This window comes from Lytechinus variegatus, chromosome 4 (genome assembly GCF_018143015.1).
Source record: "Lytechinus variegatus isolate NC3 chromosome 4, Lvar_3.0, whole genome shotgun sequence".
NCBI lineage: Eukaryota > Metazoa > Echinodermata > Echinoidea > Temnopleuroida > Toxopneustidae > Lytechinus > Lytechinus variegatus.
The window spans coordinates 5,071,141-5,195,275 of record NC_054743.1 but is presented as its reverse complement, the minus strand read 5'-3'; the positions used below and the strand labels follow the sequence as shown (position 1 = coordinate 5,195,275).

The following is a 124,135-nucleotide window of genomic DNA, read 5'->3' as shown; positions in this document are numbered from 1 at the left end:
AAGGGGGAGAGCTATGTGCTCCCCGAATCAAAACTATACTTAGAATTGTTTAAATGTCCTGAAATTTATTTTTTCATTTTTCAGACGTTATAGAATATAGTCAAAATAAATATTATAAACATAAGTTTTTGTAAGCAATATCAATTGGTCCATGAATTTTGATTCTAAAACACCCCAAAATCATGTTTAAAAGAAATGCGTTTAGTGCACCAAAATACCATTAGACCTATCCTGGATCTGCGGAGTAGAAATTTAGTATAAATACTATCCACTAAAATTGAGTTGATAGAATCTATTCCTTTCCATCATCATAAAAGAGCTTGCATCTAGCCGCTTAAGAGACCATAACTCTGGATTCTCACAATGATCAAAAGCAATTTTCTGATAAGCTTGCTAAAAGGAACTGCACAGATGTTGTTTAAAATACTGTGTAATAGAAAGGACATAATGTATATCGAGATGGGTTCATTTTTTCATGAAAGCAGGACATTGTTGAAGATGTAAATTGTTTTTTTTTATATTTTGACAGATTAACAGACACGTTGCAATAAACGAGGCACTTGGTGACGTAATGATGAAGTCACTGCAACATGCATGACATACGCAAGGAGATTCAACTTTATCCATATGTAGTCGTGAATAGGATCATGGGATTCATAAATTTATTCATTTTCTCCATTATTCCACTTGTATTTTTTTACTCTATATTAGTGATTATATCTTTTTTTAAATTTCTTTGTTTTTTTTGCTGGGGCAGACTCCAATCAATTGAGGAGAGATTTATTCTTTTAAGGGTTATAACAGACCTACTCCATTTTCGCCATCAGCATAACCAGTGCATTTTAAATCTAAAACTGTGGCTTGATTAATATTTTTGTTTGAAAATCAAAACGTCTTGATAATAATTCCTTATTTAATCAAGGGAAGCCAATTCAATAAAAAAAATCCTCCCAGAGGGATCTGCCTAAAATGGTAATCATAATCATCGTTTGCACTTATTCAAACTAAGCAAAGTTCGAAAAGTTTGTCTAGTTTCATATCCTTGCCTGAATTGCAATACGTCAAATTTCTTGCAGAACTATTGAGTGATAAAAAACGATCTAACGTGAATCTTTGGAAATGATTGGATAAACATAAGACTATGTTATTTAAATTTCATCCAAATATCAGATGAAATAAAAATGCAGTATTTGTATTTTTCCTTTTTTTATCGAAATAATGCAATTTCTTTTTTCCCATTTGACTAAATGGTTATTGAGTTATTGAAGCTGAATGAAAATATTTATCTACAAAGTTTTTTAATCTATTCATTTTTATTCAGCATTAACAAATGATATATCACTAATCGATAAGATTCATTTTTAATAGTAAAACAGAACAACAAATACTTTTATTTTGAAGAGTCAGTAAATTTGTCATGACAATATGCTAACCGATAAAATTGTATTTGAACTGCAGGACAATAAAAAAATCCTTGATATGAACTTTTGGAACACCTTAAGCCTTCCCCAAGAGATATGAAGGACTTAGCAGGTGAAGAACAATAAATCTTGAAATTGACGTCCATGACATTTCAGAAGAATTAGCCCCTCTCCCTTTCTCTCTCTCTCTTCCCCTTTCTCTCTCCCTCACTTTTTCTATATGTTTTTTTATCTCCTTGGATCACCAGCGGCTTGAAACCACAGAACATTAATGTTTTAGCTCTATAAAAGAAAACAAAGACGAAACAAATAGCATCCAAAGTATTATAATTATTTCAATTGAAATATGTTCATTGCGTTTTCTGTGTGCATCGTAATTTATTACCTATATGTATTTTATATTTTGATAATTTTTATGTTTTGTAAATGCTCTATCATGTAACAAATGCTTGTAGTTATAAAGCAATATCCGAATCATCAATTTGAAATTAATAAAGGTATAAATCATTGAACTTTCATTTCAAATCTTAAGGAAATACCCAAAACCTAGCTTCTGAAGAAGATTTTTATATTTTGGAAAAGAATCTACAAAATTCAAGGTCAGGAAAAAGTAAATGCGGGAAATGAGGTTGACAGTGACAATGAGAATGGGGACAACAGTAGAAAAGGAAGGCCACCGTGACGTTCTGTTTTTTCTTAAAAATGGAGAAGGAAATATAGAAAAAGTTGGGAATGTGGGAGGGGTGATGGTGACCACAAACAGAGCGGAGATAAAAGGTGACACGAGAGGATAGAGTCAAGCGGGTTCTGATTAACCTCTGAAAACAAGGAATCAGGCTCATCAATCCATCTTATGCTCTTTTAATCCGTCACAAGATAGCTAGGTAACATTGCTCACAGCTATCTCTCTGTTTGCATGTCAAACAAACCTACCTTCCAACCAATGACGTACCAATCACTTATAATACTACTACAACTCGTTTGAAATGAATTAAAGGGGATAGAACAAGGTGATCCACAAGCCTTTAATATTCAAACTTCTTTCTTCTTTGTATTCATCTTTTCGAAGAGAAAAAATGGACTACAGCTCAGGATGAATACCACCCATTATGTCTTTTATCAGTCTTATCTATCTATCTATCTATCTATCTATCTATATATCTATCTATATATCTATCTATATATCTATCTATCTATCTATCTATATATATATATATATATACATATCTTTCTTTCTTTCTATCTATCTTTCCATCTCTCCCCTCTCTCTCTGACCCCCCCCACTCTCTCTCTCTACTGCCCCTTTAGCATTTTTTAGGCTACCTTCATAAGACACGAATGGGATTCATGTGGACATGTATCATTGCATTTTCTATACATCGTGCTACCTGTTACTATACTTAAATAGATCGTGCTAATAAGAAGATTTTGGTAAGTGCCATTTACTTAGTGTATGCCAAGTCCCGACGGCAATTTTAAGAAATTTGCATGCAATATTAAACAAATAAAAAAGTAATATCAAACAACCAACAAACCTTCACCAAGGAGTATTCTATTCCGGGGGGGGGGGGGGCACTTCTATTCACGAGTGGATACCATGCGCGACCATGGGGTCTCGAAAAGCACCCTAAACACGTAATTTTCATATTCTGAAAATGCACCCCTTAACAAGTATTGGCGTGTGAAACCCTACCCTTAACAAGTATTGGAAACAAAACGATACTCTTGGCAAATATCCCCAGAAATGAACCCCTAAACAAGTACAGGAATGTTTTATTGTTACGGGTCCTTCGGTCGTCGGCTTTACCTTATTTTGGTTTAGTAGGACCCCACTGTCTACACCTCGCGCAATTCGGACTCTAAACACGAAGTGTTGGGGCAAAAAGGACATCCTTTATAAACATTTTAATTTTGTTTTATCATCCCTGCAAATTCGACCCTAAACACGTATTATTCTTAGCGAAATAAATACCCTTTTTTCATTATTTTTGTGTTTTTGACACCCTCATCACGTTACGTACGTAACGTGCCCTATCGTGAAAAAGACATCCTTTACGTGGTTTTTTGGTCGCGCTTGGTATCCACTCGTCAATGTAAGTGGCCCCCCTGGATTCTATTTGAAGCATATTCTTACTAGCATATTCTTACTTGCCTCATATGCCTATATTGTCTGGTTTACTCAAAACGTTGATTTCGGGGAATGACACTTTCTCTGTTCTTGTTGCAATTTGAATCATTGTGAACTTTACATAAACAGCATATTCTGGACATGGACACCTAACTGATGAAAGGATCCCAGAGTAATTACCATGAGACAATTTAATTCACTTATTTACATGTGTGCAATTTCATTGAGTAAATATGACAATATTTATACAGATGAGGGTATGTGTTCATACATCCCATAATATAAAAATGTAAAAAGATATTTTGTTTGTTTTAGATTCTGAACATTACTGTACCCCTATCCTACTACAAGTCCACCCAGAAAATTGTTGATTTTAATGGATAGAGAAAAATCAAACGAACATAATACTGAAATACGACAGTTATACCATTTCTAATTTTCGGGTTATTTTTCATAAAACAGTAATATGCACAACTCATTGATATGCAAATGAAACAGTCGATGATGTCACTTGCTCACTATTTTTTTTTATTGTGTGAATTTAACAATATTTCAATTTTACAGATGTGACCATTGTGACCAGTTTGATTTAACCACAAACTGTTATAATAATGGTAATTGCACATGTTCAGGGAGGAATAATGATATATAATGAGTGGGTGACGTCATCTATCTGCTCATTTGCATACCGACCAGGATGTGCATATAACCATGATTATGTTTTGTGAAATTTAGCAAAACTTTAAAATGTCATAACTTTTTTATTTTACCACCGATTTTGATGAAATTTTCAGTGTTGTGTTCGTTGAATTTTTCTGCTTTTATTCAAACCAAGTTTTTAATCGGGTGGACTTGTCCTTTAAGAAAGTTTTGCAGGTGGTTTAATATTATGAGACCAGTGTTTCTAACGCTTAACTGACAGGATGCAAGTATCGGTGTGAATGCCCATTTATTATTAAAACTAGTTATTTATTATTCATTGCTCGATGGTAACACAAGTATAGACCCCCTTACTTAGCAGCTCACCTGTATGTTTTATATTTTTAGATCTATGCTTTAATGGAGTCATCCGACATCCAATTACATTTTTGTTTGACTCATCGCTCACTTAAAGGGGTAGTCCAGGCTGAAAATATTTATATCTGAATAAAAAGAGTGAAATTCACAGATCAAAATGAGGAAAATTTCATCAAAATCAGATAACAAATAACAAAATTATTGAATTTTAAAGCTTAGCAATATTTTGTGAAAAAAAATTATATGCACGTCATCATGAATATTCATTAGATGGGTTAGGGTGTCATATCACCACTTTCCTTCTTCATATATTATAACACGCAATCATAATTTTTTTTCATTTGTTTCATACATGTGTAGATAATGTGTCTTCTTTATATTGAATTAAGTTGCAGTCATTAATATCTAATGTACTTAATCAGTTGTCAATCCAATTTCTTCAGTTCTTTGTAGAAAAAAAACAATTGGGGATATGACATCATCAATTTGTTCATCGAATATTCATGAAGACATGCCGAGAACTTATTCACCGGAATAATGCAAATCTTCATAATTCCATATTCTTTATTATTCCTTGTCCAATTTTAATGAAATCTTCAGTGTTTTGTTTGTCGGATTTTTCTTGACCTGTTATATATCAGTATGAATATTACTGTGTTATCCACGGAAACAAAAAGGTTATTATTATTATCATTCAAGATCAGTAATGATCTGATGCTCAGGTGAAGTATTTCTCTACTGTTTCCTTCATGGAAACAGGACTAAATTGATGCTAAACTAAGAGATTTAATGTTTACATTATTCATGTTATTCGTGGGTACTGGTAATGACTGTTCTAATACTTTCGCTATCTTTATGGGTAGGATTAGTAATCAATTCAACGAGCTTTATCTAAGATAGTACACGATGCGAAACACTTTCATTTCACATTTACTCCAGAGGATAATTCACGAGAAGGATCTCAAGGCAACCACCCTGATATATGGCTATTATTCTTATGTATTCTTCAATCACTGAAAATATTCACTGAAACAAGCGAAGGAATTCTAAGAATATTATCATTTCAATAACTCAGACATTAGGAAATATTATATTCTTAATATTACCTGTATTGAACCGATTCAACATGTGTCAGAAGGAACTTTATGCAGATAGTTGATGTCGTGATTTATCAGTCATATCAATCAATTTTAGCATCTCATCATTCAATGCTGACAGTTACTAAGATTACAAAATTCCGTAGAAAAATATATCTATTGATAAGTAGTCATGTAATCTCTCAATCTGTGTCATCTTTATGGTTGCTTTTCAGTGAAGCAATTCTTACATTTTGGCTATTGGCGGGTAACATATTACTATTTATTCGTTTATATTTTGTAGTTTAAATGTATTACGTAAGAGGAAAATTGTTTCTTATATCCACAATAACGTTGTGCTCTTGCAATGGGTGCGATTGTTTTAGCATTATAATAAGCCATGTACCAATTCTTAATAAGAAAAATGTTTTTAACCCACGCTATTTCACTTTTCAAGGTTTAATCCTTGGGATTATTAGTGTGGAATCAAGGCGTTAGTACCTTCATTAACAGCTCGATCGTGAGGTCGTATATTTTAACACACGTTTATCATGACCTGTCTCTTAATTACTAGTAAAATATATACATGTCACGCTGATGGGCCAGTGACCAGAACATTTTCAAACCAAGTGAAGTCAAGATACATCTCTGCGTAATAAGCCAAAGATTTGAGGGGGCTCGATATGGCGTATCGCGTAAAATTAATAAGATGTGGCGAGCGAGAAAAGCGAGTGAGCAAAAATGTCAAAACTCTTATTACAAAAATCCAAGTTTGTGATAGATTTTAATTTTTGGAATGGATATTTTGAAAAAAATATATATTATACCCTTATCCCTTTCCTTTCTTTTCTCTCTCTTTTTCCTTGGTCGTGAAAATTGGGTGGGGCAAGAGCCCCCCAAGCACCCCAATCTTTATGCACATGGGGATAACTGGTCGTTGACACTCGTCCTGCAATCATCTTCACTTTAAAAATAAGAAACATGAAGAGTAGACTTTAAAAGTCAAGCCAGGATGAATAAGATATAAACTAACATATTTGCGAATCTAAAATAAAAAGATTTGATAGGTAAAATGTAAAACTTTGTTCTGTATGATGGAGAGAAGTAGTTAATACTGTCTGTTACCGGCGTAGAGATGGTGGAGGAGCTTGGAAGGTCATATACCCCCCCCCCCCCACAAAAAAGAGATAAAAATCAATAACGACTAAGAAAAAAAAGAGGTGGGGAAAAAGAAAGGGAAGGTTGAAATAATGCAAAATTCTGAATATTATGTCGAAATCGATCACAAAATTAAATGTGTACAATCAGGTCAAATATTTTTATCGCTTGCTTCACAGGGTTTCTTTTGTTAATTGCCCGACACACCATGTCTGGTTTCTCGTATACAATGTGTGTTTACTCATCTGCTCATTACACTACTAGTGTCTATATAAAGCTTACAGAAATTATTTGAAATAACCATGGCCAATGTGTTACCGACTTTATTTTTTATTATTCAATTAAGTAATTAAACGAAAGTTAATCAGTGATAATTTTGATTAATTTGGACATGTTTAGAGGTAAGACATGTATTTACCAACAAAGAGTTTTTGATTGACATAAAGATAAAATCTACTATAAAATATTTCACCAGTGTACTATTATCATTATGATACAGTCTATACAAATACACATATGGATAAATGGGCATTCAATAGAAGAAATAAATCGTTAACGACGAGAGCATTGTGGTTAGAGCATTGTCAATCTACGGGCGTTAAAGAACGGAAATTGTTTTTATATCTACATATTATTGCGTTATCTATGATGCGTTGTTTAGACCGTAACAACGATGAGTTTATCTTTAATTAAACATGACATATGAATTCAAATTAAAATGTTTTGATATTATGAAGTATCGTCCTTGCTTGAAGGAATACAGTGTCACATAGTGTATTTGCAGTATGGACATGATGGAAGACACTAAGAAATCCCATTTTATCAGTATGAGTCACATGATCTTCACATGTGAAGCTAATGTGGAGCGTTGTGTCCTAGTGGATTAGTCTTCTGACTTTTAAACAGAGGGTAGTTGGTTCGTATCCCAGCAATGGCGTAATTTCCTTCAGCAAGAAATTAATCAACATTGTGCTGCACTCAACCCAGGTGAGATGAATGGGTACCTGGCAGGAATTAACTTCATTTCATTTCATTTTATTTTCCACAAATCAATCAAAATACAAAAAACATATGACTCATTCCGAAATAGTATGCATAATTACAATGTAAATGCAGATTCGAAGTGGATGAACCTAAAGTAAAGCAAATGCCACGGCGCTAGGAAAAGCTGTGGGGCGAAAGGGTAATAATATCCAAGTCATTTGGAAGCGCATATAGGGATGTTTTGACATAATGTGATATGCGCTAAACAGGAACTGCGTTATTATTATTGTTTTTTAATGTTTTTTCTCTTGCTTTTTATGTATTTTTTTGGCTGTACACGTGACTGTTTAATCCCTTTTATTTTGCATCACTTTGTTTTTAGCGATTGCGCAGAACTAAGGGGGAATTAGCCTCGATGGGTTTTGGCCTTTGCCAATCTTCACTGCACTTTGATTCTACCCTTTTTTGACATTACATTGATTTTTTTAAATGAATCGATTATTTTTATTATTGTTTATGGAACTATTGTGTTATTGTACCTTTCTAATGGATGTGAATAAAGTGAATTTGGATTTACATGGTCCACTACCTGAACACACTATGAATACCCAGAATGTATCATTTGCTTATAATTTCTGTTTCTGATTTTACTCGTACTTTATCCCCAAAGAATTATATTGTGGCGACAAATATGCAAGGTTACTGTAATCCAGAATATATAAATAATTCAATTCCGTTTTTTATTTCACCATAAAACAAGTTTTCTATTACTTTGACATGTCATTAATTTTTTTTTGTTATGATTATTTATATCGTATATAATTTGTACTTACTTATTTTTTACTTTGTGAAACATTCATAATTCATCCATTGGCTGCAATTAAATTTTCTTTAAAAAGTACCGTTTCAATTTCAATTAAAAATAAAAGATGGTAGGCCTACTGGTTTTAAACCCTCTTATCTCGATATCGTTATGATATAATAATGTAAAGCCTATGAATATTGACAGGGTATATTATATCTACCCGTCACATAATTCCAATACGCTGTTATGATAGATAAAATAAATTTTAGTCTCTCAGCTAGTGCATGTTTTTCTCCGATGACGAAATAAGCGCTGTCGCTTTTTATTCCATGATAAAATGACTGAGCGAAAAGTACTAATGAAAGGTTGGCCGTCCAATGTCATCAAATTCACCCTCTCTTTTCAATCTAATCTGTTTATAATTTACAGAATTAATTACGCTAAGTGAACCCGTCATGATAGGGGACATATCTACCAAGGGGGAAAATCCTTAATCAAACTTCTATATTTGATTTGTTTCCCAACTACTTTCAATTCATCTCCAGTCGGCATTCTTAAAAATTGATTTGAACCTAATTGGTCCACTTTTTTACCACATTCCCTCGCTGAATATCCTTACAGAATTAACATTATAACACTGTTCGTGAATGGTATTGAATTGATATTGTGATTTATCGTTTCCATCGTCTCTGATATAAATTTGAAAAGCAAAAAATAAAAATGTTTCACTACAATATAAAGGTCATTTTGGTTGCATTTTTGCACATCTTCCAAAATATATGGGGGTGGTGCCTATGGAAAATAATACACGCAACACTCCCAATGATTGGTGTTTTTTTTGGCGCTTGAGCACCCCAGCACCAGTGGCGTACATAAGATTTTCCAAAGGGGTGGGGTCAAATTCGTCGGCCCCCAAAAAATTAACAAGACAAAAAAAGGCTTCAAGTGCAAGTAAAGGACTTTTTGCACCAGAAAAAAAACTGACAAGCAAAAAAGAAAAAAAGGTGTTCAAGATCAAAGGAGGAGGCCACTTGTGGCTCGTCAAGGATCAGTTGTGACTCGTCAGGGGGGGGGGGGGGCAGTGATACGTCTCTTGCATGAGTTGTGACTCGTAAGGGGGGCAGTTTGCCCCCTGCCCCTTAAGTACGCTAGTGCCCAGCACCCCCGCTTCCCAGTGCCATGCGAAATTAGATCTAGCACCTTAGACGCGGGCAGAGTCGTTGGATAAAACTTAAGTTGTTAAAATGATTTAGAGTTAGTCCCTACTTTTTGAAGGAATAACAAAAGACTATAACTAAAATGAATAAATTACATAATACATGAATTAATGTGAGGAGTCGTGGTCTATTGATTAAGACTCTTGTCTTTTAATATGAAGTTCGATTCCAAGCCAGGAGTGCTTTCTTTCAGCAAGAAATTTACCCATATTTTGTTGCACTCAACCCAGGTGAGGTAAATGGGTACCGGCAGGATGTAATTCCTCAAAAGGCAGTGCGCACCGGAAACGGTAGACTATAGCTTAGCCGGGGTAATATAGGAGCGCCTTGAGCACCTAGCAAGGTGGATACGTGCACTATACAAAATTTCATTTTTACTGATGTAATACAATTTGCTCATCATAATGAATACGAAGTGAAGCAAGAAACTGAAAGGGACAAAGTATAATAAATGAAAAAAGGTGATTTTCATTCGAATAAGATTGGAAGGCATGTTTTAATATCAAACTAAAACGGAACAGGAGACTTCTTCGCATATACGACATTTAAATGACAATTATTAAAGGATTTTAGGCTTAGAGGATGTGAAATAATCACACTATCTTTGTTTATAGATTTAGTCTATTTTCATGATTTCAATCGTGTTAAAAACAATTAACTTGTATAAGATCCTGCTTTATCATAAGAAAACAAAAAACTATAAGAATTTAAAGAGCGATGTTAAATTTTAATCAATGAAAGAAAGCCAAGTCCAGACTGGTTTGCGGTGGTACAGGTATTTTATTCCAAGAAAAACAGCCTCGCGCCCACACCTCTCAGTATCTCTGGGTATACCCTGGTAATTACAGTGTATGCAAACATCCTCTAGTAAATCATTACATATATTTTGAGTTGTACTTTGAATCAAACTATCACGGGGAAGACAACCTTCTTCTTCAAAAGCTCAATCTCTTTTCCCCTCTTCCCGCCGAATTCGTGCTCTAGCTGGCTTGAAAAGAAAGCCTCCTATACCAGTGGGTGTACATTATTGCTACCCCTAACTGACTCTTGATTGGTCAAGAGATCATCTCCGTGTCAGCCAAGTATACCCGAATACACTTTGAACGATAGCCATTGTTCACCAAACTACAGCAAATTTAAATAACCTGATGCAACCCAATAGGGGTAGCCAATTTCACATTACAACATCAATAAAAATGTGTATATTAAAAAAAATATATATAGATTTGAACTAGTACCCGGTTATATATGACACCAGTTTACGTATATATTTTTAGAAGTAATACTACTTGAATTAAAATGGATAAGAAGCATAATGCTCCAGATGATTTTCCTTCAGCATGTTCAGAGCGTTCGGGATTACAAGATCAAATATATCTTGGTTTGAGTAAGTGTTTCTACGAGTACTCTCGGGTGTGATGAGATGAAGTTAGATGGGCTGGCTTTAATCTATTGACTGTCGCACACCAAGTAATTCAACATCAAATCGTCCGTGAAGCTCCCAGCCATATTTACAAGCTCCTAAATGGACCGCAAGTAATACATTTTTTCTTCTTCCTGACTGGCCTTTTCGTTATGATTAAAATAGGATTGATGGGTAGAGTTTTTTCCCCTGGGATTTGATTAGAATATAGGATGACATTCCCATGGGGCTCGGTGTTTGGTAAAGATAAAAGAACAGAGGTAAATTAATAGCAGGATTGCTGACCTCTGTCTGGTTAATGGCGGGGTGAAATAAGGAGTTACACACCGAATAGATTATGCACGTTAATCGAATTCGTCCGGCTTTGAAACTGTTCCCCCAACAATTTATCCGTATGTAAAATGTATAAAACATACCGTTGCCTCTCAAGTTCCTTTGCATGTTCCCTCATGACCCTCATTTTTTTCTCTCCATCTGTCTGCCCGAGTTTCTATCGCCTGTACGTATGTCTTTCAGCCTCTGTTTATCATCTTTGCCTTCTTCCTGTTCTTCTTCTTATTATTATTATTACTACATTCTCACTGCTCCAAATGTTTGTTTTGTAAATTGGAAAATATTCTATATTTTTTTTCATCTTTGTATGTCATTTTGTAATGCGAATAAAGAAGACTTTGATTTTGATTATTATCATTATTCTCTCTCTGTTAATCCGTCAGTCTCTGTCCCTCCCTCCCCCTCTCTCCTAGTCTTTCTCCTCTTCTCTCTCACTCCCTCTCTCTGTATCTCCTCTCTTTGTTTCATAATCGCGTTATGTCTGTTTATATGTCTGTCTCTCAGTATCTTTCTATTTTTCCTTCTCTCAACGACTATTCCTCTTTGGATACTCTCATATAATTACATTCTCACTGCTCCAAATGACAAATCATCTGAATATATCTCAATCTAGTAGCAAAGGCACGATAGGTGACGCCACGAGTAATCTACCTTAGCTAGTTGGGAAGCTATAAGGGATTTCCTTCCAAGTCAAACATGTGTCAGTAGTATACTGTTATTGGGTCAGAGAACCCCTTGAAATGCCCTTAGTAATAAACAATTTGTCATGTTAATAGATAATATCAATGAAATATATGAGATAATTAAGGTGATGATTTCGCTTTAAAACTGTAGGCTCATGTCATAATGAATTACAGCCTATAGCCTTTGGGTCTCTATCACCCCCCCCCCCCTATATATAACTGCCGTTCTGCCAATAAATAACGACTATCAATAATTTCTGTCAGCCCCTTATCTCACCCTCTTTGTCAGTCTGTCTGTCCCTTTCATATCTCTGACCTCATTCTCTCTCTCACTCTTATTTTCTCTCTACACACCAATCTCTTTTGTTTGTTTTTATAATCAGTTCTTTTCATGTTTAACAATCACATATTTCATCAGGCACACAAGGTGACGCTATTAGCTATCTGATGTAGATATGAAGTTATTCTTATCGTCTTGTTGAATAGACTAAAGATGAATGTAGTTTAATATTGATGATCAATTACCTAGTACCAGAATGTACAAGTTTACCACCTTGGATTTTAGAAGCATCGGAATACTTCCTTAACGCATTTAAATTGAGACTATAATTCATCCTACAAGATAATCCTTTTAATAGCCTAAACCAATCTTTAAAAATCTAAACTCGCATTCATAGCATAATGTTGAAAGAAAAACAGATAAAACTTAAGATTGCACCGGTCAGTGGTCTTCATACTATTTTCACCTTGGAAAAAAAAGACGTATTGCCGCTCATTTTTGTTGGGACTCTTGACATTTTTTAAGGCGGCTCAGATCAAAAGGGAGCAAGTAAGAATCTTACTCGGTGTCAAGATATAAAGTGCATTAGATCATGCACTGTAATGGAAACACTACCTTGTGTGTTGATTCCCTGTGCACGTTTTATCCCAATTCCATTTAACGTACATCAACCCCATTAGCGAATGAGAAAATGAAAGAATGTTAACATTGCCCATCATACCCGATCAATATTAGGCATAACCACGCAACATATTTTACTCGATATTCATTGTAGTAAAAGATTTTACGATATAGGGTCGTAGGTGGAATATACGGATGGTCACACAATACAGCGTAATACTCAATTTCTACACTACTTTAATAAATATGCTCGATTAAAAGTTGAGATGTTACAAAACGTGTTCCCCCTTTTTGTAAGCATTATAACAGCAAGTTTTCATGATACAAGCATACAGAGTACAGAAACGGAGTCTTTTGATTGGATAGCATAAAGGCCAAGACGTGACCTTTTTTCTTCCTTTCATTGAATTTGACCCCTTTTTATTTCTTTTATTGAATTTGACCTTTTTTATTTTTTTATTGAATGACAGGAGTAATACAGGTTTATATGATCCAGACCTATCTTTGTATACTCCTTTTCCTTCTGTTATTCTCCTCCCTTTTTACTACTGTTAAAATTATAGGGGTTCCCTCTGCTCCATACAGCGCCGTCCCTGATTAAGTAGCACTTCTGGACATGTTATCATATTTACTAATTAGAACCCCTTTTTCTCAACTTGATCAGTATAGGACATTTTCATGTTTAACTGTTTAGTGTACTTTGATTTGACTAAACATTGTATCATTAGTTCACGAGAAGGAAGCCGGAAATATAATAATTTTTTTAAATATACATCTTCCTTTGCGATATGTATTTTCATATCATTATAATTTAATACTAAATTGAATTGATATTGAATATTCAATTATTACAGCAATGTACGAGCGTTTAAACTGAAATTACCAGACCATTTATCAGAAGCATGTTGTATCATAATTCTTTGTAGCAATGTGAACAGACCCAAATGAAGGTTCAGTATACTCTGTCAATAGAGATGAGTTGTCTCCTAAAGGTATAAGCGCTATATTAGTCTTCTTGAGAATCAGAAGAAAAATAACACATATATGGACTGTACCAGTCTCTATCGATTTTTTTGAAATAATGACATTAATCGTCTGAATGTAGCAAAGAATAATTGTTGACGTAAAAAATGTGGCTGTTAATGTAAGATAATAACTAGTGTGAATTCATAAAACTAATGATTTTGTCAATGAGACGAAAGATGTGTGCTTTTAAAGAGGTCTATTATGTAAAGATCTAAACTAAAATCATCATTATCCCGATGCCGATATCCTAATTTATTTCATTGATATCGCCTCTCAATTTCCGAACCCTTGTTTTTTTTTTGGTTGTGTAAAATTCATTATGCGTAGTACGAGATGTACTATCTCAAAGGGGGGGAAATGACGTGGAAAATAAATAGCGTAATAAAAATTGGCGCCTCAAACTGTTTTTCTTTGATTTTGAATTTATTTAGATACATGAATGATTGGATTGTTATAGTAAAGGCTGTTTCAAGTCTGCTTCAAATCGCAAATCACTCAACGCTTTGAAAAAAAGACATCATTAGGATTATCCTTTTTGGTTTTAGAACAAGCATAATTGCTCTAACAATGGTAGCCTTAAAGCTTTTGCAATATCTCTCGCAATTATATCCTTTGGCAATGCTGTGACTTTAATTTGTCACTCTCTATCAGTCATTTCAATCACGGTAATGAGAGTCCGTTGGATGTATGGAGGACTAAGATGAATTGAATTTATTACAGAACGTCACTGGCAATTGCCAACATTTTGTTCAAAATAAGAAATACAAAATGATAAAAAACAAAATATACAATGCAAGGAATATATGCAGATAAACAAAAACAAAATAGTATTTTTTGTCAAAAAACGAAAAAAAAACAAACAAACTTATATATACATATATACACTATAAACATAGGAATCAGTCGGATAGATAGATGTATTCAAAGTTCAAATAGATAAAGAAGGGAAAGGATTTTCGTATTAAAGGGGTGGTCCAGGCTGAAAATATTTATATCTTAATACACAGAGTAGAATTCACTGAGCAAAACGCTGATAATTTCATCAAAATCGGATAACAAATAATAAAGTTATTGAAGTTTAAAGTTTAACAATATTTTGTGAAAATTGTCGTCATGAATATTCATTGGGCGAGCTGATGATGTCACATCTTCACTTTCCGTTTTCTTATGTTATTACATAAAATCATATTTTTTTTCAGTATTTCATACTTGTGGGAATAATATGTCTCCCTTATATTGAAATAAGTTGCAGCAATAAATATCTAATGCACTTAATCAGTTGTCAATCCAATTTCTTTAGTTCTTGGAGGAAAAAAAATTGAATACATAATTTCATATAATAAAATACAAAAGAACAAGCGGAGATGTGACATCATCAGCCCACCTAATGAATATTTATGACGACTGTTTTTATAAAATATTACTAAACTTTATAATTTAATAACTTTGCTATTTGTTGTCCGATTTTGACAAAATTTTCGGCATTTTGCTCAGTGAATCCTACTCTATTTATGAAGATATAAATACTTTCAGCCTGGACCACCCCTTTAATTGTTACAATATCACACCTGTGAACTATGTGCTCTTACTTGTATAATGCCATTGTTTCATAATATTACATATAAGTTTATATCAAGACCGTACAAGGCTTTCTGTTTACCTTGTCAACAAAATATTATCGTCGTCACCTTGAAAAAACGCTCGAATTGTTTTCTCCTAGAAAATCAAACAAGCAATACCCCCCCCCCAAAAAAAAGGAAAGAAAAAAGGTTGTTGCCGATGATGAGGCTTGGCATTTTCTGGGGAGGAAGGGAAGGGGTTCCGGGTGTGAAGACTCATCCGCTAGTATATACTTGGCAAAAGAAATGTTTAACAAATGAATATCCCAAAAGCATATTAAACTTGTTAAATGCAGAAAATATTTCTATCATTTAAAAAAACGTTTTACGAAAAAAAAACCTTATGGATATTTATCATATGCACAAATTCAAGTGCACGTACGGTTAAATTTGTTTTGGGAATAACCAATAATGATTATCATTATTGTAAAGAAATTCATCGAACATTTCTATACCAAGATTTTTTTTGACACAGAATAAATACATTGCATCTTTATATACCAGAAGCCATAGTAAATGTACAAGCGTATGTATATAGATTAAGTCGGCTGTTGCTTAAAATATTTTACAACAAATAAAATAGAGAAAGCATAATTCGAGAAAACAAAGGTTTACTGTATGATGTTAAAATAAGATGATTGAGTTCGATGCATGAATTTGAAACATAAAAGAAATGTTAATCAATGAACATGAGAGCTTCAGTCTAGTTCCATGTCATTAATTTTTTCCAAGCAGTTTTACAAAATGTAGTACGAAATAACATACATAATTCTTCGAAAACCCAAAGCAATCCAATTCAAAACATTTTGTTCCCCGATTCATGTCTGGTTTTTGGTCGATTTATATCACAAATTCATGTGAAAAAACATGAATTTTCCCCTCATCCTGAATGTCGTCTCTTAAATGTCATTGTCATGATTGTGGTGTCGAGTTAGAAACAGAAAACATCAAGTTCGTGTTTCAAGGAGGATTTGGCGCCATATTGTGAAATATACCACCATCTGACCGTGACTTTCAAAGTAATCTCTCCTCTCAATGAACAGATCAGATTTAAGTTAACCCACATAAACAACGAATAATCCCCGAAACGTACCATCTTTCTTCGTAATCAAAGACTCTCGTTACCGCCGCCCCCACCTATTCCGCTTTTTGCTCTGAGTTTCATAGCTTGAATTTATTTTAACCATTAAAGGTAAAAAAAATGCTTTCAATTCTAATTCAAGATTATGTGTTATATTTCATTAACTGAGTTTTTTTTTATTCCTGTACTCTTTTTTTTCTCTCGTAAATTCGTTTGCCATTATCATCACCACCATCATCATTATTATTTTACGAAATGCATTAGATATAGATTTGAAAACTGATCAAAATTGCCCGATAATATGAGTTTTTACAATCAATTCCCTTATCTTTCGTTAACTTCTATGGTTTTCTTTTTGGGGGGTTCACGTATACAGTTAAATGCAATAACATATAGTTTCTTTGTTCAGGTTTCAAAATAAGAATCAATGATTTCGCTGCTAATTTAGTACTTATAATCCTTTTAAGATAGACAGGGATGTTTTCTCTTCGTTTTATGATTGGTTCAGCAATAAATTCATATTAAATTTAGTAGCAACATATCGTAAATGAAGTCATTTAAAAGATGTCAAATTGAAAAGATGATAATATATTAAAACAATCACAATTAAGATCATGCATTAATATGTATCTATTACGCGATCAATAAAAATCAAATTTTGAAAGTTACGCATTATGTAGTGAATTTGGGAAACAAACAAACTCATGGCAACAATTGAAAGAGAGCCTCTTAGTATAAAGTCACCTTTCTTTAGTTCCTCGTCCTTTAGTCTCAATTTTACATTGGCCATGAGCTCAATTTTTGAATATTTATTTCCATGATCTCTGAATCTTTCAATATCGAGTCTAATGAATTTACTGGAAGGCAACTTTGGAAACACTGAACATGTTTGAAAGTGAGGATGAACTTGCCCAGAGTGTGTTCTTCTTAGCATTGTGTCTTCTGTGATATTAATTGTACTATTTCATGCGTATCACATAATTGTATATAAATATTTTATGCTCTGTGTTTTTCATGTTTTTCCTTCTTTGCCAAGATTTGAACTTGTTTTCACTTGCAATCAGAAACAATCATGTGATAAAGGTGCAAATTTGAACCTTTCCTATCGTCTAGTATTATAAACTTTAAAAGGTAAAAAGTTGCGCCTTATTGAGTGCAAAAGGTAATTTCTTTGCAAAGCATGATTGAAAAAAAAGGATGAGTTTTTGCACCTTTCCACTCAGGATGGAAGATTACATCAAAAAGATGCTACCAGATTGTTTCATTCAGACTGCAAACTTGACACTTCATTTCTTCATGTGATAATTCAAGTTTCATTTAGGATAAAAAAAATTGAATTAAGAAAAGACACACCGTGCTACAAATAGAGAGTCCCTTCGCAGTATTCGACTGATCTATAGATCACAGCTTTACACTCCTTGACCTCTTTTCTCTTTTTGTCTCTCTAAATTCATGTTGACATTTTAGAATGTGTAATCTTTCACGCCATGCTCGTCCGGAGACATTTCTAAACCATCGTAAAGTACCCGTGAAAATAAGACCAGCGTGAACAGTGACATTTTGTAGAAAGGGATCATCCATCTTAAATAATTCTAGTCAACATATTAAGATTGATTAAATCAATAGAAAACTGAAGAGGCTTGTATGTTGATGCAATGTCAAGGGAGGACCAATAAATGCGGTCACAGGACGAAAGCTTTCACAAGAAAATCTAGTTTTCTTATTGATCAATAGTAATCTGTTCAGATTTCTCAGAAACAATCCTATAGTGTTCGTTCAATATCCCTCTCCCCCCTTCGGTCTGCTCAAATTCTTGACACTAAAGCTTTTTATTTCGGAATCAGGTTCGTTTCGCTGACTCCCTTGTTTCATTAGTGATTCAACGTGACCGTACATTCAGCGAACCTGATTAACCATGGAATCGCTCAGAGGGGTCTTCCTTATATTAAAGGCCGGGTGATTTACTCTCACTCGCTAGACGCCAGACTATATAGCAAAAACGTTGTTACATAAATACCACAATAATTATGAAAATTATATAAGAGAAATGATCATGATATTGCAGTTTAGTGACCTTTGAGTCTATATTTAAGTTTTGATGTTCTCGGAACGACCTGGAATATTGAAGTTTTATGAATCAGTACTAAAATGTCGTCCTTATCAGTATACAGCAAATTACTCAATAATGTTGAAGTACTAGTATATCTTTCCCAAGTCTGTCAATGTTTAAATTTGAAAAGAGAAGAATATATAAAACATGAGATTACAAATAGACATGCATCCATTATTTCTCTTTCCCACCCTCTCTCAATCTTTTCATGTTGTACCTGCCCCTCTATACTCGTCTACTCCCCCATTCTCTCTCTCTCTCATTCTCACACAGTTACCTCTTGCTAGTACCCCTTTGTTCGATGGGAGAGTAAGTCATGAGCATTCAAGCACTGAGCTGTGAATTATGTTGAATGTCAAAACATCCTTGGAGAGATTAATGTTCTATCTATCATGTCTATTATACTTGTTAAGATTATAGGCTACCTGGTAGATTTGATTCATTACGAACGATTGACAAACTGAACAGAAAATCATAATTAAATGTCAAAGACAAAATGTTTTGAAAAGAGTTATATTCGTTATCTTAAAACGAAAGAGGTTTATAAAAGAGTTTGAAAGGAATTAGTGTTTAAGGGAACTTGTTAAATACTTATAAATTTATTTAATTCATACAAATTGAGAAAAAGGAATTCATAATGCTGTAACATACTGCAACTAAAGGACACCATGATTTAGCAACAAAACTTTACCCTTTTTTTCCACAAAGGAACTACTAACTACGCAGGAAGTACCATGGGAAGGAGGTATACCAATTACTCCGTATCATAACTTCTGAAAGTACATGAACTATGACACCTTGTCTATCTTGGTGCGCCAAATTTCTTCTTTTGTTTATTAGATGTCATTATAATGTTTTAATAACATTTAGAATGAAACGTTGAGTCGGGGAGAAAAGTATTGACAATCTTTCAAAAAAGCAGTGTTCATAATACATCAAGAAACCTCCCATGAAGTCTCGACCTGTCTGGAATTGGAGTAAGAAGTTTGTGGGTTACATACCACCACCCAAGACATGTCTTGTTAACAGAGGCCTTGCTTCTTAACTAGGATGAGTGCATCTGAATCTATCTCTAAAGACATGAAAGAGGAGAGAGGTTTTGGATATGCGAGGGTATCACTGGAGCTATTAGTAGATCCATATGCTTCGGGTTGTAGATATATATTTTCTTTGATTTAAGAAAAATGCATTCCTATACTCAACAAGTATGCGATTTTCATATTCCCGTTTCTGTCGCTCTTGCCCTTAACGTTTACTTTGACCATACATCTTTTGGAATAATTTAGACACGGATGTAATTCAATGACCCTCACTTTATTATTTGACCATGTTGACAGGTAAGTTAAAATTACTTGGAGAGAGGGGGGGGGGGAGAAAAGCTTTCATCCTTAAAGATGAAATAATAATTTACATGTAACACTTTTTATTCAGAGCACTTCGGGCGGTTTTATGTGAGATTGACTTTATTTACACACGGTTAAAAAGCCCAAACAGTTCACAGGCTGATTTCCATTGGCGCCGTGTGGAACATAATATACAATTGACATAGTAAACACTGAAAAAACATAGTAAACCCTTAAAAAACAGTGTTTAACGAACAATATATGAAAAAAATATGTTAACATAAACAGAAACATCAATGAATTATTACAAAGGAATCATAGAAAGGTGAAGAGGAGGGGAGAAGAAAAAGGGAAGAAGAAGAAGAAGGGGAAAAGGAAAAGAAGCAAAAATCAACGGAAAAGAAAACAGAAGAGGGAAAGAAGAACAAAAAGAATAATATATTTTTTTATTGACTCACTTTAAATTGATTTATTTAAAAAGTTCATTCACTTTTGTTCACTTAAACGTATCTTTATGTAAAGTTTATGTTTTACTACGAACTGACGAATATTCATGATTATAACTGCTGATGACAGAATGTGATGATTATGTTGTCGAAGGGAACTTATTACCCCAAACAAATCATTTTAAACCTCTCTCTTCGATGCAAATACGGCATCCGTGGCAAGCAATTATTCTGAATGACTTCGAATGGCATCAAACTAAAAGAAACTAATGTCACTTTCTGAATGACTTTGAAAATGACTTTACTTTAGTAGGAACAACGAGTACTGATACCATTCATCCTATCAGTATGATAATAAAATGGGGAAATTGTTTCGTTGCCAATGAGATGTCATCACATTGGATAATGATTCCATAAATGCATCGGGATTTTAATGTTAAAAATGTCACATTACTCAGCGGGTATACATTGTATTAACGTAAATTCCCATCATATTGCTCATAATTCTACGGCAAACGTGGCGGCTTTGGATGAGGATATTAGAGATATTTCATTATCACAGCTCACCGAAATATCGCAGCGTAATGTCGGCTAAAAAGTTCATTATTAAAGTAAGGGTGACGAATCCAGTAACTTTCAATAAGGTTCAATGTCATGAACGACTATCATTATATATGTCCTGATGAACTCTCATAGAAACGACCCGCATGGGATATCCTATGTTATGAACATCAATAGCTCCATCTTCTCGCGTTCCAATCCCTCCTCAAAATATGACGAGAATGAATACGAACATTGTAAAGTAGGTGTCAAGCAGATCAAATATAGTTTTTCATTGTTTGGATAGATGCAACGAAAAAAAAATATAACGTAATGATCTAGTACCACAAATGTCCATCATCATAAAGAAAGCGATCATGAGGTACATAACAGATAAAGCACAATTTCCTTCTGTGGTTTCACTTGTTTACAGTTAAGGCCTGTTCGCCGGGTCTATTATTGTGATCTGCCCATCATGATACAACCCTCAATAACAATTTGCAACTTTAAGAATTAAGGCATGAAATAGAAGCACTGGGTGTATCTTACATCAAAGACTTGTATCAACAATTTGAGCCTTCTGTACTCCCTCATGCACTATACCATGACTTGCTGACATGTCCGATACATGGTTTATACTATAAGATGTGAATAGAAATTAGAAACAATTGCCCTATCCCTAGACATCAATTTCAATTTAGTGATTTGGTCGATGACATATCTATCAATCCGCTTCTGTTTATTATGACACACTGATTAACTACAATTGAATTATTTGATGTGAAGTCGACAAGGTATCCAGTCTGTCAAGACTAAAGCATGTCAAGGAAGGTTGTCGATCTACGATCTGGCAATCCTAACATTCCATCTGATGAAAGTAGCAGTGAAGATTGGCCATACATTAAAATCATCATAAACAATTAAGTACAATAGTATGGACATTTATAGACAAGAACATCAAATAGAATACCTTACTTTAAATTCACCCATTTAACCTTTGAACGCATATTATTTCTAAATGACTCTTAAGTAAAGTACTTACTGTTGGCATGGTTCGTGATCAATAGTGAAAAAATATTTTATTGAAATCGCCCCGATTATTTAGAATCTATCCATCTATTTTTCTTTCATTCTTTTTCTTTCTTTCTTTCTTTCTTTGGTGTATCCCGTCACAAGCCTTTACTTTTATGATATAAACCTAACACGTACATATTTATATTTTTCATAACACATTGAAGTTTGTATGAATTTATATTAATCAAATATTTAGAAATATGTGAAATGGAAGAAAATAAATGTTTATCTGAATTGAAAAAAAATCTTGCTTTTATTCCTTTCCTCTTTCTTTCATTCATTCACTGTTTCTTTCCCTTTTTTCTTTCTTTTGCTTTCGTTATTTACTTCCCCCTTTCTATTATCTTCCTATTTTATCAACATATTATTCCATCGTAAAAGCTCTCTTCATTCATGTTACTGTAATCTCGTTTCAACGCCATAGCAGTTCATAATGAAAGTACATCAGTGGTTTGAACATGTGTGTTTCCAATCCGATGACAGTTGAAGAACTGGCAATATAATACACAATTAATGTGATTGTCACATATATATTATTCTTCAAAGTTGGCATGCAATATTTCAAGCTATGAACATTGCACAAATTATGAGCAACCCCATTAATATACCAGATCTCATTTGATTTAAGGTCTTTCATGAATGCATCACGTGACTGTGATGTAAATCACATGATAAGGTGATAGAACATAATAATTACAATGTTCATTACAGATGTATTTGGAAGATATGGCATTTCTTCTAGAATCATAATGAAAAAAGGTCTGTTATTAATATTAATACCTTCCGATGTGTCAGATACGACTGGGAACTCTAAAAATCAACACCATGCATGGCGCCTGATTAAGTACCATTATGGTCTCTGCGATTAACTGTGCATAATTTACATTCTTATATCAACGTGTGAGATTTCCAAGATTAAATTTTGAGCAAATTAAAACCTTAAAACGGTCATCACCCTCTTTCAATAGTATCTTTTCTAATAATTTGGAGAATAGTAATAAATCAATCAACCATGTCATGTTTGTCACCCTTGACTAATTATCATGATCTGGCTATTGATATTTTTGAGTGTTTAACATGAGTAAAACGGTAATTTTGACCCATATGTCAATGATTTTGTATATTTATATATATATTTTTTTGTAATTGTGGAAAATGCAATGAAATGAATTCAACTGAATATCCAGTTATTGTTATGTGCAGCTAAAGACGATATTTTGAAATATAATATATTTTCCGCATTTATGGTTATACTATCATATTTTTCCCCATGTGAACTTTATTTTGGTAGTAAACCATCTTTTTGTACGACTCCTTTTACTCCACAAAAAACAAATCAATTACAACAAGTATTGTAGTAAAGAGAAAGAACGAGAGAGGGGGTGAGAGGGAGTGAAAAGCATTAAAATAAAACACAGCAATAACTCTTCAAATTGTTTATCTTTATCTGATTCATGGAAATAAATATTTTTTTGTATACTTCTTCAGTAGTCATATTAAGTGAACTTTATTATACACATCCTTTTCACTCAGCTCAGCATAAAGCTATAACGATTAAAAAGAAAAATCAATGATTCTTAGTTTATTAAGGGTTTTAGTATTTCGTCGTGCTTTGCGAATCTACTGTAGCTCCAAGAGTTGCTGTGAAGCTTTGAAACATTCCAAGGAGTAATTGACTCTAATTGATTTCAGGCATCTTGTGCAATCATAGTGCGTTTGTTAATTAGTGTAACCAGTGTGTCGTGTCTGTCAAGACCAATAAAAAGCTCTTTGATAATAAGCCTTATTCATTCAAAATGCCAGACATTGTCACACCACAACAGTCACGTCAAAGAAGAAGATGTTCTCGTAACCATTGCATTTACTATTGCAATTTCAATATAAAGGCTACTTCTATATATATAGTGTTCTCTTTTTTTTATAATATCATCCAAGCTTCCTAAAGTTCAACGAAACATCAAGCATAAAATAAATAGAGAAACGGTTTGAAATATAAATTGCAATATTCCTTGCTGAGAATAATCTTGGTAGGCTGACGACGCCGCGTGGTGTAGGAGAGTACGGCCAACCAACAGAGACCAATTACTCTCGTTTTACAAAATCATCTAACACCTATCTAATAAAAGAGAGTTATGACCCATCAAACATAGAGTGATTTATTAAGTATATAGGTTGACCTAATTTTCCACTTCTTAAGTGAGTTATATTGGACAACTGTCAGCTAGTCTTGAGTTATACTCCGACCATCGACCTACTACTCCGACAGTTCATTCTTAAAATGACTTAGTGTAGAGTCATTATTTTATCACCGAGGACAAAAAATAAAGATCTTAACCCTAAAAGGACTGGGGAGGCCATGATGCCTCCCCCCTACGACACTTCGAGCAATATTTCCAAAGCGCAAAAGGATAGGGCCGCAAAATTTAACGACTTTTTTGTTTGAAGTCTCGCGCAATTTTTGAGACCAAATTCACGACATACGGGTATAGCATCACGACGGTTACGAGACAATGTCATGCCGAAAATGGCTCATTTTTATACTTTGTGTACAAAGTCTATGGGAGACGAAGTTCATAAAGGGTGTTTATTTTTAATTCTAATTTTTAAGCTAATTACTTTAGGGTTAAATTTAGTTGTTAAATGTTCTGTAGTAATTTCAATTGAAAAAAAAAGAAAAACAAAAGATGAAAAAACAAAGAAATACAAAAGAAATCATAAAAACAAAGAAATATAATATAAGGAAAAAAATAGCTTTCGCATTTTTCTTCATGGAAACATTTAGATTAGACTACAGACATGACATCTGGGGGAAAAAAGAAATGTTGAAGCGAAATTGGGTGTTAAATTTGCAAATAACATTTTTCAAGAATAAGTTGGCATATTTTATTCATAATAATAAAAAAGTGATTATTTACAGATTTTTTTTCATATTGGCTTGTAGTTTATGTGGTAAATAATGTGCGTGCTAAAGTTCAGCGCAATCGGCGGCCGAGATGAGAAGGGGAGGGGGCATCATCCCCCAGTCTTCAATACAACTCAAATAGCCCAGTCCTTTTAGGTCAATCACTGATAGATAGGCACATTGTTTTTGCATTATTTTGATATTCTGGTTATTCGATGAACACATTAATACATTAAATTATCATAATCGAGATCAAGGTTCATTCAATACTCGGGTATCCTGATTTCTTAAATACGCGACATTGTTGGGTGGGTGTACTTATAAACGAGAATTTTGTTTGGTTTTGCTTTTTTTTGCTGTTCATCTTTAGGTACAATATCATCATTCGCGAGTTCATTCACTTACCTTTTTTTATAAATGTTTTCGTTTACTTTTTCCTTGTACAGCTCCCATCGGGACAGAATATTGTTTCGTTAAGCCATTCAGTGGAATGCTACGATGTCGGAATTTGTCATTACCGTTGCTCCCATGAACATGATGAATTCATTATAAAGCATTATGCACGCAAAGTACATTAGTAGAGGAATGCCACTAGCTTAAGTAGAGAATATTAAATAAAATGTATGAATAGAAAGACTAGAGATGAATTGGTTTTATCATCCATGGTGAAGGAAACGTGTGGAACTGTCATCAAAGTGCAATGACCGTAACCAAGTTCATCTCTATTATGTCAATCCATACGCAAGAGAAAGGAATATTAAATGCATCACGTGACACTATATGTCCAAGGAGCGAGTGGAGGAACTAGCCGGTGTGGAGTGAGGATGTATACACCCTGGTGTGATGTTATGTAGGATACTGATGTCAGTTGGTAGGGTGCAGTGGCATTTGGTATCTTGGACATTCCCGATAGGCAATGAATGATGACATTCTTGTCACGTTTAAAGGGAAAGATATATCAAGTTTAATGAAGGATGTCGACCACGGTCAATAAGATAAAGTTGGAGATGAAATTAGGAAGATCAATTTAAAACACATTTTGAAAGTGGGAGTGAGGGGTGAGGGCTGACCATGCAAAAAAAAGAAGAAAAAATAGTTTCAATCCTGAGGATTCGGGAGTCGTTGAGTGTTATCATGGGATCCAATAAGCTTTACGAGTGTCGCATGTGTTTCACCCAAAGCTTGATATACACACTGTCGACTCACAATATTGTGGATGTCAATCTGGTGCTATTTTATGTTGACACGATGAGGAGAACTATTGACTAGATTGTGATTCATGCCACCATAATTTATTTCCATTTATTTTATAACTGACAAGATAATAATTCTGTCTCGCCATGACATTGTATTTTCGTTAAGTCGACCTGGTAAGAAAATTTATGTCGCCCATGTCGACTTACTAAAGTAAGCAAGTCAACTGAGTTCGAAAAAAATGATTAAATGTCGATAAGGATGTTAAGTTAGGTCAAATTATCAAAATACAATCTCTTGACTAGGCAATTCAGAAGAAGGGGGCTGTCTGACGCTTTTCGGTATTAAATAAGTGTTATCATTCAAGTGTGCCTATACTACAATAATACACTGAAAAGCTGAGAATGATGCATCATGGGTTTTGAGCCTGGTCAGAATTGAATAGTTTAAGACTTGACAAGGTGCTCTACAAAGCTGCTGGTTTGCTGTTGTTGTTTTTTTTGGCGATGACGATTTCATAGAAGGGATGTTGGAAAACAGCAGATAGTTGGGTTGCTCTTTATTTTGATTTTATTTAACGTTTTGCTTTTGCTGCAGTTGATGATGTTAGATGTGGGCCATCGGGTTAGGGTTAACAAGCGAAACATCAAAATTACCATTAATTTCTTATTACATCCGATTTTGATGAAAATTTTCAGCGTTTTCAAAGATACGTAGAAACATATTTCCTTCCTTAAGTTGTGATATTTGATTCGGTTGAGAGACAGTAAAGAGGGACTATTATGGATACACTTTTCATAGAACGTTTGCCAATACAATATTACTCACGCGCATGATCAAAAGGGGGAAGGCACCGCGCTATTGAACCATGTAGCCATCTTCCGGTGAAGAGATTAAAAGACATATCAATCTTGTTTCCAATGAATAATAAAAGAAACCTTGATAGAATACAATGATTGTCCGGAGATGAAGAGGAATCACAGGGAAAAGAACGACGAAGCGTTCGGGGTTTGCAGGAGAAGTTCAAAACTTGATACTCTCCGTGAGTTTGAATGGATGGTTATCATTATTGACTCGCATTGCGATGACTCAACGAGGGAGGCAATACGGGAAATAGAAAAAAAAAACATTCAAAGCTATCGAAACCTATGCAAATTATTTATGTTATGGAATAATCCAATTTGAAAATTTTTCTATCAATAATTTTAGATGAAGATTAAGGCAAAATACTGTATGACCGTAATTGAGATTTTAGTATCGAATATTAAGGAACACTGAACCACGTGTATGAAAACTCAGATAGAACGATATACTTACTTTCCAACATCAAGTTTGACACCGAAAATAAACTTTAAAAAAACAAAACAAAAATTATTGCCATTTCGTTTATCAAGTGTTTTCAAAGTTCATACATTTTGACCCAAAATGTACACCTATTCACCAAATTCAGTATTCAGTGAATAAAAGTCTAGGTCTCTTACAAACTTCAGACACAGTATCAACAATGAAACAAAATTAATGATCGCTGAGATTACATTCATAAACAAAATAAAATTATATTGTGGAAAATGACTTTTTTCTCGTTTATTCTAAGCTATACTAATAAGAGAAAAGCTAATACGTTATTTCAAATGACGTAGCATTGGCAAGTTTAGAGTTAGTTTTGTGTATGTCCAAAGTGAAAAAGGCGTCACCGCCGCAGAGTACAGGCTCATGACATACATGAGCTAAACATACACGCACGAATGCGGAGTGCGGCGAGGTATATGGGTGAATTAGGGCGGCAAATATAATCTTAATCATTTAACTCACTCACAAATTGGATAACATCATCGTCTTAACTTCAGCATACATAATCCTTTCCCATCGCCGCCGTCTAGTACGTGCCTTACTAATGTAAGAGCTTATAAGGTGGATTCGTGATTTGGGGAAAGAGGGGATGGAAGAATTTTGGAGAAGTCGGGTCGATTAAATTTTTCAACAAATTGGCATCTTTTCAAAATGTTGAAAGGATAACATTTCAGTGCCACGGTGACCCAAGGATCTGCCCTCTCATTGACTTTAAGGAAAGAAGACAAGAAAGGAGATTTTAGGATTATTTAAAAAATTATTCTCTGAGCTAAACAAAATCGTAGACCATGTAGCTAGACCCTACGACGATCGTGAATAAAAATCGAACGATCATCGCCTGCCACCCTCAGTAGATCGTACGATTCGTAAAAAATTATGATCAAATGATGATCGTAAACCAAATATAAACAGGGCAGAATGTATACAAGAATGATCTATATTAGAACGGCGCATGAGAGATTATTGATCATTATTCAAACATGTACTTTGGTGGCGAAATAAAGTACATTCAACTTGATAGTAATGTTTCACGCTACTCTTATCTAGGTCTTATGCTAATAGCTTTATCGTCTATCAGAAATCCAATTTAAAAGAGACGAAAATCGTTTTAAAAATATATATAATGCGTCGGCCTTCTAGTGAATTCTTCTCACACAGAGTTGCCTTCCTGGAAGTGGGTTAATGGTTGACTAAAATGCATGAGAATATGATAATATTCGGCCATAACGAGAAGAAAATAATATCCTGTGATTAGCTTCAGATAGGTTACAGTCACACCACCGAAACCAGACTGAAGTACTGTTATAGAGTCGGTTTCTTTACTGCGGCATTAACACTAGTTATGAACGGATTTTTCTCATAACATACCGACGTATTTTTTCAAGGGAAATCCCTTGAAACTCTTTTCTTTTTTTCAGGTTTTTGGTTTATATGTAAGTTGCAGCTGATTATGGAATTGTAATATTGGACAAAAGACAATGAAAGGCCTACAAATTAAACACCTGCATAAACGTGCTATTTGAAAAGTTGAGCATAGAACGGATCAAAGGCTTAGATTGAGGGGGGGGGGGGTCACCACTCTCATTAGTTATAGGAACCAAATTGCATGGACTTATGTATTTCTATGATATGCATGCATGCTGGAAGCTTTCTCAACTACAGGTTCAATATACAATACAAGGCTAAATAACACATTATGACTTACTTTCGGTATATAGTTATACCATCGCAAGGGAGTAAAACCAATTGATTTTAATTAAATAATTAAATAAAAAAAACATCGTCCCATCATGCGCTAAATTATCATTCCCAAAATTATTTATTATCAATTTTTACATCAGCAATTTAGATTAAAAAGAATCATTGATACTTAAAAAAAAAATCTACCTCTAGCTTATAGATCTAACATTACGGTAAACACATGTAAAGATTGGATAAATCATTATTTGAAGTACACACTATAAGCGTTGTGGATCTATTGCCATTTCCAATATTCAGGTGGAGATTTACATGATAGTGTCAAATAAAATGTTCAATCTTTTTAAAATGTAAGTGATTTTTTTTCGTAAAATCTGATTTATTCAGGTCAAATTTCGAATAAAATAGTGCACCAAAATCACACTGAAAGGACAAGTGTATTCCTACAGAAAGTTGATTTGAATAAAAAATAGAAAAATCCAACAAGCGAAACACTAAAAATTTCATCAAAATCGGATGTAAAATAAAAAGTTATGACATTTTAAAGTTTTGCTCATTTTCACAAAAGTTTATTGTACACATCCTGGTCTGTATGAAAAAAGGGGACTGATGACATCACTCACTCAATATTTTCTTTGTTTTATTATGTGAAATATGAAAAATTCTTTTTTCCCCTTATTGTCCTGCGAAACAAAGTTTTATTCCTTCCTGAACATGTGTAATTATTTAAACACATTATGGTTCCAGAGGATGCCATTAAAGTACTTAAAGCCTATACAGACTCCCTGGACAGACTCATATCTCGATTCCATTGGCAATGCCTTGTATCAGTGTCCTGACTTTTGTCTTGTCACTCTTCAATTTGTGTATGATGAACATTTCTCAAGACAGCGCCTTATTGATCAAGCTGCTGCAAACAGTGTCTTATAGTCAGCCAATTATTTTACTCTGCTTTTACTGAAACTCAAGGATTGCAGTTCTCCGGTGAATGGAGGAATTCGACATAGAAGAAGAAGATGAAGGTTCAGTCTAGTTGGTCATTATAGCCAAATATGTAACAATAATTTGAAATATTGTAAAATTCAAACGATTAAAAAAAAGAAATAGGGAGTGTGGGACATCATCGGCTGTCTCATTTGCATGTCACATATAACTGTTTGTGGAAAAAGAAGCAAGATCATAAAATGTCATAACTTTCTAATTTTACATCCGATTTGATGAAATTCTATGCATTATGCTTGTCTGATTTTCCTCCATTGATTCACAACAAGATGTAGAAGGTCTTACCTTCATATCCGTGTATGGATCTATTCCCAATAATGTATGTAATGACCAGTAATAAACAATTACCAAGAAATTAATGGTCCGATTCAAATTGAATGACCTCGTAAAACAAATGTCAATTCTAGCTTTATTTCCCGCAATCAGTCTAAAAACCATTAACATGTTTGACCATATCAAAATTAGTTGGCAACTATTAAAGAGAACGAGAGAAAATAGTGTCATTTTCACACCAGTATACTAACTCTTATCAATATTGCACAGCGTATAACCATACAGAAACTGTCATAAGTCACAAAAAATCGTTTCAAAGAAAAAGAAAGGCTTTATCGAATTTATGAGGTCAATGTGTTCTCTTAAAATATCAAATGCAACTCTCTTTCTCTTCTTAATTCAGCTACTTTTAATTTGGATGAGCTCGTCCGGAAAATTGTTTTGGGTGTACCTAATATGTCATCTATAAATACTATATTATTCTTGAGCATGTTGAGGGTAATCGGATGGGCCTCATTGCGAAATAAAATATAGGTACACAGAAAAATATACCACGTATATGACAAAAGTTCCTAATACATGTAAAAAGATAAAAACAGTCTTCAGTTATTTTTTTCTTGTATTTTTTAGTTTGTTGTTGCTCTTACTCTCCATATTCTTCTGCGTCTTTTTCAAAATCTTTTGTTTTCTCCTTCTCTCTTCATTTTCCATCTTCTCCTTTCTAATACCGCTACTGAGTCTCTGATGACATTTAATCCTTTACCCTATACGTATTTCACACATATGATCCCTTTCATTCTTTTTCTTGTCTTCCTGTCATTATTCTTTCTACTATACCCTTTATACATCAACCTTATATGAGATGTTAATGGAGAAGCTATAATTTCAGCTATCATGATATTTGCAAAACAAAATTAGTACGGCGATCACATACATTTTCCTGTGAGTAACATTACACTGATAAGGAATACTGTACTTTAATTTTCAATTGGGCGGTATACCACTTCAACGTTTTACTTATACATGTATTTGCATAGTGATCAACATTGAGCTATTACAAATTCGAAGTAAAACGTTATCAAAACGGTTAAACAATATAGTTGCAATATACCTAATAATTGGATTTTACAGAATGATCAACCTTTGATTCCTTGATCCGATTATGGGAAATTGACTGAACAGTGTTCAAGGAGAGCAAAGGTATTCTGAGATAAAAATGCTCCGCTGGAAAAAAAGAGAAATGTTTAATTTTATCTGTTTAGGTGTTGTCCTTTTCCTTCGTAATCACATTGTGTTAACATATCAAAGACATGCTATTTCATATACACACCATCGTATATGAATGAATAATTTGATTAATAATGAATTTTCAACATGAACAAATAATTTTTTAATATATAGTAGTTGAGATAATGTGGTGCAACTGTACCCCGAGACGTCGCAGATCAAAAATCCATGAGCCTTAATATTGATGGGTTTCGGTCCAAAATTCAGCAATATTTTCTAAAGTTTTCGTGACTTTCTCAAAACCAACTTGCTATACGGATACATTCCTTATTTAATCTCACCTTAAATTTTCTACAAGCTCTCTTTCTTCCTTTTTAGTGTCTCATTTCTCGTGTTTTCTATATTATGTGTAATCAAGCTATTGATTTTGTATATCTACGATTTATTGCCAACTTGATTCAATTTTTATGTACCATTTTTGTTTTGTTTTTATATTGTTTTCTTAACTGTTCATGTAAACGCTTGAACTAATCTGGAAAGTGATTTTAATGTGTCAACTCATGAAAATAAATATTCCAATAGACTTGTGTGGATGTAAGAAATGACGGGAAAGATTAAAAATTGGCAGTGACATTTTCCTTTTCAAAATAAACTGGAAAATATCAACATGAATATGTTCACATCTACTACTGACAGCAATTCGAACTCCTTGTCGTATGGTTCATAATGATGAAAGATATTTGAACATATAGATGTGATAAAATGTATTTGAACCGGTTTATATGGATATAATAAAATGTATTTTTTACCGGGCGTTTATATGGATATATGATAAAAGGTATTTGAATTGGTTTATAAGATAAAAGGTATTTGAACCGATTTATATTGAAGCATATTTGGATCATTCATTTTTAAAAGGAAAGAAAATCGATTCACCTCCCACTCTACGAGCAGAATGAACATTATTTCATGACGGTCAGTAAAGTTACATATGAGGATAAAAACATTATTGGGTTTGTGAATATTGGATGGACGAAAGCAATAATACAGAAAAATGACACAGATGATAAAAGATGAGATAAGAAGATATTCAAGAGCGAGAACTACGGAAGAAATCAAGTACTTTTATTTGCCTGTCACTCGCTGGGAAACTCTCCCTCTTACGCTGGCCAGCATGCATTCACAAACGCTTTTTACCAGATCGACGCGTTGGCTAGTGCCCAGCTCTGATGAAATTTTGACGGGTAAATGAGTGGTAATATTACACGACAGAAAACAATTTCCCCCTTCGCGCCAAAATTGAATTGAAGCAGTAAATTGATTCGTTCGTTTTATTACATGTGATATACTCAACCCCAGGGATCAGTATGATTACTGTGAGCTCTGTGGTTAACAGTAACTTAGTTACAAATGGTGTAGTCTTTTACATCGTAAAGGTGGTTGCTAGGGAAAGGTTATACAGAAAAACGATCAAGGTCGTGTTTGAGGTGTTAAGGAAAGATTTGTTATAATCGATTAAATTTCAGGTACATTCCTCAATGGACGTAATAACTTCACTTCACTAAAGCCTACCAATATCACCAATATACCTCCTACCGCTGTTTATTCTCCTTGAACATGTTTAAGAGGTAGGATATCATGGTTTCCCCCTATCTTTCTATGTTCAGATCAATCTCAAAATATTTCCTCAATATTTCAAATCCAGCTTTTCCGTTTTCAACCTACTCCTCTCTTCTATTCAAATTTTCTCTTCATGATTTCTTTTGCAAACATTCGTGGCTTTATAACCAACATATGCCAATTTAAGCATATACAACATGTCTAGATCAGAGAGTCTGCTCGCTGAATACTTTTTTATCGCCGTCATAATAATGTTAAAGATAATAATAACAATAATGATGATGATAATAATATTAATAATAACAACGTCATATTTTACTCAGGGCAGCCGCTTCACTTCCGAAAACTGTTCTCTTAGCGAGTCTTGCATGCTTATAACATGATAATGTTATAACTGCCACCCACCTTCTTTTGATTTTCTTTATCCACTCATTTCGAAAACCAACTGCCTGTCTGTCTTTCAAACAAGGGTGGAGCGGAGGCAGCTAGTTTCTAGTCACGAGGATGGTGGAAAACACCCTTTGACTCGGGCCAAGGCCGACAAATGCGGTCTCAAGATTGGCTTCAACTCTTCGTCCCTACGGTCAGCCGACTAATAACAGACCGATAACTTTGAACTTATACAACGTTCTTGATCAGTCTGGAATCAGTTTGGTGTGACTATGGAATATACTAGGTTGTTTTCTATATTCACAAAGACAAAAAAAATGCTTATGCCATGGGAAGACTTTCACGAAGGGACTTGTAGGATATCGATATCTTATCCGCCAAATCTGGCTTATCCGACAGTTACCATATTAACAGCCAGACTCCTGTTTTTTTCAGCCAATCGAAACAAGAAAAGCTGTTTGATCTGATAATTATTTTTAGACTACAGGTGCTGATAATTAAGCCCCTTATATATCACGTAATACTTCATTAGGGTCGGAGTTTAGGTACACCTGGGACCAGTCAGCTTGTGCTAAACATTCTCCAAATTCATATAAATTGTCTTCAGAAAAGTTAGACCTGGAGCAGTCTATGATATGGTCGGTGGTGGGGGGGAAAGTAAATACAGGGAATTGGTCAGACAAACTCCTTCATCGTGTAGATTGGCTGCTTCAAGGGTGAAGGAAACTTTCCATCAATATGATTGAACAACAAAACCATGCGAACATTGTGAACCTTCTAATTTCTCTAAAACTATATATGCACATTGCCAGTGTTCAGTGGTATTAATGTTATACGGTATTACACACTGTCTGTCTAGTCAGGCACCGATGTGGTGCTAAATTAAAATATTTCAGCGAGCGTCTGCATTAATAGGTCATAATACATCATTTTTAGTATATCAACCAGGAGTGGATATCCAGCGAAAGGTTAGAATTGACCACCGCCTAAAGAGCTGAAATATTTCACAAGAGGATAAAACTAACCTCTAAAAAGCTTTACTTTATGTATGTTTTACGCATCTACACCTTTAGTTTATCACCACGTCGTGTCCAATCATTCGTGACATGAGAGCCAAGTCTTCTAACCTTGAATTGAGCCTTACCTCATTAAGCACCCCATTTAATTAGACTTAAATAGAGCGAGAAGTTTACTAGTAGTATCAGGAAGATTTTATTGACAGTTTATGCCACTGCCCTTGCCGTTGTTTTAGGATTTTACTTTATATTGTTTGCTTTAATTCTATAATAGTTATCAATAATGATAATAATAATTATAATTAAATTCTTTAACAGCTCCATTAAATTAATTAATCAGCAAGCTTTAATGTATTATGACAAATATTATTTTACAGTCCGAACTATAAGGTGATTGTAATAAGTAACCTAGCATATTTTCGAATATAGAAAGGTTTATCAAAATGATGAAGTATTCAAATCTGGTTTAATTCATATCAAAGCAAGATGTGGTGGGCGTGAATAAAGAGAGGGATTGAAATGATGGGTGTATAATGTATTAACATGTATAATGTATTGCCTTTCATTCTAACCTATATTTTATATCATCCCATTGAATGGAAGAGTGTAATAGAGACTTCCATTCTCTCCATTCTCTCTCTCTCTCACACTCTCTCTCTCCCTATAACCTTCTATTTTTTCTCGAGCCTCTTTCTCACTCTCCCATGTTTTCCCAGGATCCTTGTCTGTGTTTATGTCCTTTTCATTGATTGTGTTTTATACCATTTTATTCAGAACTATTTAGGCTCTGTGTGTACGCTGTATGAGGCTTATTCTTGAACTGAAAAGCAGAGAGTGAGCTGTTATGACATCCTTGCCACTGCATCTGAGTTAAAGATTCAAGATTTATTAAAAACATGTGATCGCAGCTTAAAAGCTGAATTAACAGATCTCTAAAAAAATATGAAATTAAAAAATAAGGAATATAACAAAACAATCAAGAAATTTACAGAGATTACAATATAAATTCAAATTATTTTCGTATTCTCAAGGTAATAGTGTTAATGTAAGATAATATTTGAAAATCTATGAGAAGATGCATATTTATATGGAAAGACAGTCAGCGAAGGTTGAGCAGAACTTCGATAAGAAATTATAATGATGCAAAATTTATAGATATAAAAAAAAATGAATAAACGAAATATTGTTTCAACCTGTCTATAAGAACATTAGTTAACCTATAAGGTAACCTGGTAAGATAACATGGTATGCTACGTACATGCTATCGGCCTATTTGACTTGGCATAACAAGTCTTGGCATCTCAACAAGTCTTAAAGTTTCGGTCTAATCCCTTAAAATTATTCATCTGTCGTATTAACTGCTTTGATTTACAAGTAGATGAATGTTGGCTTACCTTTTACGTAGTTATTATGGTTTTGAGAGAAAAAGGCTGATACTTAGCAACAGAGTACTATTTACTGTGTGAACAGGGAGTATATACACAGTGTGGAGGTAATGTTTCAAGATTTCCAGCTAACATGGCTAATGCCAAGTCGTAAAAGCATTCTTCCTGCAGCGATTATAACCAAGAAATATTAAACAAGACTCTAGCAAAACAGAAGCCTTACACCGACATCATTTGTTGTATCAACATACTCACTTAATCGTATTTATTAATTCGCTGATCCCCCGCTAATCATACACGTCAACACCTACCCATCACGAATGAGCTCATATGACAGCGGTGCAGGCAAACTATTCCCACTCTGTACTTAACTGGGGTTCAAAAATGTAAGGTTCCTTTTTAGAACCGAATTAAAACGCTTCCAATCCAAAAAAAAAGAGGCATGAAAGAGACAAAATAAAAGACCAACTATAATTTTCAACTGATGGAAAATATCATAAGAGATTTTAAAAAATAAAAGGAGGGACAGTGGAGAAAAATGGAGAATAAATAAAAAGCAAAAGAGAGACACGAAGAGAAAGGAGGAAAGAGAGGAAGTTCATACTTCCTTAATTCAAAGCGACGTATCCCTCTCCCTCCTAATGAATACCCTTACCCCACACATTTTCACCAACATCAACACCTCCCATCATAATGGTCCCACCCCTTATGACCACCATCACGATGCCAACTCAATCCCCTCCCATCAAATACCCTGTCCCCACCACTTATCACCACCATCACGATGTCATCTCAATCCCCCTCCCATCAAATACCCTGGCCCCACCCCTTACCACCACCATCACGATGTCATCTCAATCCCCCTCCCATCAAATACCCTGGCCCCACCCCTTATGACCACCATCACTATGTCATCTCAATCCCCCTCCCATCAAATACCCTTGCCCCACCCCTTATCACCACCATCACGATGTCATCTCAATCCCCTCCCATCAAATACCCTGGCCCCACCCCTTATCACCACCATCACGATGTCATCTCAATCCCCCTCCCATCAAATACCCTGGCCCACCCCTTATCACCACCATCACGATGTCATCTCAATCCCCCTCCCATCAAATACCCTGGCCCCACCCCTTATCACCACCATCACGATGTCATCTCAATCCCCTCCCATCATAATGGTCCCACCCCTTATGACCACCATCACGATGCCAACTCAATCCCCCTCCCATCAAATACCCTGTCCCCACCACTTATCACCACCATCACAATGTCACCTCAATCCCCCTCCCATCAAATACCCTGGCCCCACCCCTTACCACCACCATCACGATGTCATCTCAATCCCCCTCCCATCAAATACCCTGGCCCCACCCCTTATCACCACCATCACTATGCCATCTCAATCCCCCTCCCATCAAATACCCTGGCCCCACCCCTTATCACCACCATCACGATGTCATCTCAATCCCCCTCCCATCAAATAGCCTGGCCCCACCCCTTATCACCACCATCACGATGTCATCTCAATCCCCCTCCCATCAAATACCCTGGCCCCACCCCTTATCACCACCATCACGATGTCATCTCAATCCCCCTCCCATCAAATACCCTGGCCCCACCCCTTATCACCACCATCACGATGTCATCTCAATCCCCTCCCATCAAATACCCTGGCCCCGCCTCTTATCAACACCATCACTATGCCATCTCAATCCCCCTCCCATCAATTACCATGTATCCGCCCTTTATCACATTGTTATGTCACCCCAAAACCAATGCACTCTGAGAGGTTGCTTTTAAAATTACTCTCAAAGTCAAGCGCAATTGCCAAAGGCATTATAAAATGATCCATACATACCAAACCGCTTCGTGGCCAAAAATCATTTTGCGAAAAGAAAAAAAAATCATAACGGGATGATTCGCTTTAACACGTCAGGCGCCGCTGCGGGCATTTCAGCGAGCTTCATTTTGAGTCTTTATTTTCATTATGATTTCATCGCAATTGTTATCATCACGGTCCCGAATGGATGAGATAGACGAAGAGAGAACTTATTTGTAGGCATGGTAGCCTGGCGAATGTCATATCTATTCAAGTGAGGATTTAGCTTCAAATTCATTTATATTGGCAGTTGATGGAATCGGTGGTACGTTGAGATAATGAATTGACGGTTACCATTGAAGTAACAAAGGATGGAATGAAGAAATACAATATAGTACACTTTTCCTCAATAAAGTTATTTGCTTCTCCCGATTTAAATTGCATATTTTGTCCCACTTTCAAAAGGGGTTTAGCAAAAATCGAAATTTTCCTGAGAGTGCCTAGTGCTCCATATCTAAGTGAAGGAGATTCCATAATGTAGTCCAGAAAAATCATCCATGTATCATAATAAAAGCATAAAGAAGCTATGGGGGAAAACGTTCTCATTGTGGCTGAAAGTTATTTCTAAATATTTTACAAAATAAGGACATAAAAATATCATTCAAGTTTCGAAGTCCTACGTGAGATTTTATTCAATTCATATTCTTTTTTATACAAGTATATAATATTATGACTAAAACAAAGCTGGGGTTCTGAAGCGATGAAGATGTGACACTTTCGGTATGGGTTCAAAATCAGGAAGAATTAATATGAATCCATGATTAGAACTTACTATTGAATTTCACAACGTTTTGATGGGCATCCACCTTTTGTCTGACACCAAAGACTGTTCTGGAAACGTGAATTTGAATAGTAAGCTTGGATAATAGAATCATAATTTTCCAGAAGTTGCCGTTTTGTTTTACACAAATCATCATATTGAAATGTGAAGTTTATTTTGTTACTGCTATTTTATAAAAAAAAAAACAGCAGAAAATCTAGTAAAAACATAGTCCAAGGTTTAAGTAAAATCCCTCATAGAATACAAAAGTTATTAAAATCTTAATCATTTGATTTATGACGATATATGCGAGCTGCTTTCCTAATATCGTATGGTAAAACAAAAATCACAGAAATATCATTTTCTCAAAAAAATTGTGATAGGATTTACTTTATGAGACAGCTGCTCGTTTATGATGTCACAAATCCCAAAATTATAATTCTAATACATTTTTTTCCTTAATGGATTTTCTTTTCTGCTATTTTTACAACAAACCGTCTTAAAGGGGAAGTTCTCCTTTAAGACGAAGTTTCTCCTCTATAAAAACAACACTTTACCATTTTTCAAGATAAATATTAATTGCTTATCATAAGTTTGTTTGGATATTTATATAAGGATCCATAAAAAAGACATTCTGAAACGTATTTTATATAACAAATTGTATATTTAATCATTCAATCATTATTTTGTTATTCAATAATTTTTTGCTTTGATACATAAAAACATAAAACAGTTTAATAGGGTGTTTTAAAAACGACTGAGCCACCCCCTTCCTCACTCACTTATCTTACTTCATACCCCTTGGTGGAGAAATATCTTTATTCAACCATATACATTTTGTGAATATGTCAGGGATATAATTTGCATTTGCCATTTTCCTTTTTATACCGAGCTTTCTAAAATCCGATTTCCACTACTCTTGTCCCGCCCACATCCCTCTATACGACTGATTATCAGTTCGTTGAGGGTAGTCATGGCGTCATATAACCTGGCGCCTATTGCTGCGTTAGTGAAAGCCTTGGTTACAAGATGACCACCATCTGGACATACGATCACTCATTCACATCTTTAAGAAAACAAAGTTTACTAAAATAAAAATCTATGGTTTTGGGCAGATACCATGAAAGCGGGAATGTCTTTTTCAAAACAGTTGACAGATATGACAGTGCATGGCCAGATAATTAGGATTTCTCCCCCTTTCTAAATTTGAGAGAATTCAGCATTAAAGAAAAAAAAAGAACATTAAAGAGGTGGTTCTTAGGCCTAATGGACCACCCCCTCACGTCTCACGCATCTTTTGAGATCAAATTTACGAACCTCAGGCTGGGGGTTCTGGAAATTACACAATATTTTATAGGTCAGATCCAAACATTGCTCAAAAATCAAATCGCGGTAGTTGAATACCATCGTAGTACATCTGGATCTGGATGTAGTACAGTGCAGGACCGTTAGGTATAATGCACCGGGTTAGACGTAATGTATGAATAATGCGATCTTTAGTCATGTTAGTTGACGACAAACATAATTTTACGGTTTGACAAGTTGTTAACACTTGCTTAATATTGAGCATGAATTATTTCTCATAGAATTACAAAATCACTTACTATTAATCACTACAGTAACGTTAATTCGAAAGTAATGAAAATTTAATGAAAAAAGTAATCATCAGCCACTCCCTTTTAAATCTTTAATTTTGATAGAAGAGTACGTAAAATTGTAAGTTTGTTTACAATTCTTAATGTTAATGCACTTGAATTGGTTTCAAGAATCATAAGCTATTCTTGTCTAACATGAATGAAGATGATCACTGAGTGAGTCAGAAAAATTGACGGGCAAGTGACTTAATGGCTGCGATGCATTTTCTGTATACACCCAGAAATATGTCAACAACCTTAACCCTAATTCTCCCGGGGGGGGTATAATGTTCCCTCCCCCTCGACAATTTTTGCGATATATCTGCCGCGCAAATGTTTTTGACCTCGCCGCTCACTCACTTTTACTTTCAAGTCTTGCACAAATTTTGATACCAAATTTGTGACGCCCGGGTATGCGGTTACGTTATTACACAACATTATGTAAGTGCATGCCAGACCCAAAATTGATCATAAACGTGATTTCATGTACAAATCCGATGCAAATTGTGTATTTAGCTAAAATTCATAAATGTATCATTATTTCTACTTTTACTAATTAAACATAATTAAATTTGCCTTGTTTGTATCAGAATTAAGTCTGGAACGATATTCATTGAAAAAAAACAATATAAAAAAGTATTTAAAAAAACCAAAGAAATTGATAAGAAAAAAAAAATAAATAAGAAATCGGTCTTGGTACAAGATTTGTTTTCATTCACAATTGTTAGGAATGCTATAAAGAATATTTCCACCAAAAATAGCATTCTAGAAGCTTAGTGAATCAGAGCAAAGTATGATTCCATGAATAAATTTATTAGCATAATTAATTCATATAAAATAAAAATATATGAATTCAGTGAAATTTACCAATGCAACTGAGTAGATTACGTCATTCTCTGTCATCATGCATATTTTCGTTGTGATCGCGCAATCCGCGGCTGAGATATGAAGGGGGGGGGGGGCATTATGCCCCCTCCGCGAATGACAAGAATCAAAATACCCCAGGAGATTTAGGGTTAAGCAATAAGTGTTGCATAATCTATTATAACGAAACAATATAAAGCCCATTTAATTCATGTATAACTTATTATTAAATGTCTCACTAATGAATCAGTTCTACACAAGCTAAAGAAAACGAACATCGTGAATACAAGCATTGGATGAAAGTCATAATCGTAAACCAATAAACATGTTACAGCAGGACGGCTATCCGTAATGCCAAGCATTCAATAAATCAAGGATGCAAATATTCATTCGACAAATTTGCTCGAAATTTACTCTGTTTGTGATTTTTCCCGCGTCTAATTGGAAAAAGGGTATTGTACTTTCAATTATCATTAAATAGATTTAGTGTGCGGAATATTAAATTCATTTTCATTTTACAAGGAAATCATATAATATAAGGATCGACCTCGACAAGTCTTATTCCTGATTCAGTTGATGAATTTTGCATATTAAATTTTGCAGATGATTTCAGAAATGATATAAACTCAATATTTTTGGTTAGAACTTCAGCTCTCGCATAGAAAAATAAAGACATAAACAATATACTTACTAGCTTCCAAATTATACAAATATAATATAAATATATAAACCATTTTTCTGTTAGCCTATAATGAACGAATAGACAATAGAAAAACCCGGGAGAAAAACACACCGATGGAAATGTATAGTTTAAAGAGCTTTATTTTGCGGACTCTATAGGGGGTAACGTTTTAGTTAAGCTAAGATACCTCAACTAGTATAGGTTTGTATGCCTGCCTATGGATTATAATTATTCTTATACCTATATTGCTTGTGCTTGTTTTAGAGCAAATTCATGTAAGTATTTATAATTTTATGCATTCGGCATAAAGCTTTTTTTCTTAATTTGCTTATTTTCCAGAGGTTTAAAAAATGCATCGTGGGATTGTCACGTGATCAATCCTAGTCCTGATAATAGTTGTTACAATTATTGCTCCCTGTTCATGCTATTAACAATCACATGATAAATCACATGAATGTAGTTTCACATGGTAGTAACAGTTATATTTAAAACGACCATTAATAGTTTATTCGTATTACTTTCTGTCTCGGTTATTGATTATTTCACTTGGATTTATTGACAGTATTACGAACAATTATTTCTGGGACAATCGAAACAAGATTTCCTGTTTCATGTCCTTCTTAGATCCAATAAAGACATATTGAAGTTATGCTTAATCAATAGATTTATAACAAAACCGATAATGAGACTTACAATTCAAATCATTATCAAATGGTATTCTGATATACTGTTGGTATTAAAGTGGGTAAGCAGGACATAAAATTAGTCAGGTAATTATACACTCGACTTCCTGTAACATGCGTACTTTCTAAAATGATCTATGTTTTATACTTCATACATAATTATTATGGAAAGTTTAATATTATAAAATTAGAATGGCTTAAGCATTTCCTCAAGTGGAGAAAGAATGGAGAAAAGATGGTGGTCAGAGGTAAATGGGTATTAATAATGGCAACGATCACACTAATTTATACGCCTCTTTATTATGAGCATAGGATCCAGTAAGCCTTTTAGAGTATTGTTTTACAACCTACAAGTCCTTGTAATTTTATACACAATTATTTATGAAAACTAGACAAAAACGACAATAATTATGAAGAAAAGTCTAAATGATTATTTTTCAGTTACACTTTCAGTGTAAGTCTGGATATAATATATCCAGTAAAATAAATTTGCAAAAAAGTAGACGATGCAAGTGTTAAATTGATAGAATGTTCATACTGCCCTCCAAAGTGAAGAAACCCGATAGTGGAATCCGATGTAACTCCACTTCGGCTGTCAGTATAACAGTGAAAGTATGAAAGTTGCGTCGTACCTTGCAAATCACACAGTGTTATTTTATCTGAAGAATGTCGTAGAAACAGAGCTATATACCGTTCAAAAGATCGTCATATAATCAGAAAATGGATGATGATAAATCCAAGCAATCCACATTCACTAACCAAAACGATAGGATAAAAGTGTATACAGTATACATACATCATGTAGTATGCATGGACAATAATCGATGTAGCTCCAAATAGGTCAAAATGCTCTCTAAAGTTTCAATGAATAATCAAAATTATTAAACATTTAAATCCTTTAACACACACACAAAACTTTATAGTATCTTTAATGGGAGATCATTCTATTTGGTATTTTAGAACGCATTTTTGTTTTATTGTCATGATTGTGGGGCAATGGTAAACAATATTAATGTCTGAATCTCTTTGATGCCAATAACCAACCAAATGCTGAAAATTTCGTCAACATCTGATAACACCAGTAACAAAGTAATTTAATTTTATAGTTGAGCAATATTTTGTGAAAACAGTAATGCACATCGTCATGAATATTCAATAGGCGAGCTGATGATGTAAAATCCCATTTTCCCTTTTCCTATATTCATGAGGATGTGTATAATTTTTTAAACGAAATTTCCATAACCTTGTCCAATTTTGATGTAATTTTCTATGCTTTGCATTTCTGATTTTAATTAATTTGTTCAAATCATATTATTTTCAGCCTTACTCTTTTAAATAAATGATATTATCAATATATTGATAAATTGGGTCTTTCGATTCTTGAAATGTTTTAATATGAGAATCAATGATTTTAGCAACATGTTCAATTCTTTTACTTTCCTTTTAGTGATTTATTGGCATTGTAGTGGCAGACTAAAATAAATGAAATTGAAAAAAAAATGCAAAGCACAGATTTATCTTGTTTCTTCTTAAATGTATTCCTTGCAAAACCCCAAAAAGGTATATTATGCACATTGAACGAGTTTTTAGTTGGTTAATATACGGAGCTCTGGATATAACCTGCACTAAGTATGGGTATATTATGTGGTAGAGCATGTATGCATGCATGTAGAGTATGGGATGGAAGATAAATTCAATCACGTTCATAAATATTTTTCAGTCGAGTAACCCTCTTTATGACTAAAATCTCCCACATCCCCGATGTTTGTATAAGATAGTGTTACCTATTATTCCATACGTGCGATGGATAGAGACTCTCCATCGAGTATATTCTTGATTGTTCATCCGAGCTAGAAGTTATAACTGTATATTGCAAATATTAATGTGTGTATCTCCGTTGAGAAACGAGACGGTAATGATATAGCATGTGATTGTCCTTAACTATATAAGAAGCTTAAAAACAATTAAAGTTAATTCAATAGGTAACAACATCTTTACAGTGAATCAAAATTTCAGTTGATAATATGGATCTTCTGTCTGACTTCAAATTCAAATCTATTTATTTCACTTCCATCAAACAAAAACAAATTGTATACCATATATAAACATAAATAATTATATCCGTTGCAAAAAAAAAATGATAATACATACGTTGTGAAAAAAAAACCACTTAGACAATTTGGGCAACACATTGTAGGTTTTAAATATGTATACTATTTTTCAATAGAAATTAAATCAAGATGGAAATGGAGGGACCCACTAAAAAGCAATACTTGTACAATGTGGGCCCCTCAAAAAATTGACTTGTAACTCAATTCAATTCGCATGTTTTGTTCTTCAATGCATACAAGAATTATTATGTTCATTAAGCAATATGCACTGTGCCAATATATGAAGACGATTAAAAGTCACAATGTTACGTAATTTTTTAAGATCAATGGTTTTACTTTTTCTTAAATATAAAAGCTCTGCTTCTTCATTTGTTGCCTTATTCCTGATGTTTTCTACACCAAGTGTAATCAACTATAGATTGTGTATAGTTATCAAAGATTTATTTCCAATTTAGCTTGATCCTTGATATTTTTTAGTGTTGAATTGTGACATTGTAACTATAAACTGTTCTTTTGACAATAATATTGAGAAATAAACGCTTGAACTTAAAAGTCTAACACAGAACTACTGTATAACATTTACTTCATTAGAAGATATACTAGAGGCTACAACATCTCATACTTATCGAGTCATTTCATAAAGATTAGAAAGGTTTGCTTTAACTATTATTCTATCAATATTTTAGGTTAAATTAATACATGTTACCAAATATTTACCATTTGTATTCCATTTGTACGCAGCAACCAGGCAACGTATGTCATAACATTGATTTTGCTAAATCTATCAGCACCATTGTTGATTATTCCCTAGTATGTGATACTGTGATGTTTATTGACTTGGGTTCAAGTATTGGGTCATTGAGGTCGCTGAAATGACATTTCAACAAATAGCGAAGTTTGGTATAAATTGAGTATGACGGCTGGATGTAGATCTTGATGATGTACATGATGGTATGATTACATTTCTCAACATGAAATATCCTGCACATGATTATACTATTCCTATCCATATACATGCATATTTTCATGATCACTTCTTAATAAAAGACACTCGCCTGTCCGGGCACTCGATCTATCTTTATAACTACAAAAAAATTTTGGCATAACTAAGCAATTTACCCTAATTCTCTTACAAATTAGCAAAATAATAATAATAAAAAGATGAAGAAGAGGAGGGGCATTGTGGGTAAAAAGTAAAATAAAGAGATGTTTGAAAAATGATTTTTTTTTCACAATAACGTGATACATATATCGTACTTTGCTTTTCTATATACCACTTTGAGGGATCCCTTGGTGCACATCTTTCATGTAAACACGTTTCCTTACAACGAAAATACAGGCTTGTGCTACAAATCCATAGGTCGATTGGGGGGGGGGGTCGCATCGCCCTCGCCCGCTGCTCGCATTGCCTGTTTTGGGAGATACATATCCCGTACGAGAGGATTAAACGCTGCTCAAAGGATTCCATTTTCAGCGACAACGTTTTCTTTTTTTGCTCTTAGTGACCTACGCATCTATTTCATAGTTGCTTAAAGTGCTCAAAATTTTAAGTGCTCTTTAACGTCAGAATATCAAATAAGTCGCATTTTGCGTTCGCAATATTTTATTAGTTTTAGGCCTCAATCTATACATTTCAGCTCGCGCTTCGCTTTCGCATTATTATCAATTCCAATATTAGTTTTGTTGAGATACATATTTTGTACATAATTTTTTATACAGGCTAAACATAACTTAACACGTTCGTTTTTCATGTCAAAATACCCCCCAAAATAATTCAACTTGCGCTTCGCGTTAGCATCGTTTGTTATTGATTACAAACATGATTAAGACCTCATTTCCATATTTGGATTCAAATAGAGAACAATTCATTTTATATTCGATAATATATTTACTTGAATATTGTCTATACATGATATCTGTTGTCTTTTTAAAAACCTATTATTGTACATCTCTATTGATTTGTGATTTCACTTTTTATCGATTAATTTGAATCAATTTGGAAATAATTTACCTAAAGTAAAAAATAATAATAATTTTAGTTTCATTGATCATGCCGGTGTTCATAGACAATCAACCACTGAGTCTATACACCCCCCCCCCCCTTCTAATGTAATTCACTTTGTACCTTAGGCGCTACAAAATGATATAATTACTATTACACGAGGGTAACAAACGAATTGGAATAAAATCCAAACAGGTTCTTGTCTAAATTTACCCTTATGGGTTAACAGGTTGGTGTTTCATGAAGCTGTTCGTAAGTTAAGAGTGACTTTAAGAACGACTGGTGATCCTTTCTTGTGGTAAATGGTATATTCATTGGCGATAGTTAAGCGCGTAAGAAAGGATCACCAGCCGTTCTTAAAGTCGCTCTTAACTTACGAACAGCTTAATGAAACGGCCCCCTGGCCTTTGATGCAGCTAGTCGAGTTCTATTTGATTAGTAAAGGAATGAGAGGGGCAAGGATCGAGGGAGTTACGAGCCATAATGTTGACTCATACATTTTCTTTATATTTTTTTTAAATTCATCATGCACCTTTTTTGTTTTATAAAGTCAAGTTGAAAATTATATAGGGCCTAAACATCGTGATCAGGGGCGGATCCAGGATTTTTTCCAAAGGGGGAGGGGCACATTTTCCGAGGAAAATTTGACGAGCATAAGAAAGGTCCTCACTTGTGTATGAACGACATAGTCCCATAAAAAATGTATAACTGCCAAAGGGGGGGGGGGTACACTTGTGTAAGAACGGCATATTTACATTAGAAATGTTGATTGTGGCTCTTAAGGGGGGGGGGGCACTGGCCGAATGTGCCCCCCCCCCCCCCCCGATCAGCCACTGATCATGATGGTAGGGCCTCTGTCTGATGTAGCACGCCCTCATGTGTTCATTCAACGTGGTTTTGAATGTGTAATAATAACTATTATTTTTGTAATAATAATACAGACATTCATATTGAGAATCATTATTACAACCTCGTCCATATTTCGTTCATTCATGGTGAATTGCAGCAAGTGAATACTGCATCGCGCAATTTTAATGAAAATGTGTGAAAATAAAGGAATATATATTAACAGATTTCAATCGCATTAATAATAATAGACAATTCTTGTATAGCGCATAACACATTATAAATAACGTCTCTATATGCGCTTCCAAAGGACTTGGATATTATTACCCTGGCTTTAGCCCCGCAGCCTTTTACAGCGCGGTGGCATTTCAAGGAATAAATTCCTGCCAGGTACCCATTCACCTCACCTGGGTTGAGTGCAGCACAATGTGGATAAATTTCTTGCTGAAGGAAACTACGCCATGGCTGGGATTTGAACCCACGACCCTCTGTTTCAAAGTCCGGAGACTAATCCACTGGGCCACAACGCTCCACCGTTAGACCGTTTTAACTTCAAGGTGACTTTCCTAGAGCAGATAAAAATGGGTCAGGGAAGGTCCAACTAAAGAATCATCAAAGAAGTCATATACTGTTTTGAAACTGAGAGGAATGTCTATTGGAAGACTGTTGTTCCAAGTTAAACCATTCTATCATCATTTTCATAAGAAAGACAGTATACTTCAACAATTTCAACAAATTGACTAAAATTGACCAAATATCTCTTTTTTCCTACCTGCTACCCGGGGAAGGGGAAGGAGTTGGTTTAGAAAATCATAGACAGAGTTCTTAAAATAATGACTGAAAGATCTTGAGATCTTTATCTTAAAGACAAATAACTTCCACACTTCATTAAAGGACAAGTCCAACCTAACAAAAGTTATTTGAATGAAAAGAGATTATATTCAAACAAGTAAACACTAAAATATCATCGAAATCGGATGTAAAATTAGAAATTATGACATTTTACACTTGTGCTTAATTTTCATTAAACAGAGATATGCACAACTCAGTGACATGCAAATGAAACAGTCAAGTTGGTCCTTATTGTCAAATCTGTAAAAAGTGTAATACTGCATAATTCAATCAATAAAAAAACAAAAGAAATAGTGAGTGAGGGACACCATTGACTGTGACATTTGCATGTCACTCAGTTGAGCTTATCTCTGTTATGTGAAAAATAAGCGAAACTTTAAAATGTCATAACTTTCTAATTTCACATCCTATTTTAATATAATTTTCAATGTTATGTTAATTAGATTTTTCTCTATTTATTTAAATCAACATTTTTCGGGGTGGACTAAACCTTTAATTTATATTTAAAAATAGTAATTTGTGTCCGCTGTAATAGACTTTTAGTTCTCCCCTGAAAGATTTTTTTTTCAATTTTATTTTAATTTGAATATTGTTTTATTTTTGAAAGTACTGAATAGCAGATGATCTACCTTAATATTGACATTAGAACTACATTTCCAGCTATTCTTAGTAAATTCCAAGACGGATTAATTGGTTTAGAATTGACGGATTATGCCCCTATTTTCATGTTTATCACTTTTCTACTTTGCTTTCTAAACTTTGTATCTACATGTCTCAATCCTGTTTAGGTCTTCTATGCTGTCCCTATGTACTTAACACAAACGCCAATGGCAATTCTCATCGAGTATTCGTCTATTTATTTGTCTGATGTCAGCCATGATGTCGGCTACACCATGATGAGCCTGTACACAAGGAGGTCATGAAGTTACATATGCTCAACAAATAATCCGTACACCCTCTGCTCCTCTCTCCCTCAGGCTAGATATGGTATAATTTCTCGTCAGATTGCAGTAAAAGGGAGCGGAAATCGCGAATGTCATAGTTAACATTTCTTCAGGCCTACTATTAAAAGTTACAAACATTAACCCATAATGTGCGTGAGGATTTTCTTTTCTATTCTTTTTTTTCTAATGATGTTTGAAAGCTACTATACGAGAAGTGACAGATGAGAGAGAATCCTGCCTAAAGAAAGAGTCGAATGTATAGAAGGAATTCTTATTCCGTGGAGTGAGGTTACGTGTCCTGATAATCTTCTTGGATTTATTTAACAAATGCAAGAAGAGTGTTCAAATATACAGGTGACTTATCGTTTAAGAAACATTATTTTGCTGCATGTGTAAAACACATTTTGAAAGGGACAACTTTGAACTTTAGAGAATAATGGGCATTAACAATGGCAGAATGAAAGTTTTTTTTATCTTGACCTTAGACTCCCTTACTCGTTACAAACAATCACTGATCACCTCCTGAGACGATATTAATATTCGACTGCAAACCATAGCACTTAAACCTCGATCGCGTTCAATCAGAGTTACCTTATAAGGGACAACAATAACATGTTCAATATGATACGGAACCAGAAAATTACAGGCCTATATTATTGAACAGATATTCGTCACTGAGATGTTACAAATGCGTATATCATCTAAAATTTCATTACAGCTTTCTTATTGTTTATCACGTTTGGTTAACATATCTGTTTCTCTGAATTCGCTTTTATAACAACTTTCCACTTTGTTTCGATTCCCTTCGAACTGTTTCAGGTTTAGTTACTGTCACTACACTTTGTTTGAACACCAGTCCCCCCCCCCCCCAGTAATGTTTTTAAATGAAAAATGCATTTTTCTTTCTTGTTCATGCTATTTCTTTGTCTTTGTTGAGTAAAATATCATAGGTCATCATAAAAAAGAACTACTAAACAGCCCATGAAAGAAAGGTCATAACTAAAAGCGTATCTTGAACCCCTCAAAATGAAAAGCTTGTCGTTCTTCATATATAGGCGTATAATTTACACTCTTGATAGTGCGTTATAGCTCCTTCTGGGGTGAAGAGTGTATTTGTATTTTCACTCCAAAAAGAGGTAAATCCACTCTCAAAAGATGTAAATCCCACTCCAAAACGACTGGTACCTTGTCTCATTCAGCAGGATTGTGATTATGGGACAAGATTAGCTCTTTTGTATTTAGAGTGTAAATCCCCTGCATTTTTCTTCTTTTATTTATCCAAATTAATAAAACAGAAAATCATGAATAAGATTTCACAATTCACCAAGATAATTTTTTAAAAACTTGTTTGGTTATAGTAGTAAACGATCCGCAGTTCTATTCAGGTCAGACCTTTTGGTTCAATTTGATTCATAGGATATCCGATATGACAGTGCATGTAAACAATTCAAATTTACTATCATTCCTATCACGTACCATGTTTCACCGAAGTACAACATCTGCAGATTCTAGCCCCTTGTCTGTATATGCAATCATCAACTTTGAACATGAAATATTCATAAACTATTCAACGCCAGTCGGGACCATATAGTATTTCCCATACCTAATGGGCTAATACCACCGACTAAAAGTGTACACCGCTACTTACAGGACAGGATCTGTATGGACATCATGTCAAATTTAATTGAAGTGAAACCCAACGTCATCCAATCGCTTTTATGATAAAAACACATCTGCCACTGTTCTACTTACACCGGACCGCCAATTAATCATTTCATAATTTATTCATATCTTATTATCAATAGGTCATGCCCCTCTCTGACATCGCTCCGGGGACACCATCGGCATATTCATGTAAAACTGAAAATATATTTGCTGCTCAATTTAACGCTAGTCTAGCTCAATGTATGCATGGTTGTAATATCTAAAAGGAATTCAGTATTTCATTGGTGAAAGAAAAAACAAAAAGGGGAAAATGAAAGAAAAGCGAAGAGTTGCAAAATGGTACCATGCTTGATAAAATTTGAATTGAAATTGGCGAATGAAGATTTTGGATTATAGTAATAAAACACACTTTACTTGTTCCATTATATCAATGAATACGGGTTCACCCTTTTCCATTTTTTGTTTACTATCCATTAATTCAATACTAAAAAACAATAATGATGTTGATATTTCTACTCCTACTACGACTACTGCTATTACTACTACTACCACCACCACTACTACTACTACCACCACCACTACTACTACTACTACTACTACTACTACTACTACTACTACCACCACCACCACTACTACTAATTCTACTACTACTACTACTACTACTACTACTACTACTACTACTACTACTACTACTACTACTACTACTACTACTACTACTACTACTACTACTACTACTACTACTACCACTACTACCACTACCACTACCACTACTACTACTACTACTACTACTACTACTACCACTACTACTACTACTACTACTACTACTACTACTACTACTACTACTACTACCACCACCACCACTACTACTACTACTACTACTACTACTACTACTACTACTACTACTACTACTACTACTACTACTACTACTACTACTACTACTACTACTACTACTACTACTACTACTACTACTACTACTACCACTACTACCACTACCACTACCACTACTACTACTACTACTACTACTACTACTACTACCACTACTACTACTACTACTACTACTACTACTACTACTACCACCACCACCACCACTACTACTACTACTACTACTACTACTACTACTACTACTACTACTACTACTACTACTACTACTACTACTACTACTACTACTACTACTACTACTACTACCACCACTACTACTACTACTACTACTACTACTACTACTACTACCACCACTACTACTACTACCACCACTACTACTACTACTACCACCACCACTACTACTACTACTACTACTACACTTCTACTAATACTACTAACAATAATAATAATAATAATAATAATGATAATAATAGCAATATAATAATGATGATAACAATACAAATAATAATAGTAATAATAATTATACTTATGATAGTAATAATAAGAATGATAACGATAATAACAATGATAAGAATAATAACGCACGTAACAATCAATACTGACAATGATCACTTAGATTAGTACAATTTTGTTGCTCTTGTTGCAATTATGGGATGAATGAATTGAGCTTCATTGTCCCTTAAATGAAATTTACCTTTCACTGGTGAATTGTAAACACAAATATAGAACATGAGACTTACAAGTGAAATGACAGGTATTATGAATCAACATGTGAGCAGAATTAACATTTAACATAGGGTTGATGAACAATATCTCGCGTAGAAAAAGTCTAGGATCCGGAAAACATTTCAAAAATAGATCTTGAATTTCCAAACTATATTTCTCTTAGTTATGTAGATATATAAAACGATTCCTAAATTGATTTCCAGAAAACATCTTGCCTTTCCTCGCCTGATTGTAGAAGCAAATACAAGTTCCCAAACGATATAATTATTACATCTTTGACACCTGGTTCTAGTATTTCTCGTAGATGTAGAGTCGTCTAAATTATATTTGAATTCTAATTCGAACAAATACTTTTCATTTTATGTCATTTATTAATTCAGTAGAATCTTGTAAACTTTTAGGACAGAATAATATGCACAATGAACTACTATAATATCTGGCTGATGAATAATGTTAAGGAGAACATTTCATTGTTGCATGCTTGGTCTTATTTGGTAGCTAGTGTGTGTTCATATTCCAATGTAATTTTTTTGTTCTTTTAATATATTTTAGAATGTTATTAGAATGTGCGAAAACTCAGCTAGCAATGCTCTGTTAATGAAACACATTGCCAGTTTTAATAACTGCTAATCATTAGAAAAGGATATGGCGGATGCGTAGGTTTGGGGATCGCAAATGGGATCAACTGATCTATTCATCTCTTATTTTTCAGAACAATTCATTTCGAGATGACAAGGTAATACTGATGCACATAAGAATAATTTCCCCCTTTCATTCATATTCAATGTTGTGTAATGATGAAAGTGCGTTCACTCTTAACGTCACTCCTATATCTATTTATAATCGTCTGTTCTTCAGCAGAATAGACATGATAGATGACAATGCGTTTATTTTAAGCCTTTTAATCAAACATTCCATTAAGAATAATTATTGCGATTGTTTATTCTATTATTATTATTTGGTTGTATTGTTTGTTTTGCATTTGATCTTCATAACGGATACGAACAACCACAATAAACATGAAAACAAAACAATTTGAATACATCTTCATTATGGAAAAGTAAAAGGTTTAGGAAAATCGATTCCTCACAGTGGCGGCACTGTCCAGGACATTAGTAATGCTTTCACAACATCTTGGAGCGTTGTGGCCCATTGTGGATTAGTCTTCGGACTTTGAAACAGAGGGTCGTGGGTTCGAATCCCAGCCATTGCGTAATTTCCTTCGGCAAGAAATTTATCCACATTGTGCTGCATTCGACCCAGGTGAGGTGAATGGGTACCCAGTAGGATTTATTCCTTGAACGCTTTAGCGCCTATTAATTGATATGGCGGCTCAGCTACAGCCGGAGTAATAATATGATACCAAGCATCAAAAGCGTAGTTGAGTATGCACATATAGTGAATGCGCTATATAAACGATCATATTATCATTATTATGATCCTACTCAAGTTTTCACTCTTCAAATTATGAAAATTTTCTCATCCAGTCACTGTTAGCTCCCATCAATATCATTCACTAACATAAATATTTCAGGTCTATGCAAAATTTCGCTCGCGCTTCACAGTGACTGTTGGTTGAGAAAAATAAACAATAAGTTTAATAGGATATCATGGGGCTTGGAATCCAGTCTTATAGTCAATATACATATGTCATTCTTCTTGTGATTCGATTTTTAATCATTTGTTTAGAGAGATCCGCATCCTGTGTGTATACATAATTACAAAAAAAATGCTGAATATAAAAAAAAATTATCGAATAATTAATTTTTTTTAATTAGATATACATCTTGTTAATGATTACAGAAAGTGCTTAGAATGTGCAGTTATCACCACAGGATAATATAAATTTTCAGCTCGCGCTTCGTGCTCGCATTATTTATTTGGTGAGATATCATCGTCACTGCAACCAGTCCCTAACACGTCCCTTTTTAGGTATAGAGCCTGTGTAACAAAAAATAAATAAAGTTACAATTCGCGCTTATTTTGTGAAACAGGCAAGAAGAAAATCGTGTCCGCGTCCCTTTTTAGGTATAGGGCCTATATAACATAAACAAAATATGTCACAATTCGCGCTTTATTTTGTAAAACAGGCAATAAAAAAAATCGTGTCCGCCTTTGCCCTCCCCCAAAATGTTATTTTGCCCCGTTTGCCCCCTTGAAAATCCTGGTGCCGCCACTGATTCCTTACGTATTCTTTCTTACTTCTCATACAAAAATACATGTTGTACTGCTGTAACAATTTTTTTCTTTCTTTTTTAATACCACAAACCGGGGGGGGGGGGGCATTATACCATGTAAGGTGAGCGGGCATACAAACACATCTTTATCATCGCGAAAAACAAAAGGCCATGACGTTAATATATCAGTTTAATTATATTATGCTTATGAAAAAAAAAAATCGCGTCCCCTATTTTAAATGGTGACCGGGGCAAAGCCATTCATCCTAACAGGATTTAAGGTTTCAATCGAAAAGAATGAAACAACATTATACCGAAGGAAAATGTAATATTAGAAATATTCATTATCGTTTATTGTGATAGGGAAATATAATTGCATTTGACAGCAATGGCAAGGTCTCTTTAAAAAAAAACATCTTAATCTACGGCTTACTCTCCAGAATATCACTTCACTTACCGGCTTTATCATTTTCTTTCACGGAAATCCTTTTAGGAGTGTCGCGAGTGAAGGTATAAATAACATACGGTTTTATTGATGAGGCTTCGGTAGAAATGGGTTTAACGTAGATTTGAAATTGCAATTATTTCATTAGACTATGATATCGTTTAAATTAAGAAACTACTTCACCTTTATCCGACCCTAGCTTGAACTGCGATTAGTGTATGTTATTTTATAGTGGATATATCTAATTCACTGGCTCTATCCTTCAATCTCTTTCAATTTTGGTTGGTTGGTTTATCAGTCGATTGAACGATTAATCAATAATTAGTTGATTAGTTGATTGATTATTTGATTGCTTGATTGCTTGCTTGCTTGATTGATTGGTTGGTTGGATGGATGGATGGATGGTTGGTTGGTTGGTTGGTTGAGTTGGTTGGTTGGTTGGTTGGTTGGTTGAGTTGGTTGGGTTGGGTTGGTTGGTTGCTTGCTTGCTTGCTGGCTTGCTTGATTGGTTGGTTGATTGATTGACTGATTGATTTATTGATTTTGTTGGTTGGTTGATTGAGTGTAATAATGTATTGATAAACTTCATTCATATGGATGAAGACATTGTTTCATAACACAATAATCTAAATGAAAAGAATGTACGCGTTAAAGTAGCGTTTGGGAGTCGAATGACCTCAGGAATTACGATGATTATGAGATTCTGCAATGCATGGATTGATTCTAAATGTTCGAAATAGTCCTGGATCAAAATGAAAGTTGTCAGGCAAAGTGGGGATGGGTCATGGTGAACTGTAATCGGATAATATACAGGAAAGAGGATTGTTAGTCCTTTTCCTGTTAGAATTTCCCTAGGAATGTCTGATTGGATTTGAGCAATTCATTTTCTACAAATATAAATAGCGTAACATTTTGATCGATACACAATTCAATGTAATATTGCGGTTGGTTGTTCCCATTCTTACGAAGAGCAATTACAATATCCGGCTATATTCGTGAATATTCTCTTTCACAGCGCATGTGCACTTAGTTTGCAGAAATATATTATACAAATTATAATTATGTTCCCTGTATTTGCTACAATGCATAACCTAATCTTGAATTTAATAACTGTGTTTTGGTGTTTTGTGACCTTTTTATAAATAAAATCATATTGTGAAATGTCGTTTGACTTTCCTATAACAGTATAAGATCAATTCTTATCTAAATGTTCTCTCTCGATAATGATTTATATGTCATTTATGCATCATAGTGTGATGCGCAAAAAAAATAAATAAAAGGGTGCATCATGCAAATTTCTAAAAAAGCTGCAAGTTAGCAAAGCAAGCCATCCGACCTTCCAAATTAAAAATAGATAATTTGCAATAGATTTTTGACATAATATTGATCCATCACCGTTCCTTTTCTTTTTCTTTTTTCCCCCTTTTTTTATGAAAATCTGGGGCCCATGACCCCAAAGCTCCCCTCTTCTCCCCCATCTGTGACGTCAGCAATGTCACCTGTTTTACTGTATGTCAGCAATGTCCTGGTGACCTGTTTTACTGTCTCTGAAATATCCTAATGTTAGCAAGTATAAGTAAAACATCGAATGTAATATGAATGAAGTGAGTTATAGATTTGACCCAACATATTCCTAAATCCTATTTTATCAAACATTAATTGGAAAATTACACATGAACCGATAAACTGCGTGTTTATGCGGCATGAATTTCATACATATTTTATATAATGTGTGCAGGTTTTTTTATCTTTACTTCTCAAAATTAAGAGAGTTTAATGTCGGATGCTTTATCCAACACTTGTCTTAGCTAATTAAAAATCAAGGACAGTTGTCATAATTATCTGATAACGTGTCGGACAAAAAAATGTTGGTGGACTGCACCCTCTACCTATTTCAAGTGCGCTGTTCAAATTATCCATCATTGCCTGCTTACAAATTTAAGGGTTAGTATAAGGACACATATTATCAGCAGACATCATTTTTTATTATGTTTATCATTTATGTTTAGTCGCCATAGCAACTCACATTCCGCACACCTGTCATTAGGTAAAGAGAATAATGATATTGATAAACGGATGTATAGGGGAGGTGAATGTTGGTCCAATGCTTATTAATTTATTGATTATGAGAAAGTGCTACAGATCTGTGTGTCAAGATTGATGTGAAGGTCAAGGGAATATCAAGGTTGAGCGAGAGGGACGGAGATGGTAGTTGCACATTGGAGAGAGAAAGAGGGGCAGGATTTCATCTGTTGATTAGTATCCTATTAAGAATCTATTCAAATAAACAAATGTGAGATTTATGGATTGAGGTGATTTGAATATTATAGACAGCATTAAAGGGGTGGTACCATCAATTCTTAGAGCCCTTCTATCACTCCCTTCCACCCACTATCACCAAACACACCAATATCACCATTCAGTTGTCTGGTAGCTTTTAGTGTCTTGGTGGTTATGAAGGGAGCGCCGGGTGACAACAGTGATTCACAAAGTACTATATTTATCTCTCATGCTTTCCTATAATAATTGTCATGGTTTTCTTGGTTAGCGTTGAAAGCAGGTGAGCATAACTATTACCACTGTCAATGGTATAAATGCATTTACAAAATAATATCACTGGGAAATAAATCATCACGAGCTTGAAAGTTATAGGGGTTGTTTTTAGGAACCTCACAGTGATTTTAAAACAAAACAACAATTTAAGAAAATGTTTTACCTCCTCCTTCATCCTTCCCATTCCACCCTATCTCTCACCAGCCCCCCCCCCCCTCTCTTTCTCCCTACTTTATATCTGAATTGATCAAATAGTTTTCATTTAGACAGGACTATCACTAAATTAATGAATCATTTTCTTTGATACATTTGAAATAATGAAAAAAAAATTATGTAATTAAATGGGGATGTGCGTTGCATGAGTTGAATATTATTTTGGGAAATATTTTAGAAGATTTCTTGAAATAAAAGAAGAAGGGTATTTACGATTGCAAAAAAAATGTTTACTTACCTATTGTATGCACCACAGAAACGTATGTCCAGTTATATCTCAGTACAATATCCACCATAGCTTGTGCTTGTAGTGTATCAGATGGACAAACTCTTAAGAAGTATTCGTAGAGCGTCTTATCACTGAGGTCACGACTGGTTGCAGAGTAGGCTACCTGTGGTATATTGAAGAGCTGAAGTAGATTTTGGACCTGGATCGCTACTTCACTAGATCCTGGTCCTATCACTGCTGTGATTTGTTTCCTAGAGACATCTTGAGACCCACTGCATTCTGGATTGGTAGCTTTCTTACTCGACCTCTCAGACTCTAGATTATCACTTATAAATTGAAGACTCTGCTCAAGGGCTACGGATGAATACCAACAAGAATCTCTGATCTCACAGCCTAAAGTCACTTCAGGAAGGATTGCCGGGTCTTTGTTGATCTTCTCTAAGGTATGAAGCATGACTTCAACTCGATGGATCCCATACTGTTCCCGTACCCTACCACACTGTCGTGCTGTAGCTTCCACCTCGGTAGGTGGTGGAGCGTGAACCGAAAACAAAGTTCCAATTATCAAATCTCCATCCATACGAAGAACTTCCCTATCGCTCCTCGACACCCCACTTGATGTCGAGATCAAAGAACATATCGTGATCGAAGCAATTAAACTCAGATTTATCCATCGATATACTCTGAAGGTAAATTCCATGTCGTTGTTAGATGATACAAATCCAATAAATAGAGGGTGATCAAGAATTCAGTCTTGGCTTATATTGTAAGAGCATTTTCATTTATTGGAGGGAAGAAAGCATACAATGACAAACATTTCATTACAAAGGCGTTTTATTGTCATGTCGACAGGTGTCTTTTTGTAAGCCCGTGATCAGTAATTTCCACATCCAGCATTCGACGAATGAGCTATACTTTTTATAACCTTAACAATGTTGGGAATTATAATCCTTAACAAGCAGACAGATATTACAATCAAGAAAACTTTTATCCTTACTTTGGGGAAGGTGAAACTACTGGCCCATCCGATTCCTTGGTGCGCTGCAGAGTAGTCGAGTTAGGGTGCGAGCAATAGTTCGCTTCTTCTGTCGTCTGCTAAATGAGAAGACAGACGATTTTGATTGGCTGCTTGAGTACGAACGACTTGCGGTGACATGAAAATAAGAAAAGTGAAATGAAAGCTGTCTTGTCTAACACTAGAGAGGGCGACATCATGCCTGAATATCCAGAGTCAATTGTAAATGAGTAATGACATCATCAGACAAAGCGGCGTAGATGCTTAGTATGATAAAATTAATACAGTCGGCACGACGGGGTAGGGGGACACCGCCCTCCTGATTTTCAAAGTGACTGAATAAGAGAACAAGTTTCAATAACAAAAATTGTTGATAGGAGAATGCCGAGTCGTGGGGGGGGGGGTAAAAATTAGATCCATTGGCTGAAGTGTCTCCATATTGTAATAAGAAAATGAAATTAAGTAAAAATATATCTTGTCACGCATCAGAAGTTTGAAGACATTGATAAAAATGGTTACGCATTTCATGATAACTACGCTCTACATTAAAACTTAATTTCAAGTATGAGGATGATTAGGAACGAACTAAATAATTGCTTTATTTATTCATAAATTATTATCAGGAGCGTATCAAAATGGAAAATCAATATTTTGACCAAAATCCATCGTCGCACGTTGACTATGAAATACATTCGTCTATTACCATGCCATCGCTTCAAAGTAACTTACTTCCATTTCGGGGGGGGGGGCTTTTAATTCAACTCTTCCTGATTATTATAAAGAAATGATTATAAAATAATTATAAATTGCACACTGTCTTGATGGCAAAGTATACAATTCAATCGCTGCGCTCCGTGAAAGTAACTGACTTATCAAAAATCCCCACTATGATCTTAAATGCCCCCCCCCCCCTTCCTAGTCTACAAATGTAGACCCACATCTGCAGTGTGTGTACCTCAGCTGATTCAACGAGTCTGCATAGCAGACTATGTCTATCTGAAATGGCTCGCTTCGCTCGCCCTTTCAGGCTGGTTTGCTTCGCAAACCAGTAGCAGATCCTACCTCACGAGCCATTCAGAGTCTGCATAGCAGACTACCCCCTTCCCGAACCTCAACCGCCGTATTAGATATTTAAAGTGCCACATTATTTTCATAAGTGAAATTAGCCGGGGGGCCTTAATTTCCTAATTTTTCTTTTTAGATCACACACCTCTCTTCATGGATCCATCATTAGACAAAATAGAGACCTGCATGGATAAACCGCTCGTTATGGAGATTTCTTTCATGTATTTCCTCCTTCCTTTTCCTCTTTCTTTAGTTTTTTGTTGTGGCGGTTGCCCCTTCTCCCTGTTTATTTTCTTAGATTATTTTTCTTTTTTCAATTTTCCTCGAAGTTCATAACCTGGAGCATATACGATCAGGTGCTAGATAATTTTTAAGTTTGAAAATGGGAGTAACTTAATTCGCTCTTATCATTACATTCAGACAGCCAACTCTCTTGAATAGCTCAACTCTATTATACTTGCAAAACATTACGTAAATCCGTTCTGAACAACTTGTATTCTTTTTTAATGAATGGGAATTGGGATGAATAAAAATAACATCTCCAATTAGACATTTTATTAATTATCTTAAGCAATCTTAGTATTTTTAAGAATTATTTTTGTATCCATGATGTTGTAATTGAACTATAATCTTTTATATGTATTTGTATTACTTGGTTAAAATGTCATCGATATGTTTTGTACTTCGTTTTATATATCTAGGATGCCAACTTGTATGGGTTTTCCTAAACCTTGTTTGGCAACCCGAGACATGTAAATATTTTATTTTTCTGTCTGAATAAATCAAATCAAAATCAAATCAAACATAATACAGTAGTATTGGGCTGTATCATTGTTTGAACCATCGCAGTTCTTTCGTCAATGTACGGCCTCGTTCTTCTTAGCATGACAAAGTTTCAAATTTATTTAGACTTGACATTATCTATTTAGCCTTCCCAGGACAAGTGTTTATCTATTACAACGTCACAATACTTGCATTCATCGACAATGGCTGACCATTTAATATATGAAAGAAAACATCTTTAAATGATTTTAGTCTGCGTCTTGTAACTAACAACACAACAACAACTAATCGAATTGATTGATTTCACAATAATGGTGTTATGAAACAATTTTTTTTTAATACCATGAATACATTCAGCATTATTAAAAGATTGTAAAGAAATAATTCTTTGAATGATTTTTATGACATAAGAATACACAGTTTATTTTAAATACGATGGAAAGAAAGGGGGATGCATTTGAACTTTTTCGCTTGCTGCAAGAAAAGTAACATTTTCCCTTTCTCAAATGAAGACATAAATGTGTATTTTAGGCTAATGATAGTTAAAGTGCACCGAGGGCAAAAGAAAGATTTCTCTGTCATTCATATTTCTGAAGCCGAGTGCATAGCAATGAGATGGATGGAGCAGCTATCTTCCTAATCTCACTCGAGGAAATAGAGTTTGTTCAAAAACTGTTCCATTTCCCTACTGACAGCCTGCGAGTGATTCATTACAGAGTGCCTAATGTATAATGGCAGTCAGTATCAGTCATTCCATTCATCCAGATCGCGGCTAAAAAGCTTTAAAAAATGGATAGTCAACATGAATACCCCATATACGTTTGGTGGCTTGTTAAGAAGATGTGTAAAAATGACGCGGTTTCCTTCTCCCAATCTTTGTTTCCTACCTTAATTCCATTTTTTACTGAACAAAATATGTTAAAAGAATGTAGAGTATGACACCAAAGAAACCGTATTCATTAATCTAAAATCTGATTACTTCAATTTCAGGCTCATATTCCCTTTCCTTTTAAATCTTCTATAAGCGGTTTCTAATTTCTACTCATAAAAGGAAGAAAAAACAACAACGAAATACATAACTATAGCCTGCTTTCGAATAATGCATATCAAACCATATCTTGTCTGTATTATTCTAACATCTTGACATTTCAGAGCTGTTTGTTTATGCTTAATTGGATGTATCAATGGTTGAGAATTAGTTTTGATTTTCGCCCTATACATACAGGATCTCTCTCTTTTTCTCATAAGCGAACTTCCGACTATTCATCATTTTAATCGCGATGACGGGGGTTTCCTTTCGATTTTACCATTGTCAATTTGCTCTGTATGCCTTTATAATTGATCAGAGAATATACTTCAAGGATGCATTGATAAAAAAATTATTTTATTAATGAGAACGCATTAGTAATCGACGTTCATCATGTTTTCCCCCGTTTTGAGCACTTAAGGGGTAACTATCCCTTTTTAACGATAAGAATAAAACGACTTGATGAGAACATATTGCGAAATATAATAGAATATGGCATTTCCTGTATCTGAGGATTGTCGATATTGTTCGAGAACTTTCTGTTTTCACTTCAAATAGAAAGTGTTATTCTTCAGAATATTCAGATAAATTATCTTTAGTTAAGGCAAAATTGGTTGAGTTTATCGAGATAGACTCATCTCTTTCTCAGTCAGGGCCAACATCGATCGAAATATTACACCCTCCACTTGATCACATAGTCTATCTTCATTTTAAGTGAATGGCATTAGACTAATTCCGCCTATAAACATTTCGTCTAATAGCCATTTGGTACAATAATCACTTCATCTAATCACCAGTTCATCTATGACCACTTCGTCTTTCCAGTTGGTCTAATATCCATTTCATTTTTAATCAATTCGCCTAATAAACACTAAATCAAATTAGGCTAAATGGAATATGAACTAAATGGCTATTGGACAAACTTATTATTAGACACAATGTTCAGTGGACGAATTGGTATTAGACCAATTAAAAAGAAACCCCTATTCTCGTCCTATCTCCCCTCGATTTTACCAATCATGCCAATTCTCTCTCCCTATTCTGAGTACTTTGAGAACCTATTCATAAATTATCTCATAACCTCCATCTCTCTCTCTTTCTAGCCCCCCCCCCTTCCACAATTGCTCTGGGAATGCTACAAAATTTTTTGTACAAATTAATACCTTATTCTCCACCTCTTTTCTAATCTCTCCTTTAAATGAAGACATCTTTAACAAAACAAATCAAATAATTTACACTTCAAGCAAAGTCTATTTAATTCCCAATTCAGAAACATAATTGCAACAACAATTAATTATAAACATAACAAGATGTGTTTTTTTCTCTGTTGATTCATGCCCTTTACTACACTAATACAATTCATAATTCATTTTTATGACTGTATTTGCACAGTAGCAGTAATTTCATGGACTTTAATTTCAAGATTTTGAATGAGTTTAAAACATATTCAATTTCCAATCAAGAGGAACATTTTCTTCATGTTCACAACGAGATCTTAACATATTACAAAGAAAATTAGGGGAAAGCAAGAAATTTTGAGATGAATGTTTATGTGCATAAAGTTGAATTTCTAAATGATTATAATATTTCTTCAATTATTAGTGACAGAGGGAAACAAAGTCGACTTTTCTATTCAAAGTACTGTTACAACCAAACAAGTTAGAATTTGTTTACCAACTATTTCAGCACCTCATATCTACAAAACATTTTCATAATGGCGGATAGAAAATCAGATTGTAAGTTTGGGGAAAAAAACGCAAATATTGTTTGGAAATCATTTCAGTACAGCATCAAACCATTGATACAATTATATCTCAGCAACCATTATCTTCACAGCACTTTTTTTCATAAAATAATACTTGTTTCATAGTAATATAAAGACATTTCCTACATTAATCCTTTCAATTTGTACAATTAAAAAGCAAGACCACACAGTGAAATAAAGTAAAAGGAGAAAACCCATGAAAAGTTAAGATCAGGACCCTATCTTTGAAGTGTTGCGACAGATGCAATCAATTACAACTATGGACAGCCAGCAACGGCAACATCCAAAATAGAAGTTTGTTCAAAATATCTTCTAGATACGATGTATATTCAGACATCCATCGCTCTCTTGAAAATTTAGCGTGCTCTGCTTTAACAAAGGATATTGGGCAAATTTAGAAAAAAATGACAATGATGGATTTTGATATACATGTAGTTGAGGTAAGTCAGATAAATAATAACACTTTGTAAGATGGGACCCAGGGCCCCCTTTATGTTCATTTTACCCTTGTGATAGTAATCAGATAGAAATCATGATGATGCAATCTATTTTATATATGATTTCTAGATAAGCTTTAGTAGTACCTTCTGAATATGAGCAGAAATTCTGCAATTTTCTCATTTCCAGGACATGAAATGCAATCTACATGTACCACATTGGTTTAAAGAGAGCAGTACATGTACAAATGTCCCTGTAATTCTTAAATGACAGAAGTTTTGAATCAAACACAAAGTATGCGTCTACTGAAGTAACATTACCTTATTACAGTACATGTTAGTGAATGTTACGTCAACTCGCAAGAGTACACATGTTTACTTCATACATTAGGCCAAAGTTACAAATCTATAAAGAACATAGCTCTCTTTAATTTTCGTACAATGCAGTGTAACAAACCGGGGATTGAATTAGAAGTATTACTGCAAGCAATTGCCAGCTCAAAGCATAGTGGAATCCCCAAATACATTAATTTAAGCTTGAATTGTAGAAACTCCTCTACAGCTTATACTTGAAGGAGGCTTAATTTATACAATTTAATATCACAAACAATAGAATTAATGATCTAGCAAAATCAATGATTTCAAGCAAATATTTCCAGTTTTAAATGACGTTATGAGTCAACATAATCCTGTACACACACCCTGAAGGTTGACAGCAATGGAATATCAAAGATACAATAGGATTACCCGCATTCTGCATTGTCTACTGACATCAGATGGTACATGCCTTTAATCAGTAGTCAATAAGGAACTTTTTACAGAAAACAGAAATTATATCCAATGAAAGCAAGAAAAGTGTGCAGCTCTAACCTCTTCAGATGGCCCTCTTATCACAATGGAAGCAGGAGAACCCCTGCAGTTGAAGGGGGGGGGGGAACCTTTCTTTGTTTGCTTCTTCCTAGTCACATTTTTATTGAAATGTAAAGCAATTTATAGTAAGATTTTATTTATTATACATAACTTATTGATTACACTCCCTTTCGCTTGTATAAATTTTTCTATGAGTAATCAGGGAGTATTTGCATGCAGTATATAACACATTGATGCACATGTTAGATCATGCCAGAAGATTTTTACATACATGTTGTGTAGCAATGGTGTAGTGTACAGCACCAATCATCATGTGTAAAGTGAACCGGTGTCTTTCATAAAAGACATCAACTGCTTCTGCTCAGCTTCAAGTTGTTGAGATACATCCTGAAAGGTGTAAAAGAATAAGACCGATTAACTCATTGCCTAATGGAACCAGATGATCCCTGTACAAAGTCTATGGATATTATAGAATTCAGTAGTCAACAGGTTAACCCATTACGTATTGGAACCAAGTGGTACCTGTACAAGATCTATTGGAACTACAGAAATCTGCAGTCAAAAGGTTAACCCATTGTCTACTGGAAACAGATGATCCCTGAACAAAGCCTCTGGGAATTACAGAATTCAGTAGTCCACTGGTTAAACAATTGACAGTGAATTGAAGAAATAACCCAAATGACCTTCATTTTGTAGTGAAACCCCTTTTTCCTTTTTTTTTTGCTTTTCAAATTTCTCAGAAACAATGACTTCTATTTTGTAGTGATAAGCTTTTTTTTTTGCGCTTTTCAAATATTAATGAGCATGCGACCCCCACTAGGGCCCTGCATGTGTGTAATCTATCTTAGAGAAAGGGTGTACATGTATGCATTAGAATTAGCTAAAATATAAAATTAAATAAGAAAATTGTTTACCTTTATGTATGGTTGAAGAATAGAGCATGATAATAGAGGCATGAAGGATGCTATGAGAAGAGCTAATGGCTCCCTATCAGATATGAATGTGACGTAGAGAACACCTGGTAATCGCTTCACTTCACAATAAGTAAGAACTATGGAGAACAATAGAAACACACCTATTAAACATATTTCATAAATTGTATAAGGGATACACAAAGTAAAATATTAAATCTAATTTTATTCTACAGAACAGCAACTTAATGAATGATAAATTGATAATTGTAATCCTCAGATGGGTGATTCCATACGTGTCGTACGGGACATTTAGAGAGCATTTGACAGTTTTTGACAAGAAAAAACAAAAAATATTCCAGTAACTATAGGTGATCATCAAGTACTACCAGAGTGTTAGAAAAACCAAGACTTAACATGACTTGAATTCACATCCTGTATGATATAGATTTAAAATAGTAATGTGTCGTACGGACGCAGAAAAAGTGGCTTTTTTAGAAACCTCAAGTTTGTACTCAAAAGTCTGTGAGTTGGGCAAATAAATTTCATAGAAACTGAACTCAAATTGACACTAAATTACCCAAGAACAAACACATTTATAAAAGAAAGCAAAATAAACATTCATGAATAAATAAAGCAAATTAAAATTTTCGAGAACATTGTGGCGTACGGGACATTCAAAATGTGTCGTACGGGACATCTCTAAATTGAAGCCAAACTTACTTACTTTATGTCACTTTGACTTCTTCAATCACATTATTTGGCTGATGATAATGATAATTCTATCAAACTAAGACATTCATTGGGTTAGAAACCGCTATTAGTTGAATATTTCTGTCAATATATCATAAACAAAATAATGTGTCGTACGGGACAATTGTGTGTCGTACAGGACACTTCTCGTACGGGACACTTGTGTGTCGTACGGGACACATGTGTGTTGTACAGGCACTTGCTTGTTGTACTGGGCAGCCTGAGTAAAAAAAAATGAACTTTTTATCAATCAGAAGGAGCATTGCCCCTAAATTTTTCCTTTTTTATGAAAAAATATTTTAATAAGTAGTCATTCAGGACAATATAATTAAGTAACCTCAATATATACAATTGGGAGCAATATGTTATAATTTTTTTCATGATGGGAAATGTACAAGTGTTCACAGCATTTTTACGAGCTGAAAAACTTGAGGTTTTGTGTGAAGTTATATTTTAGAGAATTAATTGATGATTTTCAAACACTATTTAAACAATGAATGAATGAAACTTTGTGAAAATTATGGGGCAAAATCATTGTTATAATTTTTTTATATAAAATGTATATCTACATGATATATGTCACAACTGTCACTTGTAATTCCACAATTTTGTTTCTAAAGAAATGCGGTTCTACTTTTTCAAACCCATCTGCATTTAATGAAACCATATGGTTTGTCTTATTTTCCAGATTTTTTTTACAACTTGAAAAAAGTAAGGAGTTTCAATACTGTATATAAAAAAATAAGTGATCATCAAGGGAAGTCCAAATAGATGATCATGATGATAGATATGTCCTTTTTTTACATCTTATAATAATTCCACATTAGCATGCAAGAGGAAGTCATCTTCCAGGCTAGGTTGAAATAATTATAAAAGTTTTCTTTTCATGCTCAATGAAAAGAAATTAACCTGCTCTGATCAGTGAAAATCACCAGTTTAGCTGAAGGGATTCACAAAAGAATAAGCCTACATGAAATCAATTAAAATGTTTAGAATCACATTTTTCATGTTCTATGGAGATAAACAAAGGATTTTTTCAGATCACTTTATGTTAAATCAATTAAATGAATTTAAATATGCCTACTATTCATGGTTTCTGAATCCAAATCCTGCAATTAAATGCATTATTATATTGTGTGTCGTACGGGACATGTCCCGTACGACACATCGTGTGTCGTACGGGACAACTTTTAATAGGACAATAATTGAAAAATGAAAGGCAGTAATTAGATCCTTATGGGATAAATCGATCACCCATGGGTCAAACAAAGAGAAACTGATTTTATGAAATTGCAACATCATAAATAAAATTGTAGGAAAAACTTTTGCATTATCATGTGTCGTACGGGACATTGTAAAAAATAGGTTACGAAAAATCAGGGCTGCCCCTATTATGGATCATGATATTGTTGTAGATATTATTTGGAACATCAATGATATATTATTCTATTGACCTGCAATATTTTCAATCTTCTCTTGCTTTGCAAATAATTGTTTCAGGCGGTGTTTGTACTTGACTATTCAATGAGCAAAATTATTGAAAATTCAAAATTCCATTGTTCCCCCCAATTAAAACTATATCTGTCTTCACTTTTGGTTAAAACTCATAATTTTCATAAAATTTAGGTATCATAGTAAAATATTACACTACTTATGACTAATTGAAAGCATGTTGAAATTTATGATATTTTTGAAGTTCTAGTGTGGAATCGCCCAGATATAAAAAGTGTTTCTAAGCCAATCAACACCAACAATTTCAATAACATTGACAATGAATTACAACCTCAAAAAAGTGGCACCGTGTCCAAAGATATGTACTGCTACATGTACTAGTAACAAACGAAAAAAGAGAAAAACATTTCAGAGTCGCACAGTTCAATTCACAGAGGTGGTTGGAAATTATACAGATTTCATTTTCAAAATCTAATTTCAAATGAGCTTATTTGGAAAAATACATGTATATCAGAAAGAAGCAAAAAATAAAGACAAAAGAAAACAACAATATACTCACAATCCAATCTTTTTCACTTTTTTCATACATGTTTGCTGTGAAACTGACAAGTACATCGATGGAAGGCAGTGACACATGTAATGTTCTACAAACATGAACATTACCCTCATTTTTGTAATCCCTTACTAATTATAATTTTTAAACAGATGAAACCCAAATATCAATAATCTTTCTGAATTGCTTGTGGCATTCAATCGGCATGCATGGGGTGTACAGCAACAATACTGTTTTACTGCAGCCAGGCTATAGTTGAAAATGATGGATTCAAGCAGCTTATACAGATAATCCATTTCTCTTATTTGACCTATGCTCATGGCATAAGTGGTTTTTTGGCTTAGGAAAGTCAAAATGAGAAATGCACAGGTGCTTAAATGGCCCATTCACACAAGCTAGATTTAACGTGATACACAAAACAAACATGTATTAGTATCATTACCATTTTATTATTATAATTATTTACCAATATAATGCAATGATACAATGTAATCATTCTATATATTATATTTTAAAATAGTCATTATTACTATCATTGTTATTATTCATTGTTTGCTTTTTACATTGACCATGTCTATGTTATGCTATACTATTGCAAATGGAATTATCATTTACATGTAAAACTTTAATACATGAGGCTTCAGGAAAACACAAGTTGTGGTAAAAACTTGTTTTTTCAATATGTTTTGACCATCTTGAGTTAATCCCATTGCAAATTGAGAACATAATTCAATATGGTTTGGGTCTTGCATTCCCCAGTTTGTGAATGGTTCATTATCATGTTTTGAAGCAAACCATACTGACTATGTCACATATCTCTCTGAAAATTCTGATAGTGTGAAGTCCCCAAGTACAGGTGCTTGTACTTGGAGAATTCCTTGGCAGTTGACTTTATATGATGGATGACTTCGATGATAAAACTGAGCTAAAAACAGTCCCATGTGAACACTTTCATCCATTATTCATATTATTTGAACAGAGTTATAAAGCAAGATGGACACCGTTCTCACTACGTTTCTAACACTATACTGGAAACTAGTTGAACACGTAGTGAGAACAGTCAAAGTGATCTTCCAAATCAGTTTGGAAAACCACCTCGCAATGTACATATAGTTTTCAAGATCGCTTCGCCTCGGTAAACTGAATTTAGCACAAGTGAGGACACAACCATTCTTCATGAAGCGATCTTCGCACATTTTGAGCGTGCTACTCCACATGACAGGTGTAGAATGCCTACGCTGCGGTTTCGAATTTTGCGTAAAACATGTCATCCCACTGAGAGCGTTTCCATAGCAACAAGATTCTTTACGTGAAGTGATTTTGAAAACCACTTTCGTGTGATCAAGAGGGAACGCTAGCAAAGCGATTTTCCAAACTGGTTTCCTGAACCAGTTTTCAGTACTTAAACTAGTTTTAGAAAGTGTAATGAGAACGGCCTCAAAGATAGAGGGACAGGTTAGAGCTGAACAATCAGTAATTATGTACATGTGTGTATGAATTAAAAAATATAAATTATTTATCTCTCATCCCTATAAAATACATGTACATACTACACATGATCTCATGTCCAGGGGTGGTATTCGAGATCAATTTTATCACAGCTGAAATAAAATATTTCATCTCTGTTTAAGTCAGTGAGATACATGTATGTAAAAATACTCTTAAAATTACTTCAAATTAGTACCAATATTCTGAAAACAATTTTATCTTCATTGTATCTTTATAAGACACATGCCTATTTTTGAAGCAATATCTAATGAGAAAATGCTTTTTTATAGCACTCTCATCTCATGCACTTATATGCCAGCATGTCTTTACCAAGATTTCTTTTAAAACTGACAATACTTTCATCTTTTCCTTGACGTCAATATCACACTTTAAAATTTAATTACATAGGGTACATATTCTGCAAAAATCTCAAAATCATTCTTTTTTTTGGGGGGGGACCAAAATTGACAGAAGCTACAATCCAAGGCAGTATACATGTACAAGTAGTTTGGGGTAATTGTGCCCACCATACCCCCAAAGTTACTTCATGTATTTTATATCATCATGAGCCCATCTCTCTTCCATAATTCATAAATTATAAGAATAATATTCTTGCTATCATCAAACACAAGAGGGAGCTCTTCCATCTATGGCTCTGACCACATTCATTTCAAGTACTATATACATGTAGGAGTGGGCTATAAATGGGTGATTTTTTATTTTACTGCGGCAACTGTTTTCTTTGCGTACCTTATCTCAATATGAAATGGCAATATTTTTTGTCTCAGGTCGGAGAAAAAATGTGCGGGGCCAAAAATCCAAAGAGGTTGCCAAAAAAAACCAAATCACATTTTTTTACCACTACTTCTTTATTTGGTGATCTTTATTTCTAGTTTTGGTGTCTATTCATATGCTTTTTGGGGCAGCCAATTTGATTTTCCTATTAAAAATAAGTACTTTTAAACCATTATTTTGTAGAGTTAAAAGGTGATTTTACTTCAATTTACCAATATTTATAGCCCTTTTTCAGCCAAAAATTAGGTTACATCGTCAGGTGGTTCTTGGATATTAGACAATACCACTTGAACAGTAGCAAGCAGCTTCATATAACTATATTGCTTTTATTCCTCTAATTTGGGGTTTACGGATATATTGCGAAATATATCTTATCAAATAAAAGAAAATGTCATTTATCCATTGGGGCTATACAGTATACAATGTACTGTACATAGTATGCACTGACCACCATGACTATAATAAGGCCTGTATATAAATTATAGTGTCACAGAAATAAGCTCCTGAGGTTAAGAATTAGATTGTAAATTGATTGCTTGTCAGCTGATGAAACATGATGTAACCTGATAATAGGGGTGGGCAAATAAAACCTTTTTTGGGAAATTCAATTTAAAACGAGTGGATTCTGTTGCCATTTTGGCTGCTGAACACAAATCTAATAAGTATTTTTGTTTTAGAATACGTCTGATATTGGTTCCGATCGATTTTTCAAAATGGCTGCCGAATTCCTCAAAAATCAGTGTTTTCACTTGTAAATCCTTAAATATCTGTACAAATAAGGGTTGCAACATATCTTACTATATGTTTTCATGGTCACTGAGCACAAAAATACATGAATCAGATAAGTTGGGTCATTCAAAATGACGTTTTTGGGTGAAAATCAGCATTTTTTGGTCATTTTTTTGGTAAAAATTGTCCTCAAATCACATTTTTTGTACATCAGTCCTTAATTATTCATTCATCTGTAACTTGTTGCATGTCTAGCTCTATGTTTTCATGGTCACTAAGCACAAAAATGCATGAATCAGATAAGTTGGGTCATTCAAAATGATGTTTTTAGGTGAAAACAGCATATTTGGGCCATTTTTGGTATGAATTGCCCTCAAATCATAATTTTTTGACATAAAGCAGTAACTATTCATTTATCTGTAGTTTGTTACATATCTAAATATATGTTTTCATGGCCACTGAAGCCAACAATCAATAAGTTAAATCTGTTCCAACATTTGTAAAGTTTTTTTGGGGGGTGAAATCAGCTTTTTTTTATCATGTGGTGATAAATGATCACAAATCACTATTGCATTCATAAAAAACAATATTAATGCATCTGTACCTATACTAATTACTATAGTATGAACTGATGTGTTCATGCTATTTATTTGAAAAATAGATGATTCATATATGATGATATAATTTCATTTTCTTTCTAGAGAAAAATCCCAGAAATTGTCAGGCAAGGGGGGGGGGAGTATACATGTATGTGGCTTTGAAATATTTTTGGTGTACAATGTACATAACGTAATAGAACAAGTCTCGAACTATGCCTCCTATAGTGCATGTTTTCATGATCAGCACTAGATTAAAGAAAATGAAATTTAAAGCAGGAGGCTATATGAATTTCTTGTTAGATATCAATGTTTCCCTTTGAGGATTTATATATTTCTGTTTTAGATTTGGGGTAATGCTTGGCTTGGTGAAATTTTTGCTAGATATCACCTTGACTTTAGTCAGAATTATAGATGTTAAAATGTACTTATTGCATCTGTTACCAATATGCAGTGATTTACAAGACCATCTCAACACTAGTAAAACTGGAACATAATTTTTGACTAATACGATTGCCTACAAGTACTCTGTGTCAAAGTTTGGGAAAACGAAAATATTTTGACAAATGAAAATTGTTTACATGAAAATTGTTTACATGAAACTGTAGAGTCTGAGCACAGAGTGTACTAATGTGTGTACGTGTATAATGAATTAATATATGAACTTTTTCATTCAGCAGCAGAGCATCCATTTTTTAGTCTTTTGGTATTCTTAGTGCATTTCTTATCAAAACTTTCAATTTCTCCACAGAACATTTTTCCATCTTGTATGTCATCTGATCCTTTCACACACCTATTTGACGAATGTCTGGAGTTACTGTGAGACAAAGATAGCCAACTTAATTCTGAAGCCATTTTCACTGAGATTTGCTAACATATCTAAGTTGTTAAGAGTCAGTGGGCCATTATGGTCTTTACATCTTTCCAAGATTGTTAGAGTTTTACAAGCTTTCTTCTTTAACTCCTCATTCTTATGCAGTGCAAATTTCTGTGCAGATACAACAGTTGCATTAAAGTGTGCTTCGAGCTTCTATACTGTGTTCACCTCTTCAGAACAGCGAGCCCACTTCCACCTTTCCTTCCTTTCTTCTATACTCTTACTTTCAAATTCAGGGTGTACCAGAAGACCACCAGATGCCAGCAGATTTTTTTTTCTGGACAGAGTCTGGACAGGAGAACTTCCATCAGTAACTTTGAATCTGTGCACTAGCTTTGAAAATTCAGTTCACATTCTAAGTTGGTAAAAGGAGCATAAATCATGCCATCAACATCCGATAAAGTAATCTGTCCTGGACATCTGGCTCTTCACTGTACTAATAACTTCTTCAATCACATCAGCAACTAGCCTATCTCTTCCCGATCCTGTTTCTTTTCTCTTTGTCCACCATAATTTTGTCTTACCCATTTAGTTTTTCCTCAAGGAATCACCTGCCACGTTCTATCCCCAACATTTTGCTCACCCATCTTGTTGATGCCCAGCAGTTCTTTCATCAGGAAGATGTTAAGATAACCTGTCATTGTGTAAATTTCTCAACAGCATGTGAACCACTCATTCTGAATGAATGTAGCCACTGCAAGAACAAGTTTGTAGTTGTTGGTGTCCACATCTGCATTGAAGGAAGCTTGGATGAATTCTCGTCATGACAGGTACTCCTTAGCAAGTTCTGCAATTCTACCGAATTTATTGGCTACAAATCCTTTGAATCCTTGGCACTGAATATTGTTATTTTCCATCCAAGAGGGACACTTATTGCTGATTATGGCTAGGAGACAATAACTAGGAGATTGCGATTAACCCTAGTATGGATTGAAAATCCTGGAGATGCAAATATCCCCTCACCTGCTGATACCTCCAGTAACTGGTGGATGCAAATCTTCTGTTCTGTTATGTTTCAGCACATCTATTGCATGATCTTTACGCAAACCCATTATATGAGCGCAGCATTTTAGGATTTTAGTAAGGTCTACTCCAAGAGCCTGAAGAAGGACTTCTGTCAGCAACTCGATCTGTCATCCAGAAGTCTATTTCTGATTTCAATTCATCAGCTGTGGAGTTGGCAAGAATGGCTATTAAGCACCTGAACCCATAAGCTTTGATCAGCCCCATCTTGACCACTATGCATCAAATTTCCCACATAACCTGTGGTCAGGGATGTCCTTTTACCTGAATGTCCAGTTATGGTGATGTGGTCTGCTTTCATGTTATTCATATCAACTGTATGCCTATGTATTTTCAACATTGATTCATTAAAGCAGCTGGTCTGCAGATTATTAAATCTTTGATTTCGTTTTGTTTTGTTCATAACTACATGTATGATAATGATTGCTTACAATGTTGATCTTACCATTTATCACCATGCCTGTACCTCAATAAGTATGCATATATTTCAACTCAGTACCCTAAAAAATAAAGAGACATGTCGCACACCCCTTTTATGATGTTTAATGTACAAATATGGCCAAAAGGTCATTTTCCCGCCATTTTTCAAAGAATGGCGGGAAACCAACTTCATCTCACCGAGCCTATACATCTAATGTCCTTTATGTATGTGCAGATATTTGAACTCAGCACCCTCAAACACATAAGACATATCACACACCAATTTTATGCTACTCAATGTAAAAAAACATGGAAAAATGCCATTTTCCCGCCATTTTTCAAGAAATGGAGGGAAAATGGCAATTTTTTACCATGGCTATACATCCAATGATTTACATATTGAGATAATTGAACTCAGCACCCTCAAAAAACAAAGAGAGAGACAAATACACACCCGTTATATGCCGTTATATATAAAAATAGGGCAAAAAGGGCAATTTTCCCGCCATTTTTCAAAAAAATGGCTGGAACCAATATCAAATCTCATTGGAGGTCAAAATGGTTGGCGGATTTGTGTTCAGCAGCACAAATTGCAATAGAATTCACCCGTTTGAAAAAAAAGTTGTCATTTGCCCACCCCTACTGATAAATTGCACATTAACATCACATATCATAAATATGTATGCACATCACATTTTTAGCTATATCTTCTTCATTTGGATTTTTTTTCTTACCTGGTTGTGATGTCTAACCCTATGTTTATGGGGTCAGGTAACTGCCATGGCAACACTGATCAACAGCCAATCAGAATCAAGGATTCAATGAAAGTTACCATTGGATGGCAAAGTTATGGTGACTTTCCATCAGGGCCCTGAATAGCTACAGTATAAATGTGGGGTTGACTGTATTGATATTTATCTGAAGTTCTCCTCCCTGAATTAGCATATTTGACAATATGTCTTCAATTTCTGAAACAAAAACTAACTTCATATTCTGAGTCATCTAATCCCAAACCAATAAAGAGATCATTTCTATGACACGAGATACATGTACAGGCTTTGTATCATGATGGTCAATGTATGGACATACATGCATACACAGTACCCAGTACATTGTGTAGTGTATACTGTATAGCCCCTATGGATAAATGACATTTTTTTATTCATTTTGAAAATATCTGTAAAACCAAAAGTAGAGGAATTAAAGCAAAATAGATATATTAAACTACTTGCTATTGTTTAACATGTATCCAAGAACCACAAGACAATGAAACCTACTTTTTGGCTGAATAGAGGCTCTAAAATTTATAAATTTACATAAAATCACAATGGTTTAAAAGTACTAATTTTAGGAAAAACAAATTGCCTGCCCCAAAAAGCATATGAATATACACCAAAACCAGACAAAATAAAGAAGCTGTGGCAAAAAATATGATTTTGGGGGGTTTTGTATCATTCAAATAAAAATGGGTAGTGGCCCATGCCAGTCCTACATTGTATATAATAATCATGACTAATTCAAGACCTCATTAATTTTGAAGATATGAGCCCTTCGATTGTCGTGTCACTCATATTTGAAAATGACAAGCTGGCTTCGCATCATAATTTTCGTTGAGCAGGAAAGAGAGGTTAAATTGGGCGGGCCCTTTTTCGAAATGTTCTGTTTTTTTTTGTAAATCCCTCATTATTCATATTTAAATGAAAGTAAACATGGACGCAACCATGTTTTGGACTAATCCCATATAAAAACGCTGATTCTGGCCTGAAAAGTGGAAGCATAAACACACCCTTAGACTGATATCATTTCTGACCACTGTGTAACACATCATATGTTCCCATTGCATAAAAGTTATTGGTATTATGGTATATTTGTCATCCGATGGTAACTGCCATGGTAACAATGCTCAACAGCCAATCAAAATCATGGATTTCATGAAAGAAACCACTAGATAGCTAAGTTACTAACTTTTATGCACAGGTACCCTGGCTGGTGCTCCAAAGATGTTTGCATGTACAAAAAACATGCATTTTAACAGGGAATCATTTTCTTTGTATTGCATCAAAATTCGACATTTTTCAAAGAGATGCTCCAGGCTGAAGATATACACAACAAAAACAGTAAGTCCCCCCTAAATCAAATTGCTGTAACTTTTGAATGGAATTATTTTGAGATATGATATTTCGTAGGTAGTTTTCTACACTCATTAAGCAACTTCTGGGGAAATATGAGATTGATCGGTGGAGTCATGCATGAGTAATCAAAGATTGAATTAAAAATAACCATTTTAGAAAGTCACAAGAGTCGTGTTTCACATTGTGCAAATACAAAATTGGACAAAAGTTGATTTTAGGCGAGTTTTATGGTGTTATACTGTTTTACTATCCATAATATCATAGCCACTCCACACACAATTTTGATATCGTATGTTCATGGTTGAGTGAGCACACTGTATTGCAGGGGCTGCGGAAAGGGGGGGGGGGGTTCAGCCCCACTCCCCACTTTTTACAAAAAGCATGTAAAAAATGTAAAAATGACCATACGATTGTGATATTTTGCATGGTCAGCCCCCACCCTCACACTTTTGGCTCAGCCCCCCCCCCACACTTTGATGAAAACCGTTCCACTGCCCCTGTATTGTGACGTATCATCATAGGGGTTTATGGTAGTATCCTCTACAACTTGTTACATCATGTTAAAATCTGAAAATGTTGGTAGCTCCCCCGATTTATGCTCCTCCCCCATTTTAAAATTCTGGATTCACCACTGATTTGCCCATAAATTAAACTGATCATGAGAGATTGTTACGAAAATACATTCATGCCATATAAAGAGTATATATTCCTAAGTTTTCGAATGTGCTCGCTCAACCATCAAAATGTTTAAAGTTCGGAAAGTGTGTGGTGAGAGAAATGATGGATGATAAAAAATGAAACCGAATTGGCTCTCAATATTCACTTTATTGCTCTTTAAAATGAGTCTGTGACATTGAAAATACCAATTTTCCCACTTTGATGCGTGCTCACTCATCCATTAATGAAGATATCGATTTCATTTTTGCACAGAATTCTGCCCATAGGTTGATAAACATTACTGCCACATTGCTACAGACAGCCTTGAAAAAAAGTTCCACCATATTGAATAAGGGGATAGTTATTCTTAAACATATGCACCCATAATGTACACAAGTCTATGAGAGAAGAAGTCAAAATTTTCACAAATATGAAATGAGGGTTTGTTTCATGGATGGTTTTTGTTACTTTGTTACAACAGTTATTTCATGAAACTTCGCACATGGCTTCGGAATAACACTATCCAAAAGGCGCGCACACCAAAATAACCATTCAACATGGTAAAGAGTGGGGCCAAGGCCTTGAACTTTCTTCTCATTTGCATAATTTTTTAATATTGTGTGCTCACTGATGCATTAAACATCAGGATTTTCATAAAAATCAAATGAACTATGCAAGGAGGTTTGTGACAGATATCCAGTTACAAATTGCATTTTTTCCAATAATGTTAAACAGAGCTAATCACATTCCACATGTTCATTCAAGCGTGAATGTTTAATCAAAATCCTTTGAATCATTGAAGCATGTTAACTGGTCGTGAACATAATGAAAAAGTTGAGAAAAGATCATTTTAGTTACCAAAATGAAACAATACTTGCCTATGATATTTGAAAATCATGTTTTGTTTTCAATAATTGTTCATTGAACCATGAAAGGATGAATAGTGTTGAAGATACTCTTTACAAAAATAGCTGTCATCATATTCTTTCATTCTTATTGATGTAAATGTGTAAAAATCAAATTATAGCAAATATGGACTTGTGTTTAATTCAACCGTGAAATTTAGCCAGAAAAGTTGTATCGTCTTTTAGAAAGTACCTTTTACAAGCCTTCTGACTATTTTTCATGATGAGAATGTGGAATTAGTTCCCATAAAATGGAATGAAAGTCATGATATTTGGCTTGTGACTTTCGAAAAGTGACATCTTTGCCTTCTGACTGTGCTCACTCAAGCATGACCCAAAATAAGTCCACAACATTTACTCAGAGGGTGGCTTATAAAATTACCTACATGTAAAAATATATAAAAATTTCGCATTGGTTCGGTAATTATTGATGTTTGTTTCTTTTAAAGGGGGCACTTACTTTTTTTGTTGTGTATATTTTTATCTAAAAAAATTCAGTAAAAATCACAGAGCAAATTGCTGAGAAGTTGCTCTGATGTCATATCCCCACTTGTTCTTTTTGTATTTCATTATACCAAATTGGATTTATTCAAAAAAAATTTATCAAGAACTATTTTCATTGGATTGACAATTGATGAAGTGCAGGTAGTGGAGACACATCATTTAATACAAAAAAATTAAACAATGATTTCATGTAATAACATAAGAAAAAGGAAAGTGGGTATGTGACATCATCAGCCAACCTAATGAATATTCATGAAGACATGCCTACATGTAGATCTGTTTTACTGGAATAATGCAAATCTTTAGAATTCAATATCTTTGTTATTTGTTAACCGATTTTGATGACATTTTCAGCATTTTGTTCTGTGAATTTTAGCATATTTATTTAGAAATAAATATTTTCAGTCCTGAGCATCTTGGCCGGGGGGCGTGAGAGGGCCCCCCTTAAAATCTCGGCCGTCAACCGCGCGATCGCACCGAAATTGGCACACGGGTTGGCTGGGATATAATCTGCAAAACTGTAGAGTCATTTATTTCATGAAAATTGCTACTAAATAATTATGCTAATTTATGCATAATTAGTATGTGAAATCATACTTTTTCCTCTAACTAAATGTAAAGCTACAAATGTTCTAATTTTTGGTACAGAAACTCTTTGTGGTGTTCTATGCAAGTGTAAATAAAAAAGATTGTGATATCAAAACATTTTCTTAAGTATTATATTGTATTTTGCGATTTTATTATGTATTTTCTTTGTTTTTTTTACCTTTTGTTTTTCATTGTATTTTCAATGAAATTTGTTGGGGACTATTCTGAGATCATAGAAAGCATAAAATAAATACATTTAAACCAGCAAAACTCAAAATAATTATACATTTATGATATTTGGTTGAAAACACAATTTGCATTGACTTTGTACACAAAATCACGTTTTTGAGCAATTTCTGGTCTGACATGCACTTGCATAATGTTGCGTAATTTTGGAACCATGTACCCAGGTGATGCAAAAGTGTTCTCAAAAGTTGCGCAAGACTTGAAAGTAAAAAGTCAGCGAGCGGCACAGTCAAAAAATTTCGCGCGGCAAAAAAAAGTGTGAATCGTTGAGGGGGGGGGACCTCCGAGGTCCCCCTGGCCTAGATAGGGTTAAAGACTGCTACACAAAAATTCTTTAAAATTACATTTTGGGGGGGGGGCTGAATGTAGCAGATCTATACACAGGAATGGAGAGAACATGAGAGCTTTTCTCTTACAACAAAAACAAGAGTGTCGCTACAGTGAACACATAACACGCAGGTTAGTGGAAAATGGAGTTATTGGTCAAGCAAGAAAAAAGGAAGGTGGCGACTTCTCACCTTTGAACATCTGATCTAAAAATCAAAAGAATTGCCGAGATCCATGCTAGTATTATATCAGCCTAGGCTAAGTTAAAGTAATGGCATTTAAAAGGACTACAGAAGGGTAAGACGAAAACATGTCAGTGTGACCTTGAACATTGACCTTTTAACCTCGAAATTGATAGACTTTGTGGGATACAAGCTAATATCACACACACCAAATTATCTGCGTACATGTAGGTTCAGTTGAACTGAATTTATTGCATTTACAAGGACTACAGAAGGGTTAGATGAAAACATGTCACTGTGATGTTGACCTTTTGACCTCAAAATCTAAAGGCTTCCTGGGATCCATGCTACAATGTAATATCATACACACCAAATTATATGAGCGTAGGTTCAATTAAACTGACGTTATCACGTTTACAAGGAAAATTTAACTCACGGACAGACGGACGGATAAATGGACGGACACCGATACCATAATACGTCACATCTAGGACGGGCGTATATACAAACATTATTCCCTAGGAAGCGCTTCTGTTCAACCCTGTCATGTGCTAGATTATTTTCTCTATGATCAGTAATAGTATTCAGACTATTCCCACTGTCCAAGCTTTTCATAGTATAAAGCATTTGGAGGGAGTTTGCCTTTGTCAAGATTTAACCAATATAATCATAAATATATGTACATAGATATTGCTTACCTTCTGCTCCTAGTCCACCTACAGTGTTAGGAGGCTCTAGATATGGACAACACGGTCTGGTTGTAAGAGATGATGATCGAAGGGAGAATAATGGATAACTATCCCCTCTAGAAAGTAGATCCAAATCAGTTTTTAGTTCTCCGACTCTATGACTGCTTAGGATCATTACTGTAGAAGGCTTGGCTGTAGAAAATAGCTGAAATAATTAAATGATAAGAGCTTGATAGTGATAGAATCCCTCTAATATCAACTAAACTTTGTTTTGATGTGACATATAAAGCATATATAGGATAATAATATAATGTGCTCAATAATGTAAATCATAACACTGCTGATTACAAATTCAACTAAAATTATGTACCTTTCCAAAGTATTTTGAAATATCATATTTAATAGTATTACATTACTGGGATATTTAGATATGTACATGTAGTGCCTTACTTTTGCAATGTCATGATGGGCAAATCTATAAATATTTTCAACTTTAAAAACACATTTTGACAAAAACATCAGTACCTACATGATTTAATACATTCTAATGGATCAGGGTAGTTTCTTTATAATTTCAGAATCCAAAAGGTTAAACTCAGGAATCTGTAGCCACCCCCCTCCCCCAGGTTTGATGCTTCACACAAGTCTTGATAATCTTAATAAGGTTGTGCCAAAACATTTTTCTGACTTTGTGTTTCCACATGTATGTTGTATGATGCAAAGATTATTCTTACCTGATGAACCCATGAATATGTTTGTTGGGTTGAGACAGTATCTCTGCATTGACACAAGGCTAACAAATTTCTTCCCTTCCGTCTAAAAAAAAAAAACAAATATAACCTGACATGTGACAAAAATAGTAAAGAACTCTATCAAACAACTGGCACCCTAAAAATTCCAAAATTGGTTTGGACAGAACAGGATTCTCTGAGTATGTCTTCCATTCTTTCAATGAATACAAAGGACACAAAGCATATTCTGTTTGGAGAAAGAAAGGTGCTGTAGACCATCATATTTTGTCTCCTAATTTTTCCTGCATTTGCAGCTACCTCCATTCAGGAGATGAGCCTGCACAGATTTTCTGTAGTGTTTGCAACATGAAAACCTTATTGTCTCAAACAGAAAAACTTGCTGTACATGATTTCAAAAAAAAATTGCTGTTTTCCATGGGAATCGTAATTGTGATTGGCTGCTGAGCCCGTTCCTATCATAGTCACTGTGACGGCTGGGATACAATAAATGGGCCTCAGGTCTGATTGGGTTTAACCTTAAATACATGTACATTGAGGGGGAGGGCTGATTTAGCCCCCCCCCCCCCCCCCCCCCCGCCCCTATGACCTCAGCCGTCAATCGCTACAAAGATTGGCACGCACGTTACCTACGTATGGCATACAAAACTAATGTACATGTATATCATCAAATTCAGCAAAAAAATCTCATAGCTATTAATTATGCTAATTTATGTGCAAAATTTAAAAAAGTTTGCTCTAGAAAAATACCCTTAAAATTTGAATTTTTGGTTAATAGACTCTTGATCAAATCTGAATCTGATCAGAATTTGATCAAATTTACTTTTAAAAATTATTTATTCTCTTTTTTTTCAGTGTTTTCTAAATATGTATTTCTTTGTTTTCGACTTTTTGTTCTTTCATTATTTTTTTCTATGAAAATTGTCAGGGACGTTCTTTTCACCATAAACAAGATGAAAATAATTGATTTTAATCATCAAAAGCATAAAAAATGAATTTTGGCTTTAAAAAAACACTATTTGCATTGGATTTGTACACAAATTCCAGTTTTTGAGCAACTCTGCCCGGGGTCAATTCCAGCCAAATGTTGCATTTTTCCATTTTCAAAAATTTCTTTTTGGAGCAATTTTGTTTATACTGTTTATAAGTATACAGTTTAAGGTTTACAAAAACACACTTATATTTACTATACCCTCATTCATTCATAAAATACGCAATGTACACTCTGTTGCATTGTGGTACTAAGATTTCATAGAAAATGTACAACTTTCACCCATCCTTGGCTCCTGGCAAGCAAAGGGTGCTGATGAAAAATCCCACTGTCCATGTGACCTCCAAGCAATAATTTACCATTAGCTGTATTGTTTTACATGCTGCAGTGAAACTATGAGGCACAAAATACATTTCAAGGTGTGTATGTTTGATGTCCCATAAGTCACAGTTTTGAGCATTAAGTTTCCCTCATATGCTGCCATAGAATCCTGGAGACAAGTATTGGACTTTTTTATCTACCATAGTACATGCTTGCATCAACAAATCAAGCTGCATCTGTATTGGACTTGAAATAGCAATACTGGGGGGACATACATTTCAGTCCCATAAGTCACATGTCCCATAAGTCACATATACAGTTCATAAACCATGCCACCTTAAAGCTGTCCATGACAGCAAAGAGAGAGACAAGAATGCTTAAAAGCTGGAGAACAGTATGCTGACTGTCAGAAAAAACAGTTTGAATATCAAAGGCAGTGCATTGAACAACAAAAAATAAGTTTGCATTGTGTGCCCAGTCCAGAAAGAAGGAGAAAACTGAATATGATCGCTAAAATGCAAAGCTGAGTGCAGGTAAATTGGGTTTGTTTCACCCTAGCTTTTAGTCATTTTTTTAGGTCCAGATCATTCTCTTGGTTTTCTTGTCCCCTTAGAGTATGCATCAACTGTTTTACATATGATGTGAACTTGGTATATACACGTAGTTCCATGGAAACTATTAAAACCTATGTCAATGTCCCATCAGTCACAAATTTTGTAGTTGAGCGACCCTCTGGATCCTGTCAAAATAAGAGCACCAGTCCTCAGATGCATTTAAGGCTACCATGAGCAGAGCTATTAAAGCCCCTGTAAATGCCAAAAAATTGTTCAGAAGCTTGCAATCAAGTTTTCTCAGAATCATTCCTGCCGCCTGCCAATAGAAAGGAACATGCGCATTTAAAGAGGACCAAAGGGTGGTGTCATAATGTCATGAACATCAAATCGCTGGTTCTAAACCTAGTCGCAGCTGCATGATCGTCTTACACATTTGTATTTGCAAAAACAATGATTTGTGTTGTCCTTGGTTGTTACCATCATTCTGATAGTCGTAAAAGGGCACTGGTTCATAAAGCTTTTCGTAACTTAAGAGCAACTTTAAGAACGACCGATGATCCTTGTGGTAAATGTCATCATATATTGGCAATGTTTTAGCATATAAGAAAGGATCACTAGTCATTCTGAAAAGTTGCTCCTAACTTACAACAGCTTTATGAAATGGCCCCAGGTTATTTTGTTTAGAACCAGGCCGCCATTACACCATGACAACTAACATCACTTTGGTACTCTATAAATGATGATGTCCTTACAGGCATTCAGAATTTCTATGAAAGAGATGACATATCAACCCAAGCAGCTGGCAAAAAAAGTTGTGATAGGGTGCATCCCCATGGTATATTATTTAACCAACATTTTTTGTATTGCCTGAAGTGTATAGTTAATGAATCTTGATGTTCCCTTTGTCAAATCGTGTCCCATGGGGTTCCAAATTGGCAATTTTGGCGGCCATCTTGGATTTTTCATGAAAATCAATTATTTTCATATTTTTTGCACAGACAATGGTAAATCTTCCATGTAAATGAATACACTTTTTACTATACAAGTATACATGTACATGCAGTTTAGATAGTAGAATGCGATTGCAACTCAACTGTTTTCTAGACAGTCCAGTTAATGAATTTTTTAAAAAGAATTTATGCCAAAATTTTAATATTTTTTGTCAAAAATTTGCCTGTGCACTGATATCCATCTGTTTTATCATAAACATCAACAGCTAATGAAAAATATGAGCATTTGACACAAAAGAGAGTATATTAACAAGAATATTGATTTTAATAGTTCATGGCAGCATTAATGTCTTAATTTCTCACATGTAATACACTGTAGTGTAAAGGTCATTTTCTTACCATACTGTATGAGACAGATAGAGAAAAGCCACATTTATTTGTCCCATCTGTAACAAATATGTCCTATCATTATGTCCCATCAGTCACAATTGAAAGTGTGTACATTCTTTCTAATTGTTCATTTTTCATCTGTTTGCTAAATATTTATGATTGTAATTGTTTATTTTCTACTTATTTGATTACAGTTCTTAAAACTTGATGACAAGTTAGGAAGCTTTTTTTTGGTTAATGTTCCCTTTATATAAATGAAGTGCGTGAAAAGATGTTTCTGCCCTTTGTTGAATTTATTTCTGACACAATGGCATGAATTATTAAAGGTGTCATCTTATTAGGGAATATTTATTCATGCTGAAATTAAGTTTGACTTAAAAAGTCATCGAGAGGAAATGTTAATTCCATGAAATGAGATAGGGTCCCATCAGTCACATTCACTTGTCCCATAAGTCACACACGATTGCACACAACTACTGAAACAAATGAAATGAATCAAGTCCAATTCAAGTACTGTTAGTGAGCCCTATCACTAGTTAATCTCCAAGCCCAAATCTAAAAACATTGTCATAAAACTGAGATAGATATGGCACTTTGAACAAAAGAGCCCAATTTGTGTGGTCCATCGATGTCCCATAAGTCACAATGACATTTCTGAATATCTAGCACCCTATTCAACCAAGCTGAAAGCATACATTTTTGTATATAGTAAGTTTAAGTATTCTTCTTACAGTTTAATAAAGTAAATCCATGTTTGTGCAGCTACTATTTCAGATATGCACCTCAGTTATGTGGAAAAAAGTATCAAATGTCCCATAAGTCACAATGGAATTGACCTGGGTCTACATGCACTTACATGTATAAAATATTGTGTAATTTCGGAACCACGTACCCGGGGGATGCAATTTTTATCTCAAAAGTTGCATGAGACTTAAAAGTGAAAAGCTGGGGAGCGATGCGTTCAAAAAAAAATTGCAGATTTAGGGAGGGGGACACCCCCTCCCCCAAACCCCATCTTATTTAGGTTAAGAGACTAATATCTACATGTCCAAGGGATTTAATGTGAAATATACATCTTACCTCCATACGATAGACTCAGATGCATGTTTCCTAGTCTGTTTATCATCTATTTCACATGATATACTACACAGAGTCTCTCTCTCCTCAGAGCCAAATAAACTATCTATAAAACCTACAACAAAAAATCATAGAAAACATAATTATACACTGAATGGTATAGCAAACATTATTGGGGAATGAAACCTTTGGAACAAATAGGCTTGTGTAGAAACAGAAAAATCAAAGAATAAGAATAAAGAAAGTTTGAGAAAAATCGGACAAATAGTGAGAAAGTTATGAGCATTTGAATATTGCAATCAATAATGCGATGGAGATCCTCACATTGGCGATGCGACAAGGATGTGTGATGTTACTGATGAACAATTTTCCCTTTGGTGGACTATGAAATACCCTCAAAATGTCTCTTTTTGCTTTTTCTTATGATGATACAAACTCTTTATCCATGATGTATTCTTAAAAAAATATGTATTACATGCCCTCATGTAGAAAGAACACATGATTTATGGATAGATTTGATAAAAGAGGCAATTCAAGTGAAATATATATTAAAGTAATGGGGAGACTTGTTCACAAGTGACATCACACATCTTTGTTGCATTGCCAATTTGCTATCTCCATAGCATTAGTGATTGCAATATTCAAATGCTCATAACTTTCTCATTATTTGTCCGATTTTTCTCAAACTTTCGTTGGTCTGTTTCTTTTATTTTTTTGTTTTCACACGAGCTATCTTGTTCCAATGGTTTCATTCTTCTTTAACAAAAGGAAGGGTGAATGCCCAGGAAATATGAGTCTTGCCTCAGAGGGTATTAATTATTGTCTCTCCTGAATATCGGCGCATGAATAACGTAAGCGCCAATTTTAATGGCAACGGCATTGTCAACATTGAAATCTGAACCAAGGTGAAGTTTTTGAAATGTCAAAGTATGAACCAAGTTCATGAAACTACAATGTAGTGCTGCGGCACTCAAGAATCAACCTTGGTATTCAAGGTGAATGGGTACCTGGTTGGAAGAAAATCCTTGTCTGCTTGAGCACCCAGGGGTGCGTTTATTCGACACTTTTTTACCCTAGAATCATGATTAGAATCATGATTCAAATCACGATTCTGCAGAATCACGATTGCGTTTAGTCGAAATTGAATATAATCATGATTAGAATCACAAACATGAAACACAAAAAAAGGGGCGTTTGGAAAGACGTTTCTGTAGAATCACGAACGAAAAAGGTCGTATGAACGATATCGTGATTTGAATCATGATTCTATGACGTCATTGTGTCGTGCTTCTTCCGGGTTCGACTCAAAGGCGCGCGCTGTGTTTCGTGCAGGTTAATTTTCGTGTAGCAGTATTGCCAGCATTTAGGAATTATCATTCTGTGTATTGTACCCCCGGGGTTGTACTGTAGCGTCATTTGTATATTTCATTGTTTTCATCCATCATTTCTTCAAGTTCCAAAGGCACAAATTGGACTGACGATGAACTCAGGGCTCTGCTTGTGCTTTGGGCTCAGCCTGAAGCACAAGCATCCCTTACCGGGATTCACAGAAATAAGACGATCCCTTTCAGCGGCGCTTGCGAGGGAGGGATTTCAACGGAGATGTGGCACCGCCTGTCGAGACAAAATTAACAGAATTCGTGCCCAGTACAGGACCATCATAGACAAGAAAAATCGATCGGGAGGTGGGAGGGAGGATGATGACCCCTTCTGGTTCCGATCAAAAACAATACGAGGTACAATACACGGAATTCTGGAAGTAAAAGATTTATTTTTCGGAAGCCGAGTAAGCGTTGCACTTGCACAAACGATCGCGCGTTAGCTCCGGCGGCAGCAAAAATCTAGCAGCCGACGTGAAGTTAGAAACACGTGCGAAAATGTTGACCTATACTTCCTGGGTCAAACTGCGCACTGTGATGCGCACTGGATCGGCCCGAATTCAGGGAGAAACAGCGTTAGAAAGATGGTCGTATAAACGCTGATTCTATCAGATCGTGATTCATGCTGCTGTTTTGAATCATGATTCAAATGGTGATTCAAATCATGATTCTGGGTCGAGGTCGCATAAACGCAGCCCAGGTAGCCAAGCTAAAGCCAGCAGGGTGACAATAGCAGGGCCCGCTGGAAGAACAGTTTATTGAACTGAAGTAGCTACCCTGGGTATACTATTATCATTATCATATACCGGTACTTGTATGTAAGAGTAATCAAGTATTACGAACATCCTGGATAATTATTTGTACTTTTACTGATTAAACTTAATTAATTTTGCCTTGTTTAAGATCAGAATTAAGTCTGGAATAATTTCCATCGAAAAAACAATAAAAAACAAAAAGTAAAATAAAACAAAGAATTACATAAGAAATTTTAAAAAACAATAAAATACATAAGAAATCGTTCTTGGTACATGTACTAGAATTTTTTTTATTCACAATTGTTAGGAATGCTATAAAGAATATTTTCACCTACAAATAGTATTCTAGGAGCTTTATTTAGTGAATCAGAGCAAAAGTATGATTTCATGAATAAATAGCATAATTAATTCATATAAAATAAAAATATATGAATTTAGTGAAATTTACCAATGCAAGTTCTGCGTAGATTACATCATTCTCTACCATCATGCAAATTTTCGTCTTGATCGCGCAATCCACAGCCGAGATCTTACGGGGGACATAATGGCCGCCCCCCCCCCCCCGGAATGACAAGAATCAAAATACCCCGGGAGATTAACATGTAGGGTTAAAGTGTTTCTGGATCTACTTTGTAGTTCATGAAATGTTGACGTACAGGGTGTAAGGGTAATGAAGCATCACTGATTATCTTGCACAAGTCTTAGGTCACATGATCAAGGTCAAATGTCATTTACATACAATGTAGGGTCAATGAACAAAATATTTGATTAGCACATGAATAATGTTTTTTGTGAATTATTCAATAGTTATTTTCAAACTCAGCACAGTGTTGCTACATTTTGGTAACAGTGTATTATATCTAATTGTGCAATTCTGGCAAGACTGCAAGAGGTGTTCTGACAGTTTACTTTCTAAATATTATTTAGTAAGAGAGGTCACATACGTGATCAGCTTGACAAAGTGAGAATGGGGTGAACTGCATGAGATTTAGCAGCCCTGCATCTTGGTCACATTGCCAACTGCAACACACACTCCTATTCTTATTGTTTGTCTATTAATTTGTCACACTAAAATTATTGATATTTTGATTTTTGTTGTTGTTTGTTTTCACACTTCGACACAATCTTTATAGTTCTAAAATCACAGGCAATGTCATCTTCATGTAGTCCCACATCAGTTACAGTTTTATAATGAGAGTGGTCTTACCTGATGCAACAGGCCCAATTGCAATAAGAAGACATTCACACTCCAGCTTTCTAGCACCATTGAGAAGTTTTTCAATCCATCTAAACACAGGAGCTCTGGAAGCAAAGATAATAAATCATTATCAAACATGACAATTGACATTGTCAATGGGAGCTCTTAAAAATTCATGATGAACTGAAAATGATAACAGGAACATGATTGGCTGGCGCATTTGTATGCCGAAGCTGCAAAAGAAACATGAATAATCTAGGAACCCAGCATAGGCTCTTTGGAATCAAAATTTTAAATCCCATATTTCCTGAAGTTTATTTACTTTTTTCAATTCAATTCAATTATTTTTATTGTAATGTTCAATTAAAAAACACAAAAATTGTCATCAGAACAAAAAGTGCAATTAAGATTAAAGAATTTCAAATCATAAACTATACGGGTAATACATAAATATACCGTTTGCATGCTTGAGCACCCACAACACGACACCAACCACAGACCCGCTGTATGAAACAAGTGTCACCATGCAGTCTTAGGGTGGGTACTCAAGCATGCAAACAGGCACTGGAAGCTATTACATGGATACTGTCCATGCATAAATCAAATTAAATCACAGAGTCATTTACCAGTAATTTTCTATTTCAACAGGGTAGTCCCATCAGTAAATTGTTTTACAAGGGGGCCCTGCATAACAGAACAAAAGTGTCTCTTGGGCGAGCACAAAATACGCCTGCCTGTATCATGGAAAATGGAGTTATCGGTCAAGCAAGAACAGTGGAAGGTGGCGACTTGACCTTTGAGGCTATGTTTGACCTCAAAATCAATAGAATTCTGGGATCTGTATGCTAGTATCACACACACCAAATAACATGAGCCTAGATTAAGTTAAACTGAAGTTATGGCATTTACAAGGAAAAGATAACGGACAGACAGCGGACACCGAGCGTGATACCATTTACGTCCCGTCTAGACAAGCGTATAAAAATACATACATGTAGAATCTAAAAATACATTATATAAACAAAGTCAATTGCAATCTCTGATCCACTGAATTAATGAGTATTCATAAACATGGTTTTTATATGGAGTGACGCAAAATGGACATGATAATTGAAGAGAAAACATATTGCTCAAACTCTGTGAATTTTAATTTGCAATCACAATTTTCTTGGATTCTACATGTATTTCTGGGCAGGTTCAAGCTATTTGACTTGTGACGTACGGGACATTTAGAAACTTTAAGGTTGTGTATTAAATGCACAAGAGAGAATCTTTTATGGATTTTGGAAGGCCAGTTGTGCCCTCTTCATTCATGAAAAAAATGAGTGATCTACAATTCCATTAACGATGTAATATTTTAATTAATATGAGCTGTGACATACAGGAGCAGACGAAAGCTGATTTTTTAAAAGTTTGTCATAAAACTTTGTGTATTGGAAAGCTGTAAATCTCTCATTATCGTGTTTTCATCTTGTATCTAATCAAGTTTCATCATTAGCCATTAATGAAATGATAACTCATCGGTGTTATTAAGTAATAGCTCAAAATATAAACATCCGCACTGTGATGTATGGGACATGTGATCTACATGTACATGTACGGGACATTTGTCCATGTGTAAAACGAATGGGGAAAGTGAAATTTCATCAAAATTTATAATTAACTTTATGTAAACCAAAGTAAGTTAGGTTTTACATATACATACATGTACATGGATTATCATGATTGGTATAATAGCATACACTGAAACAAAACATAGCAAACACTTTTAACCTATATTATGAAAGATGTCTTGCATATAATTCCATGTGTTAAACGAATGAGTAAAGTGAAATTTCATCAAAATTATAATTAACTGGTCCATGTAAAACAAAGTAAGTAATTTTTACATGGATTATGATTTATATATATTTCTATTACTCTTTATGATTAAACAAAACGTAAAAAAAGTTAATGACCTTATAAGTATGAAAGATTTAATTAATAACTTAGCTAATTAATAATAATTATCATTTATTACAAATCATAACTTTTAATATGATCAGCCTTTTACCAATATTCAACCACTGATATGATATTAAATCTCAATTTGAATTATCTTTACTCCTTATTAAGAAATGACCCTACATGTAATTAGAATAGAAATCCTGGTGTGTCCCGTATGTCACACATTCGTCCCGTGCGTCACAAAGATTAATTAGCTAATATGATTAAACATGAAATTAATTCAGTAAATTCACTTTAACTTTTGGATGTATAGTACATGTAATATAAATTAGAACTCTCCAAAGAGTGAAGAAAACTGTTAAACTTTTTCTTAATTAGAATCTAAAAAAACATATATCCCCGTACGGGACACTGCCTGTTGGACACCAGATAATTAACTTACATGTAATTAGTTAATTTTCAAAATCATTTTTTTTTCTCAAATGTTTGCATGAACTTAGCACAAGTCCCCCAAAGAAATATTTTCAAATATATAATTTGCATTATCTGCAGATCAAAAATTGTGATGTCCTGTACGTCACACTAGTTAATGATTTCTTGGAATCGTGACCTTGGCATTCATTAAGTTTGCGTTTTCAGAAGAAAAAAAAATTGGGCAAAAAACTTCAGAGTATAAGCTTTAAAATGACCTACAATATGATAGATTTAGGCAAAGATTTAATTTCGGCTTCAGAGGGGACAATAGCTTGGACCTGCCCTTCTATGTTGTTCTAGCTTTAATGTGCTGAATTACGTAAAAAAAATTGTGTATTATTTCATTAAAAAACGTATACCCACACTCGGTTATGGAGTGACGGTTACAGAGTGACATCAGACCACACACAGACAATGTAAAATGAACTTTAAAAATTTTTGTTTGATATGATGTAAAATGATGACCTTCAGATTATCCAAAAGAAAATTTTACAAAACAAGCCAATAGTTTTTCTCTTGAATTGAAATTAAGTAAAAACAATACATGTAGTCCCATATATAGAATTTCTTGTATGGTTTGGATTCTCGTATAAGGAGATGCATATTAAGGAAAAAATATTTGCGGCTAATTATGTTCCCCTTATCCCATATGGTCGCATGTCAAAAGGTGGTCCAATTTTGCGAACAGGGTAAAAATGGTCAAAAATTTTATTTTTTGATATGTTTTAGCTATTACCATTCTCTAAATAATGGAAAAGTTTGAAGTCTCGAATACCTTTATTTTTCCTTAAAATGACTAATTAACAGCTAATTATTACATAGACGTCAATGTAAATGTGAATTTTGAAATGAGTTTTTTTCAAATTGGACCTGCTGCACATAAAATGGTGTCAAAAGTTAATGCAACATTGAATCACCCTAGTAAATTGCAGTTGTAACCTTGAAACATCAATAATTATATCTGTACCGAAAATCAAATAATTATCTATTATTGTATGCATATCAATTATACTAATTAATTAACAGTATTTAATTTCACATTTTTGCCCCAAAAATACCTGGCACTGTATTTATATGCTTGGCAAAATGACAACATCATGGGTAGAAATGTTTGTTGCAATGAAACACAACATTTGTACTAAAATTAAGATAACATATTAGATAATTAACCAAATCTCTCCAGTTTACTAATTGATTAGGTTGCAGATCAGAGCTGACATACACATGTACATGTATGGGTCAATCCATGTCAAATCAGCCAATGCTTGTCACCCGACCCCTTCGATTTTCTTTAAACTCGCACCAAATGTTCCCCCAAGTGTCTGACGGAAAAATCTGAAACATTTTGCCCCAAGGTCAAATGGTTGCTAATATCGGCCTCCCTTAGCAACCAATGCGTGGACAAACAACCAAGTTTTAAAAAAATTTGATATTTGATTGACTGCTGCAACCAAGTTTGATGAGGTAGAGTGCTTATTTTCTCGAAATTGGAAGAACTTTTTAGTCTTAACATGCACAGTATATTACGGCACAGATCTGACCAGCCGTTATTGTGCACGAGGTCGCCGAAAATGGTGATAAGCTTCCAAGTCGGTGATTTCGGGTGCACTTTGGGAAGCTCATAACTTTCAAATTCAATTAGCTTAGAGCCCAATATTATGCATACTTGAAGACTATCACTTGCTCAACAGACCTACAAAAATTGGCCCAAACGTGCTCGTCGTTTTCTTGTAGGGCGCCCTCAAAGTTGGATTTTTTCTAAAAGTTGCCAAGTTGAAGGTCACGGATCACCCCTAGTCCCATCGAGGAGCACCACCAATTTCTGTATACTGATAGACAATTACCTATATTTTCATGGGATACTTAAAATTTTTTGTCACCGAAATGTTAAATAGCTGGTTTACGCATTCGAAAATGGTCATAAACACCCCCAAACAAATGTAAAATAATACATAGGGGAAGGCGGGGTAAGTTGTGACAGTTTTTGCTTTTTGCATGTTAGAATTGATATGATTAATAATCTTGTCGAAATAAGTACCTTGCCTTGAAATTTCATTCTTCTGAAATATTTTCCACCTATATATAACTTTCTACCCCAACACTGAAAGTCATCGTGACCTTTGAAAAAACCGATGTCAAATGGCTCAACTTGCCCCATATATGGGGTAAGTTTGAGCCACCTTCTGGGGTAAGTTGAGCCACAAAAACTATGTACAAAATGTATGGGGGAGAACCAGCATGTCAATTTTTTGTTTAAAGTCTTTTCACTTGCTAATTCTCTATAAATACTAACATCCTGTAAAAGGAAAAGAGCAGTCATGTATATTTGCTCCTTTCAGCCTGCATTTCAATCTATTTTATGGTTTGTTTGTTTTTTAAGATACATTACCATAGGAATTACCATGGCTCAACTTGCCCCATGCTGTTTGGCTCAACTTACCCCAGTCTGAACTTAGTGCGATAATTTTGTATCCACAAATTTATTATGCATCCATCATATAAAAGACTATGACAAGAATGAAGATCCATACCTGGACTAATAATATTGTTATCATGTCTTTATTATATTCAAAGACGCGTGTGTTTATAAAGCACTTATCTATTTCACACTCTTTTTTACTTTTTTGGCTGAAATTCATATTTTTCCCTCTAAAAAACTACTTTTTGTTTCAAAGTTGGAAACAATGTGGTGGGGTTAGGGATTATGCTATGGGTCATCAATACATGACACCACCACAATGTCTGACTCATTCATTATTGGCCTGGGGCTGGTGGCTCAACTTGCCCCTATGCTCAACTTACCCCGCCTTCCCCTACAGTTTATAAGCACATTTCAAATTGCAATAAATCAGAAATGAAAAGCCAACAAATACTGGTATTGTCTGTAATGGTAGTCTGTAATTAGTACTAAAAGGATATGCATCACAAATAGTTTGACTATTTGGCAAAGACCTTTAAAAATACAGCTGAAAATCATTAAAAACAATAAATCAGGTCGATTTTCCGTGATTATAGGGCGCTAAACTGTATTTACACGCACTTTCACTTGTGTGCCCTTTCAACACAAATGATTATTTTAAGCTGATAATTGCCAATCTTGTTCCTTTTAGGTTCTATTTCAATATCCAAATAACAAACAAAGCAAAATCTCTACCTTTTGACCTTGACATTGATCTAAAAATAGCTGTAAATGCCTTAAATTAGCATATTCACAACACCCGTGAGCTTTACAACACATTTCAGAATTGATTTTCTCACAGACTAAAAGCCTGATCATGTTGATATTTGCAGTATTGATAGGCCATAATGAGTACTTGGATGATCTAGTATTAATTCATTTTTTTTACAACACAATGACCTTGAAGAAATGGCTGAAATTCACCCAAAATCTTTAATCTGCCAATATCCTATTGTTAAAGGTTTTTACACTGACTTTCATATTACCGGTATGTGTTGTTTCAACACAAATGATGATTTTAAGCTGATAATTGCAAATCATGTTCATTTCAGGTTGCCTTTTAATATCCAAATAATACATAAAGTCACATCTTAATATCTTTTGACCTTGAAATTCTAAATATAGCTGAAAATGCCTTAAAATAGTATTTTCAGCCACTTTTAGATCAATTTCAAGGTCAAAAGATAAAGATGTGACCTACAAGAAAATGACGAGCACGTTTGGGCCAATTTTTTGTAGGTCTGTTGAGCAAGTGATAGTCTTCAAGTATGCATAATATTGGGATCTAAGCTAATTGAATTTGGAAGTTATGAGCTTCCAAAAGTGCACCCAAAATCACTGACTTGGACGCTCAACACCATTTTCGGCGACCTCGTGCGCAATAACGGCTGGTCAGATCCGTGCCATAATATACTGTGCATGTTAAGACAAAAACGTTCTTCCAATTTCGAGAAAATAAGCACTCTACCTCATCAAACTTGGTTGCAGCAGTCAATCAAAAATATCAAATTTTTTTAAAACGTGGTTGTTTGTCCACGCATTGGTTGCTAAGGGAGGCCGTATCTTAGCAACCATTTGACCTTGGGGCAATATATTTTAGATTTTTCCGTCAGACACTTGGGGGAACATTTGGTGCGAGTTTAAAGAAAATCGAAGGGGGTCGGGTGACAAATTGTCTGAAAATTGGTTGATTTGACGTGGATTGACCCGTATTCCATTGCTGCATATTTTCAAAATTGTCAAAGTTTTATGACATTTAGTTGTTCCCTGCTTTAAAACGCCCAGAAATATGAGGATAACAGTCATATTACATATTATAGTAAGTTCCCGATGTACAAAAGGAGGTGAAAAATCCACAATTCGGGTAATTGATATCCTAAAGTAATTTAGTGAGCAGTAATGATAATGATAAGACAAGAATGATAATAGTACAAAACGAAGGAGAATCTACAGCATGCAGAAGTCCAGTGTTTCAAAATTATTCTAAACGATGAATTAAAATATAGGCCTACTACTTCTGCTACTACTCTACTACTACTACTACTACTACTACTACTACTACTACTACTACTACTACTACTACTACTACTACTACTAGTACTACTATTACTAATATTTAATAATAATATTAGTAATCTTTATATATGTACGCCTAAATGATAATGATAAGAAGAAGACTGAAGAAGAAGAAGAAAGTCGGAGTACAACTCTACTACACTACTACTACTACTATTACTACATGTACTACTACTACACTACTGCTGCTACTACTACTGCTACTACTACTACTACTACTACTACACTGTACTACTACTAGTAATACTGTTCATAACAATGACGCTTATAATAATGATGATAATAACAATAATAATAATAATGACAAGATAGTGATAATAAAAATAGTAATCATGATAATTGACAACAAACTAAGTAATTCATAATCATATAACAATGATGCTAATGATAATAAAGTACTAAAACTACTAATATTATCACCACTACAAAACAAAGTAAAAACTACAGAGTAGCAATTTTTAATCAACAAAGTATTGTCCAGTTAGTTTCCCTAATAAACGGAACGTCCAGGCTGAAAATACATGTATTTCTATTTTAATAAATAGAGTAATATTCACGGAGCAAAATGCTGAAAATTTTCTCAAAATCAGATAACAAATATATAGTTTAGCTGTTGTCGCGATAATGAGAACTGTAAACAGATGGACAGACAAACGGTGCACAAACAGATGGAAAACATGATGCCTCCAGCAACTTAATTCACTGTGGTAATAGCAAGGATATTGAATATCGTATTGCCAAGAAAAATAATAAACTTACAAGCCATTTTCGGATATAGAGATTTAAGTTGTAAGATATTCTATCATCAATTTTTGTGACTGAAGAAAATCTTAATATGCCTTCTTCAGAGGGAATTTAATAAAAGGAGATGAAGAATACATAGAAGAGACAAAGTGACTGCGAGTAATATCTGTAGATAAGCTGTACTTTTTCTTAAACTAATAATGTGTATGCTGCCTTTTTTCTTCTCTTATTTATTGTTATATTTTAAATTACTTTTAATAATTATATGTGATTTGTTATACAAAATTATGAAAACCCAATAAAACTTTTAAAAAGATTCACTGTTGTAAAAGATCCAATCACTGTAATTGCAGTAACATTTACGGTAAGACAGACAAACCTGATAACATGGTTATCAGGTGTTCCTGATAAAAATAGGAGTGGGCTATACATGGGTCAAAAATACTTTTGTAATTTCAATACGGGAACAGTTTTTTTTTATTCCTTGTAATGTATCTCAACATGAAATGACAATATTTTTTGTCTTGGGTCCGAGAAAAAAGTGTGCCGGGCCAAAATCCAAAATGGCCGCCAAAACCACCCAAAATCACAGTTTTGGCCACAACTTCTTTGTTTGGTGGTCTTTTTCTTTGGTTTTGGTGTCTATTCATATGTATTTGGGGGCAGGCAATTTGTTTTTCATATAATTAGTACTTTTAAACCATTATTTGTAGAGTTAAAAAGGTAATTATACCTAAATTTTTCAATTTTTATTGCCTTTTTTCAGCCAAAAAGTAGATTTTATCGTCCTGGGATTCTTGGATATTAGATGGTACGAGGTCAACAATAGCAAGCAGCTTCATAGAGCTATATCGCTTTTATTCCTCTACTATGGGTTTTACGGATATTTGTGAAATATATCTTAAATTAAAAAAAACGTTACTACCGGTAATCCTTAGGGGCTATACAGTATACAATGTACTGTACATACAATGTATTGCACTGCATAAATGCATTGGCCACCATGACAAGGCATGTATAAACTAGTGTTATGTACTTGTAGAAATGAGCTCTTAGGTTTAGAATTAGATGCCTCAGAAATTTAAGATATGTTTTGTCTCAGAAACTGAGGACATGTTTTGTCAAATATTCTAATTCAGGGGTCAGAGAAAGGTAATTATCCCCACATCATGGCATTTACACTGTAGATATTCTGGGCCTCGTTGCATAAAAATTGACCATTATGTTAACTTAAAGAGAAATTCCAGTAGTTGCAGTTAACACTGATTTCATGAGAAAGTCTGTAAAACAAGGCTTAATTGCCAGTATATCATCGAGGATCTAGATCTGGTACAGTTACATTAACTGGACTTTGTGAAATCTTGAAATCTACGCTGAAAAATGTTTACACCGAAAATCCCCAACACAGATAAGCGCACGTGGGACAGTGTATTATTATTGCTTAGGGTTTCGGGCCTGACGCCCTACCCGAATCTCGTGCTTATTTGCTGATTTTTCAGCAATTACACAATTTCTTCCAGAATCCTTTGGCACATTCGTTTTATTTATACAAACAGACACTTTAGTGGTCATTTCATTGGATTCTGTACGAACTCATTTTGATATCGTTACCAAAACTAGCATTTACCTTTAATGGTAACTTACATGGAATCCTTGGTTCTGATTGGCTGTTGATCAACATTATCATGATTATAAAGTTACCTGACCCCATAAACACAGGCCAGTTTGACATCACAACCAGGTAAAAAAAGCCTCCAAATGAAGAAGATATGGCTACATGTAGATATGTGATGTACGTACATGTATATATGATATGTGATATTTTATGTGCAATTTACGTTGCTGGTTTCGTCATGTACATCAGCTGACAAGCAATCAAATTCACAATCTAATTTTAAACCTTAAGAGCTTATTTCTATGACACTATAGTACAGGCCTTGTCATATCATATGTCATGATGGTCAATGGATGGAAATATGCAGTGTAGTATGTACAGTAACAGTACATTGTATACTGTATAGCCCCTATGGATAATTCACATTTTTTTTATTTAATAAGATATATTTCACAAATATCCGTAAAACCCATCGTAGAGGAATAAAAGCAATACATAGCTCTATGAAGCTGCTTGCTATTGTTGACCCCATACCATCTAATATCCAAGAACTCCAGGACGATTAAACCTATATTTGGCTGAAAAAAGGCTATAAAAATGGGAAAATTTACAAATAATGGTTTAAAAGTGCTAATTATAGGAAAAACAAATTGCCTGCCCCCTAAATCATATGAATAGACACCAAAACCAGAGAAAAAGACCATCAAATAAAGAAGTTGTGGCCAAAACTGTGATTTTGGGGGATTTTGGCGGCCATTTTGGATTTTGGCCCGGCACACTTTTTTTCTCGGACCCGAGACAAAAAATATTGTCATTTCATGTTGAGATAAGGTAAAAGGAACACAAAAAAAATGTTCCCACAGTAAAACCAAAAATCACCCATTTATACTCCTTATAAAAAGCACTGCTTTTTATATCGGATATTATTTTCTCAGAATTTTATTTTATAATGGTTATGATATTTTGCTTATAAATACTCTGATTGCTTTTCTTTCATCTAAAAATAAACAAAGGTCTATTTTACATCCTACCCCATCCTACTCATGTAAGAATGCAGTGCAGGGTTCCCACAGAAATTTGAAAACAGAATTCCATGACTTTTCCATGACTTTTCCATGACTTTTCCATGACTTGCTTTCTGGTTTCCAAAATCAGACACATTATGATGGCCTCCATAACCTCCCCTGACAGCAATCCATTCCACCCACTGCCTTACTCATGACATGTACATCTACATGTATTATCATTGGTATATGGTCTGTTTCTGACCAGGGTACAGTACCATTTTCGTTTCACCAACATCAAGATTCAAAATTGTCTTGAACACAAACTCATGCAATTTCATGAACTGACAGATTTCCATGTATTATTTCCAAATTTTCAGAGCATAGCATGCAGATCTTGTCACAAAAGTGAACTATACAATAGATGTGAATGTCAATTTTTTCCAGCATATTGAAATTAGGATCCTGAATTAACTTTTATTACAAAACTTCCACATAAAAGTCATGGAATTTTGTTTTCAAATTTCTGGGGGAACCCTGAATTATATGAATATGAAACACTTTACATATGTCACACATGAGCCAATTATTACAAAAGAGTGACATTTAAAGTTCAAGTCCACCTCAGAAAAATGTTGATTTGAATCAATAGAGAAAAACCAGACAAGCACAATGCTAAAGATTTCATCAAAATCTGATGTAAAATAAGAAAATTATGATATTTCAAAGTTTCGCTTATTTTTAACAAAATAGTTATATGAACGAGCCAGTTACATCCAAATGAGTCAATGATGTCACTCACTCACTATTTCTTTTGTTTTTTATTATTTGAATTATGCAATATTTCAATTTTTACGAATTTGATGATTAGGACCTCCTTGCCTGACGCACAAAATGTTAAAATAATGGAATTCCATGTGTTCAGGGAGGAATGAAACTTCATTTCACATGACAATGACGAGAAAATCAAAATATTTCATATTTCAAACAATAAAAAAAAAAAAGAAATAGTGACATCATCAACTCTCTCATTTGGATGTAACTGGCTCGTTCATATAACTGTGTTGTTAAAAATAAGCGAAACTTAAAAATGTCATAACTTTCTTACATTTACATCCGATTTTGATGAAATTTTGAGTGTTATGCTTGTTGAATTTTTCTCTTTTTATTCAAATCAAGTTTTTGTTGGGGTGGACTTGTCCTTTAAGTTTACAATAAGGTGACATGAAAAAAAAGGCTAATTGTAACAAAGACATCCTCATCCTAAAATTCCCAACACAGTGCTGCATTTCACTCTACATTACAAAAAAATGAGGCCATTTGTGATACAACTTGAGGACACCAGCTTTTACAAGTGTATTTCTATATACATGTATGCTCCAAAAATAATGAGGATATCTTGAAAATCAGACATTTGACGCCTATTTTGGTATTTCATTAAACTTCATTTTCAAGTAACTTTTCCAGAGAGGACACATTATTTGATGCTAAAATAGCAATTGAAACATCTTGTGTAACTAAGAGATTCAGAACCTTTTGAATGTATTGTGTTCTGATAGCCATGCTGGTAGTGCTTGATCAGCTGTGACCTGATATGTCAACTAATTGCCATGAATGTTGAATAAAATTGTACAAAACTTGAAATCTAAATTCTCTAAAAACAACTAAGAACACAAAACTGGTTACAAATTGTGACATATCAAAATACATTGACTGATTGGCATCTTATATCATTGCAAATAAGATGAAATTTTCTGTAGTCTGGTTGTCCAAATTAAATGTCAGGAGCAATCAATTTATTCATGGCCATGTGTATTTTGAGTGAGGAATGTGGATTGTGGCTGTTCCTACATGTATTCACAAAAAACATTTTTTATTAAATGTTATTTCAACCTTGCGAGCCCTAACACTAAGTCATCTTGGATTTTTGAAAATACAGGCAACTGACTGGTCTTGTAACTAACCATAGTGTATTTCTTGACCCTTTAAACCATGGTTTAGACACCAAACTCATATTCCCCAGACAGATATTGAACAAACTATGTCCTTTTATAAAAAAAAAGTAACATCAGACATTTTGTACTCCATTTTTGGAAGCCATCTTGGAATTTTGAACACTATACTAGACCAATGAGTGTCTTTGTAACTTGTCCTTATATATTATTTGACCATTTAAACCATAGTTTAGACACCAAAATCATATATCACCGTTGGATATATGAGGAATTTGCGAGACACGGCAAAATGGAAAGCTGCCATAGCCATGAGGTAAATGCAATTCCATGACTTTTCCATGACTTTTCACAAATTTTCCAAATTCCCTGACTTTTCCCTGACTTTCCAGGACCACAAATTTTTCCAGGATTTTCAAGGATTTTCCAGGACCGTGGGAGCCCTGGCAGTGTCATACCAACAACGGTTACAGCCTGTTATTTGAGACCTTTCGTTTTCTGAGACGAGCCATGTGGACGTACGAGATTAAGGGATTTTGGGAGCACTGCGCATGCGCGAAGTATTCTGTGACAAGCCTTCTCTTTCACTGCCCAAATCTGTGACTCGTATTTGAAGGTTTTGACGTTCGCTGTCATAGTGCTCGAACGAGCGCTTGTTCGTGCATGATAACGTCATCCAAGCTTAGCAAAAATGAATGAAGCTGCATCAACACTTGAGTTTCGTTGATTCAGCAGGGCTGGTAAACTGCAAATTACTGCTTGTTACCAGCTTTTCCATTACATTTAGCATGTTTAGTGTGTCCTGTTTTCAGACACTACATATCCAATAGGTAATTGATATTCTATTTCCAAACAACTGTGTTTTTGCGGCTTTTTGCACAAGAGTGCAAGTGTTGCACCCTCAGTCGCCCCACTGGTTCGTAGGGTGATGCTGCGCCTGACTCTCCGGCCGAGCATCAGCCAACGGCCCGCTCCCTATCACGCTGGCTGGTATATGCTGTGGTCTGGTACGGGCCAGTATCATCAGTAGAGGCGCACGGCCAATATGGGAGACTCTCTTCAATAAGGGAGACAATCTCCCATATTGGAGACTTGCTTTGCAAAAGAACAAAAGAAACAACACCAACAAAAGCATGATTTTTTCCACCCAAACTTTTGTCCAACTGAGGTCAGAAGCCCATTTGTTTTGTGTGGATGACAACAAAAATCCTTATAAAAACAAAAGTAGACGGGTGAATTTTTAAAGTAAACGGTGATTAGGGGTAATATTTCATGAGGAATCTGCTTATCACATTTTTATCTGCCGCCAAGGTTATCCTTTTTAAGCAAATGTAAACAAAGAAAATTGGTCTCCCAAACTGGAGACTGTCTCTGAAACTGGATACCGTACCCAAATTCTTTATAAAAGTCTCTGATATTGGAGATAATCTCTCTCATGGGAGACAGTGTCCAATATTGGCCGTGCGCCTCTACTGATCATGGGTACGCCCAGTGGGGTCACTCAATATGACTTGGGGACCGCATGACCGTTACCAAAATCGCGGGAAAAGGGGCCAATTTCAAGGAACGTCCGCGGACAGAACACTCCTCGAAGTAGTGAAAATAGGGGTGCTCACCGTCTTCGATCTGATGGAAATAGGGGTCAGGAAAAAGGGGAGAACGATTACGGGAAGTAAAATCCGACGCCAAGTCATCAGCCGCAGAGGGCGCGCGCATCATGCTCTGTATCTTTATATGGACAACTCTACATTTATTTTTACAAAGAATTCTACCGTTACTTTTCTTATTTTTCAAGAAAAATAAAGTTCTTTTGGATTATTGTATCAGTATGACTTGGCTCTTGGTCATCTTTAAGGACTGAGCACTCTGACGCCTGTGTTGCAATTTCCTCTAATGAGGAAAGGGTGTTAAATGCTGTTCTTGAAATACGGTAAATAGGGGTAAATTTGCGAAATGGGCAAAAGTGTCCTTACAATCTTATAATTAGGGGTGTTTCAAGGTACCATTTTACCGCAATTTTGTCCTTGTTTTGCGTGAAAATAGGGGGGTAAATTTCACAAAATGTCCTTGAAATTGACTGCAATAGGGGGTCACTTGCATTTGTGGTAACGGTCATACATGTCCCCCTCTGCGGCTGAGTGACCCCACCGGGTGGGTACGTCGATTAAGTCGAAACTGTTTTCATCAATGTACGAACGTGATACTGAACGAGCGGTGTCACCACTTCCGGTGAACTAGGAATACGTTGCAGTCGCAGACAATCGAAATCTCTCTAGCCTAATTCTTCTTCCATGACTCCTACCAGCAATTCGGCAAAGGCATGTTCGTGTTGAACATGTTCTGCAGATAACTTCGGTGTGGACTTTTACATCTCGTGCCCAGTTGATGTTGTTGTTTTAGCTTATACGGCGCGTGTCATTCAGTAGTGAATATTTGCGCCAGCATAATTTGCGGTAATTTTATTTATAAATTTTTTCTGTACTTAAATCAATTCAGTAAAAGTCAGGTACGGCGCTGCATTATTCGCGCAATTTTGGAGATTCACAACAGACTGTCATCACAAATCACTTAACCACTTCAGATGTATTTTCTGGCCAAGCCCGGATCGGTACATTGATCAGGTTTCTCAGCTACTGCATGATGCAGTAATGTACACAAGCGTAGACTTCACTAGTCGCTTTTTAGCTACTTTTGAGGAGATTGCCATCGACAGGGTGTAACGGAAACGCGCTACCCGGCCGCGCGTTTCCGTTTTACACCCTGGCGAAGGCATTTTCCGGAAAAGTAGCCAAAAAGCGACTAGTGAAGAGTCTACGTCTACGTTTGTTTACATTATCAGCTGGGCGCGCGATCCAAAGTCCGCACCGAAGTTATCCGCAGAACATCATGAACATACCGTACTGTCTTGCAAATGCAGCTGCATGAGCTTATACTTTCCAGGTTTGATCATTTGCCTTGCCGACTTGCTGATGTCTGTCTTTCTCTCTATCTGTCTATATATCTATCTCTCAAATTCTATCTCTATCTATCTATGTAACTGCAGTATCTATCTATCTAATAATCTTCTCTGTCTCTCTCATTCTTTATCTGACATCTATCTATCTCAAATCTCTCTATCCATCCATCTGTCTGTCTCTATTTCTCTCTCTCTACCTAGCTACCTATGTAACTACAGTATCTATCTGTTAATTTGTCGCTCTTCTCTCTCATTCTTGATCTATCTGACATCTATCTCTCAAATTCTCTATCTATCTCTCTATCCATCTGTCTGTCCGTTTCTCTATTTCTCTCTATCTATTTATCTATTTTTTAACTAGAGTATCCATCTGTTAATTTGTTAATAATCTTCTCTGTCTCTCTCATTCTTTAATTATCTATTTAATATCTCTCTCTATCTATATATCTATCTATCTATCCATCTGTCTGTCTTTCTCTTATTCTCTCTATCTATTTATCTATTTTTTTAACTTATGCAAGGCTCGACATTAGCGGTGGCCCGGGGCCACCAAAAATTCATCTCGGGCAACCATTATTGAAAAAATGTTAAGTTTTGGTGGCCCGAATCGGGCCACCAATAATTTTCAAAGTAGCGCAATTTTTCTCCCGATTTTGCATGTATTTATCGACTTTCTACAGTTCAAATTGCAAGCCAATTCGTCATGCGCCTTTTTTGTTAATCTACACACAAATACACACACACAAAGATTGCATAGTCATGACAGTACGTAGGCCTACCGCTAGCATACAGTAACTATTATTCAGCCGGCCGCGCCGGCTGTCTGGCTGAGCTTTGCGTGCATGAAACCACTGCAGCTAGCTAGCTGTGCGCGAGCTGACTATTCAGACTCAGGGAGCTGCGATACGAAATGTTACTGCTAAGAAATCTTCCCCAGAACTCTGAAAATCTACGTCAAAGTCACATTTTACACCAATGAAATGCCCTTCTACAGTCCGTATTACTGAAACCTGATTATCTGCAAGCATTAAAAGGAGGAATTATGACCTCTCTTTTGACTCAAAAAGATCGATTTCCAAATGCATTAATACACATAAAACACATAGGTGAGTACATCACAGTCCCATAATGTGCATTTGTATGTATGTTGATATTTGGTTTATTTCGAAGCTGTGTCTCTTCTAGCCAAAAATAAATATGCAGCTTCTTTCTTTCTTGTTTACAAATGACTTCTTAAACCACTCTTAAGGAAGTAAATACTTTGGGAAGGCATGTCATTGATATGAAATGTGAATTTTTCCATCATTTTGTCAAATATAGGGAAGGAATTTTCTCACTGTTTTTTCCAGATAATTTTTGCCGTTTTCTCATTTTTTTCTTTCATTTTTTTTACAGTGATTAAACCATTTATACCCCTTCCCATTGAATATGCCTGATTAAAGAACATGTTTCTACTGAATAATAATAATAATTTTCCCCATTTTTTGATAATTTTGTCTTATTCATTTTTCTTACATTTTCTTTTGTTTTTTCTCAAATGTTTTTTTCCTGTTCTTTGTTTTTTCTTTCTTCATTTTTTCTTTTGTTTTATTTCACTTATTCATTTTTTACAATTTTTTATTTCTTTTTTCAGTATACTATTCTAAAATTGATTTTTTTTTATTTCCCCCTTTTACACATGAAAATAAACTGGATTTGGGGCCTGCATAATCTAGGTTTTATGATCAAAAAGGAAGAAAGGAAAAATAATTGTTTTGTAAATCTATCTGAGTTTGCTACATGTATATGCACTATTTATTTACTTTTGAGTGTGTGTCGATACGGAGATTAAAAGTCCACAACCTGGGAACAATACAATTCTTTTATTCTCTTTCAATCATTTCATATTTACAATGATAGAACAATTTATATATTACCACAAAATAAGCAAAGTAAAATAACAGCAAGCACGATTTACATACAAGATGTACAAAGAATAGTGGTACGTGTTAGTGACTGCAGAATATTTCAATTTGTTTTATTCATTTTAAATTAATGTTTTTCTTTATATTTTTCGGGCCACCAAACTTTACTAATGGGCCACCAAAAAAAATTATTGGAAGGTTTTGGTGGCCCGTTCGGGCCACCACCAAAAAAAGTTAATGTGGAGCCTTGACTTAGGGCTATCTGTTAATTTGTTAATATTCTTTGTCTCTCTCCCTCTTTCATTCTAACATCTATCTATCTCTCATCTATCTATCTATCTCTATCTATCTATCTATCTATCCATCTGTCTGTCTTTCTATACTTCTCTCTATCTATGTATCTATCATTTGTCTATCTTCTCTTTCTCTCTCATTCTTTATCTTCCTATCTATCTAACATCTATCTATCTGTCTCTCAAATTCTCTATCTCTCTCCCTCTCTAGCATTTTCTCTCTTTCTCTTTGTCCGTCCATATTTCTATCAACAACATCTCTCTCTTTCTATCTATCTATCCACCTCTCTCTCTCTCTGTACATGAAGTGCCGAGGAACTGTGTGCTCTGATCAGTAACCGTGCAAATTGCATGCGGTGGTGGACTCGCCGGTGTCGCAAGCTAGCTGCTAGTCCACGTCCTGGACGATTTTTACTGATTGGGCAACACACACACGCCCGGGCCCGCACCCTCCACTGATTCACTTACCCCCAGTGATTCACCTTACCCACTGATTCACTTTCCCCGAAAAAAAAATCGTCCAGGCCATCTCGGCAGAGAGAGGGAAGATAATGAAGTTGTGACCTTTGTCTGACCCAGAGGTTACGACCGCCCCTCGCAGATATTGCGCAAGGAGCACATGAATATTCAAGTATGTTTGAACGCAAGCTAGCGCATTGACCTCGCAGGGCGAGGGCATGTCCTGTGTGCACAGTATACAGTACAATTGGTACAATGAACATAAACAATGCACGTGAGTTTGGATTGGAGAAAAGCATAATGGCTACCAAAAGATGGCATAGGCGGATCCAGGGGGGGGGCCAGAGGGGAGCAAAAAAAAGAAAAAAGGGGAAAGAAAGAAAAAATAAGAAAAAAGGGAAAAGAGAGGAAAAAAGAAGGGGAAACGTAAGAGGAGGAAGACGAGTGAATAAAATAAGATGGGGGAAGACTTGGAAAATAATTTTTAAAAATCCTTCATGTTGGGATGTAAAATTTTCGCTCGCGCTTCGCCCTCGCATTGCCTTTTAGCTAAATATTGAGCTTAGAATATCAAATTTTGAAGTCAATATACACAAACATATTTCAGGTCGGAAATTGAACTTTCATTATTTTGTTTGATTTACAAATTGAATTTAAGAAAGTGCTCTGTAAAAATTTATGTTTTACTGTGGTCTGAATATTAACAATTTCTGCTTGCGCTGCACGCTCGCAATATTTGTTTGTCAGGTACCTTTTATTTTCGTGTATTCCATAAAGTTATCAAAATATCCCTTTTCAGGTCTGATTGCCAAAACGTATCAGCTAGCGCTGCACGTTCACATTTTCATGTTTCATTGGTGAGTTATGTATATCTCAATATCAATTCTAAAACAAACTACTTAAAATCCCCATTTGATGACAGTTTATCAAAAATTTCTGCTCGCATTGATTTTTGAAAGATATTAACTCATGCATCATATTCATAATTACAAATTGCTTTAAATGTCCAGTTTTTCAGGTATAGTTCCGCGCTCTCATGCTTTGGAAGCGAAAGATAGTCATCATTTTCATTATGACATAATGTCTTTATAGAATGTACCGGTTCTATGTCAAAACTCAAAGTAATAATAATGAAACATATCAGCTCTTTTTTTTTAACTGTGATCCATATCCACCTCACAATTTTCCCACAAAGTGCTTGAAATACATAGCTTGAATTGACCCTTTTTCAGATCAGAATATCATATATTTCTTAGCTCGCGCTTTGCGCTCGCTTTACTGATTTTCATAAGAAAGATATTTAGAATACCAAATTCTAGGTCACGATTGAAATCTACAACATGCGAGTGCACATTCTCCAGATGCGCAGCTGGTTCTCTATCTAAATCATTATCCAGTTTCAGATCACAATATCAATAATTGTTTGCTGGCGATTTGCTCTCGCATTATTTTTTTCCGCTCGCGCTTCACGCTCGCATCAATTGTTTAGTTATATACTTATCCTTTTCATGATTAAAAAAAAAGCTTAGAATTTCCATTCTTCAGTTAGAAATGTCAAAAATTTTCAGCTCGCGCTTCGCGCTCGCATTATTAATGTACGTTGATTTCCAATTACTCATCCTTTTCATGATTTAAAAATATGAATAGAGTGTTCCACTTTTGGGTTTAAATCTCGAAGTTTTTAGCTCGCGCTTCGCGCTCGCATCACTTAACATATGTAACGTCTTCATGGCCTACAAGCAGCCGTTAACAGATCCTTTATATCAGATCAAAACGTATATCAAAAATAAGTAAAAAAAAAAAAAATTCTGCTCGCTCTTTGCGCTCGCATTATTAATGTAGGATGATTTTCAATTACTCATCCTTTTCATGATTAAAAAAATATGAATAGAGAGTCTCATTTTTTAGGTTTAAATCTCGATTTTTTCTGCTCGCACTTCGTGCTCGCATCAATCAATTAGATATATAATTATCCTTTTTCATTCTTCAGATAAAGATGTCCAAATTTCTGCTCGCTCTTTGCGCTCGCATTATAGGATGATTTCCAATTACTCATCCTTTTCATGATTAAAATAATATAAAAAGAGAGTCTCAATTTTAGGTTTAAATCTCGAATTTTTCTGCTCGCACTTCGTGCTCGCATCAATTAATTAGATGTATACTTATCCTTTTTCATTCTTCAGGTAAAAATGTCAAAATTCAGCTCGCTCTTTGCGCTCGCATTATTTGATAGTTGAAATATGTAACGTCTTCATGGCTAACAAGCTGCCGTTAACAGATCCTTTTTTTATCAAATCAAAACATATCTTAAAAATTTTCTGCTCGCGTTTCGCGCTCGCACTTGAAATAAGGCTTATGATATTATATGAATATATATATATGCGTGACAAAAGTACGGAATGTGCACAAGTCCATTGAACTTTGCCAGGAACTTAGGGATCGATACGAGTCAACAAAACGTAATCATATATCACAACCTGTCATCTTCCATTTCTACACCATTAAAGACTATCCCCAACAGGCTGAATGTAGGAAGGGAAGCTAATGAAAGAAGCAAACGTAAAATTGCTTTTTCTCCAGGAACTCCACCTTCTCGAGTAAGTACAACGAGTAGATCTAACTACGTTAGTCAAGTTCATGTGCCCATGCTGTCTCGTACTTAGTAACTCGTCAAAATAAAAATATGTTTGTATATCGATCATGTCGATATAGCCTGAGTCTGAGTGAAGTTAAAAATCCCAAAGTTTAGGACTAGATTCTAGACCAATCTGACTTTAAGCCCTCATTTAAAAACAGACGTCTAGAAAAGTTGTCTTCCACTTTCCTTTGAAAATAATCAAATAATAAATATGGTATATTACGACAGTTTGATAATACCAAAAATAAAGATTTTCTCCAGTGTAATGAATTATGGGTTATGTTGATCTTATTAAGTTATAAGTGATGAGTGATTCAAACCAATCAAGTGATACAAATATAGTAGGCCTACAAAGTTTGGCAAAGAGAATATAACATAAAAGGTTTGGGACCCAAATATAAGAGCTTGTGAAAGGGCCATTTGATGAAAGTAATATAAATCAAAGGAGGATATATTACAGCAACGTAATGATGTAATGATGATAAACAAACATACATACAAAACAAAAATAATATAAGATGAAGTATAAAATGATAAAACATTGTTAGCAAAAATATTGATGATAAAAACAAACATATAAAACGAGAATAATACAAATATATTTACAATGATAAACTAGAAAGTAAACAAAAGATTAATTAAAGACATTTTGCAAGCTCTGAAATAAGATTTTTGACATATTGGCAATTTTGGAATTCCAAAATGAGTTCAAAGCAGTTTTTGTTCTTCGAAATGGTTGATGGTTGTAAAGAGTTCTCTGACGTGTAATGTATGTAGATCTACATCAATTTTCCCGGGGAGTAGCATTAAAGGTCAAGTCCACCTCAGAAAAATGTTGATTTGAATCAATAGAGAAAAATCAGACAAGCACAATACTGAAAATTTCACCAAAATCGGATGTAAAATAAGAAAGTTATGACATTTCAAAGTTTTGCTTATTTTCAACAAAATAGTTATATGAACGAGCCAGTTACCTCCAAATGAGAGAGTCGATGACGTCATTCACTCACTATTTCTTTTGTTTTTATTGTTTGAATTATACAATATTTCAATTTATACGAATTTGACATTTAGGACCTCCTTGCCTGAAGCATAAAATGTTAAAATAATGGAATTCCACGTGTTTAGGGAGGAATGAAACTTCATTTTACATGACAATGATGAGAAAATCAAAATATTTAATATTTCATATAATAAAATACAAAAGAAATAGTGATGTCATCAACTCTTGTTGAATTTTTCTCTTTTTATTCAAATCAAGTTTTTGTTGAGGTGGACTTGTCCTTTAAACCTAACAATAAGTCAATTAATACTACAGTGATCTCGGGATGATGAACAGAGTCGGGATGTTTGATTTGTTGATTTAATTATGAGACAGAAATCTTTCGTGCAGTGCTTTTAATTTAACATGATTTCCACCCCCCAACATAATTATATGTATGTATGGGAGTGTGTATGTATTGACTATACATTATGTATTTATTTTATGTATTTATATTATGTATGTATTTATTTACAGATCGGTGCTGCTTGGAAAATCACACTTTTTCCAAAGCCAGTTGGCAAACTAATAAAGGAATCATGTCCTCGCAAAAATGACGACAATGCTGTGACCTGTTCACTCTTGAATTGGAGACCAAGACGACGTGATGTCTCTTCGATAGCTCTCCCCACGACTTTCTCTGACTCGTTATGGCGATCTCCACGGGCACGGTAGTCAGCCATCATTCTTGTAACAGAAAATGGCTAAGAAAGTCAACTACATGTATCTAAACGGCAGATCGACTTGATAAACAGAAGATAACGCCAAAATATTAAAGAATAACCTTGAGTAGTACAAGTAAACGATCCGAAAACAAACGATGCAAGCATGCGTTGTATATACGAGTACAACAACAGCTATGTAGCATGCACATGTGTGTACATATAGAGTGCACATGGTGTAATTTTTTTCCATGATGTATCAATAATTTTATTTCTTTATCATATAAAATCGTTCAAAAAATACTCAACGAATTTTTTTTTTCATATTTATAAATATTTTTAAAGAATATTTTACAGAGATTGTGTGACGAATATTCGTAAAATAGATTTATAAATTTTATTAATGTGAGTTAATTAAAAAATATCCTTGAAATAAGACTGGGAACACCGTCCCCCAAAACTGTCACTTGTAGTTACGTAATGGCACCGAGGAGAACGCCGTTCTGATTGACAGGGTTTGTCGACCAATCGGAATCGAGAGCGAGGGAGACTGGGCTCAGTGGGCGGAATATCAGTTCCCTTGAATCTGACGGGGAACTTGCCAAGATTCACTGGACTGTTGTTTCATATGACTATTCAGGGTGTGTGTATGCGTGTACTGTTATGGGGTTGTAGTGTGCTGGGTGTTTGGTAGTCGTGTCGTACAAAATAACAACAGTCCAGGAGGTGGACTAGCTAGCTGCATGCAACCAGCGACGTGTGTAGACTCTTCACTAGTCGCTTTTTGGCTCCTTTTCCGGAAAATGCCTTCGCCAGGGTGTAAAACGGAAACGCGCTACCCGGCCCGGGTACCGTAGCGTAAGTGGAGCGCAAATCAGGGTACTAATGGATAATTCGTTTTTCATACCCGTTCAGCGTACAGCGAAAACGGAAAATCAGTACGTGGTTCGGTCTTTGAAAACAAAAAATAGAATATTGAAATCAGAAATGTTTTGGGCTCTCTCTGATTTCTCATTTTATATTTGTGTTTTTATGTATCAAAAACAAAACCAGAACACGCTCTCCGCTCCGTGATTCCGTTTGTAAAAACGAAAACAGCGAAGACGAGATCAGAGACTCCCTTTTCCAGTCCCTGCAACGTGATTTCGTTTTCGTACAAGCTACAGGCATATTAAAGAGCGCCCTCCAGGAGGTGAGGCAAGTTTCAATGGTGGTTTTGATAAACTGTACCAAACATATTATCATGATTATGTTGAAGCCAGTTTAAAAGGAGGTGAGGCAAGTTTCAATGGAGGTTTTTATAACTGTACTCTAAATTATGAGGTGAGGAAGGTTTCAATGGAGCTCAGTTTTTTAAAAAGAATAAACTGTACCACACATTATGGTGAAGCCAGTTTAAAAGGAGGTGAGGCAAGTTTCAATGGAGGTTTTTAGAACTGTACTCTAAATTATGGTGAAGCCAGTTTGAAAGGAGGTGAGGCAAGTTTCAAAGGAGGATTTTTAAAAAGAATAAACTGTACCATACATATTATGTTGAAGCCAGTTTAAAAGGAGGTGAGGCAAGTTCTAATGGAGGTTTTTAGAACTGTACTCTAAATTATGGTGAAGCCAATTTGAATGGAGGTGAGGCAAGTTTCAATGGAGGTTTTTTTCAAAAGAATAAATTGAGGTGAGGTTTTTTAAAAAGAATAAACGGTACCACACATTATGGTGAAGCCAGTTTAAATGGAGGTGAGGCAAGTTTCAATGGAGGTTTTTTTGAAAAAAATAAACTGTACCACACATTATGGTGAAGCCAGTTTAAAAGGAGGTGAGGCAAGTTTCAATGGACAAACTTGAAAAGGCCATCTTGTAGCTTCTCGTCAACTTTTTGATTCACGATCACGCACGTGGTAGTATCAAAAAATGCCTGCACGGTATGTACTGACTAGATGCAAGCGCTGCGTTCACAAGTATAATTATCCTATAGGGTGCTCTTTAATATGCCTGTAGCTCGTACAAAAAACGAAATCACGGTGCAGGAAGTGGAACCTCCATTGAAACTTGCCTCACATCCTTTTAAACTGTCTGCACCATCATTTGTAGTACAGTTATAAAAAACTCAATTGGAACTTGCCTCACCTCCTTTTAAATTGGCTACACCATAATTTGGAGTACGGTTATAAAAAACTTCCTTTAAAACTTGCCTCACCTCCTTTAAAATTGGTTTCACCATAATACCGGTACAGTGTTTTCTTTTCAAAAAACCTCCTTTGAAACTTGCTTCGCCTCCATTTAAACTAGCTTCACCATAATGTGTAGTACAGTTTATTCTTTTGAAAAAAAAACCTCCATTGAAACTTGCCTCACCTCCTTTTAAACTGGCTTCACCACATTGTGTGGTAGTTTATTCTTTTTAAAAAAAAAACCTCCATTGAAACTTGCCTCACCTCCTTTTAAACTGGCTTCACCATAATGTGTGGTACAGTTTATTCTTTAAAAAAAATGATCTCCATTGAAACTTGCCTCACCTCCATTTAAATTGGCTTCAACATAATTTAGGGTACAGTTATAAAAACCTCCATTGAAACTTACCTCACCTCCATTTAAACTGGCTTCACCAAAATGTGCAGTACAGTTTATTCTTGCCTCACCTCCTTTTAAACTGGCTTCACCATAATGTGTGGTACAGTTTATTCTTTTTAAAAAACCTCCATTGAAACTTGCCTCATCTTTTAAACTGTCTGCACCATAATGTGTGGTACAGTTTATTCCTTTTAAAAAACCTCCATTGAAACTTGCCTCACCTCCATTTAAACTGGCTTCACCATAATGTGTAGTACAGTTTATTCTTTTGAAAAAAACCTCCATTGAAACTTGCCTCACCTCCTTTTAAACTGGCTTCACTATAATGTGTAGTACAATTTATTCTTTTGAAAAAAAAAACCTCCATTGAAACTTGCCTCACCTCCTTTCAAACTGGCTTCACCATAATGTGTGGTACAGTTTATTCTTAAAAAAAAAACCTCCATTGAAACTTGCCTCACCTCCATTTAAACTGGCTTCACCATAATGTGTAGTACAGTTTATTCTTTTGAAAAAAACCTCCATTGAAACTTGCCTCACCTCCTTTTAAACTGGCTTCAACATAATATGTGTGGTACAGTTTATTAAAACCTCCATTGAAACTTGCCTCACCTCCTGGAGGGCGCTCTTTAATATGCCTGTAGGTTGTAGGTTGTACGAAAAACGAAATCACGTTGCAGGGACTGGAAAAGGGAGTCTCTGATCTCGTCTTCGCTGTTTTCGTTTTTACAAACGGAATCACAGAGCGGAGAGCGTGTTCTGGTTTTGTTTTTGATACATAAAAACACAAATATAAAATGAGAAATCAGAGAGAGCCCAAAACATTTCTGATTTCAATATTCTGTTTTTGATCAACAAAAACGAAATCACAGCACGGGTTTTCACGCTGTGATTTCGTTTTTTGTTTTCAAAGACCGAACCACGTACTGATTTTCCGTTTTCGCTGTACGCTGAACGGGTATGAAAAACGAATTATCCATTAGTACCCTGATTAGCGCGCCATAGTATACCGGTACGGCTGTAGTGTAGCCGTACGGGTAGGCTACTAGTACTGAAGCTGAAGTGGAGTGGAGACTGCACGAACTTCGGTCTTCTTCCGAGGTACCGGCGTAGTCAATCATTATTCTTCACTCACCGTGCCCTATATTTGGTCTCGCCGTCATCAGAATCGTCATCTTCTCCAACAACTCGACTAACGGGAAAAACTACCTCACCCAGTCGGTTCATTTTTAGCAGTGTACTTTGTTGTTCTACTACGTGTTGGTCAGCCCAAAATATCAGTACAGAGTGAAAATATTGCGCTACCTATTTTAATCAACAAACGTAGAGGGCAGCATACACCTCTCTGTCTTGATCTTCAGCATGTTCAGAGTTGATCTGAATGAGGAGGCTTCAGAGGCCTAATTCATTTCACATAGACTCGTGTGTTAAAGTGGCACTTAAAAAAAGATGAGGAAATTCGAAGGTTGAGTGTTTACTACCAGTGGACAGGATATATGTCTGACATTCCATATCTGCCCAGAAAAAGTTACCTCGACCTGCTCATTTTGAAAATAAATCAGCAATTATGAAGACTACGGAGTACACCTGACGGGATAAAATTCCAGCAAAAGTAGTGTCTAGTGACATATCTTTCCAATTTGGAAAAAGGAAGTTCATTAGGTACCCTCCCTAGAAACAGCTTTAGATTGTCAGTCATATTCATTCACATGATTCACTTTTGTCAAAGAGCAATATCAAATTTAAAAATTGAGCTATGGGTTGAATGGCTCCGAATGAATATCTTTTGCCAGCCAGTTAGTGTACTTAGGCCAAACTTTGAAAACTTCCATACTATTCAACATTAATCAGATTGTGTGGTCTTTCTTCTATTCAAGGGTTTCAAAAACCCGGTCAGGAAAAAAGTCTTTGCGCCTATGGGCTATATGAATGTATCATTACAGGGATTTTGTTTAGAACAAATTCATCAAAAATATCCTTTCAAATTACATTTGTGAGTAAAGTCATCATATTTGTGGGTGATCAAAAATCATTACCTTTGTGGGTAAAGAGCATTATTACATTTGTGGTTAAAGTACCTTTGTGGGCCTTATTACTTTTGTGGGTAAAGTTTTTTTTTTACAATTGTGGGAGTTATTACTTTTGTGGGCCGGTTTAACATCCCTTCCCTCTGTCTGTCCTCTCTTCCTATTTCCCCTCCCAACATCTATCTCCTCTGCCTCACTCATCTGTTCCCTTTTCTCCTCCACCCCCCCCCCCCCCCCCTCTATCTATTCTCTCTTCTTATTTCCCCTCCCAACATCTATCTCCTCTGCCTCACTCATCTCTTCCCTTTTCTCCTCCACCCCCTCTATCTATCCTCTCTTCCTTTTTCCCCTCCCAACATCTATCGCTTCTGCCTCACTCATCTCTCCCCTTTTCTCCTCCACCCTTTATCTATCCTTATTTCCACTCCCAACATCTATCTCCTCTGCCTCACTCATCTCTTCCCTTTTCTCCTTCACCCCCTCTATCTATCCTCTCTTCCTTTTTTCCCTCCCAACATCTATCGCCTCTGCCTCACTCATCTCTCCCCTTTTCTCCTCCACCCTTTATCTATCCTTATTTCCCCTCCCAACATCTATCTCCTCTGCCTCACTCATCTGTTCCCTTTTCTCCTCCACTCCCCTCTATCTATCCTCTCTTCTTATTTCCCCTCCCAACATCTAATTCCTCTGCCTCACTCACCTCTCCCCTATTCCCCCCTCTATCTATCCTCTCTTCTTATTTCCCCTCCCAACATCTATCTCCTCTGCCTCACTCATCTGTTCCCTTTTCTCCTCCACTCCCCTCTATCTATCCTCTCTTCCCTTTTCCCCTCCCAACATCTATCGCCTCTGCCTCACTCATCTCTTCCCTTTTCTCCTCCACCCCCTCTATCTATCCTCTCTTCTTATTTCCCCTCCCAACATCTATCGCCTCTGCCTCACTCATCTCTCCCCTTTTCTCCTCCACCCCCCTCTATCTATCCTCTCTTCTTATTTCCCCTCCCAACATCTATCTCCTCTGCCTCACTCATCTCTTCCCTTTTCTCCTCCACCCCCTCTATCTATCCTCTCTTCTTATTTCCCCTCCCAACATCTATCTCCTCTGCCTCACTCATCTGTTCCCTTTTCTCCTCCACTCCCCTCTATCTATCCTCTCTTCTTATTTCCCCTCCCAACATCTATCTCCTCTGCCTCACTCATCTCTCCCCTTTTCTCCTCCACCCCCCTCTATCTATCCTCTCTTCTTATTTCCCCTCCCAACATCTATCTCCTCTGCCTCACTCATCTCTCCCCTTTTCTCCTCCACCCCCTCTATCTATCCTCTCTTCTTATTTCCCCTCCTAACATCTATCGCCTCTGCCTCACTCATCTCTTCCCTTTTCTCCTCCACCCCCTCTATCTATCCTCTCTTATTTCCCCTCCCAACATCTATCTCCTCTGCCTCACTCATCTCTCCCCTATCCCCCCCCCCCTCTATCTCTCATTTTCCCTTCCTATCCCCCTCTCCCTCTTTACGCTTAACGATGGAAAACAAGCATTAGTCGGATATTCAGAATAACCTGTAGGGGTTGGTGAAAGCATTTTTAAATAAATAAAATGTATCAAGAATAGGACCTTAGTTTCATTAATCTTGTTGAAACAAATTTAAAATGACAGTTTAAGGATGTTCTCCAGTTCCTTTTTGTGCGCATCCCTATCTGCGCATATTTTACATGTTTTACCCCCTGCGTGTTGATGTCACAATAAGTGAAAAGGTAAGTAATCAGCTACTGTAGATCTGCTGTTAGAGTGCAGATGCTTGGAAAAATCAGCTGATATTCCAAGCATCTGCACTCTAACAGCATATCTTGATGTTTTATTTTACAAAACTGTTACCTGAAAATAATGTGGACCAGCTTTTTAACCCTATCTCGGCCGGGGGGGGGGGGGGGCTCGGAGGCCCCCCCCCCTCAACGAATCGCGCAATATTTTCGCCGCGCGAAATTTTTTGACCGCGCCACTCGCTGACTTTTTACTTTCAAGTCTTGCGCAACTTTTGAGACCAACTTTGCATCACCCGGGTACGTGGTTCCGAAATTACGCAACATTATGTAAGTGCATGTCAGACCGAAAATTGCTCAAAAACGTGATTTCGTGTACAAAGTCAATGCAAATTGTGTTTTCAACCAAAATTCATAAATGTATGATTATTTTTAGTTTTGCTGGTCTAAATGTATTTATTTTATGCTTTTTATGATCACAGAAGAGTCCCCAGCAAATTTCATTGAAAAAACAATGAAAAACAAAAGGTCGAAAAACAAAGAAATACATAAGAAATTGCAAAAAACAATAAAATACATAAGAAAATGATTTGATATCGCAATTTTTTTCATGTACACTTGCTAAGAACACCACAAAGAGTTTCTATACCACAAATTAGTACATTTGGAGCTTTATTTAGGGAGTGAGAGGAAAAAGTATGATTTCGCATACTAATTGCGCATAAATTAGCATAATCACTTAATAGCGATTCGCATGAAATAAATTACTATACAATCTTGTAGATTATGTCCCAGGCAACCCGCGTGCCAATTTTCGGCGCGATCGCGCGGTCGACGGCCGAGATCTTAGGGGGGGGCCTGGGAGGCCCCCCCCCCCGGCCATATGAACACCCAAAATACCCCGGCCTAGATAGGGTTAAGCGCCTGTACCTCTTCAGAATACCTTAATCTGTAGTGGAGCAAAGTATGACTAATATGACCTTGAGTTTGATTTCATGGGATAGTGGTGTGGAATTTTCCTTTCTAAAGATACAGGCCTCTTGACTACTTTTTTAAGCACTGTTGGTCCAACAAAATTGCTGATTTTTTTAAAATAAGCATATGAACTCCAAATTTTTAATGTTCACACCTTCCTGGTATACTTACTCTACAATCATGCAAAATTTGATGAAAATGACACTTAAATAAAGTTCAGCATTTATAGTACTTATTAAATTTTTTATTTAAATATCAATTATTCTAGATGTTTTTCTCACATTTCACATCTTATTTTTAGAATGGAAGGTCCTACTACTCTTTTACGAGCAAACGAATAGCAATATGAGTGGATTCTTCATCTTAAGCATATGATTCTGAACTATTATGTAAAATTGTGTGCAATTTAGAAAGACTTTTACCGCGTAATAGAGATTTACACCAAACTTTGTGTTCTCGTGGGGTTTAAAGATGCAAAGTTATTTTTATTGCGTATTTCGAGAACCTGGGAATGGGTGAACGTCAAATCTCGTTACCAAAAAATCAAGCACAAGAACCTATGTTAATTTTGCATATTTGGAATAATTGGGTGCTAAAGTGACTCTAGGCAAAATTTTTTGAAAATGACACAGATTACATTTCAACTGTGGAACGTCCTTCAATCATTTGAATTGATTTATGAGTTAGACCACAGGACAAGATATAAAACTTTAAACAAGTGGAATGCCTCTGGCAGTCTCACCTGCATCACGCAATTCAATATAGCAGCAGTACTGACTTTGAAAACTACCATACTCACTTTGACCTTGATCATGTGACCTGAAATTCACACAGGATGTTCAGTGATACTTGATTACTCTTATGTCCAAGTTTCATGAATCAGATCCATATACTTTCAAAGTTATGATGGTAATTCAACAAATACCCCCAACATGGCCAAGTTAATTGACCTTGCATGACCTTTGACCTTGATCATGTGACCTGAAACTCGCACAGGATGTTTCATGAATCAGATCCATGAACTTTCAAAGTTATGATGGTAATTCAACAAATACCCCCAATTTGGCCAAAGTTCATTGACACTAAATGACCTTTGACCTCAATCATGAGACCTGAAACTTGGACAGGATGTTCAGTAATACTTGATTACTCTTATGTCCAAGTTTCATGAATTAGATCCATAAACTTTCAAAGTTATGATGGTAATTCAACAAATACCCCCAATTTGGCCAAGTTCAGTCCTTGGTCATGTGACATGAAACTCAGGCAGGATGTTTAGTAATACTAGATTAAGCTTATGGCCAAGTTTCATGAACTAGGTCCACATACTCTCTAAGTTATGCTGTCATTTCAAAAACTTAACCTTCGGTTAAGATTTGGTGTTGACCCGCCCCTGCCGTCGGAAAAGTGGCACCTATAGTCTCACTCTGCTATGCAGGTGAGACAAAAAAATCAGTATTTTGCATGAAACCATCAGCATTTTTCTAATTTTCTGCACTTAAAAAGGAAAATCCATAATCCTTGACAACTTTGAATGCTAATTTGAATATGCACCTTTTGTTTTTATATGGAAAAAAAATAGACACCACCCCCCTCCCCCATTCCACCCACTCCACTTCAGGGTTAGACTAGGCTCAAGAAGTATAAAGAAATCAGGATATAAGAATGTAAGGTAACAGAATAATTATTTCAACATTTTATTTACAAGAATTTACATATGTATTTGTATTTACAAAATATACAATGTTACTTTATTTACCAGGATATGTTACATCTTGTTGGTGAATAAAGTATCAAGTGTTCTCTTCTAAAACTTCAGTCAACCGAATATAAATATTGGATGCTTATGCTGCACCAGCAAATTTGTCAAATGGGAAACGATGTTTGACAACTGATCTGTTTGATTATTTAATTATATTATGATTTTTTCATTCTTTGCCAGTTGTTTGAGATGAAATCAAATCATTTCATTATTCATCCCATTAATCAAGAAATCCATATACATAAAAAAACAAAGCAGAAACCATTTTCTTAGAATTCAAATACTAGTCAGATGACAATGAGACACTAGCATAGTCAATCTTAATAATTTCCTAAGATAAAAATCAAAGCTTTAAAAAAAATAAATAAATGGGGAGACGTTTTTTTTCTTTCAAATATTGAAAGTTGACAAACATTTAGGGGGGGGGGGTGGGATGTGCCATTGAGATTATCATTAAAACCAGCAGTTGGGCAAATTCATCAACCTAGGTTGGTTTTCACGCTCAAAAACTTTGCTTTAATTCCAAATTGCTTAAAAATACAGAGGAGCAGACTGGTATGAGAGAAAGTAATATTGTTAGCCATATAATTGAACAATAGGAGTGATCATGATTAACATTTTAACTACTGATATTCCAATTTCCCATAGGATCAGTACATGATGTCATCATACGATCTGATCTGAAATCTAACTATTGTAATGTCTAAATGCAATTGTAATGTAAGCCAGAAGATGACTTTTCATTTCTCTTTTTTTTACAAAGTTAAAGACTTCCTGACTCTAAATTAACGTAATATGACACTTTCCTTTGATGCAAAGCTACGTTTTACTTTAATAGAGTCATTTTATCTTCCAGAATTTCTTGGACTGTCAGAATCTTGTGTGTAGGTCCAATTATAAGAGAGCATCTTTAATGAGCTGTTTCTTGCCTGGAGTCAGTTGCCGTGGAAATTCAATATCAAAAGTGATGATGAGATTGCCTTTCAGTTCAGGGTTCTTTGAGATTGGCATCCCTTCTCCAGGAACAACCTTCCTGTAACCAGGGCTGTATTAGACAAAGAAAAAATATTTCAATCCTAAATACATCTGAAGTCTTCCTGTAACCAGGGCTGTATTAGACAAAGAAAAAATATTTCAATCCTACATACATCTGAAGTCTTCCTGTAACCAGGGCTGTATCAGACAAAGAAAAAATATTTCAATCCTACATACATCTGAAGTCTTCCTGTAACCAGGGCTGTATTAGACAAAGAAAAAATATTTCAATCCTACATACATCTGAAGTCTTCCTGTAACCAGGGCTATATTAGACAGAAAAAATATCCTACATACATCAAAATCACATCATATCCATATTTGACAAAATGAATTAGTTACATGTATTTCATGGTATGAAATGAAATAATCTCACATTGCATGATCCTATTTCTGGAAAGCATTTCATGACAGGACTTGTCAAGCACTTTATCTGACAAGCCTTGTTTTATACAACTGTACCCAACAAGGACAGTGCTACTCAGTCATTCAAAATGAAGGAAAGTTGTCAGATCTGTCAACTTCTATTGGATGATAAATGTTGATGAAATCCTCCACTGATATCCCTCAAATGAACTAAATAATCACTGATTTAAAAAACCTGTACCTGCAATTTATACTTTACCTGAATGAAAATTAATGACATCAATTAAAAAAAACATATTACAATGCTCAACTGGAACATTCAGCAACCTCAAATCAATGGTTGGTCCACATTGAAACCATTTAATGCTTACCTAATAATGTCATTGATGGGAACATTCAGCAACCTCCCATCCAGGGTTGGTACTTCTACACTGCATCCAGTCAGAGCTTTTCCAAGAAGAACCCTGGAGACATAGACTAGATCATCACCTTCACGCTTGAATCGAGGATGAGGTTTATCTCTGACAATAAAGATGATATCCGCAGGTACAATATTGGGTCCCTGATCAGCTTCCTTAGGAAAGGTGATACGTGTTCCCTCTCTCCAGCCTTTATGAACAGTAATTGTAAGAATCTTATCCCTTGTACTTGATGTGTGACCATCCTCATTCATTACCTGAATCATGAAAGAAGTTTATATTTAAGGTTTGGCACAATGCCCGATGAGAAAAAAATAAGTTGTAAACAGAGATGAAAAAACATAGGATTTGAATTATATGTCACAAAAGCTGTTCCCATGTTTATATAAATAATCAGAATTTTACATGTATAATAAAATAATAATCATAGTGTAGTAGGTTTCACAGTTCACCATGTATCTTTCTTGGACAATTGTTGGTCCTGAAAAGGACCACCCTTACTCAACATTTCAACAAGTGTGTTCTTGTTGTCTTTATGAGAAATCCTACTATCATTTGGTCAACCATCACTTAATCCACTACTAGTAACCCTATATGCCATTTTGTTCACTCACCATTTCATCTAATAACCAGCTGGTCATTAGATAGCCAGTTGTTCCAAATAACCCCATATGCAGGGTAAGTTGGAACATGGTATGGGTTAAGTTTGAACACTGCATGGCCAATAAAGAACAAGTGGAATGCCTCTGGCCATCTCACCTGCACCACGCGGTTCAATATAGCAGCAGTGCTGCTATATTGAACTACTCTAACTCGCACAAGATGTTCAGTGATACATGGTTACTCTTATGTCCACTTTTTATGAACTAGACCAATAAACTTACAGAGATATGATGGTTATTCAACAAAAAACCCCAACATGGCCAAAGTTCATTGACCTTACATAACCTTTGACCTTGATCATGTGACCTGAAACTCGCACAGGATGTTCAGTGATACTTGATCACTCTTATATGTACAAGTTTCATGAATCAGATCCATAAACTTTCAAAGTTATGATGGTAATTCAACAGATACACCCAGGTCGGCCAAAGTTCATTGACCTTTGACCTTGGTCATGTGACCTGAAACGGGCACAGGATGTTCAGAGATACTTGATTACTATAATATATAAGTTTAATGAACTAGACCAATAAACTTTCAAAGTTATGATGGTAATTCAACAGATACCCCCAATTCGGCCAAAGTTCATTGACC

General features: G+C 35.0%; 3 protein-coding genes across 5 annotated transcripts in view; all 3 read right to left on the bottom strand.

Annotated features, from left to right (window-relative positions):
* Positions 1-58,451: 58,451 nt before the first annotated feature.
* On the bottom strand, positions 58,452-59,693 carry LOC121412510 (metabotropic glutamate receptor 1-like). Its single transcript, XM_041605307.1, has one exon. It carries the CDS (start codon positions 59,290-59,292, stop codon positions 58,594-58,596), a length of 699 nt encoding a protein of 232 aa, XP_041461241.1. The 5' UTR covers positions 59,293-59,693; the 3' UTR covers positions 58,452-58,593.
* Positions 59,694-63,720: 4,027 nt separating this feature from the next.
* Positions 63,721-115,818, bottom strand: LOC121413233 (proteasome assembly chaperone 1-like). 2 transcript variants are annotated; one of them, XM_041605977.1, is made up of 7 exons: positions 115,670-115,818; positions 89,755-89,849; positions 86,417-86,528; positions 82,116-82,197; positions 81,391-81,586; positions 66,469-66,629; positions 63,721-65,941 (listed from the first exon to the last, which is right to left on the bottom strand). In XM_041605977.1, exons 1-7 carry the CDS (start codon positions 115,759-115,761, stop codon positions 65,864-65,866), a joined length of 816 nt encoding a protein of 271 aa, XP_041461911.1. In that variant the 5' UTR covers positions 115,762-115,818; the 3' UTR covers positions 63,721-65,863. The 2 variants fall into 2 exon arrangements, with proteins under 2 accessions (XP_041461911.1, XP_041461912.1); XM_041605978.1 differs by having other exon boundaries at positions 66,469-66,605.
* Positions 115,819-121,681: 5,863 nt separating this feature from the next.
* The window catches only part of LOC121413231 (dnaJ homolog subfamily B member 13-like), a 19,365-nt gene continuing 16,911 nt past the window's right edge, over positions 121,682-124,135 (bottom strand). Inside the window, exons 5-6 of one of the 2 annotated variants that reach the window (XM_041605975.1) lie at positions 122,831-123,135; positions 121,682-122,103 (exon numbers count right to left, since the gene is read on the bottom strand). In XM_041605975.1, the coding sequence (XP_041461909.1) occupies positions 121,953-122,103; positions 122,831-123,135 (456 nt within the window). In that variant the 3' untranslated portion in view covers positions 121,682-121,952. Of the gene's footprint in view, positions 122,360-122,830; positions 123,136-124,135 lie in introns of both variants that reach the window. The other variant, XM_041605976.1, reaches the window with a different exon arrangement.

Bases quoted from the DNA above. Each gene is read 5' to 3' on its own strand.
- LOC121412510 (XM_041605307.1), bottom strand. From the start codon at position 59,292: ATGGAATTTACCTTCAGAGTATATCGATGGATAAATCTGAGTTTAATT.
- LOC121413233 (XM_041605977.1), bottom strand. From the start codon at position 115,761: ATGAACCGACTGGGTGAGGTAGTTTTTCCCGTTAGTCGAGTTGTTGGA. The intron at 82,198-86,416 runs GTAAGATGTATA...TTTTTTTTTTAG, and splicing joins TCTGAGTCTATCGTATGGAG to ACGGAAGGGAAGAAATTTGT. The intron at 65,942-66,468 runs GTAAACAATTTT...TACACCTTTCAG, and splicing joins TTCTTCAACCATACATAAAG to GATGTATCTCAACAACTTGA.